The sequence below is a fragment of the Pseudonaja textilis genome, chromosome 14 (genome assembly GCF_049901715.1).
Source record: "Pseudonaja textilis isolate UNSWEBS1 chromosome 14, rPseTex1.2, whole genome shotgun sequence".
In the NCBI taxonomy this organism is placed as follows: domain Eukaryota; kingdom Metazoa; phylum Chordata; class Lepidosauria; order Squamata; family Elapidae; genus Pseudonaja; species Pseudonaja textilis.
This window is the reverse complement of record NC_142003.1, coordinates 3848388-3986987: the sequence shown is the minus strand read 5'-3', so window position 1 is coordinate 3986987 and position 138600 is coordinate 3848388. Positions and strand designations below refer to the sequence as shown.

Sequence of the window (138600 nt, the reverse complement as noted above, 5' to 3'; positions counted from 1 at the left end):
AATTCTTTGGCAAAAACAGCACACCAACAGTGTATTTCATTCCCTATCAGCTGAGTGTCGAAAAGGGGCACTAATTTAAAAGAAGGCAGGGTAGAAGGAGGAAGAAATCACACCCAGAAAAAAATAGCACGCCACGGAAATAGTAGCATATTTGCACAAATGAAGAATGTTAATTTAAAAAAAAAAAAAAGCTTAGCTTCTGAGTTATATATTTGGAAAGCGCGTTCAACTGCCAGTGTAATATTTTTCACTCCGGCTTCTGTGTTTGCAGCACGGGATGACTAGAATAGCTTTTTATCTTTAGAAATTTGGGTGTTTCAGAAGCACACGTCGCAGAGTAACACTCTGGGCGTTCATTTCAGAGACATTAAAACAGTGAGGGTGCGATTTTTTGCACGAAAGTTGTAAAAATCGTCTGTGCCCCACCAGCGCCGCTTCCGATTTCTGGTTTCAGGCCCCTGCTATGTAAGGAGTGCGAGAGCTATTTTTTGCCCGTCGGTTCTTAGAAAGAAATGCGACAGGTTTTATTTACGAGGTACATGCACCGGAGCCAATAAAAGAAATAGGCCATGGGAAGAGTTTAGGCGGTTTTTTTGTGCGTGGTCTCCAATGTTGTGACCTGCTTCAAAGGGGTGGAAGACCGTGGATGGGGGCCACTGAGGTCTAGAGCCTTTGTAAGTCTTGAGTTTGTTGCCAGGTGAGCGGCCCATAAGAAGGAAAGTGCAACATTGGCAATTAAAGAGCAAGAAGAAAAAGAATACTATAAAATATGGGATTTATTTTACCAATGGTTAGATAGGAAAATAGAGAAATAAAACATATTACAATATAAATATAATATAATAGTAAAGATAATACAATGAAAACATATCATAGCCAATTATTATGGAAAGAATTCAAATTTGCTCAAAAAGGATGAAGTCAATGTGTAGTTAAAGTTTAATGATGATTTAACAATAAGATAACATGATATGAATAGGTTTTTATAATATGAATTTTAATTTTAATTTAAAAGGAAAAGATTGTTGATATTATGCACAAGAGATATGTACCAGCTGACACACTGTACAATTGAAAGAAGGTTTTACTTGGTTTGTGTTTGTTTATGTTTGTTGTCAAAAATAACAAAAAATTGGGGGGAAAAAGAAGGAAAGTGCAGAAGTTGTAACTCCAACAACTTTTCCTATTTCAGATGTTCTGCAAACAAAAGCTGCTATTTGTAGCTGGTCTTCGGCTTATGACTGTAAGGGAGCCCCCAATTTCTGTGGCTAAGGGAGGCATCTGTTATAGGAGTTTTTTGCTCCATTCTATGACCTTTCTCCCCCATGGTTGTTAAGTGAATCACTACAGTTGTTAGCTTAGTAACACGGTCATTAAATGAATCCACCTTCCCCTTTGACTTTGCTTGTCAGAAGGTTGCAAAAGGGGATCATGTGACTCCCAAGACACTGCAACTGTCATAAGTACATGCCAGTTGCTAAGCATCCGGATTTGGATCATGTGATCATGCCGATGTTGCAACGGTCGTAAGCATGAAAAATGGTCATCAGTCACTTTTTCTAGTGCCTTGTAACTTCAAACGGTCGCTAAACAGATGTTTCATGCCCCTGTTGGAATCTGATTCCTCTGGTGAGCTGTGGAGGAATCTGGGGAAGGGTACAAGCCGGCTGGGCAGTCAGAGGAAGACCCAGGCCCACCCCCTCTTCATCCTAGGGCACGCAGGGAGGAGCGGATAAGGGAGAAACGTGAATGGCATGGTCTACAGGGGAGGAAAGGGCCTTGATCCCCTTCATGGGCTGCAGATGTAAGGACTGTTTAAAAGGACAAACTGCGCACGGCAGAGTTGCTGGAAGCAAAGTGTGAAATTATTCTGGTTTGTCAAGTCTTATCTGAGTTCCGGCGTCCTCCTAAGTGTGTGTATTTTGTTATCTTTTGATGTCTTCAATCCCTTAAGCTGCCCTGTCTCATTAACTGCTGCAGTGTGGTTTGTGTTGGCTTTTATTTCTAATTTATATGTACTTTGAGTTTGGACGGAATTTCTTTCCTTTAAAAAACTGTTCTTGGGAGAGTTTTTTCTCCAGCCGATGGTAACTGAATATTATAGGTGGCCAAGTTGGAGGAATTAAAGGGACTTTACCTATTTTTGTGACTTTGTTGCTTTTGTGCCACGCCCGGGGTCATCACAAGATGTCTGTAAATCAAGGACTACCTGTATCACTTTCTAAGCTATTTGCAGCAAGCCTGTTCCATGTCTCCTGCAGGTTTCCAGATCAGCTACCTGAATGCATTGCATAGAAGTTTACTAAATAAAATAAAATGAATAATACATTGCACCAAACAGCAAAGAGATATCTTAAAGGCCAGCACGTTGGGTTAATAATGCACTAATAAATGCATTAGGCTTTAACATTTCACAAGATCTTTTTTTGGGGGGGAGGTAGGTTATTATTGGCCACGCTTTCCTCTTGTCCTTTAGCTAAATTTAGCCAAAAATCTATATGTTTTAACCAGCTAGGGTAGATTAAGCCAACAGAGACTTCTAACTGGTCCATCAACCTTCAGTAGCTGTGATTTGTTACCTCACCTTTCAAAACCATCCTTAACTGGGATTGCTCCGAATGAAAACCCAGGTTACCAAATTAGCTGGAATTGGGTTTTTTTGTTTGTTTGTTTTCTGCACGCTACAGAAAAAAAACAAAAACAAATTCTGCTTTATAAGTCCCGCAAGCTGAGTTCATACCGGCTAACAATCCAAACCCTTTGGAATTGTCAAGCTATCAATCATCCTGGGTAGACCAGGAAAGAAATCAAAATGACAAGATCCAAAATAGAGCATCATCAAGAGGTGGGAAAATAAAGGTATTAAATCCCAAGCAAAAGAATAGTAAGATTCCCAGGTTAAACCACTTTTCCTCTTTATTAAATAAAACTTCCCCTGGTTTTTCATATTGTCCTGCTGGAAGACATTTTTCTCCCCTAAAGAGCCACTAAAAGACACAATCACTTGTTAAAACCACGCGATGGACACAAGCTACTATTTCAATACAGATCCCAGCTAATTTGTTTATTAATCAAATTTATACACTGGCCATCTCACCTAAGCAACTGATCGGCTTGCTGATTTCCCCACCTGTCCCTTTTTAAAAAAAAAAAAATTGCAAATTATTACAAAAGTCCTGTTGCATTTGGGACCCTTCTCCAAATAATTCTGCCTATTTATCTATTTATTAAAAATGTATATCACTCAACTGCCAACATCTCTGGCCAGCCGGTTAGGTAGCAACATCTACTCAGCTGAACCTTGAAAAGAGCCAGATATGGTTCCTACTTAGATGAGAAATAACTAGGATGGGCCAGGATTGATGGCTAAACTGGGTGAGTCGAAAACATCCCATCACCAAGAATCACCCCTTTTTTTCCCCGTCATACAGGCAGTCCTTGAATTACGACCACAACGGAGCCCCCAGTCTCTGTTGGTAGGCAATACGATTGTTAAGTGAGTTTGGCCCCATTTAACCACCTCTCTTGCCCTGGTTGCTAAGTAAATCACTGCAGTTGTTAAGTTAGTAACATGGTTGTTAACAGTGGTGGGATTCAATTTTTTTTACTACCGGTTCTGTGGGCGTGGCATGGTAGGCATGGCGTGGCTTGGTGGGCGTGGCAGGGGAAGGATATTGCAAAATCCCATTCCCTCCCCACCCCACTAACCTGCTTTCCAGCTCCGTTCTCCTGAGCAGGGCAACCAAAGAAGACCCAGCCGATCAGCTGGGACTCAAGGGGAGGCAGAGAATAGATGGAGGCAGGGCCAGTCAGAGGTGGGATTTGCCGGTTCTCCCAACTGCTCAAAATTTCCAGAACTGGTCAGAACCATCTGAATCCCACCTCTGGTTGTTAAGTGAATCTGGCTTCCCCATTGACTTTGCTTCTCAGAACCTGGGACACACTGCAACCGTCATAAATACAAGTTGGTTGTCGAGCGTCTGAATTGGGATCGCGTGACCACGCGGACGCAGCAACGGTCGTAAGTGTGAAGAACGGCCAAAAGAAGTCACTTTTTTCCAGTGCAATTGCAACTTCAAATGGACACTAAATGAACAGGTGTAAGTCGAAGACTTCCTGTTTTGTCAAGAAAACGGCTTGTGGGGGGCGAGGGGATAGCCAGGAAGTCCCCCTAACCTCAAACATGACCCTAAAAGGGATTTAATCTCTTTTATCAGGTTAAGGAGGAAGCGGGGGGGCAGGTGTGGAATGAAAATGTGCAGATTTGCACAGGAGCCTGTTTGGGAAACCAGATTCTCCAGAGAGACAAAACTGGGCGCGGAGAGTGCTAGCTCCATTACTGCTGACTCAGCAAGAAACTCGGTTGCAATCGAGCTGCCAGTGCGCCGGAGCCGCTCCGTTTTCAATGCTCCAGGAAGGAAATGCTCTGGAGGATAAAGACCGAAAAGCATCTGAGCTATTTTGGAGCTCTCGGAAGTGCAGACCGAATGATCTGTTCCAAAAAAAAAAAGTTCAGCTGTATTATGCTCCAACAACTGGAAGCTTTTAAGAAGAGATTGGATAACCATTTGATCTGAAATGGTCCAGGGTTTCCTGCCTAAGCAGGGGGCTGGACTAGAAGACCTCCAAGGTCCCTTCTGACTCGGTTATACTATATTCTATTCTAGTTTCTCTAAACCTTTGGGAGGACCTGAAGACCAGGCCGTAACATGAGTTGGTGGCACTTCGCAGGACAGGCCCTTTTCAAACTAACAACAGAAGAACAGAGTTGGAAGGCACCTCGGAGGTCTTCTAGTCCAACCCTCTTCTCAGGCAGGAGACCCTACACCTGGTTGGTGTTCTGACCAAGGCTTCCTGAGACCGTAATCAAGCACATGCTTAGTCTAAGCAACTCTTTGTTTTATTACAACGGTTGGGAATTATGTGCATTCCCAGCCCATAATGAGCCCCAAACAGTTCCTCGAGATAAGCACCCACCTTTCTCTCCTTGGAATTGCTACCAACAACTAAAGTGCTTAGCTAGGGGCTCTCCTGAACCCCTGAGAACTCCCAGCAACCCACCCCTGAATTCTCAGCCCTTTCAAACACTTGTCTTTCGGGACCTGCCCCTTTCTCCTTAGAAATCCGAGAAAAGAGGGGGTCTGCCTTGTTCCCCCAAAATCCTGCAATTACAGTCTCTGTCTCCCCCACTTCCCCAAGCACCTTCTGCAACACCCACTCCCCATTTTAGACTCCTGAAAGTATTGGGGGGTGAAGGGTGCCTTGTATCTTCCTTCTGTTTCTTTTTCCATAGAATATATTTATATTTTCTTCCTTTGCTGGGGCATCTTGTCTGCTAAAGACGTTTCGATTTATTGCTCTCTTGTGGGGGATCGATTAAACCAGATCTCCCCCCCCCCAGGTCTTGAGGGTGGAAGGGAGCAATTTCCCCACGTCCCAGCTAGGAGAGGAAAGCCATCAAATTATACTTCGGGAATTAGAACCGATCGGATTTCAGGACGTCCAACGATCCATGGCTTTCTAGGAATTGTTTCAATATATTATTTTGCGGGTGGGGTGAGATCTCTGCAAACTACAATTTATTGGCTATTTATGCATTTCAGGGGGTCCTAAAGGGAAAATCGGAGAACAATTAGTGCAAAGAAGGAAATGGGTTGGGGGGAAAAGAATTAAAAGCGAGGATTCGAATCAGTCCATTTTATTTCCTTTCGGGCCTTCTCGGCCCTGTTCAAAAATGCCGATGAGAGCATAGATCCACCCCAGCCATTGAAGAGGGGCAGATGTCACATCCAGATGGCCTTCCCATTGAGAACAGTTTGTGAGGCAGATCTTGTGACTTTGTCTACGCTGGAGGAAAAGTGGCGTCAGGGTGCGGGGTGGAAGGAACGGAAGAGCTGGTCTCGAAAAGTGATGTTTGGTTCACGCAGGGATGGGTCACTGTCAGGAGATCCCAGCAATGTAACCTGGATAGGGAAGTCCAGAAACTGGGAAGAAGCCACTTGACAATAATGGAGACCTACTGTGGTGTAGTGAGGAGAGTGCTGACTGAGAAAGTGGGAGATGGTGAGTTCTAGTCCTGCTAGAAAGGCATGAAAGCCAACTGGTTGACGTTGGGCCAATCACCAGGAGATGGGGGAATTGTAGTCCTGCCTTAGGCATGAAAGCCAGCTGGGTGACTTTGTGTCAATCTGCAGGAGAAGGGGAGTTCTAGTCCCGCCTTAAGCATGGAAACCAACTGGTTGACTTTGGACCAATCGCTAGATGATTGTGAGTTCTAGTCTTGCTCTAGGCATGAAAACCAGCCCGGTGACTTTGGACCAATCGCCAGGAAACAGGGAGGTGTAGTCCCACCTTAGGCACGAAAGCCAACTGGGTGACTATGTGTCAATCACCAGGAGACCATGAATTCTAGTCCCGCCTTAAGCATGGAAACCAACTGGTTGACTTTGGACCAATCGCTAGATGACTGTGAGTTCTAGTCTTGCTCTAGACATGAAAACCAGCCCAGTGACTTTGGACCAATCACCAGGATATATGGGGAGTTCTAGTCCCACCTTAGGCACGAAAGCCAGCCAGGGGACTTTGGGTCAATCCCTCTCTCAGCCCAATCCACCTCACAGGGTTGTTATGGGGGGAAAACAGGAGGGGGCAGGGGAAGGAAGGCAAAGTACCTTCACCCTTTGAGTTGACCCAAATGCCTTCAAAAGCAGAATAACATAACACAACAGGACCATCCGCAACGTCTGTATGTCACTGCTAAAGTAACCCCAGGGACCTTGAGCCAAAGGAGATTTTCCCCCCGCTTCTACCTTTTTTAACCAAGGGTGACTAATGGAGGCCCTCCAGGCTTGGCCCATCACGAAAGGCCCTGCTTAACAAATAACCTTCCCGTTCTCGGTCGCTTCTCTGCAGGGTGCCGAATATCAGCTTTTGTTTGGCCTCTGGAAGAAGAGCACGGAGACAGCTTTGCTCCATTTAAAAACAAACACAGTTAGGCAAATATATATATATATATATATATATATATATATATATATATATATATATATATACACATATATATATATATATATATATATATATATATATACACACATACACATACACACACACACATATATACATACATACACATACATACACACAGACACACATATCATTTTTTTGAAATTAAAAAAGAAATTTTAAAGCAAGACCCTCCGGAATAATCTCCTTTTTGGGGCAGGGGGAGGTGGCATCAAGACGGCCTAAGTGCTTAAGGGTAGCTGTGTGGCTTACTTTCTGCCGTTTACTTTGGAGATCTCCGCTAGTATGGGAGGGGGAGCCATCTCGAGAGCCCCCTCCCCAGGAGAATGCTTCTCCAACAAACAAACAAAAATAGTAATCATAATTCACCGGCCTGAATCCCGCAAACGCCCTGCCTTTCCCCTTCCTAAAAGCCGCTGCTGGCTTGTCGTTTTTAAGGTGACAGAAGGCGAGCGTTTTTAAATAGATGGAGATAATCAGGTTGACTGGATGTAATTTAATGTTAATTAAAATGTAAACTCAGCGAAATCAGATTTAACCTCCAGTCAGCTGCTTGGAAATCTAGGGAATAGCACTGAGCTTGCAAAACCCTCAGCTGTCCATCCACGATAGCAACCCGTTGGTCAATTTATTATTATTATTATTTTATTATTTATTTGATTTGTCAATCGCTTAAAAGATAATAGATATAAGTATAAACATGAGTAAGAATACAGGAAATAGGTATGAATAAAGGGGGGCAATAGGACAGGGACGGGAGGCACGATGGTGCACTTATGCACGCCCCTCACAGACCTCTTAGGAATGAGGTGAGGTCAATGGTGGATAGTTTGAGGTTAGCCTTTTCTCTCCGTTTTCCCTCCAAAATGGGTGTCATGTTATTGGCTGGGTGTGACCAACTCAATATCACTCACATCGAGGCACACATCTCCTCTCCTGGCCTCTCATGACTGCGGGGATGCTGCAACAGTCATAAGTGTGAAAAAGGGTCATAAGTCACTCTTTTCAGTGCCATTGTAACTTTGAATGGTCACTCCACACAAGCAAAGTACCACCAAAGGACGGGAAAAAAACTCCAGAGAAGTTCCTGAGACAGGAAGTCTAGTCCTGCCAAGAATGTAATAAGGGTTAACGGAGAGGCAGTTTCTGTAAGCAACACCAGAATGTTTCCTTCCTGCCTTCCTTACAGGATTAGGCCAGTAATTTCTTCTAACAACCAGTTCTCTGAACTGCTTAGAATGTTAACAACCGGTTCTAGCGAATAGGTGCGAACTGGTAGAATCCCACCTCTGAGTAGAGTGCTATGCGGCGACTGCTGAAGCAACAAAGACCTCTGTGCCTGCGCAAAGTGCATGTTTGGTGTGTGCGTGCACACAAAGTGTGTGCATGTGCGAGAAGGCATGCCCACCAAGCCATGCCCACCGAACTGGTGGTAAAAATCTTTGAACCCGATTATTGGGTTGTAAGCCTGAAAAATGGCCATAAGCCACATTTTTGTTGTTATAACTTTGAACAGCCATTAACTGAACTGTCGTACATCGACAACTACCTGTAAATATCCATCTTTCTCTTGTTCTTTTGTTACAGAGACTCTGCCTGGATCGACCTGCCTGTTTACACCTCAACCTTTCCCCTAGTAGCCAAGTGAGACCCTCGAAGGCATCCAGAGTTACAACCGGCCAACCCAGGGATGAGCGCAGGCAGAATCAACCCTTACAGCATAGTCTCTTCCGAGGAAGACGGGTTGATTTTGACCACCATGCCTGGAGTGAATGGCTTTGGCAACGGTAAGATCCACACGCGGAGGAAATGCCGTAACCGGTTTGTGAAGAAGAACGGCCAGTGCAATGTCGAGTTTACCAACATGGACGACAAACCTCAGAGATACATAGCCGACATGTTCACCACCTGTGTGGACATCCGTTGGAGGTACATGCTGTTGCTCTTCTCCCTCGCCTTCCTGGTCTCCTGGTTATTGTTTGGCCTCATCTTCTGGCTGATTGCCCTGGTCCACGGGGACATCGAGAAGCCCACCAAAGACGAAAGCTTCACCCCTTGCCTCCTCCAGGTGAATGGCTTCGTGGCTGCCTTCCTCTTCTCCATTGAGACTCAAACGACCATCGGTTATGGCTTCCGCTGCGTGACCGAGGAGTGTCCCCTGGCTGTCTTCATGGTGGTCCTCCAGTCCATTCTAGGCTGCATCATTGACTCCTTCATGATCGGCGCCATCATGGCGAAAATGGCCAGGCCGAAGAAGAGAGCAGAAACATTGCTCTTCAGCCACCACGCCGTGGTGGCCATGAGGGATGGCAAGCTTTGCTTGATGTGGAGAGTGGGCAACCTACGGAAGAGTCACATCGTTGAGGCGCACGTCCGAGCGCAGCTCCTCAAGCCCAGGATCACCGAGGAAGGAGAGTACATCCCTCTGGACCAGATAGACATCGACGTCGGGTTCGACAAAGGCTTGGACCGTATTTTTCTAGTCTCACCCTTGACCATCCTTCACGAGATCAACGAGGAGAGCCCCTTGTTTGGGATTAGCCGGCAGGATTTGGAAACGGACGATTTTGAGATTGTGGTGATTCTGGAGGGCATGGTGGAGGCCACGGCTATGACCACCCAAGCTCGGAGTTCGTATCTGTCCAGCGAGATCCTCTGGGGTCACCGCTTCGAGCCTGTCCTCTTTGAGGAGAAAAACCAGTACAAGGTGGACTATTCGCACTTCCACAAGACTTACGAGGTCCCTTCCACTCCCTGTTGCAGTGCCAAGGATTTGGTGGAGAACAAATTCCTGCTTCCGAGCACCAACTCCTTCTGCTACGAGAACGAACTTGCCTTTATGAGCCGCGATGAGGAGGAGGAGGAAGAAGAAGATGAAGACAGCAGAGGTTTGGACAATCCGTGCTCAGAGGACCTGCCAACGACTGTAGGGCCTCTGGATCAAAGGTCCTACCGGAGAGAATCAGAAATATGACTCAGGGGCTTCCTAAACTTTGATCTCTCCTTTCTCCCCTCTCGCTAACCTTCTCCCCCCCCCAAAAAAAATGTATGCAGAACAATGCAAAAGTGCCATAGGGATGCCTGAGAGTTTGTGTTGGTTTGTCGGGTTTCACAGTCTTTAAGACAATAATTAAGTGCAATAATTGCTGAATGGCAGCAGGCTTCAGAACATGGTGGCCCTCCAAGGTGGAAACGTCCTGCAGGGCAGGCCCCAAGGGGTGGCCTCGCCGTGGGTTTCGCAGCTAAGACAGAGGCACACACTCACACGCATTTCTGAGTTTTATGCTTTGTGCAAGAATGGCGATGCACGCTGAGAGGGAGTCGGTCTCTCCTATCCCTTTGTGAAAAATTAGTGTTTCTTTTTTTTTTTTAAAGGCTAGTATTATCTTGGAATAGGGAGGCGGTGGCTCAGTGGCTAAGACACGGAGCTTGTCGTTCAGAAAGGTCGTCAGTTCAGCAGTTCGAATCCCTAGCGTTGCATCATGGAGTGAGCTCCCATTCCTTGTCCCAGCTTCTGCCAACCTAGCAGTTCAAAAACAGGTAAAAAATGCAAGTAGGGACCCGTTTGGTGGGAAGGGAACAGCGTTCCTCCGTGCGCCTTCGGCGTTTAGTCCTGCCGGCCACATGACCACGGAGACGTCTTCGGACAGTGCTGGCTCTTCGGCTTTGAAACGGAGATGAGCACTGGCGCCCCCTAGAGCTGGAAAGGGCAAGCACGGATGTGTGAGGGGAACTTTTACCTTTATTATGTTAGAGTGGTTCAAAAGAAGAGAACATCAGGAAATCAGGCCAGATGTGTTTGTCTCAAATATACATACTGCCAAGAGAGAGAGATGGACCTCTCTTTCATGCTTTTACTATGCTGTTATACGAATGGTAAGAGAGCTTCAAAGAGCAACTGGGTGAGAAAGGATCAAAGAGGTGGAACTCCAGGGTTGGTTCTACCATCAAGGGGAATGAGGAAGCCCAACTGGGCAATTGCACAAGATGTCTTCTATAGGAAGACTGATGAATCACACAGAGAAACCTTGGGTGGTCAGATAACTTGGCTTCCTTTTGCAAATAAACCTGGTTTCCTCCTATGTGTTTCTGGTGGGCTCGTTCAACAAGTCCTAGTAGAAGCTTCCTCCAGTCGCGTGTTCAATGCCTGGTGAACATAGGGATGCTTCCATAGGAGTCTTCTTGGCAGTTATATAGAAGTGATTTGGCCTGGACTCCTACTGGGGAGTTTTTAAAAAGGTTTCTAGCCTTTAGTCCTCTTGTTTTGACCAGATTTGGTTCTTCTGTACGTTCTGATCTGATTTGGGCTTGCTTAGCTCTTAAGTGTCCATTTCAGTTGCCAGTTCCATCTCCAAGTGCTTTGAGCTCCTGGAGATACACCCACAGATTGCAGCCCTGCAGTGGGGGGTAGGGGTGGAAAATTCTGCCTCAAGAGAACCATCGTACCATCCGTTGATGATGGCCCTCGCCCATCGCATCATCCTTCCTCAAAGACGGATGTTCTGGTTTTAAAAACAGCAGATGCCCAAGAGAAACGAACTCCGCTGTTTTTCCCCCAAGCAAAAGACTTTCGTTAGTCAATAAAGGGGGATATTTGTAGCTCAGGGTTGATGCTGAGCTTGCTCGTTTCCTGGCAGATGTTTCATGACCCCACACGAGGTAAAGTCATCGGTGCTAGGAGGGAGTTGGGTTTGTGGAGAGGAGGAGGAGGAGGAGGAGGAGGAGGAGGAGGAGGAGGAGGAGGAGGAGGAGGAGGAGGAGGAGGAGGAGGGTGTGATCCTTGGCACTTGCTTGGAGAAGTTTCATGACCCAAACTAGGCAACATTCCAGCACTGATGATGTTATCTAGTTTGGGCATTGAAACGTCTGCAAGGCAACAATGAAGTTCAGAGAGCACCAAGGGCTTCGCAGTTGTTCCTCCTCCTCCTCTTCCTCCCTACAAACCCTACTCTTTACTAGCACTGATGAAGTTACCTTGTTTGGGTCATGAAACGTTGCAAGAAAACAGCCAAGCTCAGAGAGACTAAGAGCCCCATAATTCTTCTCCACCGCCTCCTCTTCCTCCTCCTCCTCCTCCTCCTCCCTAAAAACCGCACTCCTTACTAGCACTGATGACGTTATCTAGTTTGGGTATTGAAACATCTTCAAGACAACAGCCAAGCTCAGAAAACAGCCAGGGCCCCACAGTCTTTCATTAAACCGGACCATGCTTAATCATTTGTAAGGACCGTGCGAACTTTGCCCCCAAACCACACATCTCCACCTTCCCTCCTGACCTTACACGCCCCTCTCTCTGTTGGTGCCTTCTTCTTCACCCCGGCTATTTCCAAGCACGGCTCCATCCTTGTTCCCCACCCACTCGCACCCCCGGCTGCCTTAATCGGAGTCATGTGTCCATCCATCTGGATGCAGGCATAGATGGGCCAAAAAAACAGAGCAGTCGATCACGTCAGCAATAAATGTGAAAGATGTTGCATCGGCTATCCGGTCCCCAAGGAAAACCCCACCACCGTTAGCTGTTACTGTAAAAGCCCAGAGATTTTTTTTAAAAAATCATCCTCATCCTCATCCTCACCATAAGTATCGCAGCAGCTGAATTTGCCCTCCTAACAAACTGCTAGGAGCTGAAGGACACGCCGTGTTCGGCGACAGCTTGAAAAGAAAGCGAGCCTTGGAACGAGCCATCTAAAATTAGCAGGCTTTATTTCTGAAGTGTAAGGGAGCCAAGTGAGGTTGCCAACTGACCAGACAGCAGGTGTGCTTCTGCCGTCTGGGTTTTCTGGGGCTTTAAGGGCAACCCGCTCTGCAAAAACCTCAAAAATTGGGGGAGAAGTGCACAGCACGTAGAATAGAATAGAAATTAAAGAATAGAATAGGAATAGGAATAGAATAGAATTCTTTATTGGCCAAGTGTGATTGGACACACAAGGAATTTGTCTTGGTGCAAATGTTCTCAGTGTATATAAAAAGAAAAAATACATTCATCAGGAGTCAAGAATCATAAGATCACTTAATGATAGTCATAGGGAACAATAAGCAATCAAATCAAACTAGGAAACAGTCAATATAAATCGTAAGGATACAAGCGACAAAGTTACAGTCATACAAGTCACAAGCGGGAGGGGATGGGTGATAAGGAGTGATGAGAAGATTAATAGTAATAGTAATGCAGACTTAGTAAATAGTTGGACAGTGTTGAGGGATCTATCTCCATCCATCTCTATCTCTATCATCGGTCTGTCTATCTATCATCTATCTCCATCCATTTCTGTCTGTCTGTCTATCTATCATCTATCTATCTATCTATCTATCTATCTCCAACTTTCATGTCTGAGTTCAATCTTGGAATGAGGTTAAACGGTGGTTTAACAACCTTTTCCCGTGATTGATTACGGAGAGGTCACCACCATTCAACTCACTTCTATAGCCTGTCTCTATTCAGTCCAGTTTGGGGTCAACACCCATCCAACAGCGCTCAACCTATCACTGAACCAAGGAAGGTCCAGAACTGTAGGCTAGACAGGGAAATTGAAAACAACAACAACAACATCCAGTCCAAAAGGAATGATCAACCACTTCCATGGTGTTGCCAAGAAGAGAGTGTAGAAGGATCCTTCTCATCACCAGAAGTCAGGCGTAGGTCTCTGAAGATTTCATTTTTCCTCCTTTTCTCTCTCTTGAAACTTACCCATCTGCTGTTTCTACAACCTAACCTGCTGCTTAAATTGCCTTTTTCAACCTATTTGCTACGATGGTGAGCCAAAACATCTGAAGGTCTCTGGAATTTAAAAGAAACAAACAGGAGTTAATTTAGAAATGCACGTAGAAGTATCCCAAAATCAACCCGTTCCCACCCCAATGCTTCATAGATGCCTTTATATTCAGGTTCCCGCCAACCTCTCTTGACCCGATGAGCTGCTTTGGAAGGGCAGAGTTAGAATTCTTGCTGGTTTTCTTCCAAGACATCGGTTGTGTGTTTTGCCATTGTTTTTTCTAAATAAATTCTTATTGCTAATTGAGGAGGGTGGATGGACGGGTGACATTCTAAACATGAATTTCTTAAATGTACAGCACCGTAAATATTTGTAAAAGAGGAAAAGAGTCAAATACTTGCTTTTTAAATTATGTTATATAATTGTACAGTCTGGTCCCAGAGACTAAAATATTCTACATATATATATATATATGTATCTATGTATTTTTTTAAACTGTTGCATAGAGCCACTTGGAAAAAAATATTGTAGGTATGCAATGCAAACTTAGCAAATAACTCTTTTCCTTCTTCCTCCCCCTCCTCCTCCTCCTCTCCATAATCCTAAAACCCACTCCCTTCTAGCACTGATGACATTACATAGCTGGGTCATGAAATATCTGCAAGAAAACAACCAAGGGCACCAAGGATCCCACAGTCCTTCTCCTCCTCCTCCTCCTCCTCTTCCTCTTCCTCCTCCTTAGTTCTGCTTCTTAATCTTCTCTCTGGTTCATAACACACTATGGAGAATAATGTTATATAAAATGTATATCTCTAGAAACAAAGTGTTGTTATATAATGTATAATAATTATATGTGTATATATTTATATATAGATATATAGATAGATATATATATTTTCGCCTATCCCTGAGTGTTTTACTGGATCATTATTTTTTTTGCAAGGTGATTGGCAAGCCAGCTAGGAATAACCTGGCTTGCTTTATTACAAGTCATGGGCAAAAGCTGAAGTTGAGTCCTGTTTCTATTTTCCGTACTCTTCTATATATAATAGCCCAATATTCTAAAACCAAAGAAATGGATCTTCCCAGATAAGGGCTAGGAAAAGACGAACAGCAACCCTAAGGTTGGGCAGGAAGTCAATAAACCACGATCCATATGTGAATGGTGTCCTCCCCATTTTGGCCAACTTTTTCAAACTGAGATTGACCCTTCTACAAAAAAATAAAAGCATTTTTCTTTGATGTGTTTCAAAATTGTTGACAGGGCTGTGGAAACCCTTTCTTTGAAGGTTATTTCTCTTTGAAGAGTTAGCTGAGGACAATCCTTGGTTTCAAGGACATGAACAACCCATCAACGATGTTGGTTTAGAAATCACAATTGTACTTGAAATAAACATCCAATACAACTCACTCCACTGGGGAAAATTGTGATTGGCTCAGCTCGTAGCTCGAGAAATGCTAGCTGTGGATGGCATCAGATCCAAAACCAAGAATGACATGAGGCTATCCTACGAAGCTGAGTTCTTTATTGTTTCATGCCTAGAGACAGAATCTTGCCAGACTGAAGACTCCACTATCTGCATCTACATAATAACTAAATAATAACTAAATAACCAAATAACCAAATAAATAAATAACCAAATAAATACATAACCAAATAAATAAATAACTAAACAACGAAGGAAGGAAGGAAGGAAGGAAGGAAGGAAGGAAGGAAGGAAGGAAGGAAGGCAGAAAGGCAGAAAAGGAATAAGGAAGGAATGAAAGAAGGAAGGAGGAAGGAAGGAAAGGATGGAAAGGAGGAAGGAAAGAGGAAGGAAAGAAGAAAAGAAGGAAGGAAGGAAGGAAGGAAGGAAGGAAGGAAGGAAGGAAGGAAGGAAGGAAGGAAGGAAAGCAGAAAAGAAGGAAGGAAGGAAAGCAGAAAAGGAGGAAGGAAAGCAGAAAAAGAGGAAGGAAGGAGGAAGGAAGGAAGAAGGAAGGAAAGGAAGAAGGAAGGAGGAAGGAAAGGAGGAAGGAAGAAGGAAAGAAGAAAAGAAGGAAGGAAGGAGGAAGGAAGGAAGGAAGGAAAGAAAGAAAGAAAGAAAGAAAGAAAGAAGGAAGGAAGGAAGGAAGGAAGGAAGGAAGGAAGGAAGGAAGGAAGGAAGGGTTACATGAAATTTCTGGCCACCCCAGAAGTTCTGGCAACTTCTGGTCTTTTTTAAAAAGGCCCCTCTAATCTTGTTTTGGAGCTGGGGTTTCAAACAAGGCCAACAATGAAGCTAATAATAATAATAACAACAACAACAACAACAATAATAATAATAGTGCATTTGTCAACATGTCACTCAGGCACCCGAGGCCTCGGAGAGTGCACCCCCTGCCCCGAAGCAATGCAAAAAGGGAGTCCTTTGGACGGAAGAAACCCCAAGCGGTGACCTCACCTCCAGGGCTCAGCCGAGATAAATAACTCAGAGGGACATCCCAGCCCAGGTGCTGATATTTGGTGCCTGAACTGCGGTGGTGAACTTGATATCCCTTTTGAGCCTTGTCCAAGCTGAAGGGACAGCTCAGCAGCTGCCCTGATGAAAGGGAGGGGGGGAGGAATGCCACCCCCTCCTCACCCCTGGCACCTTCGCCTTTCCACTTGCCTGCTGGGTTTCTTAACCTTTACCGAATGTCTGCCTGCCCCAACTTTGAAACTCTTTCGGAAGCCCAGGCTGGTTTTTCTCTCTTGAATAAGCCGGAACAACAAATCATCATTTCTTTATTTTGGGGGAGGGAGGGGTAGGCAGGGGGCTTTTGTGTGCGTGCTGCCCACCCCCCTCCGGGCCTTTTTCCGCTTTGAACCCCGCAAGATCAAACAGCATTTCTTTTCTCTCTCTTTGGGAGGATGATAAAAGGAGATGAAGAGAGCCAGGAAATGAATTGGCTGGATTTTTATTTTTTTTTAAAAAGAGGGAAAGATCCGTTGTTCACGATCCAGCGGAATTAATGGATTCAGCTACGGATGCAGATTGTTGGTTTTAGATTAAGGGAATATCACCCGAGTGAATGAATCCGTGCGGTGAAACTTGCCTTCACCCGGTGGCGCTGATGATGTTATCTACTTGGGTCATGAAATGTCTGCAAGAAAATAACCAGGCTCAGAGAGCACCATTGACCCCACAGTCCTCCTCCTCCTCTTCCTCTTCCTCCTCCTCCTCCCTCGCCTCCTCCTCCTCCCCCTCCTCTCTGCAAACTCCACTCCCTTCTAGCACTGATGATATTATCTAGTTGGGTCATGAAACGTTTGCAAAAAAACAACCAAGCTCAAAGAGCACCATGGATCCCACAGTCCTCCTCCCCTCCTCCTCCTCCTCCTCCTCATCTCATCCTCCTCCTCCTCCTCTTCCTCCTCCACTCCTCATCTCCTCCCCCTCCTTTCTGCAAACTCCACTCCCTTCTAGAACTGATGACATTACTTAGTTGGGTCATGAGTTGTTTGCATAAAAACGACCAAGCTCAGAGAGCACCAAGGACCACACAATCCTCCATCTCCTCCAATTCCTCCTCCTTTTCCCCTCCTCAACCCCACTCCCATCTCACCCTGATGATGTTACCAAGTTGGGTCATGAAACGCCTTCAAGAAAACATCCCAGAAGGAATCCTGGACCTCCTCCTCCCCTCCTCCCCCCTCCTCCCACTCCACTCTACAAACTCCACTCCCTTCTAGCACTGATGATGTTACCTAGTTTGGTTATGAAATGTTTGCAAGAAAACAACCGAGCTCAGAGAGCCTCCCTGTCGAATTGACCCTTTGGTGACGGTGGGCCTCCCAAGTGAACAAGACCCAGGAGAATTGCAATGGGAAACCAAGAGATACATGGAAATGGACTCTATTTAGGGATGGTGAAAGGAAGGTCAACCAGTCCCTGAAATGTAAGGAAGGAACAGGAAGGAAGCACAGAAATGGATTTATGGCGATGACAAAGCTATTGCCCTGGTGGCTCCAGAGAGGGAAATGACATCAGTGAACAGTGAAAGGTGTAGAGAGACTGAAACATGGGAAATATTTATTGGACCAGGACAAAAATAACCTGGTCCAGAGAAGGCCAATGTCCTTAAGGGCCAAAATCTCTGCGTTCCCAAGGACCCCAACTCCTCCACAGACCTGGTCTGGAGCCCCTGGTTTTCAACGGTGTGCCTGAAGGAGAAAAGGGAGATGGAGTAGGGTGTGAAAGGGCTGGGAGAGTTGTGTTACAATTCTAGTTTGTGCTGGCAAAGAAACCCGGGTTCAAAGGATTGAGGGCTGGCTGTTTGGGGGAGTATAGATTGCCCTCTGAAAATTGTAACAAGGGCCTCTACTGAGATGTATTGGGAGTAGGACATATATAACCCTTTTTGTTGTTTTCCTGTTTTTCTTTCTCCTTCCCTCCTGCCTTTTCTTCATTTGCTCCTTCCTTCTTTCCTGAATCTATCTATTCTCGCTCCCTCCCTTCCCTCCCTCCTTTTCTTCCTTCCACCCTCCCTCCTTCCCTTCCCCAGTTCCTCTCACCTTCCTTCTTCCTTCCTTCCTCCCTCCCTTCCTCCCTCCCTCCCCCTTTTCCTTCCTTCCTCCCTCCCTCCCTGCTTCCCTTCTTCCCTTCCTTCCTTCCTTCCTCCCTTCCTCCCTCTTTTCCTTCTTTCCTCCCTGCTTCCCTTTCCTTCCTTCCTTCGTTTGTTCGTTCCTCCCTCCCTTCCTCCCTCCCTCCCCCTTTTCCTTCCTTCCTCCCTCCCTGCTTCCCTTCCTTCCTTCCTTCCTTCCTCCCTCCTTTCCCCCATTCCTCTCACCTTCCTTCCTTCCTTCCTTCTTTCCTTCCTTCCTCCCCCCTCTTTTCCTCCCTCCTTCCCTCCCTCCCTCCCTTTTTCCTTCCTCCCTCCCTGCTTCCCCTTCCTTCCTTCCTTCCTTCCTCCCTCCCTCCCTCCCTCCCTCCCTCCTTTCCCTCCTTCCTCTCACCTTCCTTTCTTCTTCCTTCCTTCCTCCCTCCCTCCCTTCCCCCTTTCCTTCCTTCCTCCCCCCCTCTTTTCCTCCCTCCTTCCTTCCCTCCCTCCCTCCTTCCCTCCCAGGCCCCAAATTTTGCTGGTGTGCCCGTGAATTCCAGGAAGGTCAAACTGCCCTTCTTTTGGGAGCCCCTCTAGAGTCCGACCCCATTGGGAAGCCAGTGTGATGCTTTGCACAACGTAACCATAGTAACACACCATCAGTGCTCTGGTTGCCTCTAATATCAGTTTTGTTTTTCCTGTTAGCATTCAGGGAGAACATCTTCCTCTCTGCGCCTTTATCTTCAGCCAAGATGAATGAAAAAAAAGAAAGAAAGATCTTCGGAGGACTAAAAATCCTCCAGGGATCATCCCTCTGCGGGGACGTTCGCCGCAGGAGAGCCAAACTATTGAAACTGTTCAAAGAACTTAATTCTTCTATTCCTCCTTAATGAAGAGATGAGGATGAAAATGAGGCTTCCCTTAGGCATTAAAGGTATTAAAGTAATTCTGTCAAGTTAACGTTTTCCACATTTTTAAGGAAGAGGAAAATCTTTATTTGCGGAGAAACGTGCTGAATTTTTCAGAACAAGGCCTCACCTAGACGTAGCCGTCCCGTCAGTTCTTACAATCCTGTCAGGTAGGCCTGAGAAAGGAGGGATGAACGATACGTAGGCAGCCATGGAAAACTTGAAGCTGGGCCTCTCCATCTTATTATAATGACGGCGGCATGTTCCACCCGGTTTTCTAAGAGATGTTGGAGGGTTCCAAATACATCTTTGGAAGAGATTAGCCAGGGGAGAGATTCATCCTTGGAAAATGGAAGGGGAACCTCCAGGTGAGGAGTTGAGTGATGATCGGCATGGATACGAAGGGTGCTAAGAAACTCAGGAAAATGTTGCCTTCAGAAAATGAAGTTGCCTGCTATCTAAGAGATCAAACCAAGAGGAGGAAGAGGAAGGAAGGACGAAGGGAGGGAGGAAGGAGGGGAAGGAAGGAAGGAAGAAGAGAAAGGAAAGGACGGGAGGAGAGAAAGGGAAGGAAGGAGAGAAAGGAAGGAAGGAAGGAAGGAAGGAAGGAAGGAAGGAAGGAAGGAAGGAAGGAAGGAAGGAAGGAAGGAAGGAAGGAGAGAAAGGAAAGGAAGGAAGGACAAGGGAAGGAGGGAGGAAGGGAAGGAAGGAAGGAAGGAAGGAAGGAAAGGCAAGGGAAGGAAGGAAGGAAGGAAGGAAGGAAGGAAGGAAGGAAGAAGGAAAGACTTTCACTTAAAAGTCCCAATGCTACAGTAATGTTTCCCAACTTTGACAACTTTAAGATGAATGGACTCCAACTCCCAAAATTCCCCAGCCAGCAAGACTGGCTGAGGAATTCTAGGACTTGATAGGTGTCCTAATCAGCAAGGCTAGCTGGGGAATTCTGGGAGTTGAAGTCCACGCATTTTAATCCTGCCAACTTGGGAAACCCTGTGCTAGCCATGGGCTCTATCATTTTAGTAGCCCCGGGACTCTTCTAACCAGCGGTAGGATTCGAATTATTTACTACCAGCTCTGTGGGCGTGGCTTGGTGGGCGTGGCAGGGGAAGGATACTGCAAAATCCCCATTCCCTCCCCACCCCACTAACCTGCTTTCCAGCTCCGTTCTCCTGTGTTGGGCAACCAAAGGAGACCCAGCCGATCAGCTGGGACTCAATGGGAGGCAGAGAAGAGATGGGGTTGGCGGGGCCAGTCAGAGGTGGGATTGGCCGGTTCTCCAAACGACTCAAAATTTCCACCACCAGTTCTCCAGAACTGGTCAGAACCGGCTGAATACCCACCTCTGCTTCTGACCCATTTTGGGAAAATGGTGGTATTGACAGGGGCCCTTTTACTTCCTGGTTGCCATATCGGTGCTCCTTCTGTCTGTTGGAGTTTCGGCTCCTTTTCTCCCAAAGCTCAGCCAGCAGCCTTCGACTAATCAATGCTGAATTCCCCACCCCCACCCCCGGAAAAAAAACAACCCAATTATAAATGCAAGTATCTTTGTCTTCCATCAACTAGCTCAGCAGTTTGGCTCCTTGCTGGAAAGCAAGAAGGTCTCCGTGTTGTACTCTTGCTACGTGCTTTTCTTCCTTTGCTGCCGGGATGCTGAAGAAAGAAAGAGACGTCTTTCCAAGCCTTTGGGTCATGTAGCAAACCATTTAAATAATTCTGCGTCCTGCCAGGGAAAGACTAGAATGTCAATGCAGGAGTTTACTTTTATTGGCAAACGCATGTCTGGATAGGAGCGTCTGGTCAAAAATGTTGACGAATGAGGGCATTTGGGTTTGACAATCTCCACTGAGGCCTTCTGGGATAGAACAAGGGGTTCCTCGAAGCACGTTTCGCAGTTGTGAGCTCGCTGACTGACGAGGCGGCTTTTTGAGGGGGTGCAAATATTTATAGCAATTGGGCTGTTTTGAGAGCCCTTGGTTTGAGGGTGATTGTGTTCTACAAACCAGTAAGTGGATGAACCTAAAAGTTAGAGGGGCCCCCTTAAAAACAGTCTGAGGAGATCTCTTTCTCTCTCTCCGTCCCTCCCTCCCACTCCCTCCCTTCCTCTCTTTCTCTCCTCTCTCCCTCTCCTCTCCTCTCTCTCCTTCTCTCTCCCTCTCCCTCTCTCTCTTTCTCCCTCTCCCTCTCCTCCCTCTCTCCTTCTCTCTCCCTCTCCTTCCCTCTCTTTCTCCCTCTCCCTCCTTCTCTTTCTCTCTCCCTCTCCCTCCCTCCCACTCCCTCCCTTCCTCTCTTCCTCTCCCTCTCCCTCTCCTCCTCTCTCTCCTTCTCTCTCCTTCTCTTTCTCTCTCCCTCTCCCTCCCTCCCACTCCCTCCCTTCCTCTCTTCCTCTCCCTCTCCCTCTCCTCCCTCTCTCCTTCTCTCTCCCTCTCTCTCTTTCTCCCTCTCCCTCTCTCCTCTCTCTCCTTCTCTCTCCCTCTCCCTCTCCCTCTTTCTCCCTCTCCCTCCCTCTTTCTCTTTCTCTCTCCCTCTCCCTCTCTCTTTCTCCCTCTCCCCCTCTTTCTCTCTCTCTTCTTCTCCCCCTCTCGCCCCTCTCCCTCTCCCTCCCTCTCCATCTTTCTCTTTCTCTCCCCCTCTCTTTCTCTCTCCCTCTCCCTCTCTCTTTCTACCTCTCCCCCTCTTTCTCTCTCTCTTCTTCTCCCCCCTGTCCCTCTCCCTCTTTCTCTTTCTCTCCCTCTCTCTTTCTCTCTCTCCCTTTCTTTCTTTCTCTCCTTCTCTCTCCCTCCCTCTCCCTATTCTTCCCTCCTTCCCTCCTGCTACCTTTTTCCTATCAGTTCTTCTATTTTATGGGGTGGGGGGAGACTTTTGCTTTTGGCATCTCTTTGAAAAGGAGAAGAAAGCAAAAGGCAGTGGTATTTTCATACGTTCTTGCATTATTTAGTGACAAGATCTCCAGTGCCGTAGAGCAAAAGTTATTTCATTCCCCAAATTTATTTGAATGTTTTTGGAGGTATCCAGTTTTGGTCAACCATGTTACAAAAAAAAAAAGTTGCTGAAGCTTTGGAAAAAGGGCAGAGAAGAGCAACTAAGGTGATTAAAAGCCTGGAGACAAAAACATATGAAGAACGGTTGCAGGAATTTGGATTTGGCCAATCTAGAGAAAAGAAGGACTAGGGGTGAACGATAGCAGCATTCCAACATTTGAGGGCCTGCCTCAAAGAAGACGGGGTGAAATCATTCTCCAAAGCAACAGAAGGCCGGACAAGAAGCAACGGGTGGAAACTAATCAAGGAGAGAAGCAACTTGGAATTAAGGAGAAATTTCATGACAGGGAAAACAATTAATCAGTGGAAGGATTTGCCTTCAGAAGTTGTTGGTGCTCCAACACTGGAGGTTTTAAAGAAAAGATTGGACAGCCACTTCTCTGTAAAGGTATAAGATCTCTTCCTTGGTCCCTTCCAACTCGGTTACTCTGATTGATCTTTAAGTTTATAGGCTTATATACAAAGAAGGTGGAAGGATACAAGGCAGATTTCAGCAGCTGATTCACACGGAGAGCAGCTTCTTCTGAGAAAATTGGTTCTCTGTCCATGGTCCTGGCATTGTAAAAACACCAGGATGGAAATACCACTCGTAATGTATCCCTACACCTGGCTTGTTTTATTCCTGAGTCCCTTCTCTTTGCAAGATTAACCAACGTGGTTCGACATTAACTTTACATCACTCCAGGCGGTCCACGTGTACGAGTATTTGTATGTTTTAAATCTGAAAATCCATACGAAAATCCAGTTTAGAGTTAATTTAATCACGTAAACCATCTGCTTTGCTTTGAAAAGTCAAAAGTAAAGATACTTTTATTTCCAAGAGCTGGCAAGATTTTCTTTTAATTTAATATATCTCTCTCTCTCTCTTTCTCTCTTTCTTGTCTAGAATGAGAACCTTAAATTCAGGACAGATCCTAGTAGCTAGATTACATTACAAGTAGTTAGATTACGTTTCTCTGCAAAAAAAAACCCACATGCTTTTAAATCTTGAAGGGAAAAGGATTAACTTTCACTCAAATCAATTTGTGGGATGCCATGTAGAAGTTGTCTGATACTACCGTAGATAGTTCACATGACACTATAATCTCTGACATTTTGATGGCTGGATTCCTGCCCTCCATTCTCGATTGCAAAATAGTTGTAATGGCTGATGCAGCTATATTTAAACTGCCACATAATAGGCATTATCTCTTATGATTAATATTCTACAGCCCTTCGGCCCACTTATAACCCTCCAATTTTTCAAATTTTTAAAAAAAGTATAAGTCTTTGATTTATGACTACCAATAGGTGGTCCTTGATTTATGACTACAATTGAAACAATTTATCCAGGATAGGATTCAGCCTGAGAATGTAGAGGAAGAGAAGGCTCAAAGCAAAGTTTTTCCAAGGAAGCATCAACTGCCAGGATTGAGAAGATACCAAGGCAGGATCTGTTGGTCTTGGGAATGATTCGCTCAACAGAGCAGAATGGGTCAACTTGTTACAGCCAACTTGCTGTGGCCAACTCTCTATGGCCAACTCTCTATGGCCAATTCTCCATGGCCAACTCACCATGGCCAACTCTTCATGGCCAACTCACCATGGCCAACTCTCCATGGCCAACTCACCATGGCCAACTCTCCACGGCCAACCCACCATGGCCAACTCACTGCATGACAACTCACCATGGCCAACTCACTGCATGACAACTTGCCATGGCAAATTCACCATGGCCAACTCGCTGCAGCACATTTAACAATTCTATTTAATTATTTAAAATAAATCAAGAAATCATTTTAATTTTTGCCATTCACATTTCATTCTGTCCCTCCTTTTGCGTCCTTTCTTCAATGATTCTATTCCACTATTACTTTGATAGCAGTGTAACTCTTCTCCTGCGGAGAGTTGGCTGTGGCCAGTAAGTTGGCCATGGGGAATTGTCATAGACCCCAACAGGAAAGCTTGGCTTGTCTTGTCTCGGTTGTCATCAGGAAGTTGCTTGCCTCTTATTACCCAGTGGGGCTGCAATGAAAGATAATTTGGGAGAGGATAAATCTGTAGTCCTGTTGCCAAACCAGCCCTGCCTGGAATTTAAAACGCTTTCTATTGCTGTGTTCAGTCTGTTCAGCAAAGGGCGGTCTGTTTTTAAAATTGCACATCTCATTACTTCTGCTCATATGACTGACCTGACTTTACAATCATGAGCAGGTTTACTTGGGAGTAAGGCCTTTGCATTCCCATAGCACATGACCCTGCCCAGCCCCAGAATCTTTCTTTCTGGTTTGCACGGGGTGCGTATATCGTGACGCGCAGGCGCACCCCATGAAAGCACCTGTCCGTGTGGGTTCGTAGCTTTATAGACATCTAAAGTTTTTAAGGGATTTTATATTGGGTATAACAAATATTGTTTCAGTTGACATGCATGGAGGAACAGGTGGTAAGCAAACCTTTTAAGAATAGAAAAGTAAATAAGAATGTATGGTATTTTTATAGGGAGTCCCGATTGTGATTTGTTTGGAGGTCACTTATTTGTCTTGAAGACAGGAAAGCAAAAATCTGTGACTTCTGGAATCAGGATTTGGAATAAACTTTTGATCTGCTTTTCTTTCTTTCTTTCTTTTCCTTCCTTCCTTCCTTCCTTCCTTCCTTCCTTCCTTCCTTCCTTCCTTCCTTCTCTTTCCTTCTTGACTTTTAACTAGATTTCTTCCTTCTCTCCTTCCTCCCAACCTACATAACTTATTCTTTTCTTTTTTTGTTCCTTTGTTTCTTCCTTCCTTCATTTCTTCCTTCCTTCATTTCTTCCTTCCTTTCAACTAGATTCCTTCCTTCACTCGCTCCCTCCCTCCCTCCTTCCGACTCTCTTTCTTTCCTTACTTCTTCCCTCCCTACCTTCTCCCTTACATCCTTGGCTTGACCTCTCAAATCACAGGCAACCTCTTTCAATTTCTGTCCCAGCCTCCCATCTTTAATCCAAATGCTTTTGGGGCCCTCTCTGGGCTTCCTTGAGTAATCCCTTCCTTCCCTCTCTCTTGCCCTCTCTCCCTCCTTCTCCCTTCCTTCCTTCCTTGATCCTCCCTCCCTCCTTCCAACTCTCCCTCTTTCCTTCTTCCTTCCTTCCTTCCTTCCTTCCTTCCTTCCTTCCTTCCTTCCTTCCTTCCTTCCTTGATCCACCCTCCCTCCCTCCTTCCAACTCTCCCTCTTTCCTTCTTTCTTCCTTCCTTCCTTCCTTGATCCACCCTCCCTCCTTCCAACTCTCTCTCTTTCCTTCTTTCTTCCCTCCTTCCCTCTTCTCTCTCTCCCTCCCTTCCTTCCTTCCTTGATCCTCCCTCCCTCCTTCCAACTCTCTCTCTTTCCTTCTTTCTTCCCTTCTTCCTTTCTTTCCTTCTCCCTCCCTTCCTTCCTTGATCCACCCTCCCTCCCTCCTTCCAACTCTCTCTTTCCTTCTTTCTTCCCTTCTTCCCTCTTCCCTTCCTTCTTCCCTCCCTAACTTCTCCCTCCCTTCCTTGGCTTGACCTCTCAAATCACAAGCAACATCTTTCCATTTCTATCCCCAGCCCGCCATCTTTAAGCCAAATGCTTTGGGAATCTCTCTGGGCTTCCTTGAGCAGGCCTTCTCTCCCATTACCCCAGCTGACTCTTGCCAGTCCCGCGGGCACAGAGGCCTGCCAGATATAGCATCCTCACTGCCTCCTCCTGCCTCTGAACTTTTCCATGCCAAGGGTACATTTCCACCCTTTGCCCACCGGACATCCTCCCGTTCTCTTTCCAGACCGACGTTCCTATGGGAGCAGCCCGTGGCCCTTTGGAGGTGGGAACCAGAGGGGCAGGAATCTCGCCTGGAGCCTGCAGCCCCATAGCCTCTCCTTCTGCAAAGACCAAAACTGGCGCTGGGCCTCCGGGCCATGGAGATCCACTTAGGTGGGCTGGATCTGCTGCCAAGACGGTTGCCGGGGGAATCGCCCAAAAGGGGAGATTTGTTCCAGACTTTGAATGTGCTAAAATCCTAAACCGGGCGTAGAGGTCAAAGATCCGGGTCCGCCTCCTTCATTCTTGGCTAGCTAAAGGGTGAAACCCAACCTCTGAAGGCTCATCATCAGCTGAGATGGAAATTAAGTAAACACGCTTGCAACAAAATGCCTCTGTAGAAGTTATTGCAACTGGTGGAAGAGGCTTTCCTTCCGCTGTTTTCGTTCTCTCTCTCTCTCTCCGACCCAGATGGCTCATTGCTTTAAAAAGTGTGAGAAATGTTTCGTTTGTGATGGGATTGTATCGTCATTTCAAACTGAAAGAGGATTTTTTTTTAAAAAAAGTCAGTTTTTACTTATAGACCAAGAGGTGATCTATAGCAGGGGACCTCAGGGACCACCAAACTCATAATTTTAAACCCCGCGGACCAGAGACCCTGGGAAAATCCCCCCAAAAAAGTCTGCAGGAAAATTCGCCATCCTGTTTTCCTACTGACCGGTCGTTCTTTATTCGGGATCACAGGATACCGTCTCCAGCTTTGTTCTCAGGGGGAGAGAGAGAGAGAGAGAGACTTTTGGCTTCATGCAAGGAAAACAGCAGAAGCAGCAGAAGTCTTTCTTTCTCTCCCCCAAACTCCACCACAAATGAGTCTTTGTGAGACTTGTCACACCGGCACAGCCTCTTGGAGCAGGAGGCCTTGCAGGGTCCCAAAGACTCATTTCTGGCGGAGTTTGGAGGAGAGAAAGAAAGATTTTGGCTGCTTTCCTTGCATGCAGCCAAAAGCAGAAGAAAGAAGCGGAAAGAAGCAGCCCGGTGGTCAGGCGAGGTGTGTGGGGTGCATGGGGCAAGTTCCCCCGGCCCTTTCCCCCTCCCCTCACTACCTCGTGGTGTTCGCAATGCAAGTGACGGAAGCCTTGTGTTCCCACGGGCCATGTAGGCAGCACAGTCTTGTGTTTCCACGCAGCCTGGATTAATTGCTTGGGGGGAAGGACATTTCTCTGCGGACCACCAAAATTTTCTTGTGGACCACCAGTGGTCCCCGGCTCACCAGTTGGTGACCACCGATCTATAGGAGTTAGATTAAAAGTTTTAGACACAAACAGGAGCTATCTTATTTAAGTGCTTCCTTTTCCTTCTCAAAGCCTTACAGGAAATACCACCGAATTTAAAAAAAATGACCAAAAGGATAAGATTACAATTTTGGGAACAACATCCAACAATCAGTAGAGATAGTGCTCAATTTACAATAGTTCATTTCGTGGCCGTTCGAATATTCGACAGCGATGAATAAAGTGAGTTCTGGCCATGATTCACACTTACGACCGTTGCAGCATTCCTATGATCATGTGATCAAAATTCAGATGCTTGGCAACTGACTCGTATTTATGACAGGTTCAGTTGTCAGGTTCAGTGTCCGGTTGTCACATATGATCCCCTTTTACGACTTTTTGATGAGCAAAGTCAGTGGGAAAGCCAGGTTGGAAAATGGGGTAAAACTCACCATCTCGCTTAAGCGGGCAGAAATTTGGGGGTCTGTTGCAGTCCTTAAGTCAAGCACCATCTGTAACTTAATTCATTTAGTTTAATTGGAAGGCACGTGAAATTGAACAGTGTTGAGTTTCTGCCCTGGCCCCGCCCACTTCTTTGCTCTGGCCCCACCCACTAGCCGGTCCCTCTTCTCACTTGTGGAGTTGTGAGTCCATCCCTTGGAGACTATCCTGCGATCAATAATTTTGGAATGAAATTAAACCGAGCCTCTGAATCGAGAGGAGGCAGAAGGTTGGAAGGATGGAGAAAGCACAGAAAACTCGACATTTCCCCAAGCTATTTTTCTTTTCCTCTGAGCCCAAATTACTTGAAGAAAATGGACTTTTAATTATTCATTTGTCAAGGAGGGCCTATTAAGAAATAATAAGAGCAAATGGAGAGTCTTAGTGGCTTTAAAAATATCTGCCTCTAACTGATGAAAGGTTTGGAGGAGGGAAGAGAGGGAGAAGGACGGTGTGTGTGTGCGTGGGGGGGGGGATTGCTGTGAATTCCATTACAGAACCCAAATAATTTAGTAGGATGACATCTTTGTCCTGTCCATTAATAACAGGAGATCAAGGACAATCAACAGCTACGAGGAATTTGGGATCGAGGAAGAAGTGGAAGCTCAAAGTGTGTCGGAGAGTCAGACCAGAGATGGTATTCAGCCGGTTCTGACTGGTTCTCGAGAACCGGTAGTGAAAATGTTCAGTCGTTCGGAGAACCGGCAAATCCCACCTCTGACTGGCCCCACCAACCCCATCTACTTTCTGCCTCCCGAGTCCCGGCTGATTGGCTGGGCCTCCTTTGGTTTCCCTGAGCAGGAGAATGGAGCTGGAAAGCAGGCTAGTGGGGTGGGGAGGGAATGGGGATTTTGCAGTAAGCCATGCCTACCAAGCCACGCCCACCAAGCCACACCCACAGAACCAGTCGTGACTTTAGACCAATCTAGTACTAGTTCCACCTCAGGCATGAAAGCTATCTGGATGACTTTGAGCCAATCACCAGGAGACAGTGAGTTCTAGTCCTGCTTTACTCAGGAAAGCTGACTGGGCGACTTTGGGCCAAATCACCAGGAGATGGTGAGTTCTAGTTCCACCTTAGGTATAAAAGCCATTTGGATGACTTTGGGCCAAATCACCAGGAGACGGTGAGTTCTAGTCCCACCTTAGCCATGAAAGCTGGCTGAATGACTTTGGCCCATCCCTAGGAGGCCACAAATTCTAGTCTGCCCTAGGCATGAAAGCTGGCTAAGTGACTTCAAGCCAAACCCTCTCTCTCAGCTCAACCCACCTCACATGGTTGTTGTTGTCGTCTACATCCTTGAAATGGACAAGAAGCAACAAATGGAAGAAGGTGAGAAGCAACTGAAGAGACATTTCCTGAGAGTCTGGAACCATGAATCAGTGGAACAAGTGGCTTCCAGAAGTTGTGGACACTCCAACACTGGAAGTCTTTAGAAGAAAATCGACAACCATTTGTCTGAAAAGATATAGGATTTCCTGCCTGAGGTCTGATTAGAAGACTTTCCAAGTTTCCTTCCACACCTGTTATTCTGAGTCAGCTTGATTATATTTTGGAAAACGCAACGCATGACCTCTGTCTAGGACTTGGCAGCTGGCAAACCGAGGGAGCCACCCTTGAGCCTTGGAGATGAAAGACAACCTACCGGTAGATGTGAGAACTTCTGAGCCACCGTTTGATTCTGAAAAGGATTTGGGGAATTGGAAGGACAAAAAAAAGCCACACGCTTTCCATGACAAATGCTGAGCCTTTTGTGGTAAACACCAACCCGTTGGCAATCTCCCAGCAGGACGATTTTCCTGGCGTTTCTTGGTGGCACCTTCGGTAGCCTTGGAGAAAGAATATTTCCTCCTGATTGGTTTTGGTTTTTTTTTCAACATTTTTTCTTTCTTTTTGGCTTTCTAGCATCCCTCCCACGGCAAAACGGAGGAAGTGCCACCGTTGAAATCTCTCAGAATGGAAAAGGGGAATTTAATAAAGTGGAGAGGAAGACAGGAAAATGTTTCATTCACTCGCAAGGATAAAAAATATATTTATTTTATTTTCTGAGCTGGAAAAAGTAGGTGTTAAGAGCCGGATCAGGGGTCTGTTTCACCTCGGGGGCGGGGTGTGTGTGGCCAGGGTGGGCATGGCCAGCTCAATGACACTCCTTGAGGCTCTGTTTTCTGCCATGACAGCCTCCTGCAGCCCTCTGCTAGTGAAAACGGAGCCCAGGAGCTCCACTTTTACTGGCAGGCGGCGTCAGTAGGCTGTTGCAGCTGAAAACAGAGCCCAGGAAACAGGGGTGGGATTCTACTGGTTCGCACCGGTTCAGGCGAACCGGATGTTAAGTTTGCATCTGGTTTGCCAAACTGGTATTTGAATCGACCGGCTGGCCCCTCCACCCCTCTACTCTCAAGAGTCTCTACGTGGTCCATTTTCTACGCAGGTAAATTCAGGGTCCACAAAGAGGCTCTGGGAGGAGGAAAAACAGGCCTTCTGGAAGTCCAGAAATGGGCCTGTTTCCGGCTTCTGGGGGGGCCCTCCAGAGCCCGTGGGAGGCTGTTTTCGCCCTCCCAGAGGCCCAAGGGAAGCCTCCAGACCCTTGGGAAGGTGAAAAACGGCCCTACCAGAAGTTCCTGTGGGCCATGCCCACCCAGAAACTGGACAGAGAACCGGTTGCTGGGACTTTTTTGAATCCCACCCCTGCGGGAAGGCATACCGGGTTCCATTTTTGCTGGCAGAGGCACCACAGGCCAGTCCTTTGCTGTTTCCAGGGTGGGTCCACGGCCCAGATCCAGCCCCTGCTGGGCCTTGAGTTCGACACCCCTGCCTTAGACTACCGAGAGGCAATTTTTGAGAAGGTCGGCTTCACGCTACGGAGAGGTTGCCGGTAACGATAGCAAAAGGAGCAGCTCCTGAAAGCCTTTTTGTTTTGTTCGACAAACTTGAGTGACGTCTTTGTAGGCAGCTTGGAGTCATCCTGAACAATGGGCCTCAGTTACAGAAATGACTCAGAATCACGGGTGGGAACTAACAATCTTTCCTTGCCCAGAGGAAAAAGTCTCATGGAAAGCATGAAAAAGAGAGGAACGAGCAGTGGTGGGATTCAAAAATTATTACTGCTGGTTCTGTGGGTGTGTCTTGGTGGGTGTGGCTTGGCGTGGCGGGCGTGGCTTGGTGGTCATGGCAGGGGAAGGTTACGGGAAAATCCCCCTTCCCTCCCCACCCCACTAACCTGCTTTCCAGCTCTGCTCTCCTGTGCAGGGCAACCAAAAGAGACTCAGTCGATCAGCTGGGACTCAATGGGAGGCAGAGAAGAGACGGGGCGGGCAGTGGTGGTATTCGATTTGTTTTACTACCGGTTCTGTGGACGTGGCTTAGTGAGTGTGGCGTGGCTTGGTGGGCATGGCAGGGGAAGGATACTGCAAAATCCCATTCCCTCCCTCTCTGTTCTGTCCTAAACCTGGTTCTCAGAGAACAAACACAAGACAAAGGTAACAGCACAACCTTTTACTGTTTCATTCACGAATCCTGTTTCTGCACAGATAAAAGACTGCTTCCAACTAATTAGCTCCGATAACAAAGAGCCTTGCCAAGTTTTGGCAAGGCTGCTAAGAACTCCAGATAAAGTTCCTAAACAATAAATCAAAGAGTCTCCAAACACCAACTCAGATATTCTAACATCCACCAGGTGAGTATCACACTTTTTTGCCTTCTGCAAAGAACTGCAGTTTCTCAGCTGGCTTTTATCTCTGAAAAGAGGGGCCATTGCCTTCCAGCCTTACTCCGGACTTCCGGAAGGCCCATTTTTTCCCCCCTCCCAGGGCCTCTGCGCAAACCCTGCACTTAACTCCATTGAAAATGGGCTTCATGGAGATTCCTGGGAGGGGAAGGGTGAGGTGGGTGGGTCCAGCCAGTCGATTCAAATACCAGTTCAGTGAACCAGGTGCAAAATTTAACAACCAGTTCTCGCGAACCAGTCTGAACCGGTAAGAATCCCACCCCTGGCTGTGTTGTCCCAAAAATGTTTTGTTGTTGGAGGCAAGAGGAGTGCAACATACCTGCGTGTCATGGCGGATGGAGACGTCACTCCGACTGCCCGTGGAGCCTGTCCCGTGTGCCTCTCCCACCCCCCACCCGCCCCCGTGACATCTGAGGACAGTGATGGAGATTAGGAAATGGCTTTGGGATTAAGTAGCTTCCACAGCTTTGTACACCAACACTCCGTGGCTGTTTCCTAAGCATCTGCCACCGATGGAATTGGTTCAACTTGTCTCATGGCAGGGACAGCCCCACATGTCGGCGTTTCGAGTGTTTCCTGTAATGTTTGGATACCCTGGAAATAGGAAACAGCCACCAGTCTGCTCGTCTTCCAGGGCTGGGTTTGGAGGAGGAAGGCCTTCTTGTTCTTTCTTCAGGCACCGAAACGTCTTGCGCAATGAAGTTATTTTCTAGCTGTTGGGAAAAGCAGCCCTGCTCCTGTCTTGTGCCTCATTCATAAACGCCCCTGAGAGGATGAAGTTTACACGCCAGTTGATTGAGGTGTCCTCTTCCCAACTTTTTCAGACAGTATCCAAAGTTGGGGTTTTCTTGAAGAGATGGGAGCAGGAGAGCAGATGGAAGTGTGGAGGGAGGAGGAGGAGGAGGAGGAGGAGGAGGAGGAGGAGGAGGAGGAGGAGGAGGAGGAGGAGGAGGAGGAGGAGGAGGAGGTTGACAAAGACTATGGGGTCCTTGGTGCTGAGCTGGGTCGTTTTCTTGCAGATGTTTCATTACCCAACTAGGTTGCCTCATCGGTGCTAGAAGGAAGGAAGGGAGGGAGGGAGGGAGGGAGGGAGGAAAGAAGGAAGGAAGGAAGGAAGGAAGGAAGGAAGGAAGGAAAAGGCGAAGGAAAAGAGTGATATAACAGAGGAAAAGGGAGAAAGGAGAAGGAGAGAGAAAGGAGAAGGAAAAAGAGAAGGAGGAGGGGAGAGAGGGAAAGAGAGGGAAGGAGGGAGGGAGCAATGATTAGAGATTAAAATAGCTCTCGCCATGGCTGCAACTGAATATGAAGCTCCTGGAACAACATAACAGATGTTTAAAACAGATTGAAATGTCACAGTAGGCATGGAGGGTGGAACAAAATGTTATCAGATCCTTCTCTCTCTTCTAATCAGCCTGTTCCTTTTGCCCATCTCCCTGGGCGATAGGGAGGGCACCGAAGGGAAGTCCAAAGTTCAGAAGAAATCCCGGAGGAGAGCCCCTATCAGATAGAAATGGGGGGGGGGGAGGGGGGCGAGGGGGAGGAGGATGACGACAAAGGCTATGGGTTCATAGACAGACAGGCAGGCAGGCAGGCAGACAGACAGACACATACATACATAGGATGGATGGATGGATGAGATAATAAATAGATAGATAAGAGGTTAGATAAACAGATAATAGATTAGATAGATAGATAGATAGATAGATAGATAGATAGATAGATAGATAGATAGATAGATAGATAGATAGATAGATAGATACACACATACATACATACATACAGTGGGTGGATAGGTGGATGGATGTAGATAGATAGATAGATAGATAGATAGATAGATAGATAGATAGATAGATAGACAGATAGATAGGAAGGGGAGAGAAAGAAAGAAAGAAAGAAAGAAAGAAAGAAAGAAAGAAAGAAAGAAAGAAAGAAAGAAAGAAAGAAAGAAAGAAAGAAAGAAGGAAGGAAGGAAGGAAGGAAGGAAGGAAGGAAGGAAGGAAGGAAGGAAGGAAAGGAAAGGAAAGGAAAGGAAAGGAAAGGAAAGGAAAGGAAAGGAAAGGAAAGGAAAGAAAAGAGCCACCAGTCCTTTAAAAAAGTGGCTGATCTGGAGTTATGTCCCTTCCCGTAGGAATTCTTAGGCACTCTAGAAAGGTGGACGATCAAAACGGAAAGGTTGCCATCTCCAGACTTGACAATGGGCATTGTTGCTGGCAGGATGGCCGTGAAAGAAATCCGAACGATTAAGCTTCAGCCTCCTGCTTTGAAATGCCACCACAATCACAAGGCTCCCTCTAATGGAATCTCTACCGGGGACCCAGAGAGCCACGGCTATTGTCCGCCGTTTGAGCTTGACTTCATCCATTCTGTGCCTTTTCTTAAGGCGGCTCACCTGCCCCGAGGAATCTGATGTCACAAAACAAAGACCGCCAGCAGATGAAACAGAATTGCATGAAACCCTTGGATTTGTTTATTTTATTTATTTTATTATTTTAGCAATAAAGTTATTCCCTCCCCTGCCCCCCCGATCCAACAGAAATAGATGCTGCTAAACATAGCGGCTCAGAAGTGGATCTGCCTGAAAATAACTATATTTTCAGGCAACGGAGATGGCTCTTCTGAAAGGAAGATGGATTAATGTAAAATTATGCCTCCAGCCAGCTTCGAGAGGGGAGAAAAAGAAGGCACCCCACCTCCTGCATACAGAGAAAGAGAGAGGGAGGGAGGGAGGGAGAGAGAAGGAAAGAGAGAGAGAGAGGGGGGGGAGAGAATTCCTATAAAAGACCATCTCTGCAAAATGAGGTCCGTTCTTCGTTTCCAGGCGCTTTTATAACACACTGGGGGGGGGATTATGGATTTCCAAATGTCTCGAAAGATCACATCGATCAGCGGGAAACATTTCTTCTGCCTCTTGACCTCCCAGACAACTGAGATTCTTATGCAGAATAGGTAACATTTCAGGGAGAAAGAGGTAGATTTGCAGTTAAGCCAGTGTGTTCCTGCTTTGCTGGAAAACCTCTAACCCCGCATTGCAAAACAAAACCACCAAAACAAACCAACCATGCTAGAGACCCAAAGGATTCTGGAAAGGGGAGAAGAGGCTAGCACACAGGTCATGGGGAGAGGCTGGCCAGCCCTGATGGAAATTGTGGTTTTTGTTATTTTTATTCTTTCCACCACTTCAGAGTCTTTTGACTCGAGGGACAATGGTTGGTGCCAGCAGATGCTTCTCTGCGTCCTTGTAGACAATGGCTCACATCCCTAGAAGCAGAGGTGGGACTCAGCCAGTTCTGACCGGTTCTAGAGAACCGGTAGCGGAAATTTGGAGTAGTTTGGAGAACCGGCAAATCCCACCTCTGACTGGCCCCGCCAACCCCATCTATTCTCTGCCTCCCATTGAGTCCCAGCTGATCGGCTGCGTCTTCTTTGGTTGCCCTGCCCAGGAGAACGGAGCTGGAAAGCAGGTTAGTGGGGTGGGGAGGGAAGGGGGATTTTGCAGTATCCTTCCCCTGCCACGCCCGCCAAGCCACGCCCACCAGGGTACACCCACAGAACCAGTCGTAAAAATGTTTGAATCCCATCACGGCCTAGGAGAAACATCTGCCACCTCTTATTCAAGCACCTTCCATTTTTCTTAGCATCAGAGTCTTCCCTAAGGATGGTTGCCTTCACGTCACGTGATCTCAAATATATAAGCTTTAACCTCATTATTCACGTTCCCAGGGAACCGTCTACTTGCTGTAGGAAGTGGTGGGAGCTTCATCCCTGGAGGCTTTCAAGAAGAGATTGGGCTGCCGTTTGTTAGAAGTGCTTGGAGGGTCTCCTGCTTGGGTGGGGGGAAGGGGGTTGGACTACATGATCTACAAGGTCCCTTCCAACTCTGTTAATGTGTCATTCTGCTTCGTCTAGAATTGAATTATTTGGGGTGGGGTGGTTTGCAGTATTTGTATCACTTCAAAGACTTCCAGGTTTTTGTCTGTCCGTCCGTCCATCCATCCGTCTGTCCGTCCGTCCGTCCATTTGTCTGTCTGTCCGTCTTTCTGTCTGTCTGTCCATCCATCTGTCTGTCCGTCCATCTGTCCGTCCATCCGTCCGTTTGTCTGTCTGTCTGTCCATCTGTCTGTCCGTCCGTCTGTCCGTCCGTCCATCCCTGTTTTAAAGGTATGGCTAGTTGATTATTCAGCCAATAAGGACAATTATTTCTGAATAGAGATTGCTCTGCTAAACAAGGCTGACACCTTCTGGTCTTTTTAGAAATGGCTGCTTGTGGCAATCACAGCTAGTTCTTGATTTATGACCAAAAACTGGGACCAGAAAGTCTGTCACTAAGCAAGTTGGATCTAACTTTATGGCTTTTTGCCACCGTTGTTATGTGAATCACTGCAGTCATTAAAGGAATCCAGCCCCCATCATTGACTTCGCTTGTCGGAAACGGGCAGGATTTGGGTTTGTTTTTGGACGCAGGACTCCTAAGGGACTTCACGCACCCATTCGTGTCATTTTCAGGGCAGCCAGGTGGAAAAGAAGGAAAAGATGACCTGCATCTACAGGTAGTCCTTGGTTTACCACCTCAACTGAGCCCGAAAATTCTGCTGTTCAGTGAGACTCTGGTTAAGTGAGTTTGATCCCATTTTATGACCTTAAGTTGTTAAGCAAACCCCTGCAATTGTTGAGTTAGCAACCTGGTGGTTTTGTGAATCTGGCTTTCACCATTGACTTTGCCGGTCAGAAGTCGTAACGTACCTAACCGTCATAAATATGAAACAGTTGCCAAGCATCTGAATTTAGATCATATGATCCTGGGGAATACTGGAAAGGTCGTAACTGCGAAAAACGGTCCTTTTTCAGTGCCAGTCTAACTTTGAGCAGTCGCTAAACAAATCGTTGTAAGCCAAGGACTACCTATTTTCTGCAGCCATGAATTGGGAACAATTAGGCCAGTAGAACTACCTGAGGTAACTGCTAGATGGTAGAAAAATTAGACTTTTTGGTGTCTCTTGGGTGCCATTTAGCGGCTGATAAATTTTTGCAAGCAAGACTGGAGTGTCTTAATATCGAACAGTCCAACGCAGACCCCGCAAAAGAAGGATAAAAAATATGATAAAGGATAAAAGAATGATAATTTTAAAATTATCAGTTTTTAAATAAGGTTTAAATAAAGTTTAAAGGATTAAAAAGAAATAAAGGATAATTTTTTTTGTCCGCATGGACAAAACTCCTGGAAGATCCCCTCCACCAATTTTAAAAGTGGGGAGCTGGCAGAGGAAGAGAATGCAAACGCTATTATAAGGCTCTTAAATTAAAGTATTAAGTGGTTTAAGTCTAAAATGCTATTAAATTAATTCTATTAAAACACGAATGGAAGAAAAAAACAACATTGCAACCACCCTGGCACCGCCCTCCCCAGCTGCGGAAGCCCCGCCCCTCATCTAGCTCCGCCCAGGAGCTCCCTGAAGACAACGACCTCTTTCCTAGCGCCTCTTTTGCGCCTGCGCAGCCTATCTCTTCCCGGCAACCTTTGCGGGCAGATCGCTTTAGCGGCCGCAAGATGGCGGAACCACCCGGTGAGTCTTTCTCCGGGGGCGGGAGAAGCCAAGGTGACCCCTCGGCTTTCTGGAGGCCTGAAAGTCGCCTCTTTCCTCCCAAATAAACCGGGGGAGGCAACCCGGACGCGTTTTGGGAGTTAGTACCCATGAGTCCGGCCGGCTGGGATTGATGGGTTTTGGAGTCCAATGCGGGGGTGGGGGATGCTGTTCCTACCCATAAATAAATATATATATATATATATATATATATATATATATATATATATGTGTGTGTGTGTGTGTGTGTGTGTGTGTGTGTGTGTGTATATCACATATAGACATACATATATACGTGTGTGTGTGCATATATATCTATTTTAATTGAATTTATATTGCTAACAAAAAGAATGAAATAATAAAGTACAATAGAACAAAATCTGGAATCAATCAATCAGTCACCACCACCCCCCAACTCCCACTTGCAATAGTTGGAAGAAAAAGAAAAGCAGGGTTTTTACGAAAAGTATATAAAATATATATATATATATATAAATTTCCTAAAAAATAAATTTGTCCTCCTAGGTTGGCTTGGGGTGGAGAGAAGGAGGTTAAGCCACAACTGGTTCAGGATCTAACTTTTTTCTCCCTGTCTCTAAAAGGGACCTAAATCTACTTTTCGAGTTTAAATATGCTGCTTTTTTACATGGTGCAAAGAGGATTGGGTCAACATTTTATATATTTATTTTATTACTACATTTCTATGCCCCCCATGTCCTCTGCAAAGCTATGTAACTGGCTGGCTTCACTGACTTTAATTTCCATCTTCCTATAATGTAACAGAGAGATTAGTTACAAAAGAAGGGAATGCTTAGTTTTGCTTGTGATTTAAACACTCGTAAATTACATGGGTCTGTTGTGGTGATAATTCGTTAAATGTTGCATTCCTTCCCATCCTGTTTTGCGGTCCTTTTTTTTTTGTATTTTTAGTACCTATTAAAGATTTGAGGCTCCTGGATGTGAAACTCGGTCAGCTGCCCACCTGGTTGGCATCGCTCAATTACACCCCCAGAGCTTTTCTGGAGTCATGCAAGAGAGGTTAGTATTGTGGGGGGGGAATGTTCCATGGGGGGTGTGAGCAATATTCCTTAGAAATTTACAAGATGCAAATTGGAATTTCCATGAAAGCAGCATTTCAGAATGGCCTTATTACATTTACACTGATAATCACTTTCTGGTAAAAAAAAAATAAATTCAATTGAACAGTGGCTTCAGGTTGGCCTTTTTTGTCCACTACAGATAGTTCTCGATTTACAATTTAAAATTACAAAATTTAAATTTTGTCCCATTTTTACCTTTCTTGCCATTGGCTTTGCTTGACAGGTTGCAAAAGGGGGTCATATGACATTGAGACACTGCAACCGTCATAAATAGGAATCAGTTGCCAAGTGCCTGAATTTTGATCACGCGACCATAGAGATGTTACAATGGCCGTGTGAAAAATGCTCAATTTTTTTGGTGCCGTTGTAACTGGACGGTCATTGAACAAACTCTTTTAAGTCAAGGACCATCTATTTTCGTTGCTGCTAGATGTATATTTTCTCTCCCGCTCAGCCCCCAAGTTTTTAGGAATGACCTGCCATTGCTGATTTCTAAATTGGGTTTCCACTTTGATTAGGCCACAACAGGTTCTACGCAAAATACTGGGAGCCAAAGCGATGTGGCATCACCGGTCCCGCCATGTTAATAACCGCTTATGTGGTTTTCAGCTACTACTTAGTGTATGATCACCTCAGTAAGTAAAATGTCTTTTTTCCCCCCAATTAATTATGTTCACGCATGCCAAGGTTCTGTAATGGGTCAATGTTTTTGGCTGGGCGTAAGGGCTCCCTGGATACAGCAGAACCGACTTACCACGTACAAAAAACATGGGTTTGAAACCAGTTGGTTTTTGTTTTGTTTTTTAAGTTCTGGTTCCCGCGAGTGGACGGGGGTGACAGATTCATATCGGACACAAGTAAACTTGAGAAACTGCGTGAGATAAAATAGCCAAACACGCAGCCCTCCTCATTTGCTGCATGGGGAGAGCGAAGCCACACTGGATTACGGTTTTGTTGATGAATAGAGAATTGTGGCAGTCCTAAGGCATGGTTTTTGGTGAGCATTGTGTGAGTTTGTGAGGCTGGTAGGCATTGATCCAGGAGTTTATTTAGTTCTGCCCACTGCAGTTAAATTCCTTGGCCAAATTCAGTTTCTAGGACTTCTACGCGCTACTTCACCTGACTTCAGACCAGCTGTGTTCATGTAATAGAACAGGTGGCAAGTAGGGCTTTTTCTGAAATTGTATAGGAAGTCCTTGGCATATGACCAAAATCAAGCCCAAATGTCTCGTTTCTGTTGCTAAATGAGACATTTGTTAAGTGAGTTTTGTCCCATTTTTACAACTTTTCTTGCCAGTTAAGTGGATCACTGCAGATGTTAATTAGTAACACAATTGTTATGTAAATCTGGCTCCTCCCCCCTTCACTTGGCTTGTCAGAAGGTTGCAAAAGGGGATTGCATGACCCTGCAACCGTCATAAATATGAGTCAGTTGACAAGCACCTGAAGTCTGATCCTTTGATGGGATGCTGCAACGGTTGTGTGAAAAATAGTCATAAATCACTTTTTCCAGTTCCGTTGTAACTTTGAACAGTCAGTAAACGAACAAGTTGAGGACTATCTGCAGCCACAAAGTACCTTCTGCCAGGAGTACTACATAAAATCTGTTTTCCCAGAAATCTGGTAACTGCAAGCAAGAACAAGAATTAGCAATATAAGCTTGCCCTTTTAAGATTGTACTTCCACCTTTTTTTCCCCCAATCACTCAGTGGAGTAGCAGCGTTCAGTTATCTTATTCATAGATTTTGTTGGCCATATACAAATGTTTTAAATAAAAGTTCCTATTTGAGAATTTTAAAGAAAACTGCAAACTAATTAAAATTGGTTCTGATTATTTAGAGGAAGAACGCTGGAGAAAGTATCACTAAGATTCCACCGACAAGAATACAAGTTTCTCTTGCTGTGATCAGTCAACCACAGGCAACTGACCTCTGTATTTCTCTTCCAAAGTATCAAATGTACACGGAGACCAATAATAAAATAATTCAATCTGTGTCTGGTAGAACTTATTTCAAACGTTAGAAGACAGATGAGTGAAAATACAAAAGACCTTTCTTTAAAATTATAAAAAGCATTGGAAGATACTAATACTAGCTTCACCAAGATCTGAAATGTTAATCACATTCTTTATCTTTCTTGAAATGGCAGTTGTTGTTTTTACTCTTTTACAATTCAAATTCTCAGAATAATTGTTTTGTGACTTTCCAGTTACAGTATATAACAGTCTTCCAAGACCAACTTAATGACATGACAAAATATTCTGCAGCGAGGATCTTTTAAAGAATGGGTTTTTATAGAGAACTGTAGCTTGCTTCTAAAACAGGATTCGTTTTTCTTGTTTTCTTTTTTAAGCTTTCAACTGATTGAAGAATTTTGGATGTCAGAACATGATGTTCCTAGGGAACTTCTGACCATTTTTAATGTGCTCTGCAAAACTGCATTGTGGTGGCACATAGTTGGGATCACTTTCTTCAGAATGAAAGATTTGATTTTCCCATAAGCCTAACACTGCTTTTCATAATTTGGAGTTTTCTGACTGCATTTGTTCAGCCACTAATTATGATGATTTTTTTAAAAAAACTTGTTTTTTTCCCCTTAAAGTACAAACTATAGATATAGACAAATACAAACTGGACCCACTTCTCCTGACAAACAAAATTCCATCTTGAATTAGCCTTCAGCCCAGCCTAGACAAGGAACACAAAGATTCAGAACAAAGCAGAGCTGGGCAGTTGCTCACACAGACACATATTTATCATCTTCTGCCAAGAACTGTTGAAAAAACAGGCTAAACATTTTTGAAGAAGCTCCACCCTTTTGAACCAAAAACCCCTGTCCCAATTGTTTTGCTTTTAGAAGGCTTGTGTATTACATTTGCTTCTTCAGGCTGTGAACACGGAGAGGCACTACATTGTAGCCGTAAAAATTAAAACAAGAAAATACCAAAACAAAAAAAGTATTTGCAGATCAAGTAATCCTTTCACTGGCCAGTCCTTTGGTGCAGGTATAAAAAAAAGGTGGTTCAGTCTTTTAAGATGATACTAGAGATAATAATTCGGCTCATAAAGACGTATATGAAAATGCTGTAAAGTCCGTTGGTTCATTGCCCACTAAGGAAAGCCAAATGTCCTTTGGTACATCTGTTGGCATAATGTCCTTTTTCACCACACTAAAAAGAAGACAAAAACATTGTTACTCAAAGTACATATATAACTGGGAGATTTTAATGAATCCTTTAATCTGGATATTCACAATTGGACTCTGAAAGTCCAGAGTTAGAAACAGCAACGTTGACCTGCCTTTCAAAATAATAATCTAATAGTGCAAATCAATGGACTGCTGTTTTATTGTATCCCATTGTTTACATTTGGACAGACTACATACCATGTAGGTGGGCATGAAAACTTAACATCCATGTGGCTAAATTTGGCACTGCCACAACTACTAGAGAGAGAACTACATCATACAACACGGTCCACCAAAACAACTTGATTTCCAGCTATCCCTTTCCAGCCCATTCTATTCTTAGCCTATCTATAGCCTGTCTATATTCTGTTACAATTCTACAGATTTCTTAAAACCATGTAGAAGTAGAGGGGGAAATCTTATACTTTTCTCACTCCTCACAAAGCAGACGAGAGTGTCATTTCTCAAATTTCACGTTCCAGAATTGTGGGGGGCATATCCCATGTTCCAAGAGTGAAGACACGCATATATCATCGTGTCAATTCCAGAATTCAGGGTTGGCAAGTGGAGCTGCACAGATCGGCCTCCCCCTGCACAGCCCATTTCCCGTTCACTCAAGCCTTAGGCAGCTCGCCTTACCTTATAACAGGTGACTTGCTCCAGGGGGCGTGGGCCTCTGTTCCCTATGCTGTTGTTTTGGGACTGCATGACCCCAATGACCTGTGGGGTCCTCTGTTGGTTGGGGGAAGATTTCTGGCTGGTCAGCTGGATGAGAGAGGAGGACCTCTGCAATGGTGCGTTGTTGTTCTGCTGAAAAGGGGAAGCAGCCCACACAATAAGTATTACGCTTCAGCAGCTGTTTTCTCTACTGACCTCAGGCAAGAATTGCAAGAGAATTGACCCAGACTTGCGCCAAAAGCAATCCACACCTCCCTAAAGGCGCCTCATAACAAGCTTACAGTGTAAGGCAAACACTGAATCCTTTCAACTTCCCCCTAAATCTGCAGTCCTGGGACCTACCATGTGCCCCCCGCCCCCAAAAGCATCCTTTAACCGATGACGGTGCGACTTTCAAACTCTACCTCAAAAGCTATCAATCAGAATAGAGCTGGAAGGGACCTTGGAGGTCTTCTAGTCCAACCCCCCTGCTCAAGCAGGAGACCCTATACCGTTACAGACAAGTGGAGGTACAATCTCTTCTTAAAAAACCTCCAATGACCCACAACTTCTGGTGGCAAGCAGTTCCACCGCTTAATTGTCCTCACTGTGAGGAAGTTTCTCCTTAGTTCCAGATTGCTTCTCTCCCTGATTAATTTCCATCCATTGTTTCTTGTCCTGCCCTCAGGTGCTTGGGGAAATAGGTTGACACCCACCCACCCCCCAATTTCTGGCAGCCCCTCAGATATTAAAATGCTGCTATCCTGTCCCCGCCTAGCCTTTATTTTCTCTAGACCAACCAAACCCCAAATCCTGCAAGCTCGAGACAAGAAGCGAAGAAATGTGTCTATATTAAACATTTCCAATGTTCTATTCTTTATTGTTATCCCTTAGATAACAATAACAACAACAACACCATCTTCCTGTACAGTGTTAGAATCCTGAGGCAATTAGATTGTGGTATTATCTGTGATTTGGTCCGATGCTTGCAGTGCCCTTAATTAAAAGCACACAATAAAATTACCCCCCCCAGAATGTCAGTGCTCCATTCCTTTCCCCCTCCACAAAAAAATTATACAGGAGAAGCATCTCTAGCATCAACAAAGGCCCGCAATTCAAACAGACCCAGTTCTCTCTAAGTTAAATTCAAAGGTGATGAATCTTCAAGCTTGAAGAATTTCCTACCGAAGCAGCTGAAAAAGCAAGATGGCTTACCTTTTGTTGTGGCTGCGTTGGGGGCGGCAGGGGCGGCTGCTCTGTCGTTCCCATGGGAAGTTCAAACCGAGGACTGTTTGTCAAAAGAAAAAGGGCATATGGGTATGGAAAGATAGGGAGACCAAACTGATAAAAAAAGAAATCCGCTATTAGAATCTTAACTCTCCCAGAAACACTTTTAAGCTTAGCTTCAGAATTATTACCCTCTTGAAAACGTGGCTTTGTTTTCATGCTATAGAGTGCTTTATAGGTACAGGAACTCTAGTAGTTAGCTACGTTTTAAAGAGGGCAAATGAGGGACAGCATGAGACTTAAGCATGACATTTTAGGAAGAATTTGAAAAGGACACACACCTCTGTGGCTTAATAACATCAGGTGGAGAATTTTAGGATAGACCTGGGAAAAATACTCACTGCATGAATTTGCACGCAGGGCCCTCTGGACAGAAGCCTACCAGGTAATTCACACAAATAACACGCCGTGTGTGTCTGTGTCTGCAGAGAGGACCTACAACATAGAAGGCAAGGAATGAAGAAGGATTGTACAAGACACACAAACCTCCCCCGCCCCTTACTAACCTCGTCAAAGGCAAAACTGAGATTGCTTAAGTTTTCAAAACAGCAAGAGTAGCCCAAATTCAGATAGTTCTCTCTAACTACAAGTAAGTTTTCCTTCAAAAGGGAAGGGAAGTTTTCCAAGGAGCCAAATATCAATTCAGGGGCTTTTGCAAGCTTGGCTTCATTGCTCGAGAAGTCTGTATTATCCACAGTCACAAGTTGAATACCTACCGTGTTTACAGAAACCTCGGTCATACCAAGGGCAGTCTTTGATTTTAGATTCTGGGTCGATGTGCAGGAATGGACACTCCTTGTTGCTGCATTCCCCTGCAACAAACAGAGTCACCAGCTTCAGCCCTTCACCAAGCCGTCAATGCAATTCCAAGAACAGTTGCAAAATATTAAGAAAATCAGGTGCTTCCTTATGACCATCATCTACACCTTTCATCACCAGCCTTTTAAAACATAGCTCAAGGAGCTAAACTTGCACACATATACGTTCCAGAACAGGAGTATAAAGAAACTGGTAATTTAAATATTAAGAATTATATCAAAAAGTGAAAGCAAGCACGCCATTAGAGCATGACTGAATGCACAGCAATCATTAACACTCCATTAAGGTTCAGAATACCTAATCAAGCACAGAATAATAGCCAGTAGACTTACAACTTACAAACCAATGCACTTCTGGTCAAAATCTCATTTCTTCCATCGACCTCTCAAGTCACTGCAACTTGAGACAGTAAAACTCATTGCTGTAAAGTTTGCCAGTACAATGGATGAAATGCATTCCACTGTGTCCCAAAGGGTTTTTTTTTTTTTCAAGAGGCAACTGGAGTTTCTGGTTTTTCTTCAGAGCTGAAGAAGTTTCTTGGATGAGAAGCGAAACGTCTTCGAAGAAAAGCAAAGTCCAGTTGCCTCTTGAAAAAGGCACATTTGAGACAACCACAACCTGGATGACTGAGCATCTCCACAGACGGATGCCACTGTGATACACTACAGAATGCACAAACACAAACCTGCAAAAGTCAAGATTAAATAACAGCAATTCATTACTACATTTGCCCTTACCGTATTTTGAATAGAAGTAACATTCTGGCATCTTGGTCATGTCATACTCGTGCAAGAATTCACACTGGTCCCCTTTTTTGCACAGGCCTCGTAACCAGTGTTTACAAACCACTGTTTTTTCACCACTGATGTGCCGAAAAGGACACATCCCTCCTGCCAGGAAAAATAAAAAGGAGATATAAAATATGGTAAGGAATCAATATAAAATGCCTTTACGATATAATGTTGCTTCGATTTGCAGACTTAAAACACAGACACTTAGCTAGGTGGCCTCAACAGCTCTCTAAGAGGATGCAAATGACCAACTGTCTTCAGGGAATATCAATTCTTCCATTCCCTACCATTAGGGGAATGTCTATGTCCCCATAGACATTTCCTTGAAGACGTTTCGCTTCTCATCCGAGGAGCTTCTTCAGTTCCAACTGAATGGTGAGGAATGGAAGGATTTATTCTCCTTGCAGGCAGCTGGTTATTTGCATCCTTTTAGAGGGTCGTTGAGGCCACCTGGAGGTTTATCCGTGTCCTCAGGGTCACCTGAATGGTGCAAATGGTTCCTGTAGTCTGCAATTTTTCCCTCTGGAAATCCATTCCTACTCCCACACCATTCCAAGGGTGTCCATCCCAAATGCTATAGTTAAAAGCCCATGGAGATTCTCCATCATCCAGGTCATGGTTGAGCCAAAGAGGCTTTTTTTCAAGAGGCAACTGGACTTTCTGGTTTTTCTTTGAAAGCATTTCGCTCCTCATCCAAGGAGCTTCTTCAGTTCCGACTGGATGGTGGGGAATGAAAGGATTTATACTCCTTGCAGACAGCTGGTCATTTGCATCCTCTTAGAGAGCTACTGAGGGCACCTAGCTAAATGTCTATGGAGATTCTCAGTCATCTGAAGAAGCTGAAGAAGCTGCTGGGATGAGAAGTGAAACGACTTCAAATAAAAAAAACAAAACAGAAAGTCCAGTTGCCTCTTGGGGGGCAAAAAAAGGCTCCTTTGGGACAAACAACCAAGAACTGAATGATGGAGAATCTCCACAGACCTTCCTCTCCTCTCTTTCGGTCTTCCAATATCTCTGCAGCCGCAGCTTACCTTTCCCACACGCCGCCTTCAAGAAGAAATCACAAACGGCAGCCCCGGACTCTGGGAAGAAAGAAGCACATAAATAATATAAATAAATAAGGTTTCAATATCGCAGTTTAGAGTTTTAATCAGGTTTTTTAACGATCTAAGGCAGGGGTCTCCAACCTTGGCAACTTTAAGCCTGGTGGACTTCAACTCCCAGAATTCCCCAGCCAGCAAAGCTGGCTGGGGAATTCTGGGAGTTAAGTCCACCAGGCTTAAAGTTGCCAAGGTTGGAGACCCCTGATCTAAGGGCTGAGGGGGAAGGGAGGTTTCTGGAGGGACGCGCCCCCCATCATCACGTACTGTCCATGCCCGGAAAGGGCAGCGGCTGGGCGCCCAGCTGCTGCTCCACCGCGATCTCCAAGTCGAACTTGATGTGGTCCACGCTGGCGATTAGCTCCTGCATGGCGGCGGGAAGGGAGGCCCGCGAGAGGCCGGTCCAAGGAGCGGGAGAAACGGGAAAAAAAAAAAAAAGAGGCCGCGGCCTCCGCCTCCACTCGGTCGCCGGCAGCGATGAGGGGGAAAAAAAGAAGCGGGGTGGGGAGGGGAAGGAAAGGAAAAGAGGAGGAGGAGGAGGCGCGCGCCGCCCGACGGGCCAATCGGAACGCGTCCTGCCACCCCGCGCAAGGCAGGCCGGGATTCGCGTCGCGTCGACCCGCGGCGCGAGGCAGGCTGGGAGTCGCGTCGCGTCGCGTCGGCCCTCGCGTGGGAGCCAATGGAGGAGCGAGGCGGGTTCTTTTTTCCCATTGGGCGATGGAAAGTGGAAACAAAGTGGGGGGGGGGAGGGAAAGGGGGCGGGAGGGAAGGGAAGCGGGCCTATCCCGGCGCACGTCCGCGGAGAGCGTCCCTCCCCCTGAGGAGAAGCTCCGCCCTCTAGTGGGCGGGGAGAGCGGGAGATGGACAGAAGCGCGCCTGGTGGTGGTGGGGAGGGGTGAAGCTCTGAGGAGGGCGGTTGGAGGCCTGGCTGGGCGAGAGGAATTTTTTTTTAAATTATAATATAATTATCCCATCTGTTCATTAACCTGATTTCTGTCCCGCCTTTCCTTCAGGAGCCCCTGCCTCCCTTTTGCTCCCCAACCCTCAACAACAACCCTGCAAGGTAGGCTTGCCAGGTCAGGGACAAGAGAGAAAGGCGGCGTTGAAGGACCAGGCCCAAAGCCTCCCAGGTTGCTTCTGGACTCGGGACGGGTTTGAGCCTGGCCCTCAAGGCCCCCAGGTGTTGTGGGTTGCCCCCCCACGGGGGGGCTTTTAAGAAGAGAAGTGGTACATTAGAGTCTCCTCCTCCTTGAGCAGGGGGCTGGACTAGATGACCTCCAAGATGTCCCGTCTCTGCTGGGGTTGTTTGGTCAGTGGGATGGGTCACCTTCAGAAGCTGTGGGCGCTCCACATCCCCCTCTCGGCTTTTGAGAAGAGACTGGACAGCCCCTTGTCTGAAACGGTATTGGATCTCCTCCTTGAGCGCGGGGGGGTGGACTAGAAGACCTCCCGGATCCCTTCCAGCTCGATCACTCTGGAGTTTAGAAGGAGCTTGATAAAAATCTGATTTAAATGCCTTCGAAGGTTTTCATTGAAACGTTAATATAAGGCTTTCTTTTATTCGTAGGAATGAAATGTATCCTTGCTATTTCGGGGGATTTCCCCAGGAAAGCGGGTGACGCTTTTAAGCTGCGATCCTAATTCCCTGGATCTGGATTTCAGTTGCCTCATCTGGAGATAAGAAAGAAAGAAAAAGAAAGAAAGAAAGAAAGAAAGAAAGAAAGAAAGAAAGAAAGAAAGAAAGAAAGAAAAAAAAAGGCGAAATTATGACGGTTTCTCAGCGGATGTGCCGGGGCTTCTCTGCAGTATTTACCCAGAAAGGGTCTGTCTCTCCTTGGCTTTGTTCCCTACGCTGCTTAAGAGACATTCCTGGAAGAAAAAAATGGATATGGTCTCCAAGCCCACAATCCACAGCTCTTCCGGACCGGAGGCTGATAAGCACATCCCTGTCAGTCTATAAATTACACAAAAGAGATTTGGAGGAGATGGTGAGATCCTCGGAAGCGCTTTCTAAAGAGGAGGAGGAAGAAGAAGAGAAATTTGACGCTGATGAAAGCTTTGGGTTGTTAACTCAGAAATATCCTCCCAAGCCCTTTTCTCAGGCATCTTCTGCTGATTTGCACAACGTACGGCTCCAAACCAAAGAAGAGGAAGAGGAGTTAGAAATAAAGCCCAGATTGGGTCGAAGAAATACCCCATACTGGTATTTTTTACAGTGCAAAGCGTTGATAAAGAAAAATAAGGTCATTATCTTGGCTATGTTCTTGTTCCTTTTTTTTTTTAAAGATGGGGATGGAGTGGGTAATGAATGTCCTTGAAGGACAAGGGACAATCTGTTTGTTCATTGATTTAATAGATTTTTATCCTGCCTTCATTATTATACAAGCAGCTCAAGGTGACAAAACATTCCTAATACTCCTTCCTCTTCCTATTTTGTGCCCAAAATGTAGTCCTGTGAGCCCAGGTGATTTTATGTGTGTGTAGATATTTGTACGTGCATGTTGTGGTTCACTGGCTGCAGGTGCGGACGGCAGAGGTCTCTTGATAGCAAGGACTCGGGTGAGGGGCCTGCGTGTGAAACAGGGATGGGGCCAGGACTATCGGAGAGTGGGGTGCTGCCTTTGGAGGTTGTGGAGACTGGCAGCAGTGTTCCCAGTGCGCGTGTGCGCAGGGCTGCTCGAAGGAAAGTGCAGCTGAAGCAACAAGGGCGACTCGGGAATGAGGCTGGAAGGTGATGGCCCCTCCCATAAGGGATAAAAACCAGCCCTCGGGGATGTGTCCCTTGCAGGAAACAAAGAAGTTCTTTAGACTCAGAGTCCTTGTTGGAGCCCTGCTAACTCTGGTTTGTTTTTGAAACTTCTGTCGGTGGATATTTAATCAGTAATTAGTCTTCCGTTCTTGGCAGCCTTTTGCAACCTTGAAAGGGCTTGCTTTTGATATGAGACAATTTGGTTTAAATTGTCTCTCGGCTGGGAATGCAAAGAATTCCCAGCGCTGCATTAAAAAAGGTTTGCTTTTATACACGGTCTGTGTTCCTTTAATTTGAACAAGGCTTGGGTCAACAATGCAGCCATCGGAAGTCTGGAACGGGATTGTAAATTTTTCAGCTGTTCCGTTTGTAACTTCAAATGGTCGCTAAGCAATCCGTTGTTAAAGCGAGGACTCCCTGTATTTACCCCATTATTATTATTTTTTTGGCCTCAGTGCAGTTTTGGTAGTTCAGACTTCTTGATCTTGTTGAGCTTTGTGGGGGTTTGCAGTTAATCCTCTTCCTTAACCCTCTTCTCCGCAGCTGGCTGAGGCTCTTGAGCTGTTCGAGGTCCAAATGCTGAAGGAAGAACGTCTCAGGCCCGAAGAGTTCAACTACACGGTGCTGATTGGGGGATGTGGCAGGGTTGGGTACCTGAAGAAGGCCTTGAAGCTCTACAATGATGTAAATACCCCAAGATTCTTTCAAAGGGGATTTTTATCCCGGCGGGAGGTGGGTTTGATTTAAATGAATGAGGAAAAAAATGGCTGGCTTAAATCCGTGATTGGAGGGTACTTGCAAAGATGACAGATCCCTTTAGTCTTTTTTCCTTGCTGAAGCTTTTAAATACTTTTGTCCTGTTACCTTCTGGGGAGGCAGATGAAAAAGCGAGGCCTGACGCCGACGATTGCCACATACACGGCCCTCTTCAACGCCTGCGCAGAGACACCCTGGAAAGACAGTGGTCTGCAGAGCGCCCTTAAGTTACGACAGGAACTGATTCAAAAGGGCACAGAGTTGAATCCAATTGCGTATCGTGCATTGTTGAAATGCTGTGCTCTGTGTTCGGATCTCCGCATGTGCTTGGATATCTTAAAGGTAAAAAGAAAAAGGGATTGTTGGTGTAAATGTATAATTGTTTGCAAAATTGCATCTATCAACTGCCTTGGAAATCTCATGTTCGTTCTCAGAATATGACCTAAATCTCCATCATAATAGTTTATATGCTGCCTGGCTCTGCGTATAAATAAACCATATCATGTTCCACAAACGTTTAAACAAGAAGCTTAAGGGGAATTTGTGAGGTTGCGGTTGGAAAAATACTTGTTATGAAATATATCCTTTAGAATTCATTGTTGTTTCACCCATTTTGTAATAGTTCGTGTAAACCAGAACAGAAACTCCTGGTTGTTTGCAAAGAATTGGATGATGGGTTCCTAAAAATAGGCTGAAATTTTCTTCACAAAATTAAAATTATGGCAGGATTCACATGTTGCAGTACAGCCACATCTCCCTGCCTCATAAAACATACCAAGCTAAAACCAGACATAAGGCATAAGGTGGTTTAATATAGTTAGTGAAAACAGTCAGAAGATGGTGTTTTGTTGCCTAAGGCACATTAGTTTCTGATCCACAGGTGACCTCAGCCTTAATTTTTATCCTTCATTTTAAAAAGAAAGTTATGGCAAAATTTCTTACGATCTGTTTCCTGGGAATACGACATTTGGATTACAGAACAGCTGATCTTCCGTTACATGTTTATATTGAAGAGTAATTACGGAATCCCTACTTTTCCTCAGGAAATGGTGGGAAATGGCCATGAAATCACCACGGATACTTTCAACATCCTGCTCATGGGATGTATAAACGACAAAGAGAACGGGTTCCGCTACGCTTTACAGGTCTGTTTTCTGCCCTTCCCTCCCTTCCAACGGTGGGCACACCCGAGCTCTTTCTGCCCTCCCTGGTGCAGGCTGACCGGGGAATTCTGGGAGCTCTTAAAAGATATCCAAGCTGAGAAACACTAACTCAGATGGATGTGCATAAGTTAATGATCGGTACGGTTGTATTTTTAAAAAAACAGGTTTGGCAACAGATGGCAAAGCTGAACCTCAAACCTGATCTGTACACTTACAATTTGATGCTGACAGCGGCCAAATACTGTGGCATTGGCGACTCTGAGGTGGCTTCTAAATTGCTACTAAGACCCTCGGAGGAACGCCCAAGTCACCTGAGGCTGAATTCTGGCAGAGAACAAGGCACAAAGAGTCAGAGAAAGAAAAGAACGAACGCCCCGGCTTTAATGTTACCGGATGTTGAAGCTCTGGAGAAAAATATGTTCCCAGGAGACGATTCAAAACCTGAGAGGCCTGATAGAAACCAAGATGGCGCCAAGGACAGCGCAAAGCCGGAGTCAAGCGATCACTCGGATTTGTCAGACCGCGATACAGACGGGAGTTTGGTGATCTCTGATCAGGGCCAGTTGGTTCCGGAATCAACAGCAGAAAACTCCTTCTCAGAGCCTGCCATTCCCCTCCCAAACTTGCTGGATTTGCAGAGCCCAGCCCCACATGTGGTTTCCTTAGGGACGGTGGCAACGCCCTCCGATCGACTGGCCCTGATGGGAAACATGGAAGGATTCTTACAAAAAATGAAGGACGACAAGGTGGCCGGGAACCTTCGGACGTTCATATTGCTAGCCGAAAACGTGGAACTCAACAGCCCGTCGGAATCTTCTTTGTTGGCCGTCATGGAGGAGAACAACGTGAAACCCGATGTGGCTTTTTTTAATACCCTGATCAGAAAAAAGAGCAAGAAAGCCGATCTGGAGGCGGCAAAGGTAAGATCGTCCCTTTCTGGGGCGTGGGTCACTATTACGGGAGCACCGCCTTAGCCAAATTCAGCCTTTTAAATACTTAATTAGATTTTTAAAAAAAATCATGTTAGCTTTGGAAGCCATATTAATACCAGAAGCTTCCACGCTGCCACATTCCTGTGCCTGGAAAAGTAGGAGCGGGGAATTGTAGAGTGTTGGTAGTTAAGACATAATAGCATTCTTCTCTTCAGTCAAGGTCATGTTATTCCTGCACCTGGAGGAGGAGTGATTGAAGGGATGTCTCTATCTGGGGTGGATGGTGATTGGACCCTGTGGTGGACTGATGGGTGCAGGGGTTGGTTTTGGACTTTTGAATTACTAAGGGAAAACCCAGAACTCTCAAGATTCGGTTTTTCCCAGGTGTGCCAGTATACCTACTCTAATAAAAGGAAACCTTGAGAAGATGCCTGTCCAGGAGTTTTTCATTGGAGTTGAGTTTTTCTGGAACGCTGACATCACACCTGTATTACTTTATAAGTAACTGAAATCGACAAAGATACGTAATACTCCATTGGCCCCTTATTTTGTCCACAGCAATAATCCAGTGAGGTGGTTGGGCTCAGAGAAAAGTGGGGGGGCACACCCAAGCTTGAAAGCCTAAGGCGGGACTAGAACTCACAGCCTCTCCTGGTTTCGGATGCCTGGTGCTTTAACCACTAGGCCAAACCAGCTCTCTTTGTAAGACTTTTTATTCCTGCTTTATTTTCAGGCCAAGGCCGCAACGATACGTTGGAAAGGTCAGCTTCATCAGTGCTTGCATGTTTTGGGGAATGGATATACAGCCCTGCTTAACATCTTTTTTGATTTACAGAGCTTGCTGCCTTTAATGTTGCAACACGGACTTTCGCCGGATCTGTACACATTCTGTAACTTGGCCATTGCCTGCCGTAGACGCAAAGAAGGGATGCAGTTACTGTCAGACATGAAGGTACAAAACAATCCAACTGTTTTTAGCAGACCCAGGTGAAATTCAGAATTTTGAGGCACCCATTTTCCGCCTTGAAATATTTGCCGTAGTGTCAATATTCCCCTAGATTCGAACATTGACAGAGACATGCTCTTCCTTCACAACTGCCTTTGTTTCAAATATTTTGAGTCTCTCTGTGCATTCGTTTCAGCAATCTGGAATAAAACCCAACGTGCAGATCTACGGCGCGCTGATAAACGCAGCCGTGAGGCGACTGAATTACTCTTACGTCATCGAGATCCTGAAAGACATGAGCAGGAATCAGGTGGCTCCCAATGAATTTATTGTTAACATGCTGGAGTTTGCAGCCCAGTATCCTCCTAATTATGATAAGGTAAGAGTATCCTGTGTCTTTTGTGCTGGTGTAAACTTGAGCTGATTTAAGCCGTGCCTAAAATGTTAAGAAACTTAAAATTTCTTGTAAAATGTTTTAAATCGCGATGGGATATTGAAACTAAGTTAGGCATATTTGACTTGAATTGTTTTAATGCTCATTTTAAGCTTCATCTCCAAAGAAAACCCCATTCATGCTTTTATTTGTGTAACAAACCAATGATGGCTTATCATTGTCAGTTCTAATACAGGCAGACCTCAACCTACCACTACAATTGAGACATTTGTTAAGTGAGTTTTCTCCCATTTTTACAGCCTTTCTTGCCATAGTTTAAGTCAGGGGTCTCCAACCTTGGCAACTTTAAGGCTTGTGGACTTCAACTCCCAGAATTCCTCAGCCAGCTTTGCTTTAAGACTTGTGAACAGCTCTGCTGGCTGAGGAATTCTGGGAGTTGAAGCCCACAAGCCTTAAAGTTGCCAAGGTTGGAGACCCCTGGTTTAAGTGAATCCCTGCAGCTGATTAAGTTAGTAACCAACCTGGTTACGTGACTCTGGCTTCCCCACTGATTTTGTTTGTCAGAAGGTTGGAAAAGGGGATCCCGCGACCCCAGGACTCTGCAACCGTTGTAAATATGAGCCAGCTGCCTAGCATACGCATTTTGATCACATGACCATGAATGGCTACCGCAACAGTCGTTAAGTGTGAAAAACTGTCATAAGTCACTTTGTTTTTAACTTTGAACGGTCACCGAATCAATAATTGTAAGTCAAGGACCACCTGGACACGGTATTGTCCATGAAACCACTAGGAGTAATACTTGAATACAAGGAGGCCTCGTTCCAGTTGGGAAAGACGTTAAAAAGAAAAGCAGGCCCATTAAGTCTCAAATCTTGTCTTTGCCCAAGAAGACCCGCCAGGAATCATTGGACGTAGGAAAGCCTCCTGTCATCCCGCCTGCAAAGGCTCTACCCTGAGGCAAGGTGTGTCTTTTAATAGTTTGCATTTGTTTCTCTTCTTTGCAGTACCAAAAAAAGGATCATTATCTAGAAAAAATTGATGGCTTCCGAGCTTTCTATTTCCGTTGGCTTAAGTGGATGCCTGGAGAAGAAGCACCACACCCTTGGACAAAATACCGATATAAGAATTTGGCACAAAGCAAAGATGACACCAAGCTGGGACAAGATCAAGGCAGCCAGGAGCTAAAATAAAGCAAATATTGGTCATTCGTTATGGGATGCTGACACATTTTTTAAAAAAATTGCTTAATTCTGTACGTATCTGTTCACACGAAGCTTAAATTAACCCCCAGGTTAATACAATTGCAATCAAATTTATATGGAACAAAAAAAACACCCTTTAGTAATATACTGTCTAATAAATAACATGTTTCTATTATCAGTTCTTATTGGAGGTAATTAAATCTATTGCCCTGTTCATGTTCTAAAGGAAAGCTTATACTTGTTTTATAGCGATTGTGCTGTTCTATCTTTCTAAGCCATTTTATTAGCTAGCATGGGGAATTCTGGGAGTTGAAGTCCACACATCTTCCAAGTCACTAAGGATGAGAACTCTTCAAAGGAAAATATTTAGTAACCTAAAATTGCAAAACAGTGTTTGAAAGTACAGGTAGTGTTGAGCAACATTTGCTGCCATTATTCCCAACTACTTCTGGGAACATCGATAGAGAAAACCAGAGACTATATATGTATACTTTTAGTAACTAAATAACATTGGGCTTCAGTAAAGATTCTCAAAGTAAGTTTATTCTTACAGTATCCATACAATTGTTAATTAAAAAGGGACAAGTAGTTTTTTTAACATGGCAGTGTATAGAATTTTGTTTCAGCTTCCTGGTTTCTTTGCTTGAAATGGGAGTTGTTGAGTTCTAAGAATCCTATATTTACTAATGATCAGTATTAGTGACCCTCAATATTTTCAAATCATCAGAGGCTAAAGAGGTGCCTAATTTATTTATTTTTTTGCTAGAACTACTGCATGTAAATAATTTCTTAAAAATTGAAGAATTATGCTTATCATTGGGGAGAAGTAGGCAAGACTTTATTTTAAAATACAATGACAATACAGGACATGAAAACACATTACTGGATTTACACATTTAATTATTCCATCACGGGATACAAAGGGAGTCATCTCGACAGCAGGTTGTGAAAAAAATAGTTCTTGTGAGCAGTCCTTGATGGTAACAGTCACTTCAAACCTCCAAAAAGTTGGGGTCTCTTTTGAAGAACGTTTTCATCCAGAGCAGCCCCGACAGCCACAGTGAGTACACTCAATTATTCTCCCCTGTAGAATGAAACCAACAGATCAGTGAAAACATACCATAAAGTTATGCAAGATGTAAGGGCGGGGGGAGTATTTTAGAGTAGGGATATTTTTTAATAGGACAGGAATTTCATACATTGTATACACAGTACATGATTGAGATTCTGAATATACAAGGGGAGAAGAAAGTGTAGAAAGCATGGCTGCAAATGACTTTTAAAAAGCAACATTCCTTACCACTTCCAGTTTACTTTTGGGCACTCTACAAATGCAATTGGTTCCAAAATTGGTATCGCGGGTCTGGATGCAGCGTAAGCAACAGAGGTTTTCATATCCTTGTTTCTTCCATTTTGCAATCAAGTTTTTGTCTGCGTATCCTTCTCTGATACAATATTCATATAATTCTACATAGGGCAGATAAAAATGAAAGGGTGAATAGAGCCCTCTTGATTAAATGAGCTAGAATTTGGAAACAAAGGTGAGCATTGGTAAAGGTGTATGGAAATGGCCTTGAAGAAGGAATTCAGTAAATACCACCACCCGTTAGAAACATGTTAAATTCCAATTAAGCTGATTTATTGTTCGTACCTATACACAAGGATGTACTCAACTAACAGCATTAAATTGGTGTAGACAAGAATTAACAGAATTCAACAGGAGTTGGACTGAGATTGCTTGTGGGAATGTAAGGATTCTAGGCTGATTCCTTGCTTGACTCTACCCCCCCAGGGTGTCTGTCCTGCATAAGCAGAACTGAGAAAGAAATTCAACATTGTTCCACCTTTTTTTGCTATTGACGGGATACGGAGAAACTATGCTAGGCTTTCAAGATTCTGTTCCAGTAGTCTTTGAAGTCCGACTTTCCTGACTTGACCAACCTCAAAGGGCTGGCTATTTTTCCCTCCCTACATGACAAAAAGACAAGGTTTCATCTTTTCAAGGAGAGATGAAAGAGCTATCTTACCTCTGCTAATGGCTTTCCTTTTGTAGAAGAGATCAAAAATATAGCGTGTTTTCTGATGATGAATTCTGAAGATGGGCCAAAGAGATTCCACTTTTCTTTTTCCTTCATGTGGCTCAGTCTCAGCTGAGAGAGAAACGGCACAGACCACAATATTATTTTCTCATTCCCACATACTTCTTTCCGTTTTTCTATAACGTGTGCAGCTAAGCCAGCCTTTCTCCCCTCTTTCTTTCTCTTACCTTCTCTCATTTTTTGATCCAGTTCATCTAAGGTTGGTTCAATCAATTCCCAGCCATCTGGAGGTGGTTTTCTGCTCCTTTTCACCTTGGGCATCTCTTCAAGAAGGAAGACAACCTGCAGAAGAAACATTTGAGATGTATGTATACAGTCTGATGAGGAAGACAGCAAATGAAATGGTGTTTGTGTGTGTGTGAAAATGTCAGTAGGAGACCTAGGACAGTGAGAATCTTATGTCCAGTTGATAAAAGCTAAATCCTAACCGTGTTTCTTAAAACTTTTTTGTTTCCTCCAGAGCCCTTCTCACTTAAAAATAAATAAATAATGGATCCTAAAAGAGTTTATATGGGTTATATTGAATGAAGGTAGTCCTTGTTTAGCGACTGCCTCATTTGGAGAAGGGCCAGGGGGGCAGAGAATGCATCGGTTTTAATTCAAAATATATTAAGAATTAAAACCGACACATTCACTGCCCCTTCCCCCAGCCCTTCTCCAAACAAGGCAGTCGCTAAACAAGGACTACCTGCATTCTATGAAATGCATCACTTCCAATTCTGAGTATGGCAAATGTCGTCCATCAATATAACCCACACAAAGCAAAGCTCTTTGGGGGGAGAGGGGTCCCGAGAGGGAAAAATACAGGTTAAGAAATGCTACCTGGAGGGATCTTCTGCTTATGCGGGGCGGAGAGGTGGGCTGGACTAGAAGACCTCCAAAGTCCATTCCGACACTGTTATTCTGTTGTCCTTGGAGACAATTTTGGAGAACCATTTGCCCACCATGTTATATACTAGGATCTCCTGCTTGGGCAGGGGAGACTGGACTCCAAGGCCCTGTCTTAACAGAGTTGGAAGGGGCCTTGGAGGTCATCTAGTCCAAACCTCCCCATGGGGGTTAGAGGGTCCCTCCCAGCTCCATTTTGATTCCGGATCTTTTCGAAGCTGGACTCCCCAAGAGCAGCTTTCCTCCCTTCTTCCAAGCGGGATGGCCGGGCTTCCACGGGGGGAAAAGGCCGCTTACCCAGGCAAGTCACACCGGCGAGTCCCGCTTCGAGCAAGAAACTCGCCCGGTGGATTTCTGCCAGCCACGCAGCGAGGCTTTAAACACGGGACAGGCAGGCAGACAGAGGCGGGGCACTAGGGAGGAGCACGGTCGGGTTTTCGGGGTCCCCCTTCTGGTCCGACGGGGGGGGGGCTACTTACGGTTTTTGCGGGGGGCTGTTTTCCTCTTCCGCCTCTCCGGAGCTCCCGTCGCCCTCGCCGTGACGTCACCAGAGGGCCAGGCCCTCCTTGGCACCGCCGTCGCTTCCCAGGGGGCTTTTTCCTCGTCGAACCGTCCGACCGTCCGTCCACGAAAGTTGCCTGTTCGGCCCTGCGCCGGAACTCAGGCGAACCGCCTCCAAAAAAAAAATAAACCTCGAACGAACCTCCCGCTTCTTCGGAGAGGCCCGAGGCTTCTTCACGCGGTGCTTTTTAACCTTCCCGCCCTAAAGCTCTCGCCGTTTCCCGTCAGGCGGTAGACGAGACAACCTCAGAGCTGGCAACCCACGGAAAGGAGGCGGCCGGGGGGGGGGACCTTAAACGGACGCCGACGTCCACGACGCCGGTCCCACTTCCGCTTCCGGATCGCTCCCAGCTCGGGGCGAAGCGAGGCGTGTGAAAGGGGGGGGGGTGGCGGGAGGAGAAGCAGGACGACTCGCTCGCCGTCGGAGCCGCCATCGTTGCCGGACCTCGCTATGCCCAAAGGAGGTGAGCGCCGGCGTCCGCCCCGCGGAGGCTCCTTCCTGAGGGAGACCCAGCTCCCCAGGCAGCTGGGCTACACCCCCCCACCATCGTCCCCGGCCGTGCCCCATGGGCGTTGTGACCCGATGTCCCCCTCCCCCCTCTCCCCCGGCTGGAAGGGCCGGGATGCCTCGGGAGGCGCTTCGGGCCTTTCCCTGAAATAAAAAAGAAACATTAAAATGAGGCGGGGGTGGGGGGGTTGGACATCATTCCAGGGCTGCCCCCCCCCTCGAGAGCCCCCCCCAGCAGGTTTTTAAAGAGGCGGGGGAACTAATTAGTGTCAAATCAGGGCTGGGGGGGCCTCCATGAGAGCCACATCTTGGGAGTGGGGGGGGGGTTTAATTAGGGTCAAATTAGAAGGTGGGGGCTCAAAAAGAGCTAAACCAGGTTGTGGGTCTTCATTACTCTCAACAAAGAGGATGGGAGGGTCTCAAAAAGAGGCAAATGTGTGGGTGGGGGGCTTAATGTCAAATCAGGACGGGGGGCGTCCTATGAGGGCCCCATATTGGGGTAGAGGGGCTTAATGTCAACATAGGATTGGGGGAGTCTCAAAAAGAACCAAATCGGGGGTGGGGGTCTCAAAGACAGTCAAATCAGGTCTTAAGGAGAACCAAATCGGGGGAGGGGCTTAATTAGTGTCAGATCGAGGCTTGGGGAGGCATCCATTAGGGCCACATATTGGGGTGGGGGGCTTAATTGGTGTCCAAATAGAGAAGGGGGTCTCTCAAATGTGGTGGGGGGTTAATTAGTGTCCGGATAGGTGGGGTCACAAAAAGGCAAATGAGTGGGTGGGGGCTCGATTAGTGTCAAATCAGGGGGTCCCAAAGACAGTCAAAGTAGAGGAGGGGGTCTTAAGGAGAGCCCAATCAGGGAGGGGCTTCATTAGTGTCAAATCAGGAGGTGTGTGGGGGGCTTAATTAGCCCCGGGAGGGGACAGCGGAGGGAACCCTCCCTGCCTATCCCTGTCTTTCCTTCCTGACACCCCCCCCCCCATTCTCCTCCTATGCGGTGCCTGGGTGGATTGCATCAGCCAGGAGGATCTGCTGGGAGGGCTTCCCTCAAGCTAGCTGTCAATCAGAACAGTTGGGGGAAGGAGGGGGGGAGTTGACAGCCTCCCTTTCCACATGGGAAGCCCGGGCGGGGGAGGGGAGGGGGCGTTGAGTAGGGGGTCCCGGATCTCAGATTATACCTTGCAGGCGAGGAACTCCTGGAAATGCCCCCTCCACCTCTTTCCTTGGGCAGCAGAAGGCGCCTTCTGAAGAGCTGCCTGCTTTGGGGTGTCCCTCCGCCTTCTTCTCTCTTTAAAACTTTGTTGTTGTTCTTTTCATGCTGAAGTTACTGGGTTTGGGTCAGGAAACGTCTGCTCAGAGAGCGCCAAGGCCCACCCCACCCCCGCCGTCTTCTCCACTTCTCCCCTGCTCAGTTTTGCAAACCACACTCCCTTCTAGCCCCTGATGATGTTCCCTAGGTGGGGAATGAAACGTCTGCGGCAAAACAGCCAAGCTCAGAGAGGACCAAGGACCCCTCATTTCAATCCTAAGCTACAAATATTTTCTTTTGTAGTTATTTTTTTCTCCATCTTTCCCCCCCTCCTAGTCCTTAGGATGAGGAGGGTCTCCCTCCTGAGCCTGGATTGTGGATTTCCTAAAATAATAGTAGCATTTAGTAGTAGCACATACCACCCCATTTTGCTTTGCTTTGCTTTACTTTGGACTTTTTACAATGTTATAAACATGATTTGCACCAGACTCCTCATTTTACCCATCTCGGAAGGATGGAAGGCTGAGTCAACCTGAAGCTGCTTGGGATCAAACTCCTTGCTGTGTGGCAGAGTTTGCCTGCAATGCTGCATTCTAACCTTCCTTCCTTCCTTCCTTCCTTCCTTCCTTCCTTCCTTCCTTCCTTCCTTCCCTCCCCCCCCTCCCTCCTTCCTTCCTTCCTTCCTTCCTTCCTTCCTTCCTTCCTTCCTTCCTTTCCTCCCTTCCTTCCTTAGCAACAGCAAACTTATATCCTGCTTCACAGTGCATTCCAACTCTCTCTAAGCGGTTTACAGAGTCAGCCTCTTGCCCCCAACAATCCGGTTCCTCTTTTTACCGACCTGGGAAGAATAGAAAGCTGAGTCAACCTTGGGCCCGTTTGGATCGAACTCCTTGCTGTGTGGCAGAGTTTGCCTGCAGTGCTGCATTCTAACCGCTGCACCACCCCAGCTAATCAGCAGTAACACTTAGACGTACATACCGCTTCACAGTGCCTTACAGCCCTCTCCCTAAGCTTCCCACTCCACTCCGCCCCCCGTGGTGTATGTGTGGGTGGGGATGGGTGCATGCTGATGTGGGCGAAGACCGTCGTATCCTGGAAACTCACTGATTCCACTGATGGGAGTCTAGGCCTTGCCTGCCAATGGATGCCACACAACCTAGAGGAGGTAGAAGAAGAAGAAGAGGGGGGAAGTAATCTTTCAACCCACTTTTTACTTGCAGGTAAAAAAGGAGGCCATAAAGGCCGAGCGCGGCAGTATACAAGCCCGGAAGAGATCGATGCCCAGCTGCAGGCCGAGAAACAGAAGGCCAGGGTAAGGAGCCAAGCGTCCTAAGTGCTGCTGACCAGCCCCAAATGTACGTTGCTAAATGAGATGTGAATCGCTGCGGCTGTTGAATGAGTAACACGGCTGTCCAATCAACTTTGCTTGTCCGACGGTCGCAAAAGGAGATCTCACAACCCCGCGGTCAGCATTCCAACTAGCGCACCCGTAGAAAGCAGAACTCTGAGGCCGGCAAATTCCTCAAAGCAGAGTTTTATCGGATGCATCATATTGGCGCAAACAGGTGGAAAGCCGACTCTTAAAAGTTCCCGCAGCTTTTGCCCAATTAAAAGTTTCCCCTTTCCTCCTGCAAATCACTGGCTGCGCTGTCCAATCCTGTTGCTGGCTGGTTGCTTGGTTACTCGGCTCCTCCTCTGGTGGCTGCCTGTGAGAATGTCTTTGGTTCCCACAGGGGAAAAAAAAAAACTATTGTTTTGGCTACAAAACCCCACCTGACTAGTCCCCCCAGTCAGCTGTGTGGCAACCCTGAAGCCTCCAAGATGGCTTCGGCCACCCTCACCTCAGGGTTGACACCTGGGGAGACAGCAGCCGTCATAAAGATGAGTTGGTTGCCAACTGCCTGGATTCTGTGCCCCGATGAACGGTCATAAGTCTGTTTATACTAAGGTGGCGTAGGCTGAAAATCAGAGGCCTCCCCTTGTCGTCCTCCCAACATCACCCACGTCTCCAGGCGGTCACAGAGAGGAAGGGCGGAAACCCAGGCACCCCTTGAGTGAAGCTAAATCGCTCCCAGCGGCTCTGATTCTCCCCCCACCCCAAAAAAAGATCTTCCCCGCGGCGGTTCTGGTTTGCTGATGCTTCTCCTTTCCACAGGAAGAGGAAGAGGAGCAAGAGGAAGGCGGCTCTGGGGCCTCCGGAGAACCCAAGAAGAAGGAGAAGTCGCTAGATTCGGATGAGAGCGAGGAAGAAGAGGGCGAGGACTATCAGGTAGAGAGAGAGGGGGTGGGGGGGGCGGAGTTGGAGAAGAAGACCTTTCCCAGTTTAGGACCAGGAAGCGTGATGAGATGCTCTTGGCTTTCATCCAGCTGGTCGACACTTCTACACACACATGCACACGCACACACACACACTATGCTGCCTTGCGTTCCCTCATCAAAACTCCAGAGTCTGGCTACCCGTTGCCCCTAAAGCCAGCCTTCCTAGGTGGGCCAGACTGAAACAGACCGGATGAGCTGAGCCGGCGTTATTGTAAGGCCACGTTAACAGACTCCTGCAAGTACAGATTCTCCACGTCTCTTCTTACAGCCTAACAAGTTGGGGAGGATTGTTTATGTCTGCCTCCCCTTCTTCTCTTTCCCTTCCCTTCCCTTCCCTCCTTCCTCCCCTCCCCTTCCTTCTTCCTTCCCTCTCCTTCCCTTTCTCCCCCTCCCTTCCTTTCCTTCCTTCTTTCCTTTCCCCTCCTCCCCCTTCCCTTCTTCCTCCTCTTCCTTCCCTTCCTCTTCTTCCTTTCCCTCCTTCCCTTCCTCTCCTTCTTCCTTCCTCTCCTTCCCTTCCTTTCTCCCCTTCTTCATTCTTTCCTCCCACTTCCCTTCTTTCTTCCTCTCCTTCCCTCCATCCCTTCCATCCATCCACCTATCTACTCTTCCTTTCTTTCCCCACGATGCAGCCTCTAAGGACGACCACTCTTATCCAACCATTCCCTGGTGGGCATCTCTTTCCTCCACCCCCCAAGGCCATTCCCACACAGCCGTCACACCACTCCCTTCCGGAAAGCCCTTCCAACCGGCTCTCTTTTGTTGTTGCCTTTTCATTCCAGCCAAAGCACAAAGGAGTGGAAGGCATGATCGACATAGAGAACCCCAACCGTGCGGTACAAACCGCTAAAAAAGTTACTCAGCTTGATTTAGAGAGCCCGAGGGAATTGTCGCGGAGAGAACGGTAAGATCCCTCTGAGATTGAATGAATGAATGAATGAATTCTTTATCGGCCAAGTGTGATTGGACACACAAGGAATTTGTCTTGGTGCAAATGCTCTCAGTGTACATAAAAAGAAAAGATACATTTATCAAGAATCATAAGGTGCAACACTTAATGTTAGTCATAGGGGAGGAGGAGAAGAAGAGGAGGAGGAGGAGGAAGAAGAATGAGTGTACATAAAAGAAAAGATACATTTGTCAAGAATCATAAGGTACAACACTTAATGATAGTCATGGAGAGAAGGAGAAGAAGAGGAGGAAGAAGAATGAATGAATTCTTTATTGGCCAAGTGTGATTGGACCCACAAGGAATTTGTCTTGGTGCAAATGCTCTCAGTGTACATAAAAAGAAAAGATATGTTCATCAAGAGTCAAGAATCATCAGGTCCAACACTTAATATTCATACGGGAGGAGGAGGAGAAGAAGAGGAAGAAGAATGAATGAATTCTTTATTGGCCAAGTATGGTTGGACACACAAGGAATTTGTCTTTGGTGCAAATGCTCTCAGGGTACCTAAAAGAAAAGATGTCAAGAATCAAAAGGTACAACACTTAATAATAGTCGTAGGATTATATAGTCATAGGGCATATAGTAAATAGAATATAGTCATAGGGGACAAACAAGCCATCCAGTGGAGAGGAGTGAGCAGTCTTGGCCTCTTAATTCCCTCCATTTTCCAGGAATTAGCCAAAGGTTTGGGAGGGAGATTTAAACCACGAGGGGGTTTTTTTTAACGCTTTTTTAACCCCAGCTCTCCAAAGCCCCCTGCTTACTTGGACCTTTTGCCGACTCTCCCTCTCTCCCCACCCCTCCCCACCTTTGCAGAGAAGAGATTGAAAAACAGAAAGCAAAAGAAAGGTACATGAAGATGCACCTGGCCGGGAAAACGGAGCAGGCCAAGGCCGACCTCGCCAGGCTAGCCATTATCCGGAAACAGAGGGAAGAAGCAGCCAAAAAGAAGGAGGAAGAGAGGAGAGGTAAGGAGGGAACGTTTGGCTGAGGCTAAAGTGGGCCGAGGCTTTGGGACCCCTTTGCTGTCATGGGTAGGTCTTGGCTTAGAACCATTCAAAGTTACAACGGCACTGAAAAAAATGGGCACATGACCGGTCCTCGTACTTAGGACCACTGCGGCGTTCCTGTGGTCCCATGATCAAAATTCAGGCGTTTGTCTGAATTCCTAATCCCAGATTATATATGACAGATGCCTCTCCCCTACTGCCTCCACTGGGAGGGGAAGGCAGATCATGTTATGGGTCCCACGACTTAGGGATGTTCCTCTGGTGAGACCCCAAACAAGGGGCCTGCTCAGTGGTGGCCCCCTTCTCTGTGGAACATCGTTCCCCCTGAAGTGCAGTTGTTGTTTTTCCAAAGGGCCCTGAAGTCTTGGTTTTTGGGGTGGGCCCAGGGCTAATTTGATGGTGCTGCTGCTGCCATGAAGGATTGGGTGGGTTTTTATTACGTGGTAGGTTTTTTTTTTTAAGTATTGTTTAAGTATTTGTTATGTGCTGGATTTTTTAAAGTATTTAAGTCACTTACGTGTGAGGGGAGAGAGGGAGGGAGGGAAGAGATGGAAATTAGAAGAGGGGGGAGAAGAATGAAGAGAAAGAAAAAAGAAAAGGAAGGAAAGAGATGGAAATGAAAGGGGAGGAGGGAAAAAGAAAGAAGGAAAAAAGAAAAAAGGGAAAGAGAAGGAAAGGAAAGGAAAGGAAAGGAAAGAGCCACCGGCCCTTCATAAAAGTAGCTGATCTGGAGTTAAATCCCTTTCCGTAGCAATTCTTATGTAGAAAGGTGGATGACGGAGGGAGGGAAGGAAGGAAGGAAGGAAAGAAGGAAAGGGATGGAAATGAAAAGGGAGGGAAGGAGGAAGAAAGAAGAGAGAAAGAAGGAAGGAAAGGATGGATGGATTCAGCTGTTCTTCCTTCTCTGGTTCTCCCCTCCCCCCACCCAGCTAAAGACGAAGCGGCCATGGCAGGCAAACGGATGCAGTCACTGTCCCTCAACAAGTAAAGGCAGCCCCCCGTCCCCCGAGAGGAGGGACACCCCCGGGACGGTGCTGGGCCTGGCACCCTTCGGACTCGCTGCGGCGTCCTTTCCCAGAGAGGCTGCAGGAGGAGGACAGCGGCAGCGACGGTGGCCTCACCCGTCACCTCTGAAGAGACACTGACCGCTTCCGTGTCTTGTCTTCATCTGGGCACAGAATTCCACGGGATTACATTTTTTTTGTGGGGTGGGGGGCTGGTGGGGGGCAAGCAGGGGAGGGAAGAGCGGCAGGGGAGGACACTCTTCACCTTGGGTGCAGAATCGCGACAGCAACACCCGACGGTTGCATTAAAATGACCGTTTGGGGGAAAGGGGAGGGTGGGGGGGAGAAACGGCCAGCGGCCGGACGTTTTGATGTGTTTTTGATTTCGGCTGGGAGGCCAACGGAGGCGGAAGGTTTGCTGGGGAGGGGCTCGATTGCTTCAGCTAGCTTCCGGGGAACTGGGCAGGGGGGGAGAGGGGGGGGCAGGATATGAGTAGCTCGGACCCAGTGCAGATGCACTTCCAAAAATTATGGGGAGGGGGAAACGCGGTGTGCTTTGGCATGGACTTGGGCTGCAGAAGAGTCCAGGGGAATGGAAGAGGTGTGGGGCAGAGGTGGAATCCTTGACCATCACCAGCCCTCAACCCCCTGGCTGTTTGGTTTTCCCTTTTCCACCCAGTTATTGTTATTATTATTATTTTAAAGCTGTCCTTTTCATTTCTTTCCTCCTCCTCTGGAATTCGATAATGACTTACTTTAAAAAAAACACACACACAAACAAACCCTGGGGGAAAACGAAAAACCAGAGAACGCATCTTCGGGATTGTGCATCTTTCTGGAATAGAGGCAGGCGAGAGAGAGAGAGAGAGAAAAGAAAGAAAGAAAGAAAGAAAGAAAAACCTGTATATTTGGCTGAATAAAGTTTAAATTATCATAACGGTTCTGGTCCGGTGCCTTTTTACACAGTTGGGGCCGCGTTTGAACATCCCCTGAGAAATGGAATGAATGAAGTCCTTTTTTCCTCAGGGCAGATAACCTCCATTTAGGGGTTCCTACAAGACTCGCAGTGGCTAAGAGGCTGAGCTTGTCGATCAGAAAGGTCGGCAGTTCGGCGGTTCGAATCCCCAGCGTCGCGTCACAGAGCGAGCTCCCGTTCCTTGTCCCAGCTTCTGCCAACCTAGCCGTTCGAAAGCATGTAACAAATGCAAGTAGAAAAACAGGGACCCCTTTGGTGGGAAGAAGGCAACAGCATTCCTCCGTGCGCCTTCAAAGGCGTTTAGTCCCGCCGGCCATGGAGACGTCTTCCGACGGCGCTGGCTCTTCTTTCCCCAGGGCCATCCCACTGGGGAATTCCAAAATTTGAAACCCTGCCAGCGAGGATCAAAAATGAAGCAGGCCCCAACTGAAAGCCGTTCGTTTAGTGGCCGGTCAAAGACATCGAAAAAAGGGATCATTTTTCACCCTTACAACGGTTGCAGCCTCCCCGTGGTCCCAGGATCCAAATTCTGACATTTAGCAAGTGACTCATATTTAGGACAGTCGCTGTATTTCTTTTTGCGACCTCCTGACAAGCAGATTCGTCGGTGAAGGCAGATTCCCTTAACAACTGTGTTACTAAACAACTGCAGTGATTCGCTTAATGAATGTGGCAAGACAGGCTGTAAAATGGGAAACTTAATGAACGTTTCCCTTAGCAACAGAAATACCGGGCTTCATTGTGGTCATAAGATGGAAGTTTATGGGGCAAAATTCTCAACGTGTTTCACTTAGCAACAGAAATATTGGGCTCTGTTACCATCGTAAGTAGAGGACTGTTTGTAAGCCTATAATAATTGGCAGAGATTCATCTTTTAAATTCTAAGAAATTCAGGCTTGACTACAAAGGGAAGAAAAGACCCCAAACCACGACAGACACAGATTTCAGACTGTTTTTAATTGCATGTATTTTATTTTATTTTATTTTTTAACCCCCTTCTGGGTTCCTGCCCGGGGGTGGGGTGGTCTCCCCAAAAGCTGAGCTTATAACATTTGAGGTTGTCTTTTTAAGGTTCTGGAAAGCAGGAATGGATTAAGCCTTGATTGGTTTCCTTGGCAGGCGGGAATCCCTGTTTCTGCTGGTGGATTTTACGCAGGGAAGGACGCGGCTCTCTGGCTTATTTGACGTGGAGGCCTTTCATTGCAGCCTCCAAGGTCTGAAACACAAAAGAAAGAGGCTTACAATCCAGTAGCTACTTGCTCAAGATCAGAAACTGGGATCCATTGGGATCCGGGGTGATTTTACCTCAGATTCCCAATACTATAAATCCGTTAGCCTCCATTTTTTTTTGTTCCTCCCCTTTTCAAGCGGGAATTAAAAACACGAAATGAAAAAACTTCCCATCTTCTGTTTCCCCCCCCCTGACAAAAACTCAACTCCCTTTCCTGCCTCAATTTTCTTCGAAGTTTCCATCCAAGCTTGGGGTGGTGGTTTTTTTTTTTAAGGGAGGGTACGTTTTGTTTCCTGCCCCCTGAAAGGGTGAAAACCGGACACAGATTCATCCTCTACATCAAAATAAATAAAGGGAACCATTAAAATGGTCACATTTGAGAAACCCTGCTCTTGATCAAACCCTGCATTGCAGCTAACCAGGGTTTTGATTTGATGCTTCTGGGACCTGTTCCTGGAAAGACAGATGATGCTGCAACCAGGTGCTCTTGGTGGTGGTGGTGGTTGTTTTGCAGTGGGCCAACTTCACATTTCAGCCTTAAACTGCGTAACTCAACACTCCTTGTTCCTCTGTAACAATTCTACCCAGATGGCACCGGGCTCTTCAGCCGTCCCTGCTCACCTTCACGTCCCATATGCTCATGCCGCCATCCATTCCGGTGGTGCAAAATTTGGTGCAGTTGCCCTTCCCGCCAGCGACCACAGAGATTTGGCTGGAAGAGAAGAGAAGAATCCCTGGGTTGAGTCCTCTCAACTGGAGGAGAAGACACGGCAAACCAGTTGGTGATGGACAACGATCACCCGTGCGTGGAAGCTCCGGGAACAGAGAGGAAGCTTGACCTTCTGAAAGTCCACCTTTCAAGCCAAGTGGACAGGGTCAGTTACATCAGGGGTGAATGGATCCTTGGAAGAGCTGAAGGATCCGGTTGGACACAGATCCTTGTGGAGAAAATCTATCCATGCGGTTGCTAAGAATTGACCCCAATTTGGTCAATCAATCCAACATTTTATAAAGCAGGGGGCCTCCAAAATCAGCAACTTTTAAGACTTGTAGACTTTTGCTGACTAGGAAATTCTGGGAGTTGAAGTCCACAAGTCTTCAACTCGCCAAGTTTGGAGATCCCTGGTTATAGAAAGAAAGAGAAATTTTGCAGACTTGCCTGATACTGTTCTTATGGACGGTGTCCAGAGAGGCATCCTTGGTATCAGAGCTGGCCTTCTTGTCCAAGTTCTGGAAACGCTCCCGAGCTGTGAGTCCCCGTTGGGAACTCTGTTTGGGGATGTCCATTTTCCCTCCAAAGCTCAAGGCACCCTGCTGTTCATTGTACACGAACAACATTGGGTAACAGTCATGACCCTGGTAAAGGAGAAGCCGAGAACATCGCTCAGAAGACAAAGTTCACCTCTTATGACTTATGGTTGGGTAGAGCTACCCCAAATCAATGTCCTTCAGATGTGGCTGGTCCACAACTCCCAAATGTGTCATTCCTGGGGGTAAAGAATGTGTAGTTGTGCTCTACGTTTCATAGAGAATCTGTGGAAAGAGGCTAGACGAAACATGCTGGTTGCTTTTCAACAAAGGCAGCCATGTTCTACCCAAGACACACACGTTCAACAAAGTGGACATGTTCTACCAGATGATGTTATCTAGTTTGGGTCATGAAATGTCTGCAAGGAAACAACCCAGCTCAGAGAACATCCAGGAGCCCACAGTAGTCTCTTTCTTCTTCTTTTCCTTCCCCTCCTCCTCCTATCTCACTCCCTTCCAGCACTGATGATGTTACCTAGCTGGGTCATGAAATGTCTGCAAGAACACAACCCAGCTCAGAGAGCACCAAGGACCCCATAGTCTTTGTCAACCTCCTCCTCCTCCTCCTCCTCCTCCTCCTCCTCCTCCTCCTCCTCCTCCTCCTCCTCCTCCTCCTCCTCCTCCTCCTCCTCTCCCACTCCCTTCCAGCACTGATGATGTTACCTAGTTGGGTCATGAAACATCTGCAAGAAAATATCCAAGTTCAGAGAGCACCAAGGGCCCCTCATTTCAATCCCGAGCTACAAATATTCTTTACTGGACTCATCCATATTTATCATGGTGCCATCTACTGGCTAAACCTTAAAATGACATTATCCACACAGCAAGGATGATCGCTTAGCCATTTCCCCAAATGAGGAGCCCAGGGCTCTACGTGAAAATCTTTTGTGGAAAAATCACCCCACCAGAGAAGAAAGTGTATGACTTACTGCAGCCACAAGTCTGTTCTCGGTGATGAAGGTCACAGCCAGGAGGGGCAGAGTCTCCGTAGAAAGACAGGTGACACTGAGGGGAAAAACAACACTTCAGCCTTAACTTTGGTTTCAATTACAAATGTGAAAACTCCAGTCGTGGATTGACTGGATTCAAATAAACACACCACTCATCAAGTCTACATCACCCAGGTCACTTTTTTTGGTCCACCTATGTCAGGTTCTCCAAGACCGGTCTATCTTGGAGAACTGAAATAGGTGGACCCCAAAAAACTCATAGACCATAGACCAAAAGCGTGCAAGCTAATGCAACTTTTAATATAAAGTTTGAATAAAAAATTCCTGCCATGCTTTCTCAAATTACTTTTCAGGCCCAGGTTTCTTTTATCTGACTATCGTCTTAACTGTGGTTCTTCCTCCTATTTCTCAAGGTTCTTCTTTCTTCCCATGACAATCCATCAACCTTCCTCAGATGTCTTCCCTCCCTTCCTCACACCATCCTACTTACGCCGTTTTCATGTTGGCATCTGCCAGGCAGATGGTGCTGTCATGGCCCACCCAGGCCAGGCGGTTGCCACTCTCTGAAAAGCAGATGCTGTGGACCCAGCTGTAACTACTCTTCGACTCAAACATAAGCTCCCCAAATGACATCTTAGATCCCCAAGGAGTAGGGGCTGGCCGCTCTTCCACCTCTTTAATGTAGGCCGAGAAAATCCTGAAGGGTGGATGGAAAAGAGGAAAACAAGGCAGGTGACTCTCCAACACCCAACAGAGAAGGAGCTATTTCACCTAGATCCACAATCACATCGATTAGTATGCAACAGGTGGAGAAGAAGACTTCATAACAGGTTTATATTACATCTTCCAGAATAACGTGGGACAGATTGTTCTGGAGAACATTATTTAGGTGGCCACCAAGAGTTACCACCTACTTAATGGCACATAATCAAACACAGTCATATAAAACATTGTCTAATAACACCATCACATTCGGTTCCATGATTCCATCCAGCTGGGAATATTGGACTTGTTCAAACTCTGAAGTCAATCCAGAAGGCCCACCTGCACTTGAAGTCACAGGATCCCACTGCCAGGAGTACATTGTTTGGATGCCAGTCCAGACAGAGGATGGTTGATCGAATTGGCTTCTTGATGTGCTTACAGACCCACCTAGGAGAAGTCGGAGAGGGGAGATGAAATTCCCAGCCTTGATTCATAGAAGGCTCTCAAACAGTTTTGCTCATGTTTGGTTGCATTTTGAAGATTTAAAGAGCCGTCTGTCAGAGTTCCAGATAACCTCAACTCCAATAAATAGACAAGCATGTTCTCAAAGTTTCCTTTTATTAGTTATACTGGGAAATCCCCAAATCTGAAAATTCTGGGTTTCCCTCCAATAAGTAAAACAAATTACAAATCCACTTCCTGCACCCACCACTCCATCACATGCCCCAATCACCATCCATCCCAACTTGAGACATCCCCTCAACCACTCCTCAGCCAGGTGCAGAAATAACATGACCTTGACTCTGAAGAAGAATGTTATTATGTCTAACCATATACGCTCCATTAAATTCCCCCGCTCCCATCTTCCCAGGATCAAGAATGTGACATCATGGAAGCTTCTGGTGCTAATGTGGCTTCCAAAGCTGACACCACCCACTTTAGGGCTATCCAACATCTAAGACTCTTGGACTTCAACTCCCAGAATTCTCCAGCCAGCTGGAGAATTCTCAGAGTTGGAGGTCCACAAGTCTTAGTTGGGCATCCATGTTCTAAACAAAAACTCAAAAATCCTAATGGGTTTGTCTACTCATGTCCTAATGTAGAAGGTCTACTTATTTCTAATTCCCTGTTTCCCCCATAACTTTGTACTAAAAGGATAACCTTCCCACCAACCCACCCAACCTTCTTGCATTTGCTAAGACGCACCAATCGTTCTCTTGCTCAAAGTAGCAGATGGAGATCCTCCGGGATCCGCTGCCCACAGCAAACTTGTTCTCTTTCGGGGACCACTTCACACAACAGGCAGCGCGATTGATCCGGAGAATGACCAAGGTGGGCTTCCAAACGTCGTTCTTCAGGGTCCAGACGTAAGCGTTGCGATCTGTCCCGCAGCTCACAATCCGGTTGCTGTCGGGGGCCCAGTCGATGCCTGTCAGGAAAATTAGTGGAAGCCTGATGTGTGGGGGGGTGTTCTTCAACGTTTTGTCCTACTGGCTTCAGGGACCAATGGCTGCCTTGGGGTTGTCTAGTTTGTGGCCATTAAAAAGTGATGCGACAAGAGGTTCCAAAAAAGGTGTTCTCTTCGGATTTAAATATTCTATTGACCCCCTCACCTTTTTTCTTACTGACCGCTTCCCCTTTGAGTCAGCTAGAGAGGCTACCTCTGGATCAACCAGGGATATTGTGGCATGCCTGGGATCAGCAGAGTGTCCTCTCCTTGATCGTCATTCCTCCAGAACGATTTAGGTCTTTAGGACCACTGGCTCTCGGGATTTCGACAGGGACTTCCCAGGGAGACCCAGGAATTCCGCCGTATCGCCACGATGTCAGCTCCTCCCTCTCCCCTTTTCTCTAATCCCCTGCAGGGGTGTCTGCAACTTCCAGAAGGTCTGCCTGAGCAAGGTGTTCAGTGCTGGAAGGAATATCCTTCTTTCCTTCATCTCCTTCCAGCTAGCGGGGACTCAGTTGTCCTCACCTGTCACTTGCCCGTTGTGTTCCTTCAGCTCATGGATTTTGTCCCACTTGGAACCATTCTTCTTGTAGATGTGGACTTCGTGATTGTTGGGCGAGATGGCGAGTTCTGTGAGAAAGAAGACGAACCAAGTTTGCAAAACCAGCTCAGGGAACTTGTCCACCTCAAGGCATCCCGGCCCATTTTAATCAAACCACCAACACAAACCAGAAGGAAACAGACAAAAGCCAGGGAACTCGTAAAAAACTCTGCTTTCTCCTAACATGTGGTGGTGTTGTTTTCAACAGCACAAAAAAGGAACACTCCAAAATATATATATATATTTGCAGATAAATGGCTCTTTATTATCAGATGGCTGGGAAATCCCTGATTCAGCTACGCAGAAGAGAACGCAGCCTTGTTCTCCTTCTCAGGGAGTCGATGTGGAATGAATGGGGTGGAAATTCCAAGAAGACGTGGGCTCATCATAGGAGAGGCTTTCTAATAGCTGTGGAGCAGAGAATGTTTCTCCCTCCCTGTGCCCCTTCTGGGGGATTCTACGTTTGCAGATACAGATCAGAGGTGGGATTCAGCCGGTTCTGACCAGTTCTGGAGAACCAGTAGCGGAAATTTTGAGTAGTTCGGAGAACCAGCAAATACCGCCTCTGACTGGCCCGGCTCCCATCTCTTCTCCACCTCCCATGGAGTCCCAGCTGATCAGCTGGGTCTCCTTTGGTTGCCCTGCACAGGAGAACGGAGCTGGAAAGCAGGTTAGTGAGGTGGGGAGGGAATGGGGATTTTGCAGTAACTTTCCCCTGCCACGCCCACCGAGCCATGCTCACAGAACTGGTAATAAAATACAGATTAACAGAATTGGACCTGGTAGGTCATCTAATCCAACCCTCTACTCAAGCAGGAGACCATTTCTGACAATGGCAGTCCAGTCTCTTCTTGAAAGTCTCAAGTGATGGACTGAGGATGTGGTCCTGTAACTGTTCTTTATATGTTTTAGCCTCCAGTTCCCCTAATCACCCTGGTTGCTCTTCTCTGCACTTTTTCTAGAGTCTCAACATCTTTTTGTATAGTGCGGGGACCAATCTCTAGAACAATGGGGGGAACAGAATCAGAACAGAACCGAGCTGGAAAGGATCTTGGAGGATCTTCTAATCCAAGCATATCATTTATCTTTCTCCTGTAAGGTTAATCGTTGTTACTAACAATTTTTGAGTTGAGGCGCTAAATCTCTGGGGACCCAACAGCCCTTTGAAAAGGTAGACTTACGACTTCGGTCCTTGTTCCAGGCATGGCAGGTGATGGGTTCCAGCAGGAAGCTTTGATAAGCCATGGCTTTTTAAACCTTCTCGGAAAGAAAAACAGTTTAGTTTTAGAAATTGTAGAGAATATTTCATAGCTTGGGCAGAGGTTTCTCCTCCAAGCTTGCTACTTGGCTCCCAGACATTTCATTACCAAACTAGGTAACGTCTTCGGTGGGATTTGGGTGAAATGTCTTTGACACTTCACCCAAAACCCCACTGAAAACGTTACCCTGTTTGGTAGTGAAATATCCAGGAGATAAGCCGCAAGCTTGGAGGATAAACTTCTCCCTAAACAATTTAGCTTTCTCATGAATGGAGGAGGCGAGGTTGGGAGAATGTAGGGGAAGGAGTGGAGGCAGAGTCAAAGGAGGAATCAGCCTAGAATCTCTACGTAGCCACAAACTAAGTCCAACCTCCCTTGAATTCCTTTGACTCTGATCTAACTCCTGGCAAGGGTTGACTGGTTAGTCACGAATATTCCTGTGCATAGCCATGAGGAGTATAAATCAGTTTAATTAGACCTTCACGTGCGGACCTGGGTTTTTTTTCCCTGCACCTGAGAGAAAGAGTTACAACCACCTTGCTTTAGCAATGGAAATTCTACTTTCAACCATGGTCACAAGTCAAGGACTACCTCTTTAATAAATCCAACCAAGGAAGCTGAATGTGCAAAAGGAGAAAACGCTACAATGGTTCCTAGCTGGGATACCCATGTTGCTGATTTGCACAGTTTAAAAGTTTGCTATTCCTGGCATCTGCCTGTCCACCAACTATGATGTCTTGGTTGCCTGGAAGTTCTGAATTACTGGTAGATCTAACAACTACAAAAAGGAGCCCAACCACGTTGATCAAGCTTGGTGTCTTTTATCTCTGTTTTGGGAAGCGCTGCAGTTGGGTACGTCTACTGTCTATGATTATTAGTTTTGCAAAATCAAGCTCCTTGGCTGCTTTAGTTAAAAAAGCAGAATAAAAACCATCAGGCTGAGCCACAGGAGGAAATTCAACTTGGGTGACTGCTGTCAACATCTGTCTCTGCTCTTCCTCTCCGAGATCTGTCAGCTTCTGGCCTTATATGGCATTACCAAATTGCTCTTGGTTAAGAAATATTTCCGTTTTCCTGTATTTTTTTTTTCCCCGTGAGCTATTTACTTCCTTGCCTTTCAGTCGCACGGGAGACCGTAATTCTAAAGAGCCCGAAAGCAAGCAAATCTTTTGATGGCTGAGAGCTGACATTTGGCAGCAGGGATGATAACAGGGTGGTGTTTTTTTAATACCGGGGCGAAGGGTTTTATAGATTTGACTGGTTTTTGCCTGTTTCGTTCTGGTTTGTCTGTTTTCATTAAGCCTATTTACAAAACTTGCCTCTATTTTTCACGCCTGAACACGATAGTGTAAATTCAGTTAGGGTTGATTACATGGGGATGGGTTGGGACGTAAAAGGGAGGGTTGGGGACGACGGATTAGTCGTCCCTCTGAGGTTATTCACGGCTTCTAACGACACTTCTTACCTGTATGGGAAGGTAGCACAGGGAGGCTCAGATTGCCAATTAGCTCAGAGAGATTTGTTCAGATTTAAGGTTCAACAATGCAGAGAGTCATTTGATCTGAATCTTAGCCTTAGCCAATTACCAACTATAACATGTATGCAGGATGCATCTTTTTCATTGGTTACAGCTCTTTTTCATTGGTTCAGAAGAGGTAAAATCTACTTGGTAATCTTGCAGGACTTTGCAGGAGGGAAAAAGAAATCTAAAAATAACAGTGTCCTTCCTTGGATGGAAAATATAATTTTGCCTTGCAAGTGAACTCCGAATCCGAAAACTTCTGCCCAACCCACCAGACCTCTTTCTGGAAGAAAAAAAAAAAAAGCCCCCAAAACTCACTCTGCCTGTTGAAGAAACGCCCAAAAACTCTTTTGCTGGAGATCTAAGCCCACTTCAGAGGAGAAAGGTTGCCTAATCTGCAGACAATCCTTCACAGAGGAACCACCTTTTTTGGGGCGGGGGAGGAGGGACTTTTGAAGAGTTGTGTCAATGGAAAACTCAAAGGGAAGCCAACCGCTCGCTGGAGAGAAATTTCAGTGGGTGTGGAAAGAAAAGGAGAAAAAAAAAAAAACCCCAAACTTCCTGAAAGTATTGCCAGAAGAAATGGAAAGGAAATAACATCCAAGTGGAAAGGAGGAGGAGAAGGAGGTGATGTGGTGGAGGATGGGACAGGAGGGGCGATGGTGAGAAGAGTGAGTGAGTCAAACCAGTTTTCCGCTCCCGAATTTGGACCCCTGCCATCCCTTCAGAGAGAGAAATGCCTTCGCGAGAAAGTTAGCAAGAGAGAAGAAGACAAAAGAGAGCGAGGTTTGCTTGTTGGATCGAAGGAGCATCTCAGGGACTGACCTTGGATGGAGGAGATGAAGATCTCGAGATCTTCCCCGTTGAGGAGGAGAAGCAGAAAGGCTCGTTCACGGACTCTGGGCAGTCGACATGAACAGCTCTCCGCCGAGCCAGCTCAGGAGGAAATGAAGAAAGAAGTTTAGAGGCAAGGCTGCAAGTCAGACTTCCCTCTCGGCTAGAAACTTAACCACTTCCTTGCTTGGGGGTTGGAAAAAATTCTCTCTCTGTGCGTGTGTGCAATGCCTTTTGTGCAGCGAAGGAGTAAGCTTGGGGCCTTAAATGATGCAGGAAGGTGTTGGTTTCGCAAGGCAGGTGGGGCTGCAAGAATCGACTTATGTTCATTTAGACGAGGGTGGTCGCCCAAGACTTGACGGTGACTTCACGGCATATCATGCCATTAGAAAAGATAGAATATCTCGTATAAAATGGTGGAATAAATAGTTTAGTCACGAATGATTAATAACCGATAAATATATGTTAGTTTGACAATGTGAGAATTTATACAAACTGTGAGCAATGACTGTGAAAGGATAGCACAAAAGATTTGTAACCAACTGTATATAAAATGGAAGATGGGTTTATGTTTTTAAGTTTTGTTTGTATATGTTGGTCTTAAAAAATAAAAAAAAATTATAATAAAAAAGAAAGGAGGAAGGAGTGACCTGAAAAGAGATCTCAGCTCTTCCACCCAGAAATAAAAACCCTGCTGTCACTCATGGACGGGGCAGGGGCAGAATTGTGAGTAAAGAAACCCCGGCAATAAACCGCCTGGACCAAGTTGAGACTAAAGTCAGAAGGATGCGATTTTCCTCAACTAAATAGGATAGAGCTGGAAGGGACCTTGGAGGTCTTCTAGTCCAACCCCCTGCTCAGGCAGGAAACCCGAAACAATTTTAGACAATTTTTTTTCTCCAGTCTTTTCTTAAAAACCTCCAGTGATGCAGCACCCACAATTTCTGAACGCAAACCCTTCTACTGGTTGATCGTCTTCACTCTTAGGAAATTTCCCCTTAATGCCAGGTTGCTTCTCTCCTGGATTAGCTTCCAACCATTGCTTCTTGACCTGCCTTCTGGTGCTTTGGAGAATAGCTTGACCCCCTTCCTCTTCTTTGGGGCAGCCCCTCCAATCCTGGAATACTGCAATCATGCCCCCCGCTAGTCCTTTTCTCTAGACTAGCCATACCCAAATCCTGCAACCGTTCTTCGTTATGTTTTAGCCTCCATGTTTCGTACAGTCTCCGTATTTCTCCCTAACACCCAAGTGACGCTCTAGAGAGGGCTGTCTTTCTGAATGCACGTGCGCACACGTGGGTGTGTGATTTTTCGTCAGAACAGCAGAAAAGAATCCCTTGATCCTGGTTAGAATACGGAGGCCTTTACAGGGGCAAATGAAAAGTAGAAGCACAAGACGGATGAGGGGACGCAAAAAGGTTTATTCTCTGGGCCCAGTTTTTGTCAGACGGTTAAAAAGCGTAATTTGCTCTCCGGGCCTGACGGTGCTGAAGTTATCCGTTGAGTGGCGTCCAACTGTCATGCCCCTGTCGGAATCTGACTCAGAGGGGGAGGCCAAGCAGCTGATAGGGAGCGGTTGGCTGTGGCGGAAACTGGGGAAGGGCAAAGTCCAGTTGGGCAGAGCAGGGAACAGGTAGAACAAGGGAGAGGGAGTTCAGAGGAAGACCCAGGCCCACCCCCTCTTCATCCCAGGGCACACAGGGAGGAACGGAATGTGGGTTGCATGGCTTACGGGGGAGGAAAGGGCCCTGATTTTTTTAATTGTCGAGTTAACCTGGCTGATTTTGCACAGGCCATAATTTTTATCATCTCTGTTTCTGGCAGTATGTTTTCCTGCTTCCAATATTGAGCATATATTATTCTAGTCGCCATCAACACATGTAACTATTATATAAATCAAATCCTTCCTGTATCCTTCTGATATTATTCCTAGGAGAAAAAAAAAATCCGGCTTAAATGGAATACCATTTGTTCCACCCATGTCTGAATCAATCTCCAATAATTTTTTTTTTGCAGCATTGCAGGTCCACATGTGAAAAAAATGTGCCGGATGCATCTTTGCATTTCCAACAATTTGGAGATCAGACTTTTGAACATTTTGGAAAGCCTTGCTGGCAGAAGATGCCATCGGTAAAGCATCTTATAAAGGTTTTCCTTATGTGCCGTGGCCAATGTTATTTTCCTATTGGCGGTCCAAAGCTTTTGCCGTTTACCCAATTCAATATTATAACCGATTTTATTTGCCCATGCCACCATTGTTTCTTTTACATGTTCTTCCTCAAGTCTGTATTAATAAATATCTATACAGTACAGCCACCGGGTTCCGTCAATGGCCTGGTTTCTTTTTACCAGTAACTCTTTCCATATTTAATTGTTTCCTCCAGTAAATTCCCCCGCCCAACACGGCCAAATAATAACCAAGACGTAAGAAGATGCTTTTTAATTTTAATTTTCCTAGCAGACAAGCTGAACATAGAACTCCCCTGTTTAACTTAGTGTTTTCATACTTCCTGCAATAAACTGTTTCAAGGAGCAGCTTTGGTAAAGAAGGGAATGAAAAACAACCAAGCGCAATTAAAAAACACAACGACAACAACGATGAACCCACAAACCCAAATATATACCACAATCACATCACAGCTGATTGGCAGATCAATATATATATCACCAGAGTAGAAAGGGGACGAATAGGGAAATTGGGGGGGATATTTCACCAAGTCGTCATTCTTCAGTGCTTTAAAAAAAAAAAAAAGTAGTAGTGATCCATCTTCACCCTGTCTTTTCAAGTCTGTGCAGGCTTCAGAGCAGGCTGTCTTGCTAGAGAACCAAGAATCCATTCTACATTATCCGTAGGCCCTGAATGGAGGACTCTAATGTCTAGACAAGGACGACGAAGGGAGTGGAGAAAAATAAGAAAAAAGAAAATTATTCACCATGACAAACCAAAGCAGGCGACAGATAATAACAGATAATCAGAGTTGGAAGGGACCTTGTAGGTCATCTAGTCCAACCCCTGCCCAAGCAGGAGACCCTACACCATTTCTGACAGATGGAAGTCCAGGTCTCTTCTTGGAAGCTTCCAGGGATGAAGCTCCCACAACGTCTAAAGGCAACTTGTGTTCCTTCAGTTGATTGTTCTCCCTGTCAGAAAGTTTCTCCTTATTTCCAGGTTGAATCTCTCCTTGATCAGTTTCCATCCATTGTTCCTTGTCTGGCCTTCAGATGCCTTGGAAAAATAGCTTGACCCCCTCAGGACTACGTGCTAAGTTCCACTTAAGGACTTATACGTAAGAGTCGAGTCAACCAATGGCCAGTGCTAAATTGGAGCTAGGTAAAGGGTTAACGGAGTTCAAGAGGGATCGGATTTAGCTCATTTGTGGGGGCGTAAAGATTCTAGGTTGATTGCTTTCTTGACTCTGCCTATCTCTGCTTCTCCCTCTCTTACAATTACACGGTTAACAGAGGAGCTGGCAAACATTATATCGACCGTAGAATCGGCTGGCATAATCGATCAAGGATAAGCTGGGCAGTCAAACGTTACCTTAAAGTCCCAGATGGTCATTGCTCCGTCAATACCAGTGGTGCAAAACTTGCGACAATCTTGCTTGTCCACTTCATAAATAGACACTTGACTGCAAGAGGAGGAAGAGGAGAATGGAACCAGCATTAGACTCAGAAGAAATTGTACACCTGTTCTTAATTTTCTTTTTAACTATGCTTTGAGTCACGCGTTTGTACTGTTTTATTACGCGCTTCGTAAACCGTCCAGTTCCCTTAGGGGAAATGGGAGGTGTAGATAGTGGGTGAATAAATAGGGAAACAGATCCCGAGGACTATGTGAAGAAGTTGCAGGATGCAGTCGAGAAACCTTCTCAGGAGGAACTAGACGGGTCAACTGTTCAACTTTCCAATTCAGGTCTGACATGGAAAAATATTTCAGGAGCCAGCAACTGATCTTCTAGCTGAGGAGTATCCGAACTTTGCAACTTTTAAGACTTGTTGGACTTCAACTCCCAGGACTCCTCGACCGGCATGAATTCCTGGGAGTTGAAGCCCACAAATTTTAAAATTGTCATCTTTGGAGACCCGTGATCTAGTTGCTGCAGCTTCAAAACAATTTCAGAAGCCGGAAGAAACGAGTTTATGGACCTCCATCAGAATTCTCTCCTTCTTCGCCTTATGTCACTGTCAGGCACAAGGAATCAAGAATGACACCACGGGCTATTCCGGAGAAGTTTCTTTATTGTTGATTGTCTGTAGGGCAGCCCTGGTGGTGTAGTGGTTAGTGTGCGGCATTGCAGGCTGAGTCTGCATTCCCACTGCCAGCAGTTCGATCCTGACTGGCTCCGGGTGGACTCAGCCTTCCATCCTTCTGAGGTGGATCAAGTGAGGACCCAGATTGTTGGGGGCAAATAGGCTGACCGTATAAACCGCTTAGAGAGAACTGTAAAGCACTGCGAAGCGGTGTATAAGCCTAAGTGCTACTGCTATTAAGAATGGTTAGAATACAATATTGCAGGCTAATTCTGCCCACTGCCAAGAGTTCGATCCTGACCAGCTCAAGGTTGACTCAAAACCCCACCTTTCCAAGGTTGATAAAAAGGAGGACCTAGGTCGATTGGGGGCCATTGGCTGACTCTATAATCCGCTTAGAGAGGGCTGTAAAAGCACTGTGAAGCGATATATATGTCTAAGCGCTGAAGCTACCGACAGGACGCGTGCCAGACTGAAGGAGAATCTGCGCAACTACCCTACGGTCACTCACGTAATGCTGTTCTGATGCAGCGTCTCCAGTGTAGCGTGGCGGTCTTCCGTAGTGGCTCTCTTGTCCATGTTGCGGAAACGCTCCATGGCCGAAACGTTGCGCTGAATGCTCTGCTTAGGAATGTCCAGCTTCGAGACAAAGTTGAGGGCTCCGCGGTCGTCACAGTTGAAAAGCATCGGGCAGCAATCGTGGCCCTGGAAGGAAACCGCGCACCCGGGCTTTGGATCGGCGTTTCTCGAGCCAGACCGACCGCTTGAAGAGGGCGGGGACTTCCAACGCCCAGAATTCCCCAGCTCCCAAGAGCTTCCCCAAACTAAGGGAAGGCACTTACAGCAGCCACCACGCTGTCCTCCGACACGAAGGAGACGCTCAGCAAGGGCAGAAACTCGGTTTTGAGTTGAGAGAGCCTAAAAGGCAAGGCAGGGGGTTAAGAAGGTAGCGTCGCGATGAAACCGTTCCCAGGGTTTGCACTGTGTCAAAGGAAAGGATCCCCTTGTCCACTAGGGCGCAGACCATGAAGCCAGCAGACCCCACACACCTCAATTCCTGAGCCCTGGTGGCGCAAGTGGTTGAAGTGCAGGATTGCGGGCAAACTCTGCCCACAGCCTGGAGTTCGATCCTGATGGGGTTCAAGGTAGACTCCGCCTTCCTTCCTTGCGACGTTGGGAAAATGAGGACCCAGAGGGTTGGGGGCAATATTCTAGCATTGCAAAACACTAGGAGGGGCACATCTAAGCCTAGATATTACTGCTATTGTCTGTGGTGTAAGCCGGTGGCAGGAGGCTAAATGTACCTCTGCTTTAGAATTGGGGGACCCAACGCAACCGCTGGAATCCCCGCGCCGGATGGCATTCAGAGAAGCCTTCCCCTGCCGCAGCTACTTACATCATGTTTTTCGAGGCGTCTGCAACGGATACGGTGCTGTCGTGGCTGACCCAGGCGAGACGGTTCCCGCTGGCAGAGAAACTGACACTGTGCACCCAACCGCCGCTGCCGGTGCCTCCGAATTCGGCCATCAGCTGCCCAAAGGGCATTTTGGAGCCCCAAGGCGTGCTGGCAGGCTTCTCGTCCACCTCCTTAATGTAGGCTGAAAACACCCTGCAGGCGGCGAAAGGCAAGTTTGTCCTTAAGGGGAAACGTTAACAGCGTTCCCTGCCTTTTGCAATAGTTTGAGAGAGAAAGGTAGTTGCTTTGACTTACGACCCACCACTGAGCTCAACATTATTATTATTTTTTTGTTACTAAGCAAGACCGTTGTTACGGGACAACCTATTTTACCACTTTTCCTGCCACGCTGCCGTTTGATAAAAGTCTCTGATAAGAGTTGCAAACATTGATGGTAAGTATTAAAGCGGCAGTTAAGCAGACACTAACATGTTTGAAAACACCACCACGAAACCCAGAAACCGGCTAACTGAAATAAAACAGGACTGAAGCACTAGACTTAGAGGTCTTGGCAGTTTAGCCCCCTGCCCAAGCAGGAGACCGTACATCATTTCAGACCAAGGGCTGTCCAATCGCTTCTTGAAAGCCTCCAGTGATGGAACGCTCACAACTTCCGGTAGCCAGCAGTTCCACTGGCTGATTGTCCTCCCTGTTGGGAAATTTCTCCTTAGTTCTTTGTGGCAGCCCCTCAAATGCTGCCAACCCATTTCATAGAAGTTATGCGTGTCCTCACCTGCATTTAAAATCACAGGATCCGGCTGCCAGCAAGACGTTGTTCGGGTGCCAATCTAGACTAAGGACGGTGGAACGAATGGGCTTCTTGATGTGTTTGCTCACCCACCTAGGAGACAGGAAGGGGAACCCCTGCATCATTCTCCTTAAGTTATGGTGCTGAATATGCACTGAGGATGTTATTCAAATCCCTCTTGGCCGCAAAATAGGTCTGAACGGTACAACTGAGTAGCTGTCCTCATGACGCCAGCATAGTTGGCTCCTACGTCCATAAAGGTACAGTTTTCCCCTGCCCTGTCTGACTCCAGGGGTGGGTGGGTGCTCATCCCCGTTGTCCCAAGACTCTCCTGTGGTCATGTGGGCAGCACAACGGTACACCAAGGTGCACGGAATGCTGCTAACTGCCTACAGAAGTGGTACCTGTTCATCTGCTCGCATTTTCATGCTTTCAAACTGCTTAAGTGGACAGGAGCTGAGGCGAGTGATGGGAGCTTGCCCCGTGCTGGGTCTCGAACCCGGGCTCTCCGGCTGTTTAGACCGCTCACATCCTGGACATAAACTGTTTCAACTCCTACCCTCAAAACAACGCTATACAGCCCTGCACACCAGAATAACTAGACACAAGAACAGTTTTTTCCCCGAAAGCCATCACTCTGCTAAACAACTAATTCCCTCAACATTGTCCAACTATTTAGTAAGGCTGTATCACTATTACTATTAATCTTCTCATCAGTCCTTATCACCCATCCCCTCCCACTTGGGACTGGATGACTGTAACTTTGTCGCATGTATCCTTACGATTTATTTGGACTGTTTCCCAGTATGATTTGATTGCTTATTGTACCCTATGACTATTATTAAGTGTTGTACCTGATGATTCTTGACGAATGTGTCTTTTTTTATGAGAGCATTTGCACCAAAGATAAATTCCTTTGTGTGTCCAATCACACTTGGCCAATAAAGAATTCAATTCTATTCTATTCTAAAACCAAGGAGCTTTAGCTTAGCGTTTGAAACCTTCTATTTCAACGTTAGGTCTGTTCTCTAGCTCAATCAGAGATATTTCGGGAACAGACAGAGCTGGCTAATCTTTCTGGGAATGTAGCCATAAATTCCGGGACGAGTTCATTTTCTTTCAAGTCACGTAAAAGCGGAGGAAGAGCAAGAGACTGGCAGCTTGGCAGTGAATTCACCGCCAGTAACATTATTTCCCAGTTTATTACACTGCAAAGAGATTAACCCGCTCACCAGTCGTTTTCGGATTCGAAATAGCAGACGGAGATGAGCCGAGCGCCACTTCCGACCGCAAATTTGTTCTCCAGAGGGGACCATTTCACAAAGGTGGCCGCTCGGTTGATGCGGAGGATGACCAAAGTCGGCTTCCAAACACCATCCTTCTGGCTCCAGACGTAAGCGTTACGGTCGGCCCCGCAAGTCACAATGCGGTCGCTTTTGGGGGCCCAGTCGATGCCTGTAACGGAGAGAAACACAGGCCGTTTTTCGAAGGCGAGTGTGGAAGAAAGGGAATGGCAGCGGGCTGATTCCGAAGGCCACCGCTCTGAAACCGTTGCTGTGGTTTCTCAACCTTGGCAAGTTTCAGATGTGTCGACTTCAAGTCCCAGAATTCCCCCTGCAAGCTGGTTGGGAGAATTCTGGGAGCTGAAGTCCACACATCTGTAACTTGAGAAACACCGATTTAGAGTTTTAATCTTTCACAGCAGCATCTTAGATTGGTCCCCTTTTGCTATCTACTGTGTCATGTCCCTGTGGGAATCTGATTTTCAAGCAGCTGACAGAGAGTGTGAGCGTGGCTCTGTTGGCTGTGGAGCACAGTCTGGCTGGGCAGAGCAGGGGAGAGGTAGAGCAAGGGAGAGGGAATTTGGAGGAAGACCCAGGCCCACCCACTCTTCATCCTAGGGCACGCTGGGAGGAATGGAGAAAGGAGCAAAACGGGTTACATGGCTTACAGGGGGGGAAAGGGCCCTGATTCCCTTCATTAGCTGCAGCTGGGAACACAGTGTTTAAAAAGGGAAGCTGCGCACAGCAAATTGTTGGGAGCAAATTGTGAGTTATATTTTATGGTCAAGGCTTATCTGGGTTCCTGGCGTCTTCCCAACTGTGTGTTTTGTTGGCCTTTCAAGTTTCCAATTCCTTCTCCTGCCCTGTCAAGCTAATTACTGCAGCGTGGTTTGGATTTTTAGTTACAGTTTGTATGTACTTTGTTCTCAGACTGAATTTCCTCCATTTAAAGGCTGTTCCTGGGAGTTTTTCTCCAGCCGAAGGTAACCTGGAAACTGGGGGCAAAGTTGGGAGATAATAAAAGGACTCTTATTGCTTATCTGTGTTGCCTTTGTGCCATGCCCCTTTGGATCATGACATACTGCACCAAACACCATTTGTTAAGATGTCAAGTCCCTCATTGTCACAGAGAACCACAGAAACAAAGATTCCTATGGGGCTTCATTCATCGGGTGGAACGCCAAGAAAAAGGGAACAGGAATGCAGACTCTTCAAAACAAAACATGAACTGAAGCTGCCTTTTATGAGTGAATTCATTCATTCATTCATTCATTCATTCATGTATGTCAATCTCTTTTCCCAGATAAGACTTTTTCTTTGCCATGTTTAAAGGTCTTCTGTTTACTTTCACAGCCTCCGAGATTTGTCTTACATCAAGTGTCCTATGCGTTACACAATCATACACACACCACACCTCCTCTTTAGTTCCTAAAGTGATTTGACCGGGAATTCGGAAGAGCAAATGTGGCAAGAAAAAGTCAAATGTTTCTCCTGAAATGGGCCATAAATGTTAGATTAGTCATATGTAGATGACATATACCACCCCAGCAATGGATACATTTTCCAATGGATTTTTTATTATTATTTTATTATTATTTTGGTTTAAAATGTGAAGGAACAAGACACCCCAAGATGAATTCCTTCCAATGGAAGGAGTGCTTAAAAAAGGCATTTTACTCTCGCAGGAAATCCAGAGGTGGTCTCTGCAGAAATGTGTAGGATTTTTTCACTCAAGACAGAAGCTGCCTGAGCTGATGCTGCTCTTACCAGTGATGTGCCCGTTGTGTTCCTTCAGTTCATGGGCTTTCACCCACTGGTTCCCATTCTTCTTATAAATGTGAACTTCGTGGTTATTCGGGCTAATGGCAATCTCTGCCAAGAGAACCATTGGATTTGTGTTAACAAAAACAGAGAGAAAGAGAAAGAGAGCGTTTTTTTTAAAAAAAAGAAAACATTGTTCATTGAATATCCTCTTTTTCTTAGAACTAATTTTTCCCAAACAGAGAGACTCAGTCTAATGCATATAAGGTGCATGGAAGTGAGTATAAAATAAAAACACAATGGCAAGAAGACAAAGATGTCAAACAGAAGCTGAAGATCAACTCAGCAGAAGATGTCTTGGTGAAAAGAATTGCCAGAAGGGTAAAACTGGATTACGCTGACGAATAAACTCGAGCAATGAAAAAATTGTAGCAGTGAAAGAGGGAGAGGGGCAGCTTTCTACCTTTTGCACACTTTGGGGACCTGTCTTTACATCAGAAGCGTGCAACAAAGAACTCGAGGTGTCTCAAGAGGAAAGTAGCCGAGAGTGAAGAGATTTAACAGCCCTCTGTCCTTCCCCTCCTACACATCATCCCAACTGTTTTGCCCTCACAAAAAAGCTTAAACAGAACCTCAGTTGTGGGGCCCTTGGTGCTCTCTGAGCTTGGTGGCCTTCTTGCACACATTTCATTACCCAACTACGGTAAGTAACATAATCAGTGCTGTGCACTGATTTTGTGTACCTAGTTTGGTAATGAAACTGCCATTTGTCAGAATGGTCATTTGTCAGAAATGGTGTAGGGTCTCCTGCTTGGGTGGGGGTTTGGACTAGATGACCAACACGGTCCCTTCCAACTCTGTTAATCTGTTAAAAAGCTCACACAGCACCAAGGACATCACAATTCAACTCTGCGCTAAAAACATTATCTTCTCCCTAAAACCTTAGACGCTAGCAGCTCTGGCTTTTCAGCAGAACACCAAGTGAATATTTACTGAAACCATAGTTTAAAAAGCGAACCATCATGGTGACACTCACGTGTTCGATCTCGGTTCCAGGCATGGCAGGTGATTGGCTCAAGTAAGAACTGATGTAGGGACATTCTGGCAGAGTGATCTTAAAAGTCTGAACAAAGATAAGCCAACAATCAGCCGGTGTTTACATATCCAACCATAAACGAAACGCAGGGGTGCTGCAACCATAAAATGTGTTCAGGTGGCTTGTTTAAATTTGGATTGAGAAAGAAAGGAGAACCTTCACAAGATCACAATCACAAGGGCTGTCATAGCCCCAAGCAGTCCATGGAGGTGATACACAGATGGAAATGTAAGCAAATTGAATCATCTAAATATATACATCAAATCAGTGACTCTTATACGCTGGAATGAGCCCATAATCAGGGCAGCGTAATGATAAAACAGGGAGTCATCCAATGACTATCCAAACTGACCCAGCCTATCTGCTCCCCTAGACAGGGAGCTGCACAGACCATGCCCTTTGGATTAGTTTATGGTTCAAAGGGTTTCCCAACGCTAGGAAATGGATAGTTGCCTTATGCATTTCTGCAAATACACTCAGTTGTTTTATATTTATTTCCCTTTCAACTGCCTTATGAGTCCTTCAGATCAAAACAGGAGATGCATTTCTATCTGTCTAGACAGATCGATTTCTATCTTTTAATTCTTTGGCCTCAGGTCACAGAGAGTGCAGCCACCATTTGATAATTTTTTTAAAAAAGTTCACCCTTCTTCTCTAACTCTGTATTTCTCTGCTACAAGGTGGAGTAAAAAATGAAATCCGCCTTCACGCCGATCATAGAAAGAAACCAGCAAGTATTTTTGCTGGCCTACTTTCTAGGTAGGAGAAAGGCAAGTATACTACAGGAATGTCTTTTTCTAGCCAAGCCCTTTTGCAAACAGGATTGCAAGGTTGTTAACTCTTGTCGGTTTATTAATAAGATTCAGCTTCCATGGGCTGGGACCTATATTGACAGATGTCTCGCCTCTCCTACCCTATCATTACAATTAGTAATTCTTCTAATGCCATATCTGTCATCGGACGCTGACGATCCTATTTTTATCAACAGCCGCATGAAAAAGCGCTGCTGAGTTTTGTCCAAACCGGTCCCTTCGATTGTGAAGCCACAATGTTCTTCTTCTGCCTGGACCTCATTTGCCTTCACTCTTTCCCTGGAGAGGATTAAGTGAAGGATGCCGTATTTTTCTGGGAATCCTTCAATAGTGAGGGCGTAAATAGGATTTCCACAGAGAGTCTCACTTTTCAGCACCCAGGTATTAACAAACTATCTTTACAATTAGTAATAATTCTTCTTCTTCTTCTTCTTCTTCTTCTTCTTCTTCTTCTTCTTCTTCTTCTTCCTCTTCCTCCTCCTCCTTCTTCCTCTTCTTCTTCTTCCTTCTTCTCCCATATCCATCATCAGACAGTGGCAATCATGTTGCCGATCCTATTTTTATCAACAGCCGCACAAAAAATTGCTGTTGAGTTTTGTCCAAACCGGTCCCTTCGATTGTGAAGCCACAATGTTCTTCTTCTGCCTGGACTACGTTTGCCTTCACTCTTTCCCTGGAGAGGATTAAGCGAAGGATGCCATGTTTTTCCAGGTGTCGCATCCCATGTCCAAAATAGTGCTTTTTTAATGGTTTTGATGATTTCCCTTGGCTTTCTCAGGCGGCTTATCACAATCAGTAACACAGCCCCAACATACCCATTGCACGACTAGAGCTTTTCCAATGTATTAAGACATCCACCCTCCCATTTCTTGGGATCTGAAAATCAGGATTAAAGGTGCCACTTTGTGATGGAAGTGGGGGGAGAGAGAGATCCAAAAAGGAAGAGCCATTTATTTACCATGGCATTTTTAAAAAAAAAAGTTCTGCTTTTGGAGAATTTAAACAATATATATATAGATAGTCCTCGAGTGGTGTGGTGGCCTAGAGGTGAAGCTCTCGCCTCACAATCAGGAGGCTGTGAGTTCAATCCTAGGTAGAGGCGGATATTTCTCTCTCTGGGCACACTGAGAATATAATCTGCCGAACAAAACGCCACCCTGGTGACAGGAAGGGCATCCAGCCAGTAAAACATTGTTAGCGCCCTTCCGTTGCCCAGACTCCACCCCCGCAAGGGATTATGGGGCCCGTTAAAAAGAGGGTGTTACAGGTAGACCCCAATTGAGCCCACAATTGAGCCCAAAGCTTCCATTCGTAAATGAGATGGCTGTTAAGTGAGTTTCGCCCCATTTTTGCGACCTTTCTCGCCATATCCTTGTTCAGGGAATCCCTGCAGTTGTTAAAACTGGACTGACCAAGCTCAGTCATTAAGTGAATCCGGCTTCCCGTTCACCTTGGCTCATCCGGAGGTCGCCAAAGGGGGGGGGAAGAGCCCAGGATAGCTGCGATCGTCATAAATCTGAGTCAGTTGTCAAGCATCCGCATTTAAGTCACGTGTCCTTGGGTGGTGGGGGGGAAGGATGCTGCCATACATGCGAAAAATGGCCGTAAGTGTGAAAAACAGCCCTTTTTTCAGTGCTGTTGTAACTTTGGTCACTAAACCAATGGTTGTAAGTCGAGAACTGCCCGGAGCTCCCCATCTCCTCATTATTAAAAGCCAAGAGCAGCATTTTGGCCCCATTCCATGAAATTATAGTATTTTGAGGGGGAGCTTGGCATACATTTGTCTTCCCTAAAGGGGTTCGCGCCCCCCCTCCGGTAAGGACGATCTCTGCCGCCCCTTTGCCCCCTAAAAGCTCCATCGCTTCCCCCCCCCCGGCCTTTACTCACCTCCGGGGCCTGAGGGAAGCGGGGCTCGCGGACTCTGGTCAGTCAACGCGGCTCCGCTCCTCGAGAAGCGACCGACGGCAACGACAGGAAGGCGCGGTCGCCAAATAGGGCCCGGCTCTGGGACAAGGGCCACTGCGCCTGCGCAACCTCCCCACCTGTGCACTAGCGCGCCTGCGCGGTGGGACCGAAGGCCTCGCCCTCTGACCTCTTTTCCCGCCACGCCTCCTCTCCGCACTGGGCGGGCAGCGCTCCTGGCGCCTGCGCCCGGGAAGGCTGCGATCCGGAAAGCGAGCGTTCCTCTCTGACTGCGCTTGCGCGAGGAAAGAGGTTGCGTTGGGGGAGAGAAAAAAAAAAGGCAGAACGGGGTGATGTAATGTGCCTGCGCGGGTGGGAAGTTGACCAGGGTGTGGGGATGATATTGGCACAGTTTGTCTCGAGATTAAAATAAAGCAAGATAATTTCTTTTTGTGAAATAATCTTAAGGCCTAGGAGCAATATTTGCAGAAGGAGCTGAGTTGTTTCTTCCCACGCAGAGAAATTCATGGGTACAAGGAAGAAGACGTGTCATTTGCCGCACAGTGAAGATTTCTGTTGTTTTTTCCAACCGGTTTTTTTGCGCCTGTTTGCAATTTTGGGGAAGGGCCCACGAGTTGAAATGCAGCCCACTTTCTATTTCCGAAGAAGGGACCCTCCTGAGTCTAAGAAACTGCCATCCCGTGCAAGCCTTCCTTGGAAATAAAGGATCTCGCCCAGAAAAAAATAATTCCACTTTCTTATTTGCAGAACATAAAATACATTTAATGAATTGATGCATTTCAATAAGTCTGTTTAATTGAACCTCTAGTGCTTAAACTAACTTGGGATTTCTCCAAGATTAATATTCTTCCATAACTCTTTTAAGGCATCCTAGGACAATTTTCAAACACTTTTGTTTCTTCAAATATATGAGGACAAAATGATCTGCATAATTTCCTTCCTTCGTATTTTAACGTCTGTTTTGTGCATATGCAGCAACTGGGCTTATCCCATATAGTTTACTTATTTATTAAGCAAAGTATGATGCGTGATATCAATTATACTCAAGCCATGAACCAAGAGTTAGAAAATAAAGCAAATTCAGTGCTAAAGTGGGGGAAAAAAAGTCATGTTTGGTTTAATGGTTGTGTAAACCTATCCATTAAAGTGTGGGTTGTGTAGTGTTGGGACTGAGCCTTATACTAGAAGCCTGGATATTTAGGTACAAAAATGCTAATTTTGAATGCCGAGGATTGTTCTGTCTGCTGGATTTGGGTTATGCATATTTTTTAAAAAGTTTTGCAGCTGGGCCAGTTAAAAATTGCACAACTTTTATGATTCCAAAGGTATTTTGCTGCTGGGGAAAGGTGAAAGTGGAAGGGTTGGGCCTCAACCTCCCTCCCCTCTTTGTGTTCTCCCTAGCTGCACAGTCCACAACTTAACAATTGGGACCGGAGCTTCCATTGCTGAGTGAGGCCGTTATTAAGTGAGCCTTTCATCTCTTCCTGCGGTTGTTAAGCAAATCACACATTTATGCGAATCTGGCTTGTCCCATTAACTTCGCTTTTTGGAAGCCGGTTGGGATTGTGACATAATTATCACGCGTCATAAATACATGCTAATTGCCGCGTGCTCAGATTTTGATTTATGCGACCATGGGCTCATAAAGTTTGAGGACAGGTTGCAAGTTGTTTGGAAGGGAAGTGATCATGGGACAGAAAAGCAAAGGATTCCATCAATTTCTTTTCCAAAGGATGAAGCTTTATTCAGACTAAACATGAAGATTGCTCCGAGTAGGGTAGCATTTACAAGAGACAACCCAAATTGGACCCTCCTAACGTTTTCCGTCCTTGACATGAAAACGCAACCAAACTGCATTCAGAACAGACGCCTCAACTCTGAGAACTTGTCTTCCGTCCATCATCATCTTGATGAAGAACATCCGGACGCTTGGACGGCTGGTTAGCGAACCCCTTTTCTTCCCCCAAAGGGCCAAGAAGCTCTTCCTTCCTTCCACTCTCCTTCTACTTCCTTGCAAGTGCCTTTATAAACGTCTTCGGGCTGCTCCGGTCCTCCCCACGGCAGCGAGCAATCTTCCCACGGTGCAGCCGCCTGAGATGCTTAGCCTGTCAGACTAGAAAGGAAAGGCGATTTAGCTGGGGGAAGCCAGAGCAAAGAGAGAGGAAAGCGTGAGAAGGCACAGTGGTTGGTGATAAACCAACAGCACAAGACAAAACCAAACTCTTAAAGGTCCCTCTTTGCCTCACAATCGGGAGGCTGTGAGTTCAATCCTAGGTAGGGGCAGATATTTCTCTCTCTGGGCACAATGAGAAAAATCTGGTGAAAAAAAAAACTCCGCATTGGCAACAGGAAAGGGATCTGGCCATTCAACACCCCGCAAGAACAGCTTACAACTTACAAATTATGGGGTCGTTAAAAAGAAGATGATCCACTTATGAAGTCCTTCCCAAGGACCTAGGATAGGCAGATGTGGTTGTTTGATAATGTTAAAATTTGTCTCTATAGGTTGTAAGCTGTTTTTTTTACAATTGACTGATGATGATCAATACAGCCAATGTTCCTTCTGTGATATACTACTATAAGTTAAAGGAATATGGGAGTTATCCCAAAGGTGCTTTTTCTAAAAGGCAACTGGACTCTCTTCGGGTTTTTTAATTGAAAACATTTTGCTTCTCATCCCAAAAGCTTCTTCAGTTCTAAATCGATGTTAGTTAGAACTGGAGAAGCTCCTTGGATGACAAGCAAAACATTTTCAAAGAAAAAAAAACCAAGAAAGTCCATCAGGCTTCTAGAAAAAGCACCTTTTGGACAACCATGACTTGGATGATGGAAAACCTCCACAGATATTTAATATGGGAGTTGATAGACAACCAAACTTTATGAGATAAATGTCAGCATTCTAGAAAACCTCCACTCCAACCAATAACTCCAAGACAGACATCTTTTCAAAAGTTCTGTTTTAATTGGATAGTAAACTGGCACATCTGTAGAATCCCGAAACTTGAACGTTCAGGGCTTTCTTGCAATAAGTAAAAACTACAAATCCACCCGACCTGCACCCATCACCACCCCATCACCACCCCATCACATGCCCCAATCACCATCCGTCCCAACATGAGACGTCCCCTCACTCGGGTGCAGAAATAACATGACCTTGACTTAGAAAAAGAATGCTATTATATCTAACCACATACACTTCAAGAACTTTTCCCCCTCCCACTTTCCCAGGCTCAAGAACGTGGCAGTGAGGATGCTGGAGATTCTAATATGACTTCCAAAGGTGACACTAAAGACTTTGGGGACCTCCAGTCTAGGTGAAGACTTCCTAGTTCAGAAGGCTTGTTGAGATCTCCAAAACACACTTCCCATCCACTTTCTCCATCTTTCCAATCCCTTCCTTTTCGGTGGCTGAGGTCCCACATAGTTGACTTCCAGCAAAACGTGCTTGCTCTTCATAGGATCTTCATAGGATTCATAGGATCTTTATGTATTGATTGAGTAGCCCTATAGGCCATTGAGTAGCCCTATAGGTCAATGTACATGGTTCAAACCCGTATTATCAATAAATCAGAGGATCTTCAGCCCAGCCTTCCACAAACCAGGGTTTGTGCATGAGTATCCCAACACACACACTCGGGCAAGGGAGGCAGGCGATTCCATACCTACCAGCTGCAGGGCCAGAGGGGAGTTTTATTCCTCGGAAACTGACTTGGAGCTGCCGGATTTGGAGACCTGGATGATCTCCACGGAGGTGAGCGTTTTGCCGGTGGAGAGGCGGTGCCTGGTGCGGAGTTTGTTCAGAGCGGATTCCGCCATTCCTGCTCTCTCTTCAGCATCGTCCAGTTCGTGTACCGTTTTCCGGTACCTGGCCATGCTCTGGTTTGCTTGCTCCTCCTGCAGTGAAGAGAGAAGGGCTTGTTTTGATTGATTAATTGAAAATGAATTTATATAGCCGCCCAACTCACCCAACACAGAGCCAGTTTGGTCTAGTTGGTTAAGGCACCAGGCTAGAAAGCAGGAGACCAGACATCATTAATCGGTGTGTGTGTGTATACAACTATAGTTATAGTTGTCATACTGGTAGTTGTACTTGTAGTTATAATTTACTTATAGTTTAATTATGTATGTGTGCGTGTGTATGTACAGACACTATATATAGCAACTATAACTATGGTATAGTATAACTATATAATTTAATCTAGAACTATAAACTATATAACTAAACTGTAACTATAACTCTGTGTGTGTGTGTGTGTGTGTGTGTGTATGGTATTCAGTTTTGCTCGGGTATTTTCCCACGTCATTATAGTTGTGCTTTTAAAGTTGTAGCAACGTTTCAGCAGAATCTCATCTGCCATCATCAGGCTTCTGTATTGTGCACAACTACAATGACATGGGAAAATACCTGAGCAAAGCTGAATACCATAAATGCAAGTACCTGCGAAAACTTAAGAATATATAATATATACTTCATCGAAACGTTGCCCAGATACTTTGAATCTTACGCGGGAGAAAACCCGAACAACCAAAGATCCACATACATAACTAAACTATAACTAAACTATAGATAGATAGATAGATAGATAGATAGAGTGTATGTTATAGGTTAGTTATGGTTATGGTTAAAGGTCCATAGAGTCAAGGACTACCTGTATGTCTAAAAATGACAGTACGTACAGCCTCGTCAATCTGCCTCTTGTAGATCTTCAGCTTGTTCTGCAGTTTTTCCACCAGTTCCTGCATGTGCTGGTTGTTCTTGTGGTCCTCTTCTGTCTGGAAGACCAGCTCCTTCAGACGCCGCTCGTTCCTCTGCAGCAGCTTCACTGTCTCCACGTGGCGCTTTTGTTCGGAGTCCAGTTCATTGTCCAGCTCCTTGATCTGGAAAGGAAGCCGAGGCCGAGGCTGTGAGATCCACCTCAAAGGGGACCAGGGAAGGTCATAAGACGGGCACGATGACGGGACACGATCGTGCCATTTTTTTTTTCCTGCGCTGGGGAGGCCACACTTGGAATACCGCCTCCAGTTCTGGTCACCACGATTCAAAGAAAAGATTCTAGAAAGTGTGCAGAGAAGAGCAACAGAAATAAGAAGTCTGGAGGCTGAAGCATGTGATGGTTGACTTGAGGGAACTGGGTATGGACAATCTAAAGAGGAGAAGGACTAGCGGGCGACATGACAGCATCTTCCAATATTTGAGGGGCAGGGAAGAGGGGCGGTCAAGCTATCCTCCGAAGCACCTGAAGGCAGGACAAGAAACAATGGACGGAAACAAACCCAGGAGAGAACCAACCTAGAACTAAGGAGAAATTTATTTATTCATTTATTGAATTTATATTGCCACCTATTCGCCTGTGGCGACTCGAGGCGGCTTACAGAATGTAAAACTGTATTTAAAATAAAAAAACAATCAAAGCTAATAAAACGAATCAAATAAATTAATAAAGTACAATAGGGGAAAAAATAAATAAAAAAGCACCTCCAACTCCGGCAGCGGATCACACTAGCCCTTTGATGGGCACTATCCTGCTTTGGTTTCCCCAGGGCCGCTGGCAAAACCAGGTCTTCAGTGCCTTCCGGAAGAAAGCTAGAGTGGGGGGGCCATTCTAATCTTTGATGGGGGGATGATGCTCTAGAGAGAGGGAGCCACCACAGAGAAGGCCCTTCTTCTGGGTCCAACCAGGTGTATCTCCCTCGGGGATGGAGTCCTGATTGGAAAACAATTATTCAGTGGAACGGGTTGCCTTCAGAACTTGTAGGTGCTCCATCACGGGAGGTTATTAAGAAGAGATTGGACAACCAGTTATCCAGAATAGAGTAAGGACTCTTGCCTTGGGCAGGGCGTTGGACTAGACCTCCAAGGTCCTTCCAGACCTTCAATTCATGAAAAGGCTACTACAATCTCCCCATAAAACCCACTTATTCGGGATGGTCTAAGGTTTCCTGCCTTGACCAAGGGGTTTGAGTAGAAGACTTCCAAGATACCCTGACCACCCTATGATTCTGTTGTGGTTCGCCAGCAGCCGGTGCAGCCAGCAGCGGAATCGGACAGTGGGCAAGAATGGGGACCAGTCTGGGAGTCTGGAGAGGACTTGGACAAGGGTCCTGCATCCGATGCAGAGATGGGGCCAGGACCATCTGGGAGTGGGGTACTGCCTTTAGAGCCTTTGGAGTCTGGCAGCAGCAAGGCGGAGGACCCAGGGGAGCCTGTTCCCAGTGCGCGTGTGGGCAGAACTGCTAGAAGGCAAGAGCAGCTGAAACAAAAGGGGCAACTCGGGGGTAAGGCTGGGAGGTGATTGCCCCGCCCATAAGGGATAAAACTCAGGCCAAGATAACGAAACCTTTGCAGGAAGCAAAGTAGTTTGATTAGTTCGGAGTCATCCTTGAAGCTCTTTGTACTTCGGTTGGTTTCTTTTCTAGTTAATTTGATACTTCTGCTTTTGGCAGCACTTCACAGAACTGAAAGGTGTGTGCTTATCTTGGGGAACTATTTGAGATTAATTCCGGCTGGGAATGAAAACAGTTCCCAGCCTTGCAATAAAATAAGTTTTGTTTTAAAAATAAGTTTGTGTGTGATTACTGTTTACGAAGCTTGGATCAGAACAGACTGTATGTCCTATGATCCTGGTCAGATGCCACAAAGAACGTGGGAAGTGTTAGTAATTGGATGGGGGTGGGGAGTGGAGAGAGGTTCTTACCCGAGCCTCCAACTTCATGATGGTCCTCTTCCCACCTTTCAAGGCCAGTTGCTCAGCTTCTTCCATCTTGACCTGCAGGTCCTTGATGGTGACCTCGTGGCTCTTCTTGATTTTCTCCAAGTGCATGGAGTGATCTTGTTCCTGCCGCAGTTCTTCAGCCATGCGGGCGGCCTGAAGGGAACGAAACGAAAGGGAATCAACAACTGGAAGGAGAGAGGTGAACTTCACCCAAACGTGATAATTTTAAATTTAAATTTTCCAAGTTCCTAGAGAAAGATTTGCAGGCCCAGAGATTGACCATCCCTGCTTTGTCCAATGTGCCTTCAAAGAGACAAAGGCAACCTAAGTTCTAGGCAACAATGATAGCTCCCAGGGGCAAAGGACACCTTTGAAAAAGGTATGGTTTTGTTACAAGATGGGTGAAAAATAAATAATATTTTTTAAAAAAAATAAAATAGAAAAGAAAAGAAATTAAATAAAAGAAAAAAAATAAAAGAAATAAAAGAAAAAAAGAAAAACTAAAAGAAAATGAAAATAATAAAATAAAATATAAAAAACTCAGTTTGTTACAAGATGGGTAAATAATAAAAAATAAAAGAAATAAAAATAATAATAAAAGAAAAGAAAAAGAAAAAGAAAAGAAGAAGAATAAAAGAAAACAAAATGTTAAAAAACTCATTCTGTTACAAGATGGGTGAAAAATAAAAAAACAAAACAAATAAAATAAAATAAATAATAAAATAAAATAAAATAATAAAATGAAATAAATAAAATGAAAAATAAAAGAGGAAGAATAAAAAAATAAAAGAAAAATAATTTTAAAAAAGAAAAAAAATTAAAGTAAAAATAAAATAAAAATAAGATAAGATAAAATATAATAAAAATAAAAATAAAAAATAAAAGGGCTCTGTCATTCGAAGGAGTACACTGTTGAAGCTTCCTTCCGGATCCAGAACCATAAACTCACATCCGCCATGGCTTTCTTTGCCTTCTCATCCGCCGATCGGAATTCGCTGATGAGTTCTTCGTGTTCATTGGTTATGCGCGTGAGGTCAGATTCCAGCTTACGCTTGATCACCAGCAAGCTCTGGTTCTGCAGAAGAGAGGAGACCTCAAAGTAGGACCTGTTAAACCAGGGGAGCTCAAACCGTGGCTCATGAGTCCTCCTTCAGGATGGCCAGCCATGTTTGCATAGGCAAAGGCCAGAAGGCTGTCCAAACTTAATTTAAGTTTTGTCTCAGGATCCAATCTGAACTGGGACCAGAGTTTTATTCTTCCAAGCTTTGGGACTTACGTTGGAGCCCATCCTAAGGGAACATCTCTCTCACTCTCTCCAGAATTCGTGCGTTGGGCTGTTCTACATGTTGTATTTATGGGGTTTCTGGTTGTGTGTAGCTTTTAGTTGTTAATTAGGGTGTTGATGGCCAGCTACTAAATCATTGATTGTTGTTTCCTTGTGCAACCGCTGGCCCTCACCTCCTAAGTAACTGATAAGATGGTGGTAAATCAGCTGTTGACTGACAATATTTGTTCCTCATTATACCTTCACAAGGCCAGATTGGTGACTGAGATGTGGCAAAGTTTGGGAAGTTTGTGTAATGTGTAGATTAAAATGTAATAGTTAAAAGTGATAGGGTTATTTCTTGCCTGAGATAAGATTTAAATTCCGCTCTTGTCTTCTCTTCTTGATACAATGGCCAGAACTAAGTAAGTACCAGGGGTGGGATTCTACCAGTTCGCACCTATTCGCTAGAACCGCTTGTTAACATTCTAAGCAGTTCGGAGAACCGGTTGTTAGAAGAAATTACTGGGCTAATCCTGTAAGGAAGGCAGGAAGGAAACATTCTGGTGTTGCTTACAGAAACTGCCTCTCCGTTAACCCTTTTTACATTTTTGGCAGGACTAGATTTCCTGTCTCAGGAATGTCTCTGGAGTTATTTTCCCCTCCTTTGCTGGTACTTTGCTTGTGTGGAGTGGCCATTCAAAGTTACAATGGCACTGGAAAAAAGTGACTTAGGACCATTTTTCACACTTATGACTATTGCAGCATCCTCACAGTCATGAGAGGCCAGGCAGGGAGATGTGTGCCTCGATGTGAGTGATATTGAGTTGGCCACGCCCAGCCAGTCACATGACTACCAAGCCACGCCCACCAACTGAGCCACCCCCACAGAACCCATTGTTAAAAAATTTGAATCCCACCCCTGGTAAGTACCCGTTCCCCAAATGATTATTTAAATTGGCATTTCTCATCCTTGTCAACTTTCAGATGTGTGGACTTCAACACTACCAGAATTCCCCAGACGGATTTGCACAAATCTGAAAATCGTCCAGGTTGAAAAACACTGGTTTAATTTTTTTTAAAAAACCGAGCCAACGGTCTGTTTTTTTCACGCTCCGTTCCTTCTTCCCCATAGAAGGTGGAGGCCATAGGTGTTGACTCACCTGAACATTGAGTTCGTTGTGCCTTTCGGAGACTTCCACCAATTCTTGCTCGATGAGTTTCCGCGAGCGTTCACTGCCCTCCAGGCCGGTGCGCACCTCTTCCAACTCTGTCTGGAGAAGGCTGAGCCGGCGTTCTTGGAGATTGTACTGTTCCCTCAGCTCCTCGTGTTGGCGAGCATCTTCGTCCATCTGCATCTGCATGTCCTGGGGGCAGAAAAGTGTCGGAAGACCCTGCTTAGTCTGAGCCACCAGGTTTCAACCCTGATCAACAGGGGGTGGAGATCCAAGAAATATGTCCAGGATGGAGTTTTAAGTCTACCTGCTGCCTTGAAACTTCCACCTGTATCTCGGATAGGACAAGAGCTTGGGACGATGGGGCTTGCCTTAAAAACAAGGTCATGTATAGCGAGGAAACAGGTAAGTGAAGTTCTTAAGGACTTAATTCTCTAAGGCAGGGGTCTCCAACCTTGGCCACTTTAAGACTGGTGGACTTCAACTCCACCAGTCTTAAAGTGGCCAAAGTTGGAGACCCCTACTCTAAGGGCCTACTCGTAGACATATATTACAGTTTTGCTAATTCATGTCCTACAATAAGCCTTCAGTGACATTCCTTCTGAGTTGTAACCTAAGTTTTTAGGATAGCTTTACTTTTTGCTGGCTCTGAAGGCCTGGCTAGATGTTCAACTGGTTCCTTCTAGATGAAGGTTCCAACACTGGGAACCTTCTCAAGAAAGAACCAGTGAAGTGGAGTGGTGAAAGAGTTGGATGAGGAGCAGGTTCTTAGTCTACTTTCATCTACAGAAGCTTCCTAGGTGACCTTGGACCAGATGTTCTGTCAGGTCAGGTCAACCTATCTCATGGGATGGATGTTGGGAAGAAAACAGGAGTTGGAGAAGAAGACTCAAAACTTATTGCTTTTCCTCTGCTCTTTTCCGGTCACCGTTCCTGTAACTTTTTTCACCTTGAGCTGTTGCTGGAGTTTCTTCAAGGCCTTGACCAGCTCACTGTTGTTCTTATTGGCATGGTCCAGCTGGATCTCCATTTCATTCAGGTCTGTCTCCATCTTCTTTTTCAGCCGCAGGGCTTCTGCTCGACCTTTGGCCTCCAGATCCAGGCTAGACTGCAGAGCTTCGATGGCACGCTGGTGGTTCTTTCTACAGAAGCGAGCGAAGGTCATTATTAGGTTCCCAAAACCAAGAAAGACACACTGAGATTCTTCTAAGCATTTTTCCTTATCCTTCCCCACCTATAGACAGAATCTTGCCAAAGCAAAGCGAAGTACTTGCACATATTCTGAGAACTTCTAAGGAGGAGCTGACTTGACCGTCTTCCTTCCAACCAAGCTATCTAAACTTCGCTGTCTCTTGGCCCTCTGGAATGCAGCCCCTCCCAGGTGAAGTGGCCCACAAATTCCATCTCCCCCAACCCACATCACCATTATGGCGATAATCGGAATTGTGGCACCAGCAAAAGGGGGTCTGATTCTTAAGGAGCAGATGGCAAATGAATATTCCAAACTTATCTTACAGAGATTGTAACTGGGGCCACCGGGTATTCTGGGCAGGAAAATCCTCTATTGGAGAATGTGATTGATGACCCCTAGCCCACGAATGTGTTCCTTTGACAATCTGAATTATGATACACCCAGAGGGTGGAGATTGGGGTGGAAGCGAGGTCATAGGTGATCGTAAAGTACATATCTCAAGACTCGGCTTCACACAGATCACGCCAGTATGTCGCTCCTAATAAAATATTTGAAGTTTTTTGAAGTTCGGCCCGAGGATCATGATTTAAGTAATGATTTAATCGCTGGAATTCTGACAACAAGCGAGCCTGAATTCTATCTTTAGCTCTCTGGCAGCAAGCATGCTACGGTCCCAGTTGCGAAGCTGAAAAGTTTAGTCAAACCTTGTGGCTTCAAATTCCTCCTCCTTCTCATGGATTCTCCTGTCAATATCTGCCTTGACTTGAGCAAGCTCCAGCTGAATGCGAATCAGCTTGCTCTCTTCCACCTGTTAGCAAACAGAGGAGGAGAACCCTGGCGTCAGTTTCCCCAAACAGGAGTCCCAGCGCTCTTTTCATGTGGCGAGGAAACTTTTTGCATTCCCTGGAGGGTCTGAATCCTTGCGCCCGCTTCTCTGAAGCAAGGATGCGTGACCAAGGAGACCCAGAATGACTAACCCCACGGAAGATGCTACATTACCTCCAGGGAAGACTCAGCTTCCTCCAGGGCCACCTGAAGCTCATCTTTCTCGATTTCCAACTTCTTTTTCATCTTCTGCAGCTCATGGACACTTCTTCCTCCCTCACCCAACTGGTCAATGAGATCCTTGATTTCCTCTGAATGGAAAAAAAAAGATGCATTGCACAGATATGTATTCAAGCTGACCATAGGCTGCCCCAAAGAAGAGAGGGGTCAATTTATTTTCCAAAGCATCACAAGGCAAGAGAAGAAACCACAGATGGAAACTAATCAAGGAGAGACGCAACCTGGAATAAAGGAGAAACTTCCTAGCGAAAATTAACCGGTGGAACAGAAGTTGCCTCCAGAAATTGTGGACACTGGAGGTTTTTAAGAAGAGATTGGACAGTCATTTGCTCAGAATGATATAGGATCTCCTGCCAGAGCAGAGGGTTAGACTAGAAGACCTCCAAGGTCCTTTCCAAGCTGTACTCCAATTCTTATTATTGTCGGAAACCAGCTGGGAAAGTCACAAAACAGCGATCACATGACCCCGGGGCTTTTAGGATACTTGGTGGTTTCCAAGGTCCAGAATTTTGATCACATGGCAGCGGGGATGTTGCGATAGATCTAAGCACGAGAAGTGGTTATAAAAGTCAACTTTTTCAGTGCCGTTGTAACTTTGAGTGGTTGCTAAATGAACGGTTGTTGTAGAGGACTTCCTGAACTCACCCTGAAGAGTCTTGTTGTCCTTCTTCACAGCTTCCAGCTGCTCTAAGGCTTCCTCATAGGCCGTCTTGAGCTTGAAGTTCTCCGTCATGTACATGCGACATTCCTTCTGGGAATTGTCCACTTCCAGTTGGAGCTCCTCACACTTCTGCTGCCATTCAGACAGCATCTTGTCAAAGGCCCGTTGCTTCTTATCCAGGACTGCACAGGCTGCATTGGCCTGGGAAGGAGAAGAAGACAAGCGTCACCCTCAACCGCAAGGTCCATCACTGATGGTCTTGCTTGAACTTCAAGACTTGTCTCTAGGTCTTCATCGTTCTGTTTCTGAGGTTCCTACTAACAAGAAACCAACCTGAACTTCTTCAGTACTGATCAGTGGTGATAGGCTACTGGTTTGGCCTGGTTCAACTGAACAGGTAGAAAAAAAAAACCTACTCATACAACTGAACCAGTTCCTCCAACGATCAGCTGAGAGGATAAAAGAAGGAGAAGCGCATGGGTAGGTAGGAAGGTCACTCTAGCATTCCGTTTCTTCATCCTCTCAGCTGATTGGTGTGTTAGGGGCGCATGCACACACACACACACATACACACACACAATCACCCATTGAACTGGTAGTGACCAAGGTAGGACCCCACAACTGGTACTGAAGTTGAATCTGGCAGGATATTTATTGATACGAGTGGTGCCTATCATTTTCGGTTAACCGTTTAATCTTGGTGACATCATTTTGGGTAATAGGACATGGTTAAATCATCATATTAAACCAGAAGTCGGCAATTGTAGCCCTTCAGAATCCATTTTTGCTGCTTCTAGAGCCCTCCACAATCACATCTCCAAGATTTCACAACAAATCCAATTGTTGCTCTCCCGTTTTAAACAAACTATGGTCTCAAAAACCACCTAGGGAACTTCCAGGGAAGGAAAGCCGTTTATTTGGCCTCACCACCTTCCAAGATCAGAAAGATCTATCAATGAGCCTGCTTGCAATTGCTGAGTAGATTTTGTTACCCTAACATTTGAGTTCAATGTTTACTTGCTTCTACCAGTTTCTTTGCTGAGTTCACACATGATGATAAATCTTATCTGGTTTCTTTGGGGTTGCCATACCCCCATGGTGCAAACCAGCCAGTTGCAGTTCATTGCCAAGAAGAGACCCTTATCCCCAGGAACGTTTGTTATTTGACCTTTTCCAGGTCCAAAGTTAGATCCTCCACTTCCATCTGGAGCTTCTGCTTGTACTTCTCCATGCTGGCTACCCGAGCTTGCGCCGTTTCGGCCGTTTCCTCCGCCTCCTGAAGACGGGCGGTCAGTTTTCTCCTGCAAGCACATCCCAAGACAAGGAAAAAATGTCCCAGATATGAGATAGGTCAAACAACAACAATAGCCTTCTAGATATCGCTGAAATTCTCAGAATCCCTCATCAGGTTGTCCTAGACCTATAACCTTGCTCTATCGCCTTACTCACTTAGTCTCTTCCAGCTCCTCAGTTCTCTGAATAGCATCGGTTTCATATTTGGTCCTCCAGGTTGTAACTTCGGTGTTGAGCTTGGAGACCAAGCGTTGGAGCTCAGCTTTGCCGGTTTGCTCTTCCTCCAACTGCTCTTTGATCAAATCCAGGTCATGTTTGGTGTTGGCCAGACTGACCACTGCAGCACTGCGGGCCTAAGGACAACCACAGTTGTAGCTGATTAATGTCTTTCCCCCATATTTCTTTTGTTTTTTGTTTATAGTTTCTCTTGGGAAAATCCTCAGGCCCAACCAGATGAAAATCATTACTAGGCACTTATAGTTTAATTATCAGAACGCAAGCTTTATGGAGAGTTAATTTCTGAATTTCTGGGAAATCTTGACTATCTCCTTAAAAGTCAAAGTCTCTTGTGATTTTTGCAGATGTCCCCCAAGATTATACTATTTGCTTTTTAGGACCACCAGTTTCTCCTACAACATAATGAAGAAGGTTCTCCAGGATGTTGGGGATCTGGACAAAACCCACGTGAGGAATATCAACACGTGGAGTCTTTGCATGTTCTGATTCTCAACCTTCAAAACCAGGTGAATTTGGAGTTCTTACCTTGGACTCTTCATCCAGTTGTCGCTTGAAGTCGTCCACTTGGGACGTGAGGGATGTCTTGACCCGAAGGACTTGATTGAGCCTTGCCTGACTTTCTTCATGCTCTCGGCTCAGCTCGTTGTTCTCAGCTGCAGGGTAGAAGAATGGAGAACTGGGTTATTGATTAATTTCTCCATCCATCTCACCATACTTCGTTAGTTAATGCTTCACAACAACCTAGAGTCCTGCATCCAGTTTTGGTCACAACACTATAAAAAAGATGTTGAGACTCTAGAAAGAGTATAGAGAAGAGCAACCAGGGTCATTAGGGGACTGGAGACTAAAACATATGAAGAGACAAGATAAATGGAACCTAGCCTTCAAAGGTCGCCCATTGTGCACCTAACTTTCCTTGAAAAAGGGAAACACAATTTCTCCGAGGTATGAATGAATAACTAAAGACATGAGGGTGTGACAATGAAGGACATGAGGCTGGAATTGCTAGCAACTAGGGTGAAAATGTTTTAAAGTTGGATCACTCAATGAAATGAAACAAAATCAAATAGTGGAACTCGGGAGATCGCCCAAGGAAACAACCTTGGAGTCTGTTCCTGATGGCGTTGATTTCTGCTTGATTCCTTTCCATCTCAGCCAGTCGGGAGTTGGCTTCAGCCAGGTTATCCTCCAACCGACGCACATGACCTTCAGCATTCATCTGCAAGGATGTAGAGGAGAAGACAACTTCAGAATAACCCAGAATTCCTGCTTACATTTCAGCAAACCAACTTCAACTCTTGGGACTGGACTCTGCTGCAGGTCACTCACCACAGTGTGGTACTTGTTAGGCCCCCAGAACCACAAAAGACACACTGAGGCTCTTCAGTAATGTCCTTTATCGTTCCTCGCCTATAGACAGAATCTTGCCAGGCTGAAGGAACTACTCGCATCATTAAATATATATTCAGAAGTTCTAGGGAGGAGCTGACCTGACTTTCTTCCTCCCAATCAAAATATCTAAACCAGGGGTGTCCAAACTTCTTGCAAGGAGGGCCAGATTTCATGAGGTGAAAATGTGTTGGGGCCAGACGTTCTTTGAACCATTAACATGAACTGGGAAAAACACTGGCTGGCAGGGATGAGTGACAGGCTGAGCCAGCGGGGAGAAGAGGCTGAAGGCCACTTGTGCTGTCCGGACAGTTCAGAGTTAATGGGATTTGGAATAGTTAGTTAGGAATTGAGAGCTGTCCCCTTAAGGGAATGCATCATGGTAAATGTAGTTAAGGTATTCTGGGTAATGTAGTTCATGTCAAGTGGCCACATCTGTAACCCTGATTGGTCACCGAATTGACCCTCGGTGGGTCGGGGGAGGTTTCTTCGCTCTTGCCTGAACACAGCCTCGTGTTAGCGGCTCTACCCCCTGCTTCTACGATATGGGATGAAAGGGAAGAGATAACCCTCTTTTTACCCAGAAAGTCAGATATGCAAAGGATTGGACATTAAGAAGAATCTTGTCATAACTGTGAGTTATTGAGGATGCCTGATGAACCAATAAAAAAGACTTTGTATGGATGCTTTGTGGAGTTTATCTATCTGTCTTTGTACAGGACAGAATACCACTCAAAATTTGAAAAAGGGCCGCAATTGGGCCCCGGGCTGAACTTTGAACATGCCTGATCTAAACTTTGCTGTCCCTCGGTCCTCTGGAATGCAGCCCCTCCCTTCTGGGAATCCAGACCCTATTCCACCACAGTACACCACCCAATAACTCAATCCATCAAAGGACTCAGGAAAGATCTACCATGTTCCTCATTTTGCCTCTTCAACCATGTGCCAATGACTAGGATGACCAAGAGAAGATGCTGGTAGAGGATCCAACCCTCAGGTTGGTGTTCCCAGCCTCGCGTAACGGCTTTTTTTTTCTCGGTCCGTCCGTACCTTGGATTTCTGGATGTTTTCCATGCTGCTGCTGAGATCATCAATCTCGGCCTTCATGACCTGCTTGTCTTTCTCCAACTTGGATTTGACCCTTTGCAGGTTCTCCAGGTGTTCGGTCATCTCGGCCATGGCGTCGGTGTGCTTCTTGCGCAGGGTGGAAGCCGTGGCCTCGCTCTGCAAGGCGGCTTCTTCCAGTTCTCGCCGGAGCTTAAGCAGCTCAGCCTCCCGTTTGCGGTTCTGCTCAATCTGGACGCAGGAAGAAGAGAAGGAATCAAAGGTAGGCATCCTTGTAGAAAAACTGCAGGAAAAAACTGCAGCAAAAACAACGGCTACCAACCTGCCTTCCATGGAGGACCTGCATCCTGCACGAGTCCAAAAGAGGGCCGTGAAAATATTTACAGACCCCTCACATCCTGGACATAAACTGTTTCAACTCCTTCCCTCAAAACGATGCTATAGAGCCCTGCACACCAGAACAACTAGACCCAAGGACAGTTTTTCCCCAAATGCCATCACTCTGCTAAACAAATAATTCCCTCAATACTGTCCAACTATTTACAAAGTCTGCACAACTATTACTATTAATCTTCTCATCACTCCTTATCCCCTCCCACTTGTGACTGTATGACTGTAACTTTGTCGCTTGTATCCTTATGATTTATATTGACGGTTTCCTAGTAGGATTTGATGGCTTATTGTACCCTATGACTATTATTAAGTGTTGTACCTGATGATTCTTGACTCTTGACGAGTGTATCTTTTCTTTTAGATACCCTGAGAGCATTTGCACCAAGACAAATTCCTTGGGTGTCCAATCACACTTGGCCAATAAAAGAATTCTAATAATTCATCCTCTCCCTTTAAAATAATTAACTCTGCTCTGATGAGGGGTCCTCAACATTGTCTGACCCATCGTGACTTCCAGAACTTGAAAAAACATACAAAAGAGAGATGGCTGGGTGTCCTGTGGGGGATTCGTTCTTTGGAGACTCAGTTTCTCAGCATGTGAAATGGGCATGGCACAGCCATCAGCTACCTTGATTGATGTATGTTTACCTGGGATGTGGTGGCTCCTCCAGCTTCTTCAAGTCTGTCACTGAGCTCTTCCAGTTCCCGGGACAGGTCGCTGCGTTGTTTCTCAATCTAAAAGCGAGTTATCAAAATTATTTTATTTTATTTAAATGTTTACACTTCTCATCTCTCCTATAGAGAGACTAGAGTTGGGAGTATAAATTTCTTTCTTTCTTCTTTCTCTCTTTCTTTCTTTTTCTTTCTCTTTATTTCTCTCTCCCTCTTTCTTTCTTTCTTTCTCTCTTTCCCATTGCCTTTCTTTCTTTCTTTCTTTTTCTTTTTTCTTTCTTTCTTTCTTTCTTTTTTTCTCTATTTCTCTTTCCTTCTTTTTCTTTCTCTTTCTTTCTTTCTCTCTCTCTCTTTCTTTCTTTCTTTCTCTCTTTCCCATTGCCTTTCTTTCTTTCTCTTTCTCTCTCTCTCTCTCTCTCTTTCTTTCTTCTTTCTCTCTTCTCTCTCTCTTTTTCTTTCTTTCTTTTTCTTTCTCTTTCTCTCTCTCTCCCTCTCTCTCTTTTATTCTTTCTTTCTTTCTTTTTCTTCCCAAATACCTTGTCCTAAAAAGCTCCATAAATAAAGATGAGGAGACATCGCCAAGCAAAGTGAAAGGAGAACAACAGAGTCAATGTTTAATTTATTTTAGATTTTTTTCATCCTGCCTTTTTTTTGTAAATAACTCAACATGGTGAACATACTTAATACTTCTTCCTCCCCCACCCACAACAACAACCCTGACAGGTGGGCTGGGCAAGGCAATGGAAAGATCCAAACCCATTTTATCAAAATGTTTTGCCCTGAGTTGGCAACAAAACAGAGGTTTACAGCTGCAAAACAGGCTGATTTGAACTTCTAGGAGCATTTCAGGGTAATTGGGAAATGCTCAAGGTGTTCAAAAGAGCCCTGAAAACAAATGATTTCCAATGTTTCAAACATGGCCTGGACGAGTATATAAAATCATACATTGCAATGTCCTACCTGTCAATGAATACTTCAGCTTCAACCATAACAACGCAAGAGCACACAATAGATACAAATTCAAGGTTAATCGCACCAAACTTGATTGCAGGAAATACCGACTTCAGCAACAGAGTGGTCAATGTCTGGAATACTCTACCTGACTCTGTGGTTTCTTCCCCAAACCCCCAAAACTTTAACCTTAGACTGTTTACTATGGACCTCACCCCTTTTTCTTATATGTATCCATTTCATGTATTCGTAACTATGTTTATATTTATACCTGTTATCTTGTTAGCAATTGACAAATCAAATAAACTAAATAAATAAAAACTTCAGAAACAACTTGATTTTGAAATGTTTTGCCTCGTCCTGCAATCCCTGTAAGGATTCTAAACTGGATGGAGACATTGTCTTGAGTGAGCCACTTCTTTGTTTATGGAGAAATAGATTTACCTTCGCCCTCAAGGACCGTTCTGCTTCCAACTCTTCTTCCAGCTCTTCAATTCGAGCCTACGAAAAGGAAGAACTCCATGAGGTGTAAAGCAATGGTTACAGGAATTGGGTATGTCTAGTTTAATTGAAAAGAAGGACGATGGGTGACATAATAGCAGCCTTCCAATATTTGAGGGGCTGCCACAAAAAGAGGGGGTCATGGTCAACCTATTCTTCAAAGCTGGAATAATGTCCATCTGTCTTTCTCTCCCCTACCTGGTGTTCCTTCAGTTTTCTCTGAAGGGTGGAGTTCAGAGCCTGCTCATCTTCCAACCTGGAGTTGATGGAATTGATCTCTAAGTCTCGCCTGGAAGAGAAGATACATCAGGCTTAATCAATGACTCTGTGGATGTGTAAGTGTCTATGGAGGTTCTCCATCATCCAGGTCCTGGCTGTCCCAAAGTTGCTTTTTCAAGAGGCAACTGGTCTTTCTGGTTTGTCCTTTGAAGATGTTTTGCTTCTCATCCAGGAAGCTTTTTCAGCTCTAACCTGAAGGAGCTTCTTGGATGAGAAGCGAAACACCTTCAAGGAAAAAACAGAAAGACCAGGTGCCTCTTGGGACTGTAGACTGTGGATGTGTAGCTTCAAACATCATATTAAAGCTTGCATTCAGGTTCACAAACCATGATTGGGATGTTCCCACAAAGTGTTACACTCAAATAAACTATGGTTGGTTTTTGCAGCCTCCTGAACCACGAAATATATACCCAGCCACCATTTTAGCTTAGCTTGTGAGAATACATCCAGAAAGCAGTAGTAATCAAGATCAAACTTCCCAATCTGGTCCCCTCCAGGAATGTTGGACTACATTTGCCAGAATTCTCCAGACATCAACCCCCATCTAGGCCAGTTCAGTCAAGTGGTTTGTTCTACAAACCAAGGGTTCATGTGAAAGGAAGTGAGGGCCACTTACTTCTTCACCACCTCTTCCAAGTCCAGCTTAGTCCTCTCCATTTCGTTCAGATTTTCGATGGTCATCTTCAAGTCACCCTCTGCTTTGCGACGGGCCTTTTCAACCTCAGCACGGATTTTCTTCTCTTGTTCCCAGTTGTCTTCCAACTGGTTGAGGCAAGCCAAGGAACCAGAAATGTAAAAAGGAACCATTTACAACCAAGGAAACGTAACAACGATACAAAAATCACCGGGTTGCAAAACCGGTATTGAGGTCCTAGAACAAGGACGTCAACCTTGATTTCATCAGGGTTGTGTTTGACCTTGGGGGAGGGAAGGCTGGCAGCGTGGCTGGGGTGGACATGGCCAGATCGATGTCACTCATGTTGGAGGCACCTGTGGGGCCCAAGCAAGGCCGGGGGGGATCCTCCTGCAGCCCTCTGCCAGTGAAAACAGAGCACAGGGATGCAGGAGGCCATCGCAGCAGAAAACGGAGTTCGGGAGAGTTGCACGGGCAGATTTAAGCACCCCACTGGACGGGTCTGGCCCACGGGCCTTGAGTTTGACACCCCTGTCCTAGAAAGAGTTTAAAGAGGATAAAGAGTGTCATGCCCCTGTTGGAATCTGATTCTGAGGGGGAGGTCGAGCAGGGGGTGGGAGTGTGGCTTCGGTGGCTGTGGAAGAAATGGAGGAAGGGCACCGTCTGGCTGGGCATTCAGAGGAAGACCCGGGCCCACCCCCTCTGCATCCTAGGGAACGCAGGGAGGAACGGAGAAAGGAGCAACGTGAGTTATATGGGTTACAGGGGAGAAAAGGGCACTGATCGCCTTTATTAGTTGTAGCTGGGAAAACAGGATTTAAAAAGGGCGTTTGCACACAGCACCTTGCTGGAAGCAAAGTGTGAATTATCTTTGTTTCTCAAGTCTTATCTGGGTTCTGACATCCTCCCACCTGTGTGTCTTTTGTTATCTTTTGAAGTCTTCCATCCCTTATCCTGCCCTGTCTTGTTAATTGCTGCAGCGTGGTTTGTGTTGGTTTTTATTTACAATTTAGATGTACTTTGGGTTTGGATGGAATTTCTTCCCTTTAAAAACTGTTCTTGGGAGAGTTTTTTCTCCAGCCGATGATAACTGGACATTGGGGGCCAAGTTGGAGGTATCAAAGGGACTTGACCTACTTTTGGGACTTGGTTGCTTTTGTGCCACACCCCTTTGGGTCATCACAAAGAGGTTTGGAGGTCAAACTATATAATTAATGGTTAAGGGAACTAAGTACATCTAGTTTAATAAAGAGCAGGACTAGGGGTGACATGATAGCACTTTCCCAAAGGGCTGTCACAGAGAAGAGAGAGTCAATTTATTTTCCAAAGCACCTGAAGGCAGGACAAGTAACAATGGATGGAAATTAATCAAGGAGAGAAGCAACCTAGAACTTAACAATGAGAAGAATTAATCAGTGGAATGACTTGCCTTCAGAAGTTGTGGATGCTCCAACACTGGAGGTTTTTAAGAATTGGACAACTATTTGTCCAGGATAGAATAAGGACTCCTGCTTTGGGAAGGGGGGTTGAACTAGATAGAAGACCTCCGAGGTTCCTTCCAGCCCTACCCTTTGTAAAAAGGCCACTGCAATCTCTCCATACAAACCCTTTGCTTGAAAGTCTGCTCCAACCCCTGCGGAATGAGAAGGCAATGCTGACCTCGTTTATCTGAGTGTTGAGTTTACTGTTGCTTTTCGTCAGATGGTTCACTTTGTCTTCCTCAGCTTGAAGGTCATCAAGCGTTTTCTGCAAAGAAGGAAGAACATCGTAAGGAGAAGATGCCAAGTTGGAGAAACAGCTCAAAGGGAAGCCAAAGACGCCCCTTTTGCCACAATTAAAATCTCAAATGACAACCATGTCAAAAAAAGGTTACCAAGAACACCGCACGGTTTCAACGGATGAAGCCATAACCGCTCAACAACCCTGGGATTGGTTTAATGACCGTGGTGAAAAGGTAATAAAATCAAGCCTGCCTCACTTAATAACCGCACCACTTAGTCCCAAGTGTGGTTGTAAGTTGAGGGCTATCGGTGTGATGTCTTTGCATGGCGTAAATCTTTGCCTTGACCCGAAAGGTGGGATTCTGATCTATGAAAATCCGTAAGATGAGCCTGGACCTTATGTGAGTCAACGAAAAGAGTTGGTTCCTTCCCACCTGGTGTAGCTCATCCAGTGCCCTTTTCTCCTTCTGGAGTTTGGCAACCGAGTCGTCCCGGGCTTGCAGGTCGCTGGTCAAATTTCGGACTTTGTGATCAAGAGCCTTGAAAGAAGCAAGAGAAATTCATACAGAACCATCCATCCTGAGCAGACGACTAATCTAAGGATATACAGTTAGGTAGTTAGGGAGGGAGGGAAAAAGAAAGAGAGAGAGAGAAAGAGAAAGAAAGAGAGAGAGAGAGAAAGGAAGGAAAAGGGGGAGAAGGAAAGCAAAGGAGGAAGGAAGGAAGGAAGGAAAGAAAGAAGAAAGATGGGAAACAGGAAAGGAAAAGGAAAAGAAAGAAAAGGAAGGAAAAGAGGAAGAAAGATGATTGAAAAAAAAGAAAAAGAAAGAAGGAAAAGAAAGCACGAAAGGAAAATTGAAGAAACGAAGTTAGAAAAAAGAGGAGGAGGAGGAGGAGGAGGAGGAGGAAGGGGAAGGAGGAAGATGGAAGAAGACATAGTTTGATCCATCTAATATATGTACCAGTCATGGCAAGTGTGACTCTACTGGGACGTTCTCACTTCCAGAACCCACAAAGAACAACCCAAAACATGTCTTCCAAGGGCCACCACCAAGGGCAAAATGCTTACTTGTTTCTCCTTTTCAGTCTTAGCCAACGTGGTCTCCAGCCCCTCAAGGTCTCGCTTGAGATCGTTAAGCTCTGCTTCCAACTTGCGCTTGTTGGCACTCAAGGAGGCCGCTGCACTTTCTTCCTCCTCCAGGCGCTCTCCCATGTCGGAAATCTGGCTTTCCAGCTCCATCTTGGCCTTCATCATTTGAGTAAGGCGCTCTTCCGCATCGATCAGGTTCTCTTGTTCCTGAAAGGAGAATAAGAGGGGATATTGGTATTCTCTTTGTTATCCTTACTTGAATGACCATCTGTAGGAGGTAGCACTGATGGCTACCAGCCTCACTGGCTACAAAAAGAGGATTGGGTATATTGATGGAATTGACCTAAAGGAACATTTGTAGTTCAGGGTTGAACTATGGATTCCTAGGTGCTTTCTAAACTTGGTTGTTTTCTTACAGATGTTTCATTACCCAACTGGATAACACTTCTAGTGTCAGGGTTCTGGTGATTTCCCTAATTAAATTGTGAGCCTTGAGCCAAGCTTCAAAAGATTTATTAGGACCAACGTATCTGTCAGGATTCCGGCAGTTACTCCAAATAAATCATGAGCCTCGAGCCCCACTCCCAAAACTAAAGAGGATTTATTTGAAGTTAACATTCTACATCTGGCGCTAACCTGGGCATAGCCAACTCTGAGATATGTAATTCACTGTCACCCTTGATCCTGCTTCTCCCCCTACCCCTCTGGGTGTATCATCCAATGAAAAACGTCCATAGCCAAGAGTCACCAATCCTGCTCTCCAATTAGATTTTTCCTTGGCAGAAGCTTCAGCCATCGAATCAGTCTTTGAAGAAAATATGAATGGAGTGTACTTTCGATTCCACACTGCCGCCGGCTCTTTGAAACTCCCCCCCTTCTTTCTGTTGTCAACTATAAAACGTGTATACAAAATGTTTATGAGTTGACAAGGTTGGCATTAACCTACTCTGCCACATGTAATTTAAGGTCACCTGTGACCCTGTTTCCCTCCTCCCCCCGAGTGTGTCATAAATCGGATTCTCGAACAAAATGCTCATGGGCTGGGTGTCATCAATCACATTCTCCAATAAAGGATTTTTGTGGGCAGAAGATCTGGCGCCTAGGTTACAATGTTTGTAAAATAAGCATGGGATTTACTTCTGTTTTTAATTGCCGTACTGCTCCTTCAGGTTTCCCCCCCCCTCCTGCTTATGGCAACTGGAAACAGGCATAGGAATGCTTTGTGAGTTGACATCTAGCACTAATCATGTTACCGAGTTGAGTAATGAAACATTTTCAAGAAAACCACCAAGCTCAGAGAGCACCAAGGAGCCCATAGAGCACCTCCTCCTTTTCCTCCTCCCCTTTTCCTTCCGCCACCCTGCAAACACCCCTCCCTTCTAGTACTGGTGATGTCACCTAATGAAACATCTGCAAGAAACCCACCAACTTCAAGAGCACCAAGGATCCCACAGAACGGATGGAAGTCATGGAGATTAGTAGCTTTTCCCCTTAATACCATCAAAATGGTTCTGCCGTCAAAGGAAACCATTCTGTGAAAATGCCTACCATCCAAAATATCTCTAACCCCACTGACTTCTGGAGGGCACTCCTCAACATCTTATGCAACAGAAGCTGCGCATCCTTCCTTGAGGATGAATTTAGTGGACTCACAGCCTGCAGTTGGATGATCAAATCATTCTTCTCTTGGCTAAGGGTGGCCAACTTCTCCTCCAACTCCTTGACGCGGTCCATCAGTTCCTGAGTCTTGGACATGGCGTTCCTCAGCTCTTCCTCCTTTTCTTTCATCTCCTCCTCTTGGCGAGCCACATTCAGCAGAGGTTTCACCTACAGGTGGGAAACCAAAGTAGAAGATGAAACCCTCTGTGATCTCTGGCCATCTCCGAACATAGTTATGTTGTCCAAGTCTCCACCACTTTTCCATGGAATGAAAAGACCCAAGGACTGGCATTATGCTTGAGATAAAAACCAACTGGATCCCTCCAAAACACTCGCCTCTACCCCCATGTCCCTTCAAAAACTCAGACTTTCTAAGAGAACCCTTCTCAGTTTTCTATTTGCTTTATAAAGGGCATAAAATTATGTACTGACACCACTTCAGAAGATGTTTTTAATGCGCTACACGGACAGACAGGCAACACAAACCTTTGCATCCTATTTCAGAATACCCGAAGAACATGATAGCTGAAACTGTTTTGGGGATTAGATTGCTGTTCCAAATTTATTTAAAAGAGCCAGAAGAATAAAGAACGTGTTTTTTTAAAGGATCACCAAATTTTGTGAGATTTCAAGCAGCACCCAACCTATCAAGTGACATTACAACTTATAAAAACACTGTACACACATACCGAGACACACAGCCAGAGATAACAGAATTACAAACTTTGGGTAGGAGTTACCTCCACCTTTTTGGTGGAAATTAGCTCCACCTTCTTTCTCATGGACAATTAATCATATTGCCAAAAAGTGTTTCTTCTTGTCAAATAAACAGGCGGAGAATGTCTCTCCTGGTCATGGCTGCTTGTTGTCCAAAGCCATCCATTGACTAAAAACAACAACTCTCATTTTGTTTTGCTACAACCTGAAGCCCTGGGTGGGTAGCTTCTCTCTTCCTTCCACTACTGCCTCACCTTATTGTAAAGTTTCCACCATCCCCAGTAACGCATCTGCAAGAACTTGCGAATGTTTCTTTGGATCAGCATCAGGGCCAACCTGGTTTAAAAAAAAGAGAGAGAGACAAACTAAAGTTAGAAAAGAAGTAAACACGGCCCTCCAATGGCGTGATGATAAACTTATCTCTGTATTTGTGGATGCAGGAAGTTCTAAAGCCTACACAAGTAGCTTCTCAAAAGCCTGGACATAAATCTACAGTGGACATATACCAGAGGAAGACAAGTTATCCCAGTGAAATGTTGGAAATGTCATCAGACACCCGGATCCTATTACCATATATGGTGGACATGTATAGAAACTAAAAGATACTGGACAAAAATACACACAGGGTTGGAAAAAGTGATTAAACAGCATATAGATTTAAAAACCAGAGATATTTTTATTGGGGATATTGCCTGAAGGTTATAATAAAGAGATAACATCTTTGATTATTAATGTATTAACAGCAGCTAGAATTGTATTTGCACAAAATTGGAAAAATGAGAAAATTCCGACAGAGGAGGAAACGATTAAGAAAATAATGGAATGTGTGGAAATGAGTAAATTTACAATGGCAATTACAGAACAGGGAAAAAAAAGAGTATTATAAGATTTGGGGTTTATTTTATGAATGGTTAGATAGAAGAGCGAGAACCTGAAATATGTTGTAATAGTTAAAATATATTATAATCGATAAGTAATAATATGAATATAAATTAGTAAGTATTAAGATTTGTTTTTGAAAGATAATCTAGAATTGAAATTAAACTTTAATGAAAATACGATAATGGAACTATGATATAGAATGCTGATTAGAAAAAGTTGTGAATATAATTAAATAAGAAATGTATAATAATAATAGCATGAGCGCAGGATATATGTACCCAACCGACACTGTAAAATTGAAAGATGGTTTTATTTGTTGTATTTATGGTCAAAATAAAAAATAAAAGAAGAAGCCAACCTATTTGAAGAAATAGGCAAGCAGATTGAGAAGTTCCAATGCATGTCATGAATCTTTTATTGGTACAAATTCTCATTCAGATACTGTTCTGGCAGAACGTTGATCTCAGGGTAGATTTTAATGCATCATTCATTCATTCATCCATTCACAATCACAGATTAACATACTTGGAAGGACCTTGGAGGTTGTCTAGTCCAACCCCCTGCTTAGGCAGGAAACCCTACACCACTTCAGACAAATGGCTGTGCAATCTCTCCTTTAGTTTCCATCCATTGCTTCTTATCCTGCCTTCATGCGCTCTGGAGAATAGATTGACGTAGATATTGGAACACTGCTATCATGTCACCCCCTAGTCCGTCCGTCCGTCCATCCATCCATCCATCCATCCATCCATCCATCCATCCATCCATCCAATCCCTTCTTAAAGCAAAGAAGGGAAGATATAATCTATTTCCTTACCTTCTCTCCAGCATCTTCTTAAATTCAATTCTCATCAGGAAACCACGGCAGCGGCTCTGTAGCATGGTCATGATCTTGGCCAAACGCTCATCCCGCATGTCTTCCAACTTGGCCAAGATTCCAGCGCGGAAGAAGACCTGTGAAAACAATGGACTTATGTACACAAATCCATTCACAAGATCAAGTCGTAAGAACCAGCTCCCTAAACTCTCCTGGGTCCATGAGGATTGAAAGATGAGAAGAGAAGGGAGAAGAGAAGGGCCCACCCCAAGCTGACCACCAATGAAAAGGGGAAAGTCGATGAACTTCCAGCACAACTGTCTTGTCCTGAAGGAAAGAAACCGGTCTTAGTACCTTAGTGTGTCCAATTTTGTACTCATTTTCTCCAAGGTCAAGAGATGCCAGAAGAAGTTCAGAGGCTTTCTTGTTGTCCACAAAGCCTTGAGGAATGACGTTGGGATTTAGCACATAATACCTGACATTAAGACAACACAAACAGGAATTATTGGGTCTGGATGAGATTTTGGGATGTCAAGGTCCCAACACACCAAGGATGGAGGAAAGGGTCAACCCTATCACCTTTGCTTGAACTCGGGGTATTGCAGCCTGTTGGGGAACCCTTTGCGGCAAATACGGATACCTTCCAGGACACCGTTGCAGGACAATTGATGCAAGATCAGATGAGCGTCCACCACACCTGTAGAGACACAAAGCCGGATGACCATCTTTCCCCAACCATCACAAGAAGTTCTGCAAGGCAGTGGCTTGCATGGATTTGCTCAAGCTTTCTTCAGCTTGGTGACCAAGATGGCAGCTATCTCACCCTTTTGATCTGGATCTTGACTTGACTCTCTTGTCTTGGTGAGTGTTTTTCTGCCTTGTTCTGGAATACAATGCTACACTGCCCTTAACCATGGGTGCAACCTATTATACATTATGCTGAAGCATGCCCTGTTTAATCGTGATTTACTGAATCAGATATTTTAACTAACATTTTGCACATCACATCAAGCATCAATGCGTTTTCTAACCTCAACGGCTGGCTAAAGCCAAACAAACCATCTCACATCATGGTAAGCCATATAAGGGGGTTGGTTTGTGTGTGGCTTGGTGTGAAGTGGATCCTAACTTTTGTAGTTTGCAAACTATACTTCGTGGTTTAACCTCTCACGCAGTCCAACAAGAGACAAGTCAATGAAGGCATACAGTAGTTAAATATGTTATCTAAATATTTTCCTCTGGATCTTTTAATCCTTTATTTGCACTGGAACCCATTCTTCTTTTTTCTCCAGTTTGGCAGTACAGCTAAGGCTTAGCAGAAATCCATCTTTTAGTATTGCAATCCGTAAAGCAGTGAAAACCCTTAGATTCGGCTCCAGAAAGGTGCTTGAAAGTCTGCAGGATTGAGAACAAAGCATCTATCTGGAACCCTTCAAAGCACCCGTGTCTTTTCTTAAGTCACCCGCTGTATGTAGGGCATTTCCCAAAGAGAAAAATGGACCTGGTTTGCTTGTTTAAGAGATGAAAAATGATGGCTTCAACTCACATACCAGATTGCTTGAACTCATTGGGCACAATGCAGCGGACAAAATGGGGAGAGGTACTGTGCAAAGTGGCCATCAGCTTGTTGAGCTGCTCCTGAAATACACAGAGAAGTAAGGAAGGAAGGAAGGAGAAAAGGGAAGAGGAGGAGGAGGGAGAAGAAAAAGGAGGAGGGGAAGGAAGGAAGGAAGGAAGGAAGGAAGGAAGGAAGGAAGGAGAAAAAGAAGAGGAGGAGAAGGAGAAGGAAGGAAGGAGAAAAGAAGAGGAGGAGAAGGGATGAAGGAAGGAGAAAAAGAAGAGGAGGAGGAGGAGGAGGAAGGAAGGAAGGAAGGAAGGAAGGAAGGAAGGAAGGAAGGAAGGAAGGAGAAAAGAAGAGGAGGAGAAGGAGAAGGAAGGAAGGAAGGAAGGAAGGAGAAAAAAAGAGGAGGAGAAGGGATGAAGGAAGGAGAAAAAGAAGAGGAGGAGGAGGAGGAGGAAGGAAGGAAGGAAGGAAGGAAGGAGGGAGAAAAAGAAGAGGAGGAGAAGGAGAAGGAAGGAAGGAAAGAGAAAAAGAAGAGGAGGAGGAGAAGGAAGGAAGGAGAAAAGGAAGAGGAGGAGGAGGAGGGAGGAGGAGGAAAAGGGAGGAAGGAAGGAGAAAAGGAAGAGGAGAAGGGAGGAGGAGGAGAAGGAAGGAAGGAAAGAAGGAAAAAAGGAAGAGGGGGAGGAGGGAGAAGGAAGAGGCAGAGGAGAAGGAAGGAAGGAGAAAAGGAAGAGGAGGAGGGGGGAGGAGGAGGAAGAGGAGGAGGAGGAGAAGGAAGGAGAAAAGAGGAGAAGGAGGAGGAGAAGGAAGGAAGCAGTTAGAAAGAGATGTTAATCAATATCCGTGGGGCTTAGCTGGGAAGCAGTTATAACAACAGTGCTGGTAAAAGCTGAAGGAAGCATTAAGGAGGCACAGAATGCTCCTTGTAAGATATGGTCTCCTTCAGAAACAGGAGCCACTGAGTGTGTCACTTACCCTGTAGAAGTTGGAGACGGTCATGAAGGAGGCCCCCCTTTTCTGCTTCTTGCTCCCCGAAGCTGAGGACAGCATTGAAAAGCAAGTGATTCAACGGGAACACACCAAGAGAGAACAGTCGACCTACAGAACGGGACACCTGGCCCCGGTTGACTCACCATGGCCTACTGGCTGCAGGACAACTCAACACCGGACAATTCAACACGGGGTCATTGGAGAGAGGGACAAGCTCACCCCAGCCTGGAGGGCTTCTCGCTGGAGAAGGTTCAAAACCAAAGCAAGACAAGGTCCGTTGCAGTTCACTTGTCCTTCTTTTCAGTTGAATTGTCCTCTGGTGCAGTGGTTTCCAACCAGTGGGCCAGGGACCACTGGTGGCCCGTGAGAAAATTTTGGTGGTCCACAGAGAAATGTCATCCCCCCCCAAAAGCAATTAATCCAGGCGGTGTGGGAATGCAAGGCTTGTGTCACTTGCATTGTGAACAAGAGGAGGTAGTGGGGGGGGGGAAGGGTAGAGGGGGGGGCTGCTGCTTTTTGCTTCTTTCTTCTTCTGCTTTTGGCTGCACGCAAGGAAAGCAGCCAAAGTCTTTCTTTCTCTCCCCCAAACTCCGCCACAAATGAGTCTTTGGGACCCTGCAAGGCCTCCTGCTCCAAGAGGCTGCACCGGCAAAGACTCCTTTCTGGCGGAGTTTGTGGGAGAGAAAGAAAGACTTCTGCAGCTTCTGCTGCTTTCCTTGCATGAAGCCAAAAGTCTCTCTCTCTCTCTATCTCTCCCCTTGAGAACGGAGCTGCAGATTGTATCCTGCAATCCCAAATAAAGAACAATCGAAGAAAAAAACGGGAAAACGGGGTGGAGAATTTTCCTGCAGACATTTTTGGGAGGATTTTCCACAGGGTCTCTAGTCTGCAGGATTTAAAATTATGAGTTTGGTGGTCCCTGAGGTCCAAAAGGTTGGCGACCCCTGCGATCTGGCATTTTGGCCGTGACGACTTATCCCCCAGTGAGTTGAATTGGCCGGGGCAAGTTGGCCTTGATCCGCCAATATCTTCAGTGATTGGCCAACCTGTCAATTCCTGTTTATTCCCAACTTTTCTTTCTGCCCATCTGTCCAATTTAGTGCCTTTCCATTCTCGTTTTTTTCCATTCCTTTTGACCCACGTCAAGAGGCTTTCAATCAAATTTATCCTTATCTCACACACGCACACCCCAAATATCCCAGACATGCACATTTTTGTTTGCAGATTTTCATGCAAACCATTTTCTCTTCTGTAATGGTTTCCTGCATATTACTCTTATTAATTATCTATTTTCAGGCACAGATAAATAAGTATTTTTGGTGATATTCACTACCAGGAGGCACCCCGTAACTGAGATTGTCCTTAGTGAGACTTCTCGTGTGTAAACAGTTATTTCTATGGGATTCAGGCAGGAATTGAACTCACACAATTGCACTCTGTGGCCTAGATGGCTCCTAGAGCTGATGTACTGTCCATATTGATTGATTGATTGATTAAATTTATATGCCACTTATGTCATTACTCAAAGCAACTTAGATGATGTACTGCTCTACAGCAGAGGTCTCCAACATTGTCTAATTTAAGCCTTGTGGACTTCAACTCCCACAATTCCTCAGCCGCTCTCCAACCATGGCAACTTGTGGGCTGCAATTCCCAGAATTCCTCAGCCAGCAATGCTGGCTGAGGGACTCTGGGAATTGAAGTCCACGCGTCTTCAAGTTGACAAAGTTGGAGAACCCTGCTCTACAGGATGACGGGATCTCAATGAGGGCAACAAAAGAGCTACATACCTGCGGCCTCTTCTTCTTTGAAAAGAGTGCAGAGCAAAGCCATGGAAGACTTCTGGAACAAGCCCACCACCGTTTCATTCAGGGGGTCCTTGTTTTTCTCCAGCCAACCGGTGATATTATAACCCACCTGGATTGAAAAAAAAGGAAGAAGGAGAAGGCATGAAGGAATCATGACTACAACCCACGGGGAAGTCATCTCATCATCCTTCACTAGTGGCAGAAGATAAACAAGGAAGGGTTCAACCCAAGAAAGTCCAGTTGACTTTTGGACACCCATGACCTGGATGATGGAGAATCTCCATAGACCCTCAGGCTACAACCTTGTCCACAGGGTCAACTGAGTGGTGCAGATAGGTGTGGAGCCTTCTTGGAACTGTTGAAAGGCCTGTGTTGTAGAGCTGTGCTACACCCATTTGCACGACTCAGGTAAGCCTGAGGACACAAGACAAACCTCCAGGTGGCCTCAGCAACCCTTTAAAAGGATGCAAATGACCAGCTCTGCCTGCAAGGAGTCTAAATCCTTTCCTTCCCCACCATGCAGTCAGAGCTGAAGAAGCCTCTTAGACGAGAAGCAAAACGTCTTCAAAATCAAATAAGGAAGTCCACTTGCCTCTTGGAAACAAAACCCACATTTGGGACAACTATGACCTGGGTGACGGAGAATCTCCATGGACAGCTCCCTCTAATTATATCCTCCACGTCTTTTAGAAGCAAATTCCATCCAATGCAAAGACCCCGTTATTCTTCCGCTATGCTTCTTGCTTTGTACTCACCGTGCCAGCGTAGTGAACCAGCTCAAAGTGGGCTTCTGCCCCTTTGCCCTTCCCCCCCTTTGGCTTCAGGAAGTTAGGGGACTTGCCCAGGTGGTTATCATACAGGGCCGCCTTGAAAGTCGCATCGCTCGCCTTGGGAAACACGCACTGCTCTTCAAGGATGGAGAAGATGCCCATTGGCTGTTGGGTGAAAGCAGACACGAGGATCAATTCATCCGTTAGTACTGATGTGCGGTTATTGGGGTTGTTTTTTTTTTTCACAGTCTAAGCTTTGGGGGGTTTTCAATAAAAGATCACATACAATCTCACTCCGTGTAGGTCCTGATCCTTCTTGATCAGAAGAAACTCTTCCAAAGATGGTATAGCTAGCTAGCTAGATGATAGAGATAGATAGATAGATAGATAGATAGATAGATAGATAGATAGATAGATAGATAGATAGATAATAGATAGATAGATAGATAGATAGATAAATAGATAGCTAGACAGACAGACAGAGGATAGACAGATAAGATAGATATAGACAGACAGACAGGATAGGATAGGATAGGATAGGATGGGATGGGATGGGATGGGATGGGATAGGATAAATAGATGATAAATGATAGATAGATAGATAGATAGATAGATAGATAGATAGATAGATAGATAGATAGATAGATAGATAGACAGACAGACAGGATAGATAGATAGGATAGGCAGGCAGGCAGGCAAACAGAGATAGAGTAGATAAGAGACATATAAAAATAGATAGATGGATAGATATAGAACACAGAGATACAGATCAGGAAGAGAGAGAGAGAGAGAGAGAGAGATAGCGAAGAGAGAGAAAGAGAGAGAGATGATAGGCAGGCAGGCAGACAAACAGATAGATAGATAGAGACAGATAAAAGTAGGTAAATGGATAGATACAGAACACAGATACAGACAGATGATAGACAGATGATAGATAGATAAAGGAAGGAAGGAAGGAAGGAAGGAAAAAAGGAAGGAAGGAAGGAAGGAAGGAAGGAAGGAAGGAAGGAAGGAAGGAAGGAAGGAAGGAAGGAAGGAAGGAAGGAAGGAAGGAAGGAAGGAAGGAAAAATGCTTGGAACGCATATTACCCGAGGTCAGGATTGAAAACAACAACAATGGCAAGAAAGACCTCAAAGCAGCCTTCAACCTATCTGGAGACCCCCAGGTTGCTTCTGTGGGGGAGGGTTACCTTTTCCAGAAGCTCAATGCAAGCCTGGAGATCGAGACCAAAGTCAATGAAGACCCAGTCGATGCCTTCTCGCTTGTATTCCTCTTGCTCCAACACAAACATGTGGTGGTTGAAAAACTGTTGCAGCTTTTCGTTGGTGAAGTTGATGCAGAGCTGTTCAAAGCTGTTGAACTGCAAGAGGAGGAAGGCGACAGGTTACTCACAACTTCCTACCCTTGAGGCTTACTGTTGCCTCTTTTGCTTCAGAAGTTGTACAACGAAAGAGGGTTTCGCTTTACAAGCTGTAACGGAACCTGGTTGTAAAACAGGCCGGCCCTGTGAGTTAATCCATGTTCCTTGCGGCGGCCAATAAATGAAACCATGGCTTGCCAACAACCAGAAGCAATTAGCAGCTTTCAGCGAAACTGTAGTACAAACAATGGGGTCAGCCATGACTGAAGCATGTTGCAAACGACTGTAAACATGCATGCAAACATCCATGAACACCAACTGGCAGTCAGATGTTCTTTTATTTGACAACATACAGACAGACGGAACCCCAGTTTCAATTGGGAAAATGTGACCATCCTAAACCAGGCCTAGCCCCAAATGCCAGGGAATGTCTAGAAGCCTGGCACCCTGACGAATCAACCATCAACAGACACATAGAGGTTAACAACATCTGCAGACTGTGCAAAAGGGACTTTATCCCCCAGCCCAAAAGAGAATAAAAGATCCCAGCACCTCTCAGCAACCAGCAACCAGATCAGCATAGATCAGAGGTCCCCAAACCTGGAAACTTTAAGACTTGTGGACTTCAACTCTCAGAATTCTCCAGCCAGTCATAAGTCTTAAAGTTGCCAAATTGGTTGACCTCTGGCAAAGGTGAACTTCACGGTTAACATCAGACCAACAACCAAGTAAACAATACCCCAATCAAGAAACTGCCAAAGACCCAACAGTAAAGGGCCCAACCAAAGAATCTTTAAGACCCCCACCACATCCACACAGACAGGCAACCCACCAGAATATGAACTGGCAGCTAATCCCACTCCTTATTAGCACTGATGATATTACCTAGTTGGGTCATGAAATGTTGTGGTTCACCAGCAGCAGGTGCAGACAGCTGAGGTCTCAGAGAGGGAGGACTCCGGTGAGGGTCCTGCGTGCGATGCAGGGATGGGGCCAGGACCATCAGGGAGCGAAGTGCTGCCTTCGGAGATGGTGGAGGCTGGCAGCAGTGAGGAAGAGGTCCCTGAGGAGCCTGTGCTCAGTGCGTGTGCATGCAGGGCTGCTCGAAGGAAAGAGCAGCTACAGCAGCACGGGCGATTTGGGAATAAGGCTGCAAGGTAATGGCTCCTCCCTTAAGAGATAAAAGCCAGCTGAGAACCCGGAGTTCTTTGCAGGAAGCAAAGACGTTTTTGCACTCAAGCCTTGTGGAAGTTCGAAATATCTTGGCTGGTGTTTGGAGACTCTTTGTGTTTGAAATATTTCTTAGTAACTTTATCTGGTGTTCATGGCAGCCTTGCACAACCTTGGCAAGGCTCATTCTTATCTGAGACAATTCGTTTGAAATAGCCTTTTCATCGTGAAGGAACGGAATTTGTAAAGAATCATTCAAAGGTTTTGCTGTTACCTCTGTTTGGTGTTTGTTTCCTTGGAACCAGGGTTGGGTCAGAACATGAAATGTCCGTAAGAAAACAAGCAAGCTCAGAGGGCACCAAGGAGCCCTCACATGACCCTTTGCCAAGCAAGAAGGGAGTTTCATTTTCATGCTTGGTTGGGGATCAAATCTGCTTTACCAGCTGACCCCACCAAAAACCCAAGGTAGATTGGAGGGCTGAGGGACAGTAGAAGTCTAGCTATTGATGGCAAGCTGGAAAATGTGGAAGGTGTTGTCTTGGTGCCAATGTAACAGAATGGGTGGGACATTGATGACTTTCATTCTACAAGCCGGGTTTTTTGGGGGCGGTGGGGGGGGGTTGTCCCCCAACTCTGAATCGTGTGCAATAAAAAAAATCATTCATGGCTTCTGGGTACCTCAAAGATCTCAAAACCAGCGATATCCAGGACGCCAATGAAGAACTGCCGCTGCATCTTGGTGTCCAGGGTTTTGTTGATCCTGACCACCAGCCACTTAAACATCTTGTCGTAGACGGCTTTGCCCAGGGCGCCAACGGAGTTCTGGCATTGGTCCATGTTCTGCCCCTTCTGCACAAACTCATTGCCTACTTTCACCCGGGGTCTGGTAATCCCCTTCTGAAGGTCTCCAGAGTTCAGGCCCATGAGGTGGGCGACTTTGTCAGCCACTGCCAAAAGATCAAAACGGAGACATTTATTGATTGATCGTTTCAGGGGTGGGATTCTACAGGTTCACACCTATTCTCTAGAACCGGTTGTTAACATTCTAAGCAGTTCAGAGAACTGGTTGTTAGAAGAAATTACTGGGCTAATCCTGTAAGGAAGGCAGGAAGGAAACATTCTGGTGTTGCTTACAGAAACTGCCTCTCTGTTAACCCTTATTACATTCTTGGCAAGACTAGACTTCCTGTCTCTGGAACCTCTCTGGAGTTTTTTCCCCCTTTTGCTGGTACTTTGCTTGTGTGGAGGGACCATTCAAAGTTACAATGGCACCAAAAAAAGTGATTTATGACCCTTTTTCACACTTACGACTGTTGCAGCATCCCCACAGTCATGAGAGGCCAGGCAAGGAGATGCGTGCCTCGATGTGAGGGATGTTGAGTTGGCCATGCCCAGCCAGTCACATGACCACCAAGCCATGCCCACCAACTAAGCCACGCCCACAGAACCGGTTATTAAAAAATTTGAATCCCACCCCTGGATGGTTTCCATAGACCAACTCTGTGATCCCGCAGTTCTGTAACTTAATGGGGACCTTAGGACAGTGATGGCGAACCATTTTGTTGTGGTGTGCCCCCGCCCCACCCCCTTACCTGCACTGCGCATACAAGCTAGGCGGATATGACCTCATTGATGACCCTCACTCTGTCAAGGACCTCAGAGTATTCGTATCTAATGACCTAAGCGCCAGAGCTCACTGTAACAGCATTGCCAAAAAGGCATTAAGAGTTTGTAAATCTAATCTTACAAAGGTTCTCCTCTGGAAATATTGAATTGCTAACTAGGGCATACAAAACATTTGCTAGACCAATACTTGAATACAGCTCATCTGTCTGGAATCCGCACTGTATATCGGACATTAGTATTTCACAAGAAGAGTACTACACTCCATAAATAGGAACCATCCGAATTTTGATCCCATGGCCGTGTGCAATGCTCATCGTTGTGGAAACCGGTCATAAGTGACTTTTTCCAGGGCTGTTGTAACGTGGAACGCTCACTGAGCAAAGGGTTGTAAGTTGAGGACCACTGGCATTCGTCCCCACTGCGTTACCCTCGGTGGTGTCCACTTCCGCTTGTTCCTCCCTCGGCTTCTGCTTGAACTTCATGTTGCCGAAGTGCATAATGCCCCCTGTGAGTTTGTACACACTGTTCTTCTCCTCTCCGGTGAAGCCCAGGACATCGAAGGCCACCTTGGCAGAGAAGGAAGCGGGACACAAAGCTGGTTACGGGGTTTTAAGCTCAGCACGTAAGCACCGTTTTGAACGTTTTTCGCCCGTTGGCCAAGGTGGTGGCCCACACCACCTTTGAACACGTACGTCTGTGAGGAGCAGTTCTTCTCCATCATCCAAGTTTTCCACCTGGATGACCCCTTGGCTCATCCAGTGGTATTCCTTGGGATCCGGGACACACAGCAAGCTCCCTGGGGCAACAAAAGGCATGTCAGAATGGGGCATTTTTGCTCGTTGGGATGTGAAGAAAGCATTGGAAATGGCCTTGAAGGGAACATATATAAGTTTTAAAGAAATGTCTCTCTCTTTCTCTCCTTGCCTCTCTCTCTGTTCTTTCTTTCTTTCTTTCTTTCTTTCTTTCTTTCTTTCTTTCTTTCTTTCTTTCTTTCTTTCTTTCTTTCTTTCTTTCTTTCTCTTTCTGTTTCTCTTTTACTTTCTGTCTCTGTTGCTGTTGCTGTCTCTCTCTCTTTCTGTTTATCTTTCTTTCTGTACCTCTGTCTGTCTCTCTTTCTCTGTTTATCTTTCTTTCTCTCTGTCTGTCTGTCTGTGTCTCTCTCTCTCTGTTTATCTTTCTTTCTGTCTGTCTGTCTGTCTGTCTGTCTCTCTCTCTCTCTCTCTCTCTCTCTCTTTCTCTCTCTTTGTCTCTGTCTCTCTGTTTCTCTCTCTCTCTTTCTTTCTGTCTCCCTTTGTCTCCCTGTCTCTGTCTGTCTGTCTCTCTCTCTCTCTCTCTGTGTCTCTCTCTCTCTCTCACACACACACAAATTCATGAAAAATGCCCTACCAACAAGATCAGGCTTCTTGTTGGACAAGAGTTGGTAGAAGATATGATAGCCTCTTTCAGCAGGTTGTTGAGAGATGACCCTAGACTTCTCCAGGAGATCTAGAATGTAAACAAAAGCCACTTCACTTTTTAAAAGAATTAAGTTGTTATCCACTTAAAGAGGGGTTCTCAAACTTGGCAACTTTAAGCACTTGTGGACCTCAACTCTCAGAATTCCTCAGTTAGCTGGGAGATGAAGTCCACAAGTCTTAAAGTTGCCAAGTGCGGAGACCTCTGATTTAAAAGCAAGGAAATGCCGAAATTTTTCTGAAGTTTTGATTTATTTGTCAAAGTATTGGCTGATGAAATCTAGAATTTTATTTGGAGATGGAGATGATGGAGATGGATGGATGGATGGATAGATACGTAGGTAGGTAGTTAAGTAGGTAGGTAGGTAGATAATTATTAACCACATGCCAGCTAAAATGGACACAGGACTTGAGAACTGGAGGTTTGTCCTTAGAGAAATTAGAAACTTACAGCTCTCAATATCAGCGCCAGCCAGTTTTCCTGTGCTGCCAAAATGAATTCGTATGAATTTACCCTGAATAAGAAAAAATAGACTCTCGTTATTCACAACCAGAACAGCTTCCAATTTTTAAAAAAACGATCTTGATTTTAATGTACGTAGGTGTGTGAAAATCAGCTGTCTATTTAACAAGGTTGATAAGAAGCATACCCAGAAGTAACTAACTCTACTTCATTGTAGGTTTAAATTAATCTAATCTTGCAAGTCTGATAAGGCCCTTTCAGCCCCCCTCCTCTCCTGTTCGTTTTTATTTTTTATTTATTTATTTATTTTATTTATTTGTCAATTGTTTACGAGATAATAAGTAAAAGTGTATACATAATTATGAATACATGAAATGGGCACATATAAGAAAAATAAAATAAAAATAAAAGAAACAATAGGACAGGGACGGTAGGCACATTGGTGCGCTTATGCACGCCCAAGAAACTAGGGAAGGTGTTTGCCATGTCCCTTTCCTTCTTCTAGGGGCTCGTCTACCTCTTACCTGACCATGATCTTGGCGGTGGCTCTTCTTCTCCCTGTCACTCAAAGTCATTTCCAAATGACACGACGATGTCGGTGGAACGATAGGGAAAAGGGGTTTAGAATGGGGCAAAGCACCGTTTCAGAATCCAATACTTACAAAACGAGAAGAATTATTGTTCCTGGTCGTTTTGGCATTTCCGAAAGCTTCCAAGACAGGGTTGGCCTGGACGATTTGATCTTCCAGAGAACCCTGACCCAAAACAAAGCCATCCTCATCATCCTCGCTTCCCCAAAAACATTTTGTGTGTGTGTGTGTGTGTGTGTGTGTGTGTGTGTGTGTATATATTTGTTTTCTTAAGTTTTCGCGGGTACTTACATGTATGTTATTCAGCTGTCAAAAGGCTGCTACAACTTTAAAAGCACAACTACAATGACATGGGAAAATACCCGAACAAAGCTGAATAACACACACACACACACACACACACACACACACACACACACACACATATATATATATATATATATATATATATTTCATAAACATTTTGAATGCAGCGTATTGCCAGGGCATATCATTTACAGAAAAAGAAAGAAAGAACAAAAAAGAATATTAACATATATACTAACTAGCTTGATACCCGTGCTTTGCTATGAAACTATGTGATTGGAAGGAAAATAAGGGGAAAAAATTCTGCCTCTGCCTACCAGCATCCATCGGTATTCATCTGGTTAGCATCCTGTCAGTGTGTGAGAGAGTTGAGGGCTGTTTGAAAACTGAAACAGTATTTGTTGTGTGAGCAAGAAGGAGACAGCAAGGAGCCTGGGCGTGGCTTAGCTCAACTGTTCTGTACAAAAGCTGCTTGGTGCTAATGTGAAACTGAAATTCCTCTCCTCTCCTCTGTGTTTTGCCTTTGGAAGAGATTTCTTTCCAGGTGGGGAGGGGGAGTAGAACCCCTTCACATCAGAGCATGTTGATAATAATAATAATAATCATAATCATAATAATCATAATAATATAGGAAATACTACTGCTCTGATGGTCATTTCGAAAAATCCTTAGTGAGCACCTAGAAGCCAAGAGGAACATAGGGGCCAAATTTCAAGTTTGTAGGCTTTATGGTTTTGGAGATTTTGTGATGATGCGTGAGTGGTATTTCACTCTCTCTCTCTCTTTCACTATTATTAACAATAATAACAGGGAACAGAATAGTTTTGACTAGATTTCTCTTTATATTAGCTTATTTGTAAAGAAGAAGAAACATTTTGGAACGCTTAAGGATGTCGGGTTGTTTTATCAGAACAACCACTTAACCATGGTTCCAACCGCTAGTGGATAATAGACCTCAGCTCGATTTACCTGCCCTTGGGCAGAGGCTTTGCCGGTGCCTCCGATGTTGGCAAAATACTGGATGACTTTCTTCGTGTTTTCAGTTTTGCCCGCTCCGGATTCTCCGCTAGAGGTAAAGGAAGAGGATTATATATCAGTACAGGTAGTCCTACACTTACAACCATGATTTCTGCTGCTAAGCAAGACATTTTTAAAGTGAGCTTTGCCTCATTTTACAACCTTCCTTGCCACAGTGGCTAAGGGAATCACCCCCAAAATTCAGCCCAAAACTTATGTTGCTAAGCAAGACATTTATTAAGTGAGTTTCCCTCCCACCCCCCACAGCGTTAAGTGAATCCCTGCAGTTGTTAAGTTAGCCACATGGAGGGTTTCGGAGGAACCTGGCTTCCCCGTTCAGTTTGCTCATCCGAAGGTCGCAAAAGGGGACCATGTGACCCTGGGACCATCGTAAATACGAGTCAGTTGCCAAGCGTCTGAATTTCATTGGGGAAGTTGTTGGGATGCTGCAATGGTCATAGGTGTGAAAAATGGTCATCAGTCCCTTTTTTTCAGTGCTAGTGTAACTTTGGTCACTAAACAAACTGTTCTAAGTCAAAGACCATCTGTATGGTAGAGCGAAAAGGAACTTCTTCTTGTGCCATGTATCTGTCATCGGACGTTGACGATCATGTTGGCGATCCTATTTTTATCAACAGCCACACGAAAAAAGGCTGTTGAGTTTTGTCCAAACCGGTCCCTTCGATTTTGAAGCCCTGATGTTCTTCTTCTGCTTGGACCACGTTTGCCTTCCATTTTTCCTTGGAGGATTAAGTGAAGGATGCCGTATTTTTCTGGGAATCCTTCAATAGTGAGGCCTAAATGGAGTCTCACTTTTCAACACCCAGGTATTAACAAGATATCATTACAATTAGTAATTCTTCTTCTTCTTCTTCTTCTTCTTCTTCTTCTTCTTCTTCTTCTTCTTCTTCTTCTTCTTCTTCTTCTTCTTCTTCTTCTTCTTCTTCTTCTTCTTCTTCTTCTTCTTCTTCTTCTTCTTCTTCTTCTTCTTCTTCTCCTCCTCCTCCTCCTCTTCTTCCTCCTCCTCCTCCCTATCCGTCATTGGATGTTGGTGATTATGTTGGCGATCCTATTTTTATCAACAGTCACATGAAAAAGGGCTGCTGAGTTTTGTCCAAACCGGTCCCTTCGATTTTGAAATCACAATGTTCTTCTTCTGCCTGGACGTTGTTTGCCTTCGATCTTTCCTTGGAGGATTAAGTGAAGGATGCCGTATTTTTCCAGGTGTCGTATCCCATGTCCAAAATATTCTAAGTTTTGTTTTTTTTAGTGGTTTTGATGATTTCCCTTGGCTTTCCTAGGCACTTATCACCTCCTCCTTTCTGATTTTGTCAACCCAACTTATACATAACAGCCGCCTGCAAATCCATATTTCAAATGCTTCTAATCTCTTCAAGGAACCTCAAAACATTTATTCCAACAGGAAAAAACATCTTCTGCAAACAATTCTTGATGCCTGCAATAAACTTTCTCATTAGTGTCTGTTGCCAGGAAATCGATTTTAAGCTGTTCTTTTTTTATTATTAATTTGGTCGCTTATTCATACGATATGCTTTTATTTTTCTTTGTATGGTGCGTAGAGCATTAAAAACCAAGCCATTTTTATTAATATTTTAGTAGGGAATATATAGAAAGAAAAATAGGGCCACTTACGTGATAAGCATAGACTGGTTTTCTCGATCTACGGAGGAAGAGAGAAAGTGAACACTGGATAATCTGTTTTTTTCCCCTAAATCCCATGGAATTGATCAATAGCTAATTATCCAAGTAAACTCTTGAGAAGCATGAGCCTTAGGGATGGAGGTGGCTGGCCCTTGCTTGATTATAAAATTTGGGCTGGTATCCTTGTCTTTGTTTAAACAGAACAAGAGACAAAGGACCTTTACAGAACAATAGAATAAGAGTTGCAAAGGTCCTTGGAGGTCTTCTAGTCTAACCCTGGTACCTTTGGCTTTGTATAAATGGGACAAGGGACAAAAAGAGGACCTTTATAGAATAACTAGCTCTCTACCCGTGCTTCGTGACAAAACTATGTGGTCGGGTTTAGATTTGGGGCAGGAAAATAGGGCGGGCGGGGAATCTGCCTCCGCCTACCAGCATCCGTCAGTATTTATCTGGCTAGCGTCCTGTCAGTGTGTGAGAGCTGAGGTCTGTTTGGAGACTGAAAGGGTATTTGCTGCGTGAGCAATAAGGAGACAGCAAGGAGCCTGGGCATGGCTTAGCTCAACTGTTCTGTACTAAAGCTGCTTGGTGCTCTGAAACTGAAACTCCTCTCCTCTGCTTGTGTTTTGCCTTTGGAAGAGATTTCTTTTCAGGTAGGGAGGGGGAGTAGAACTCTTTGGCATCAGAGAATAATAATAATAATAATAATAATAATAATAATAATAATAATAATAATGGAAATACTCTAAATGTTCTGATGGTCACTTCAAAAAATCCTTTCTTAGTGAGCACCTAGAAGCCAAGAGGAACATACAGGCCAAATCTCAAGTTTGTAGGCTTTACGGTTCTGGAGATTTCGTGATGATATGTGAAGGGTATTTCGCGATAGATGATAGATAGATAGATAGATAGATAGATAGATAGATAGATAGTAGATAGATAGATCCATAGAAGATAGATAGATAGATAGATAGATAGATAGATAGATAGATAGATAGATAGAAGATAGATAGATAGAAGATAGATAGATAGATAGAAGATAGATAGACAGACAGACAGACAGACTAACAGCAATGGATGGGAACCTGGAGGTCATTTTGTCCAACCTGGAAGCAGGAGAACCTTTGCCATGGCAGACAAATGGTTTTCCAATCTCTTCCTAAACATCTCCAGTGTTGGATCATCCACAACTTCTGGAGGCAAGTTATTCCACTGGGTAATATGTTCTCCGAGTTAGGAAGTTTCTCCTTTAGATTCCTTCTCTCCTGGATGAATTTCCGCCCATTGCTTCTTCTCCTGCCTTCAGGTACTTTGGAAAACAGGCTGGCCACCCTATCCTCTTTGTGGCAGCCCCTCCGATATGAGAAGGCTGCTATTATGCCTTTCCCAGCCCTTCTTTTCGCTAAGCTAGACATGCCCAGATTCCTGCAACCGTTAAAGGACCTTTGAGGATCTTCTCAGCACTCACCCATAAGCATGTCGTGGTAGGCGTTGTCTGAGATGGAGAAAAGGTGAGGAGGCACCTCTGTACGCTTCTTACCCTTGAACATCTGGGCCACACGGCCCCCGTAAATGGGTAGCCACTTGTAAGGGTTGATGGTGACACAGAAGAGGCCAGAATATGTCTGAGGAGGAGAACAAGGCAGACAAGATCAGCTTCCAATCACATTTCAGCATGGTCTCGTTTAAAGAGCAGGATGACCCGACTCCGAGTCTCATCCATAAGTCTAGGAGTAACCATTACGGAGTTTAATTCCCCAGTGAATTTGCTTTATCTCTTAGTGCATGTCGGGGTTCGCCGGCAACCTGTGCAGACGGCAGCGGAATCGGACAGTGGGAAAGAACGGGGACCAGTCCAAGAGTCTAAGGAGGACTCGGATGAGGGTCCTGCATCCGATGCAGAGAGGGGGCCAGGGCCATCCGGGAGTGGGGTGCTGACTCCAAAGCCTCCAGAACCTGATAGCAGCGAGGCAGAGGAACAAGGGGAGCCTCTTCCCAGTGTGTGTGTATGCACAGAGCTTCTAGAAGGCGACAGCAGCTGAGACAAAAGGGGCGGCTTGGGAGTAAGGCTGGGAGGTGATTGCCCCTCCAGTAAGGTATAAAGGAGGTGCAAAGGTAGAGAAACCTTTGCAGGAAGCAACGTTGTTCGCTCTGTTCGGATTAAACCTTGAAGCTCTGTGTGGACTTAGTACTCTGTTTGGCTTTTTACAGTTCATTTGGTACTTTGGTTGTCGGCAGCCATTCAAAGGAGAGAAAGGTGGGTGCTTATCTCGAGGAACTGTTTGGGACTCATTATGGGCTGGGAATGAACATAATTCCCAGCCATTGAAATCAAACAAGAGTTGTTTGGACTAAGCATGTGCTTGATTAGGGTCTCAGGAAGCCTTGGTCAGAAGAGTGCAAGGGTCTGCAACCTTAAACACTCCAAAAGCCATACTTCCTGTTGTTAAGTGAGATATTTTTAAGGGAGTTTTACTCCGTTTGATGACTTTTCTTGCCACTGTTGTTAAGTGAATCACTGCCGGTGACAAGTTAGTCATCTGGTTGTTAAGCGAATCTGGCTTCCTCAATGACTTGCCTTGTCACAAGGTCGCAAAAAGGGGATCGCATGACCTTGGGACACAGCGACCGTCATAAGTAACGAGTCAGTTGCCGAGCATCTGAATTGTGACCCCATGATCCCAGGGATGCTGCAAAGGTCATAAGTGTGAAAAACGGTCACGTCAGTTTTTCCCCCCAGTGCCGCTGTAACTTCGAACTATTGTAAGTCAAGGACTGCCTGTCGTTGCCCAACTGTGCTGCAGAGTTTTGGTAACATCGGACACTGTTTTAATATCTATTGTTTTTCGTCCTGCTCTCTGGTGCAGGACAAGAAACCATGAATATCTCCCAATATTCAAATATAAAAATTTTAACATTTCTTTTTTTAAAAAAAAGAAACAAGAGTCATCTTCTTTTAACGACCCCATAATCCCCTGAGGGGTGGAGTCTGTGCAACTGAATGGAGCGGAGTGTTTACTGGCCAGATGCCCTTCCTGTTGCCGATGGGGAGTTTTTTCAGCAGATATATCCGCACTGTGCCCAAAGGGAGAAATAACTGTGTCTGCCTAGGGTCGAACTCACAGCCTCCTGATTGTGAGGCCACCACACCACACACACACACACACAGAAACAAGAATATCTCCAAAATATCTCTCCCCCTCCCTCCGAACGAAAGATGGTCCTAACCATCTCCAGGGGGTGCGTTTCCAAGCAATTCAAACGCTTCTACCCATTTTCTCCACTTACATAGATCCTCATCATAACGTAACGCTGCCGGAGGTTATCCAGGACGCTGGCTTCATTCAAGAAAGTCATATTTGCCATATCGTTGACCTGGTAGAACTTGGGTGGGTTCATCTGCTGGACATCGTCCTTCTTGACGGTGACTGTCTAAGGGGTGGTGGTAAAAAAACAAACAGCTGTGAGCCTACCAGGGATATTCTGGGGTCACACCACCCTTAAATTCACCAATGTGGAAACTCATTGTTCCTTTCTCTCTCCCGAAGATAAGAAATAGTGGGTTTAAAAGATAAGGAAGTTGATTCTGGTGAGGCACCAGGAAGAAGGTCCCTAACAATAAAGACTGTTTGACAGTAGAATAGTCTACTTTGAGAGATGGCGAACTCTCTGCAGATCAACAGATCCTGGAAGACCATCTGTCAAAGTTACTGTAATAGTGGATTCGTGCACTGGCAAGAGGTTAGATTAGATACTGTCAGGATCCTAACTATTATCCATATTCTACTGTGATTAATACGTGGAAACTTCAGCTATTAGGCACTCCATGCAATGTTCAAAACACGTCCTATCTCATCTTCCCTGCCCCTTGATTTGAGTGATCCTGCCAGGTCCCAACTTAAGAGACATACAAAGTCCAAGTGGACTTTTCCCAGTCTATCGATTTACCTGATTGGTCACCGTCTTCACCGTGACTTGTGTATCAGTTTCCGACTGGATCTCTCCAGCCAGGAAACCTTCCTTCTCGTCCTTTACCCAACAGGACTTCTTGATGTCGTACGGTTTGCTCATTGCTTCAATTTTCTCCTTCTCGCTGGGAGCCAAGAAAGGCATGGGGTCAACATCATCCCCACATTCTCCTTTGTACCCACCAGGCATGTTGGCTTGGATTCAGGCGCAGGATGGATCCAGAAAGGAAGAAAAGCTTGAGGGAAGAGTGCAACCCACAAAGTTCCTGGAAGAGAATGGGAAACTGTCTTAAGATATACATCTATCCATCCATCCATCCATCCATCCATCCATCCATCCAATCCCAGCTCTGTCTCTTATCCCTCCTGTCCTGTTCCCATGCCAAAGTCCCAACCAGGAGTACCTCTTGAAGAACCAAGACCGAAAAATGCTTTTAGATGCTGACTGGCTGGTGTCTTTTATACCATCTGATGTGTCTTGAGCTATCATTTTCTCCTAGTAAGTGCCAAGGACTTTATCAACAGAAAGCTCATTGGTCCAGGATTTTTTCTCCCTTAGGAGAGATCAAATAAAGCAAGAACTTCTTGGGAGCTTCTCCTTCCTGTCTGTCTCCTTTTAGGGCATCTTGTGGACTTCTCTTTGCCACTCAAGGGACTGGAGAAGTCCAAAATAGACTCTCCTGCCTTGCAGATTTTTCTTTTCAAGACAACCCTTTGGTTGTTACTTCAATTTAAAGCAGGCTTCTCATTCAAGCAGGCAACCCATTTCTCCTGAGGCCTAGCCCAACTTGGTGGAATCCGGGAATAGCTTTCATGCCAAATGTATGAGCTGGGGTTTTTTTTTTTTGGTTTTGTTTCTGTCAAACTGAATTGGGGGACTTTCTTATAATATAGGAGTCTCCCAACTTGGCAACTTTAAGACTTGTGGACTTCAACTCCCAGAATTCTTCAGCTAGCCATGCTGGTTGGGGAAATCTGGGAGTTGAAGTCCACAAGTCTTAACAGAAAACAGATAATCAGAATTGCAAGGGACCTTGTAGGTCATCTAGTCCAACCCTCCGTCCAAGCGAGAGACCCTACACCATTTTTGACAGATGGCAGTCCAGTCTCTTCTTGAAAGCTCCCACAAATTCCGAAGGCAACTTCTGTCCATGGGTTGATTGTTCTCACTGTCAGAAAATTCCTCCTTATTTCCAGGTTGAATCTCTCCTTGTTCAGTTTCCATCCATTATTCCTTGTTTGGCCTTCGGGTGCTTTAGAAAATAGCTTGACCCCTTCCTCCTCTCTGGGGCAGCCCCTCAAATATTGGAAGACCTCCATCCTGTCTCCCCTGGTCCTTCTCTTCACCAGACTAGCCAAGCCCAATTCCTGCAACCGTTCTTCATATGTTTTAGCCTCCAGCATCCTGGTTGCTCTTCTCTGCACTCTTTCTAGAGTCTCAACATCTTTTTTATAATGTGGTGACCAAAACTGGATGCAGTCTTAAAGTTGCCAAGTTTGGAGACTCCTGTTATAATGCAACCAGGAAAAAAAAAATAAACCAATGATTTAACATGATTTGTTGCTCTCTAGATCATGGCTGAAGCCTTAGGTGGATTTACTCAGAAATACTCTTTTTTTCCACCCCGCTTGGGCCTGCCAAATTTTTTTTTCCTTTTAATCCCTCAGAAGCAGGTGGCTGTAGTAATAAAAAAAAAAAAACCATAACTTTTCAGCCCCAAGAGTGGGGTTGTAAGACCTTTTTTTGTGTAGTATAATTCTGGTTGGGGAATTTGGGGAGTTGGAAGTCCTCCACACCCCTTGGAGCAGGGCCCCCCCCAAACGTGGCAACTTTAAGACTTGTGGACTTCAACTCCTAGAATTCCCTAACCTGGAGAATTCTGAGAGTTGAAGTCCACAAGTCTTAAAGTTGCCACGTTTGGAGACCTCTGCCTTAGAGTTACTCAAGTGAAGGGCTACTGGCCTATGTGGTTCTACTCAAAGGTCAGTTTCCTTGAAGTCCAGCAGGCTGACCCCAGAGGAATGGGTGCAACCACAGAGAATAAGTTGTGGGAAAGAGAGAAAGGCTCAGGTGGAGGGAGAGCTGAAAACACAGACCTGCTCTTGGTCCCTGTTAAAAGGAACTGGGCCACGGAGTCACCCACACACCCCACCTAAATAATTCTCCAAGGTGCAGAGAGTAAATATTTATTTAGCATGGGAGAACAGTTAATATTTATTTTGTGGTGTGATGTTGTTACTCTGAAGTACTTCTGGGGGCTGGAAGGAGCATGTGGCAGTCAAGGTGAAAGGGGGTTGGGTAGCAGGAGAACAAAATCCTACATTTCTCTGCCTGTCTGTATGTCTTCCATAATCTTTCTTCCTTCTACTTTTCTTTTCTTCCTTTTCCATCTTCCTTCCTTCCTCCTCTCCTTTGCTTTCCTCCTTCCCTTCCTTTTCCTTCTTTTCCATCATCTTCCTTCCTTCCTTCCTCTTTCCTTTCTTCTCCATCTTCCTTCCTCCTTTCCTTTCCTTCCCTCCTCCCCTCTTTTCCTTCCTTTCTTTTCCTCCTTTCCTTTCCTCCCCTCCTCCCCTCTTTTCCTTCCTTTCTTTTCCTTCTTTCCTTTTCTTTCTTTTCCATCAACTTCCTTTTTTCTTCCTTTTCCTTTTTCCATTGTTTTTCCTTTCTCCCCGTTGTCTCTCCTCTCCTTTCCCTTTCTTTCCTTTCCCTTCCTTTCCTTTCCTTTCTTTTCCATCATCTTCTATCCTTCCTCTTTTCCTCTTCTTAGATTTCCTTCCCTTTCCATCATCTCCCCATCCCCCCCCCCACAAAAGTCATGCCTTCCACAATTCTCCCTCCTTCCCCCTTCAGCCCAGGCTGAGAGAAAGATGGGGGGTGGGTGGGCTGGGCTCTTCTGCTTGGCAGGTGCTTTCTTAGCCCCTAAACAAATACCAAGGAAGGCCGAGGCTTCTATTTTGATGGGGCAAAGATCATTCCCAGCTGCTGCTACCCGTTCACGCTATTCCCGCCGGGTTTCCAGCCACAGATTGAGCTGGGCTTTGGTCCAAAGAAGGACAAAACACTTATCTAAACTTCTATTTTGAGAGATGGTTGATCCATGCTAAGAAAGTCTGGAATTGCCCGGGCAACAGTGTGTTGTTATAATTTGCAGAAAAACAGATGATGGGTTGGGAAAGAAATGAGTCCAACTTGCTGAGGGAAAAGCCTCTTTTTTTCCTCCTCCTCCTCCTCCTCCTCCTTCAAAATTGCTCTTCTGAAATTATTTTGAGAGAAGGCAATGTAGCACCTGTAATATCCACATTTCCCTCCTTGGTGTCAGTTAAGCTGGAGACTTGGTTTAAACCACATGTCTGCTAACACCTGTTCACACCCCTTGCTAATTCACAATGAACTGAGATCCTGGTTTCACCAATTCAGCCAGTTATTGAGGCTTGCATGGAAATAGTGACTCCCTGAATTGGCTGTGACTCAACACACGTATTCAGAGTCAATCCGTTGGGCTGCTCTTTGGAGAAAGGATTTAATCAATTGCCCTGGGCGATCAATGTTCATTCAGGGGTCCTTGGTGCTCTCTGAGCTAATTTCTTCCAGGGGTGAGCGTGCCAATCAACGCTGCTCTGCAACTTTTTAACCATCACAGTCTTGATAAGCAACAATTCACGCGTGCAAAATAAATAAATAAATAAGTAAGTAAGCAAGCAAGCAAGTTAGTTAGTTACCGGTCCTGCGCAGGCGCAGTGGGAATCCACTCGCCCGCATTTCTTTTCGCTGAGGCTTGTGTCAACTCAAAACCCTGAAAAGGGGCGGAGCTTCTTGGAGGTGTGACCCAATCAAAAGACGAGGATGGGTGATTGACCCATTTCCCGGGAAATTTAAGTATTTTTCAGAGCGGCTGCTGTTACACAGTTGTAAAAGCATTTTGTACCAGGAGACAGTGAGTAGCCGGGTTGTAATTTGTTTTTTTCTTTGCATTCCCAGGAACAGAGGCTTATAAATGTATTCAATTTTATATCCAAGACATGTTATTCATTCTGGGTTTTTTTTTTTGCCTATGCAAATGTTACTCAGTAATAATTAAATGAAGGGAAGGTTTAGTTTGTATATAATTCTGAGGGTTTTTTTTTTATCCAGTGGCTCTCAATGGTTGTGTTTAAGCTGCATGCTTAACCTGGTTATTATGTTTTTATTTCTATTCCCACCTGTATTTTTTATAAAGAGCTCAGAGTGGCAAATGTACTTAATACTCCTTCTGCCTCCTCTTTTCCCCACAACAACCTTGTGAGGTAGGTTGGGCTGAGAGAGAGAGGGACTGGCCCAAAGTCTCCCAGCCAATTTTCATGCCCAGGTAGGATTAGAACTTGTGGCTCTCCCATTTTCTAGCCTGGTGCTTTAACTGCTAGACCAAACTGGCTCTTGAATATTAAGTTAACCCATAATTAACAATTAACCCATGCATGGAGCTTTAGACTGCAATAATTAGGAGGCCTTGCTTCACCAAACATGTTAGAGGAAAACTCACCTGCTGAAGGTGAAAAATTAAGAAAACTTAGTGTCTCTTGCCAATAAGACTTGGTGGGCTTGTAACTGACTTGTTCAAATGTTAGTACAACGCCTGT

The 138600-nt window shown here is 45.5% G+C and overlaps 9 protein-coding genes across 11 annotated transcripts in view; 4 read left to right on the top strand and 5 right to left on the bottom strand.

The window, feature by feature from the left end:
* LOC113439009 (potassium inwardly rectifying channel subfamily J member 12) overlaps nt 1-10138 on the top strand; it is a 14566-nt gene extending 4428 nt beyond the window's left edge. The window contains exon 2 of the mRNA XM_026704641.2: nt 8614-10138. Coding sequence (XP_026560426.1) covers nt 8717-10000 — 1284 coding nt within the window. The 5' untranslated portion in view covers nt 8614-8716 and the 3' untranslated portion in view covers nt 10001-10138. The remainder of the gene's footprint in view (nt 1-8613) is intronic.
* A 26743-nt stretch (nt 10139-36881) lies between these two features.
* ATP5MF (ATP synthase membrane subunit f) lies at nt 36882-40119 on the top strand. The gene is made up of 4 exons (XM_026704328.2): nt 36882-37008; nt 37957-38064; nt 38645-38761; nt 39966-40119. The coding sequence occupies exons 1-4, from the start codon at nt 36993-36995 to the stop codon at nt 39992-39994; spliced, it is 270 nt and encodes an 89-aa protein (XP_026560113.1). The 5' UTR covers nt 36882-36992; the 3' UTR covers nt 39995-40119.
* A 279-nt stretch (nt 40120-40398) lies between these two features.
* On the bottom strand, nt 40399-46599 carry CPSF4 (cleavage and polyadenylation specific factor 4). Of its 2 annotated transcripts, none has more exons than XM_087942004.1 (8): nt 46234-46599; nt 45898-45948; nt 44813-44965; nt 43973-44068; nt 43598-43691; nt 43185-43257; nt 41952-42122; nt 40399-41295 (listed from the first exon to the last, which is right to left on the bottom strand). In XM_087942004.1, the coding sequence occupies exons 1-8, from the start codon at nt 46334-46336 to the stop codon at nt 41227-41229; spliced, it is 810 nt and encodes a 269-aa protein (XP_087798130.1). In that variant the 5' UTR covers nt 46337-46599; the 3' UTR covers nt 40399-41226. The 2 variants fall into 2 exon arrangements, with proteins under 2 accessions (XP_087798130.1, XP_087798131.1); XM_087942005.1 differs by having other exon boundaries at nt 41952-42119; nt 46234-46559.
* A 73-nt stretch (nt 46600-46672) lies between these two features.
* On the top strand, nt 46673-54117 carry PTCD1 (pentatricopeptide repeat domain 1). Of its 2 annotated transcripts, none has more exons than XM_087942001.1 (9): nt 46673-47029; nt 47534-48209; nt 49259-49399; nt 49595-49813; nt 50515-50616; nt 50799-51554; nt 52402-52518; nt 52709-52891; nt 53914-54117. In XM_087942001.1, exons 2-9 carry the CDS (start codon nt 47733-47735, stop codon nt 54097-54099), a joined length of 2181 nt encoding a protein of 726 aa, XP_087798127.1. In that variant the 5' UTR covers nt 46673-47029; nt 47534-47732; the 3' UTR covers nt 54100-54117. The 2 variants fall into 2 exon arrangements, with proteins under 2 accessions (XP_087798127.1, XP_087798129.1); XM_087942003.1 differs by having other exon boundaries at nt 46801-47368.
* An 813-nt stretch (nt 54118-54930) lies between these two features.
* BUD31 (BUD31 spliceosome associated protein) lies at nt 54931-57638 on the bottom strand. The gene is made up of 5 exons (XM_026704326.2): nt 57578-57638; nt 56378-56492; nt 56139-56261; nt 55412-55578; nt 54931-55195 (listed from the first exon to the last, which is right to left on the bottom strand). The coding sequence occupies exons 2-5, from the start codon at nt 56469-56471 to the stop codon at nt 55145-55147; spliced, it is 435 nt and encodes a 144-aa protein (XP_026560111.1). The 5' UTR covers nt 56472-56492; nt 57578-57638; the 3' UTR covers nt 54931-55144.
* A 291-nt stretch (nt 57639-57929) lies between these two features.
* On the top strand, nt 57930-65635 carry PDAP1 (PDGFA associated protein 1). The gene is made up of 6 exons (XM_087942006.1): nt 57930-58123; nt 60637-60728; nt 61572-61685; nt 62515-62636; nt 63501-63652; nt 64624-65635. The coding sequence occupies exons 1-6, from the start codon at nt 58111-58113 to the stop codon at nt 64680-64682; spliced, it is 552 nt and encodes a 183-aa protein (XP_087798132.1). The 5' UTR covers nt 57930-58110; the 3' UTR covers nt 64683-65635.
* Nucleotides 65636-66626: 991 nt separating this feature from the next.
* ARPC1B (actin related protein 2/3 complex subunit 1B) lies at nt 66627-75653 on the bottom strand. Its single transcript, XM_026704332.2, has 10 exons — nt 75525-75653; nt 73101-73174; nt 71844-71948; nt 71075-71297; nt 70208-70315; nt 69654-69860; nt 69143-69218; nt 68065-68261; nt 67527-67617; nt 66627-66890 (listed from the first exon to the last, which is right to left on the bottom strand). The coding sequence occupies exons 2-10, from the start codon at nt 73162-73164 to the stop codon at nt 66852-66854; spliced, it is 1110 nt and encodes a 369-aa protein (XP_026560117.1). The 5' UTR covers nt 73165-73174; nt 75525-75653; the 3' UTR covers nt 66627-66851.
* Nucleotides 75654-77959: 2306 nt separating this feature from the next.
* Nucleotides 77960-88971, bottom strand: ARPC1A (actin related protein 2/3 complex subunit 1A). The gene is made up of 10 exons (XM_026704330.2): nt 88832-88971; nt 86073-86159; nt 85043-85147; nt 83225-83447; nt 81978-82085; nt 81185-81397; nt 80631-80706; nt 80300-80493; nt 79076-79166; nt 77960-78411 (listed from the first exon to the last, which is right to left on the bottom strand). The coding sequence occupies exons 2-10, from the start codon at nt 86134-86136 to the stop codon at nt 78373-78375; spliced, it is 1113 nt and encodes a 370-aa protein (XP_026560115.1). The 5' UTR covers nt 86137-86159; nt 88832-88971; the 3' UTR covers nt 77960-78372.
* Nucleotides 88972-90585: 1614 nt separating this feature from the next.
* Nucleotides 90586-134602, bottom strand: MYH16 (myosin heavy chain 16). Its single transcript, XM_087942000.1, has 44 exons — nt 134388-134602; nt 133964-134249; nt 133304-133447; nt 131484-131640; nt 130007-130034; nt 128306-128402; nt 127103-127195; nt 126429-126492; nt 125910-126008; nt 125216-125319; nt 124951-125089; nt 123576-123844; nt 121557-121727; nt 120352-120531; nt 119579-119705; nt 117774-117835; nt 116788-116875; nt 115817-115934; nt 115592-115712; nt 115238-115374; nt 113793-113874; nt 112816-112989; nt 111142-111369; nt 110507-110611; nt 110011-110097; nt 108334-108479; nt 107637-107727; nt 107382-107438; nt 105963-106049; nt 104907-105152; nt 103569-103686; nt 102993-103120; nt 102387-102583; nt 102106-102238; nt 100922-101138; nt 100211-100347; nt 99916-100019; nt 98969-99161; nt 98008-98211; nt 96530-96655; nt 95563-95733; nt 93545-93745; nt 92534-92761; nt 90586-90980 (listed from the first exon to the last, which is right to left on the bottom strand). Exons 2-43 carry the CDS (start codon nt 134171-134173, stop codon nt 92558-92560), a joined length of 5844 nt encoding a protein of 1947 aa, XP_087798126.1. The 5' UTR covers nt 134174-134249; nt 134388-134602; the 3' UTR covers nt 90586-90980; nt 92534-92557.
* Between the last annotated feature and the right edge of the window lie 3998 nt (nt 134603-138600).

Coding starts and splice junctions, on each gene's coding strand:
- PTCD1 (XM_087942001.1), top strand. CDS start 47,733: ATGACGGTTTCTCAGCGGATGTGCCGGGGCTTCTCTGCAGTATTTACC. Junction 49,400..49,594: donor CCTTGAAGCTCTACAATGAT/GTAAATACCCCA, acceptor CTGGGGAGGCAG/ATGAAAAAGCGAGGCCTGAC. Junction 52,892..53,913: donor ATCCTCCTAATTATGATAAG/GTAAGAGTATCC, acceptor TCTTCTTTGCAG/TACCAAAAAAAGGATCATTA.
- ARPC1A (XM_026704330.2), bottom strand. CDS start 86,136: ATGTCCCTACATCAGTTCTTACTTGAGCCAATCACCTGCCATGCCTGG. Junction 83,448..85,042: donor ACACAACGGGCACATCACTG/GTAAGAGCAGCA, acceptor TCTCCGTTACAG/GCATCGACTGGGCCCCCAAA. Junction 80,494..80,630: donor AGGACAGCGTGGTGGCTGCT/GTAAGTGCCTTC, acceptor GTTTCCTTCCAG/GGCCACGATTGCTGCCCGAT.
- ARPC1B (XM_026704332.2), bottom strand. CDS start 73,164: ATGGCTTATCAAAGCTTCCTGCTGGAACCCATCACCTGCCATGCCTGG. Junction 68,262..69,142: donor AGAACAGACTTGTGGCTGCA/GTAAGTCATACA, acceptor CTCCTTTACCAG/GGTCATGACTGTTACCCAAT. Junction 66,891..67,526: donor TGAGCATATGGGACGTGAAG/GTGAGCAGGGAC, acceptor TTTGTGTTTCAG/ACCTTGGAGGCTGCAATGAA.
- ATP5MF (XM_026704328.2), top strand. Junction 38,065..38,644: donor TCTGGAGTCATGCAAGAGAG/GTTAGTATTGTG, acceptor CACTTTGATTAG/GCCACAACAGGTTCTACGCA. Junction 38,762..39,965: donor CTTAGTGTATGATCACCTCA/GTAAGTAAAATG, acceptor CTGATTATTTAG/AGGAAGAACGCTGGAGAAAG.
- MYH16 (XM_087942000.1), bottom strand. CDS start 134,173: ATGCCTGGTGGGTACAAAGGAGAATGTGGGGATGATGTTGACCCCATG. Junction 110,098..110,506: donor CACTGGATGAGCTACACCAG/GTGGGAAGGAAC, acceptor CCTTCTTTGCAG/AAAACGCTTGATGACCTTCA. Junction 103,687..104,906: donor AAAACATCCAGAAATCCAAG/GTACGGACGGAC, acceptor ACATCCTTGCAG/ATGAATGCTGAAGGTCATGT.
- PDAP1 (XM_087942006.1), top strand. Junction 62,637..63,500: donor GAATTGTCGCGGAGAGAACG/GTAAGATCCCTC, acceptor CCACCTTTGCAG/AGAAGAGATTGAAAAACAGA. Junction 63,653..64,623: donor GAAGGAGGAAGAGAGGAGAG/GTAAGGAGGGAA, acceptor CCCCCCACCCAG/CTAAAGACGAAGCGGCCATG.
- CPSF4 (XM_087942004.1), bottom strand. CDS start 46,336: ATGCAGGAGCTAATCGCCAGCGTGGACCACATCAAGTTCGACTTGGAG. Junction 44,966..45,897: donor GAAGGCGGCGTGTGGGAAAG/GTAAGCTGCGGC, acceptor TTTTCCTGGCAG/GAGGGATGTGTCCTTTTCGG. Junction 41,296..41,951: donor AGCAAGTCACCTGTTATAAG/GTAAGGCGAGCT, acceptor TCTTCTTTTTAG/TGTGGTGAAAAAGGACATTA.
- BUD31 (XM_026704326.2), bottom strand. CDS start 56,471: ATGCCCAAGGTGAAAAGGAGCAGAAAACCACCTCCAGATGGCTGGGAA. Junction 56,262..56,377: donor GGATCAAAAAATGAGAGAAG/GTAAGAGAAAGA, acceptor TTTCTCTCTCAG/CTGAGACTGAGCCACATGAA. Junction 55,196..55,411: donor CCAAAAGTAAACTGGAAGTG/GTAAGGAATGTT, acceptor TTCATTCTACAG/GGGAGAATAATTGAGTGTAC.